Source organism: Mesocricetus auratus, unplaced genomic scaffold (assembly GCF_017639785.1).
Source record: "Mesocricetus auratus isolate SY011 unplaced genomic scaffold, BCM_Maur_2.0 Super-Scaffold_100009, whole genome shotgun sequence".
NCBI classification, from domain to species: Eukaryota; Metazoa; Chordata; class Mammalia; order Rodentia; family Cricetidae; genus Mesocricetus; species Mesocricetus auratus.
This window is the reverse complement of record NW_024429193.1, coordinates 51,465,044-51,609,222: the sequence shown is the minus strand read 5'-3', so window position 1 is coordinate 51,609,222 and position 144,179 is coordinate 51,465,044. Positions and strand designations below refer to the sequence as shown.

At 44.7% G+C, this 144,179-nt stretch overlaps 1 protein-coding gene and 1 long non-coding RNA gene across 4 annotated transcripts; one reads left to right on the top strand and one right to left on the bottom strand.

Moving 5' to 3' along the window:
- Positions 1 to 23,206: 23,206 nt before the first annotated feature.
- On the bottom strand, positions 23,207 to 70,804 carry Cttnbp2nl (CTTNBP2 N-terminal like). 3 transcript variants are annotated; one of them, XM_013118142.3, is made up of 6 exons: positions 70,720 to 70,804; positions 58,016 to 58,138; positions 51,562 to 51,669; positions 32,668 to 32,898; positions 29,032 to 29,139; positions 23,207 to 27,512 (listed from the first exon to the last, which is right to left on the bottom strand). In XM_013118142.3, the coding sequence occupies exons 3-6, from the start codon at positions 51,658 to 51,660 to the stop codon at positions 26,037 to 26,039; spliced, it is 1,914 nt and encodes a 637-aa protein (XP_012973596.1). In that variant the 5' UTR covers positions 51,661 to 51,669; positions 58,016 to 58,138; positions 70,720 to 70,804; the 3' UTR covers positions 23,207 to 26,036. The 3 variants fall into 3 exon arrangements, with proteins under 3 accessions (XP_012973596.1, XP_021086612.1, XP_021086610.1); XM_021230953.1 differs by lacking the exon at positions 70,720 to 70,804 and adding an exon at positions 69,903 to 70,016; XM_021230951.2 differs by lacking the exon at positions 70,720 to 70,804 and adding an exon at positions 67,762 to 67,899.
- LOC110342120 lies at positions 70,043 to 143,126 on the top strand. The gene is made up of 4 exons (XR_002384119.2): positions 70,043 to 70,164; positions 142,051 to 142,108; positions 142,777 to 142,857; positions 143,011 to 143,126. It is a non-coding gene; the product is annotated as an uncharacterized LOC110342120 (long non-coding RNA).
- Positions 143,127 to 144,179: the final 1,053 nt, after the last annotated feature.

Here is a 144,179-nt window from a genome sequence, read left to right as displayed (position 1 = left end):
AGGACATGGATGGTGTTTCAAAGAGACTAACCCAATCAGGCTTTGGGGGGCCACGAGAGGAAGCAAGGACACCCAATCCCGAATCAGTGGCTAAGCAGAGCAAACATGTCCCAGAAGACCAAGAAGGGGGGAAATTAAGGGAGAGGGGACAGCAGGAAAGGAGGACAAGGGAAATGGGACCTTGAGGGTAGGCTGTGTGGTCTGGAGTCCTTTATAGTACTTGAGCTGTAATGAGACTGGAGCCAGGCAGTGGGAGGGCTGAGGGTCACCCTGGGCAGGTGGCCCAGGTTCTGTGAGAGAACAGTGGTGTGCTGCTGGGATCCTGGGTGGTCACTGACCAGCCTCTCAGCAGAGGAACGTCCCCATTTTGCCTTCAACCTCTTTCCCAGTATTTCTGTGTCACATAAGCTACGTTCTGAGCTCTCTTTCCTGTTCTCTGCCTGTTCTGGGTCCCAGAGTGATCTGGATGTTAGATTTGCTCCCAGTGAGTCAAAATCTGAGAACTGCTGTCGCCCCCCTCACATTGCCATCCCCAGTTCTCACGCTGTCTTCCCGTCTATTCTGTGGGGTGTGGCTCTCTGGGGCTTGCGTTTCTTTGTCTAGGCCTATCTCCCTCTCTAGGGGTGTTTCCCTCTCTTCATTTGGCTATCTTTTCCTTCTTTCTCTTCTCTCCTTCTCTTCTTCCTTTTCCTTGATTTTTTTTGAGACAGGGTTTCTCTGTCAAGCAGCTCTGGCTGTCCTGGAACTTGCTTTGTAGACCAGGTTGACATTGAACTCACAGAGATTCTCCTGCCTCAGCCTCCCAAGGGCTGGGACTAAAGGCGTGTGCCACCATGCCTGGTGTGTCTGTCTTTCTCAGCCCTGTCACTTGGCTGTCTCTGGCTTCCCTCTCTGTCTGTCTGTCTGTCTGTCTGTCTGTCATCTCCACCTAACTCCAAGTACAGCTGTGGGCCTTACCCTTCTTTCTTTGTCCCCCTCTCTCCTCCGCATCTGTTTCTTCATGCCAGACAGTGGTGGCCCACACCTTTAATTCCAGCACTCGGACTTGGGAGACAGAGGAAGACAGACCTCTGTAAATTCAAGGCCAGCCTGGTCTACAGAGCTGGTTCCAGGACAGCTAGGGTTGTTACACAGAGAAATCTTGTCTCAAAAAACAAAAAAACAAACAACAACAACAAAAACAATCAACCAATCAAACAAAGAAACATAGCTCTGTGGCTTTCTTTTTTTTTATTTTTTTGGTTTTTATGAGACAGGGTTTCTCTGTATTGTTTTGGAGGCTGTTGGTCCAGCCCAGCCTCGAACTCACAGAGATCCGCCTGCCTCTGCCTCCTGAGTGCTGGGATTAAAGGCGTGCGCCGCCGCCACCACCACCTGTGGCTTTCTAAATCTCTCTGGGTACCTGTCTACCTGCCTCTGTACTTTCTCTGATATGTGACTGCTTCTCTTTCCTCTACCTGTTCCTCTTCAGCTCCTGCAATAAATGGGCCACAAAAGATCAAAAACCACTTTCTTCCTTCAACACAGTAGTTGTGTACCATTTACAAGTCTTCAAGTCACTGTCTCCACTGGTGGGAAAGTAGTGTGGATGGAGAGCTGGCTTCTTGTGTGCAGTTTCCTCTGTCTTCAGGTCTTCTTTCTTGTAGCATCCTGTTATGCTCCAAAGCCTCTTCGTCTCTGCTTCCTAAATTTGATCCCTGAGCCTGGACTCTAGTGTTTTAGGGATGCCAGTGGTGAGACATCTCCGCTATTGTCAGCAAGGCCCTCAAAGAAAGATTCCTCACTTCTCCACTCTCTTAAACACCCGTGTAGCCTACAGGGTCCCTTTCTGGGGCCATGTCTGGGATACAAACCAGATTAGGTCATCTTTTTAATCCTCTTTGTGCTGGGGCCTCTGCCAGGCAGGGACACCCACAGTGCAGTGTGTGTGTGTGTGTGTGTGTGTGTGTGTGTGTGTGTGTGTGTGTAAATTTCTGGAGAGGCAGGGCACACAAGGTTCTTTCTTCGGGTACCCTCTCTTGCCTGTAAAGTCAAAATCAGCCACCCCCCCCCCGTGTGAAAAACGTCTGAGACTGGAGTCAAGCTAGCCTTTCACCTCCATTCCAATCTCTTCTGCAGCTCTACAGGACTGAATTATGCATGTCAGCCTTGTCCCTGTTACCGAACAGCCCAGAATCCACCGCTCTTTAACGCATTATCCCACGGCCTGATTGTGTGCATTCTGCAGTCAGAAAGACTTGTCAATCCCTTCTTGAAAATCCCAGAATTTCCAGAAGGACGAAGAGAATGTGGGGGAGGGGCGGGGAAAAATCAGGCTGGCCTTCGGCTTTGCACTCCAAATTGGAAGACTCCAGCCAGTCCCTGAAGTTTCCTTGGAGAGATCTCTCTGGACTGATAAGATCAAAGCATTCCCTCTGCCAAATCATTACCTTATTTTCGAGGCAATTACAGAACTTATTGTATCAATTAGCCAGGTCTCCAGCTGCAGCTTTTTATCGCTGGCTTTTGGTGCGCTGGCAAAGGGTCTGCCCAGCCCAGAACGCCGGGACCGAGAGACAGAAGGGCGGGGTCTGGGCCGCGAGCATCCCGCTGCTGTCTGTCGGGAAGGGCGGCGGAGGGCAGGAGGGCTCAGAGAGGAGTGGAGCCCGCCGACCGCTCCCTGCCGGGCGCCACACAGCGCGGACGTGGCTCAGAGAGACGCTACAGACCCGGGGTGAGGCAGGCCGCCTGGGCCGGGGCTCGAAGGGGACAGTGTTGAGCGAGCACAGACGCCCAGCCCTCTGCTACTCGCGTGGCCGACTGGATTGCACCCTGTGGGCAGGGCGCCCCGCTGTGGTGTTTTCTGGAAGGACACAGCTAGGGGATCCCTGGGATTCAGATAGTGGTGGACATGGAGACGTGCTCTAGAGAATGTGAGTTTGGTGCTCAGGGATTCCGCCGACAAGACCACAACTCCAGATTGGGTGAGGGAATCTCTGAAGGTTCTCAGATGTTTTTTGGTCTTAGAAACACAAATATTACAAGGTTCTCCCAAAGAGCCTTTGTTTATGTGGGTCTTATTCACTCATGTTAATTAGCACGAACACAGGGACCAACTGATAAAGCTCCTTATGGATGAGGCTAGACCACGAGCAACAAATTAAAAACAGTTCTGAATAGTAAGTAACCCAAAGAATAAAACAAATATCCGTGGGTCTGAACTAATATAAACAACTGAGCGAATAAATAAATAAGCGGGGAAAGGACAGATCGCCCATGTAGAAAGACCTGCAAATAATTTATGTAGACACTGCACCCCAACGACAGGGACTATAATTCTAATCCTTAAATCTGGGCTGTGCCTTCTGAGATCTTTCCAAAGAACACAGCCCTGCTATGAAGTGTAGAGGGGAAAGGGGGTTTTACCACGAAGGAAACTTAATAAATACATCAGCGGGGGTATCAGGCTCACCGTTACTAGTGTGAGGGCGATAGTTTTTGCCCCTGTGACAAAAATAGCACTTGTCACTACAGAGCAACAGGACCACATTTGTTGCTGGAAAATGGTAAACAGACAGTGACGTGGGAAGGCAGTTAAGAAACGTCATAGTCAAACGTTATATAGTCCTGCCGTGCAATTAAGCCATTGCACTCATCGGATCGTCCGCACAAAAACCTGCACACAGATGTTGATAGCCGCTCTGTCCGTAACTGCCGAGATCCGGAAGCAACGATCCTCAGAGATGAATGGATAACATGAGCTGTGCATGCGGACAAAGGAATGTTTTTCAGTGATAAAAGAAAACCAGCTATGAACAGACACGGAGGAGCCTCTAATGTATATTACTAGCAAAAAGTAATGGGTCAGAAGGTCTGTGATTCCAATTGTGCATTTCTGGCAAAAGGTAAAACTATGGAACCAATAGCCTCAGGACTTCCTCCTCTGTGTCCTCGTCCATAATCCTAGTATCATGAGAAATCACGGGGAAAATATCAGACAAATTCCACTGGAGAACTTTTTTTTGTTTTGTTTTATTTGTTTGTTTGTTTGAGATGGGTTCTCGATGTGCGGTCTAGGCTGACCTTGAATTCTCAGCGCCTCTGCCTCAGTCCACCACGTGTGAGGGTCATTGATGTGCAACATTCCACCCCACTGAAAATACATTCTTCTTCGTTTCTTTTTGTAATATGCTGGGGATATTATTTCCAGAATGGAGCCTGGGAAAGAGGATATTGGGAGGAAATAAAGGAAATCAGTTTATGGAAACATTATTTTTGATTTATTTGAAATTAGCAAGTTGGTAAGACTGCTCAGCAGGTAAAAGTGTTTGCCACCAATCCATGTGGTAGAAGGAGAGAAGTGACTCTTAAAAGCTGTTCTTTGTTGGAGGCACACCATGACACAGGTGCAACATACACACATACACACACACACACACACACAGGATGGACAGAGAGATGATAGATAGATAGATAGATAGATAGATAGATAGATAGATAGATAGATAGATAGATAGATAGATAGAAAAACAAAAGGAGCAATAATAAACCTGGCTTGAAGCTGGGAGGGGGTGGCATGCTTTCAGTTCCAATACTCTGGAGGCAGAGAGAAGTGGAGCACCGAGAGTTCAAGGACAGTCTGGTCTCCATGTGAGTTCCAGGACAGCCAGAGCATTGCAGAGAGACCCTGTTTCAAAAGAACAAAAACAAAATAAAATAAATCTGGTTTGATACTATTTTCCTATAATCCCAGTACTTGAGAGGTAGATGTGGGAGGTGCTGTGTTCACCCTCAGCTACATAGTGGTTTTGAGTCCATCCTGAGTTACACGACACCTGTATCAAAAGACAAACAAAAAGCGGGCGGTGCTGGAACACGCCTGTAAGCCCAACACTCTGGAGGCGGAGACAGGCAGATCTCAGTGAGTTTGAGGTCAGCCTGATCTACAGAGTGAGTTCCAGGACTACCAGGATTGTTACACAAAGAAACCCTGTCTCAAAAATCAAAACACAAAACAAAATTTAACAACAATAAACTCATTAATAGTATTGTCCTGGACCAGGCGGTGGTGGCACATGCCTTTAATTCCAGCACTCGAGAGGCAGAGGCAGGAGGATCTTTGTGAGTTAGAGACAAGCCTGGTCTACAAGAGCTAGTACCAGGACAGTCTCCAAAGCCAACAGAGAAGCCCTGTCTCAAAAAAAAGTCATTGTCCTTTTGTTATGGAAAATAAATATAATTTCCAAAACAAGAAGAAGTTACTATTGGGCTGAGAGATGGCTCAGAGGTAAAAAGCACTGACTGCTTCTCCAAAGGTCCTGAGTTCAATCCCCAGCAACCACATGGTGGCTCACAACCATCTATAATGAGATCTGGTGCCCTCTTCTGGCGTGCAGGCAGACATGCAGTACAGAATACTGTATGCAGAATAAATAAATAAAAAAAAAGAATAAGTTACTATTATTCATTTTTGTAGTTGCCATAATTTCCCATAATTAACTAGTTTATTGACTGTCTAGGTTTATCATTGATATTGCATAATATGTCTTTGGGGGAAATAATTTAATAGATGTCTAGAAATGAATCTGCTAGGTCCAAGGGCATGCATATACTAAATTTTGGTACCTATTACAAAAATATTCTTTGAAATAATGGTACCACTTTGCACTTTTAATTAGCTTACATGTTCATCACTTGTTGAATGGATAATGAACATTACCCATTCAGCTGTAAAAAGTAATTTCAGGGTCACAGCAGAACTGAGCACATATATAAATATTAAAAGCTAGGATCAAAAAAAGAAGAAGAAAAGAAGGAGAAACAGCTAGAATCAACATAAGAGAGGACATGGGACACTTGTCTTCCTGAGCCCGAGGAGTCTCACTCAATGTGAGTCTCCTGTTCCACACATTTTCCTGAAGCATTCAGTTTTCTTTACTGCAGCTATTGATGGGCATGGCAAGGCAACCACAAACTTTAAAATGAAGACTTACTCTCAACGACTTCCCCACTCTAGGAAAGTCAAATTGAATCTTTACTTGCTTTTTCTGAGAGAGAGAGAGAGAGAGAGAGAGAGAGAGAGAGAGCGTTCATTTATTCATTTTGTTTCTAGAGAGCAAACTGAACATCAAGGACCCTTCTGTCCACACCGAGTTGTGTGTATTGGTTGGTGGTCCTGTCCACTGTGATCAGGCTCTACATCAGTTTTACAGTATAAATACTTGTACTGCCTTAATGATAAGGAGGCACTTAGTGGACTCCTTAACGTTCCATTTGCTAATGATTAATGCACTGTTTGGGCTGGCCAGTCTTCCATGCGTGTAGCTTGACAATTGAGCACAGTCAGGCATTTGTATTAAAATTTTAAAAATGGGGAAACAAAGTCAAAGACTATTCAGATGGGGTCAACTTGTTGGTATAAACTGACAATAGCTGCCTTCTTGAAAACAAACATGTTTAAAGTGTGTTTACCTCAGGGTGGCATGCAGAAAAAGGAGTGCAGGATAAACGAGTGTGTTGGCTTAGTGCTGCATGTATTGGACCACAGTGAAATGAACATCAAACTGTCACTAATCACACAAAGTTTTAACAAGAAATTTCCATCAAGGCAGCATCTTTGGACTTTGTTTTTAACACCTTTCTAACCATCGCTCCGGGTTGGCAGAATAGGCTGTGCCTGTGGACTTCAGCAGAGCCATCACCAATGCTTCTCAAGAAATCACATCCATTCCAAGTTGTAAATGCTAATCTTTCCCCCCAATAAAAAGACCATTAACTAAAAAAAACAAAAACAAAACATGTTAAACCATTGAGGGCTGCCACTGCAGAGCTTGGTCCGCCCACAGCCTCTGCCCAGCCAATGCTGAGCTGCAGGCACTTTTGAGTCTAATAAACCACAGGGGCCACTGGTCTGCAGAAGGGGAAGAAGGAAGACTCATGAGCCAAGAAGTCTCTACATCCACTGGAAGGCAGAACAGATAAATCTCTCTTCTTTTTCAAGACCCCATTTTATCTATTCCATCTTGGTGCTGGGATCAAACCTAGTGTCTTCAACATGTGAGACAAGTACCTGACCGTTGAGCTACACCTTCAACCTTATACTAGTAGTTTTTCATTTCTTTAAAATGTTTTTTGAGACAGGGTTTCTCTATGTAGCTCTGGCTGTTCTGGAACTCACTCTGTGTACCAGGCTGGCCTGGAACTCACATAGATCCTTGACCTCTGCCTCCCAAGTGCTGGGATTAAAGGTGTGTGCCACTGTGCTGGTTTTTAATTTTGAAAAAATTATTTTTGTCTCAATCTGTATGTATGTGGATTGTGTGCCCATGAAGACCCTGAGGGGACCTCAGATCCCTTAGAGCTGCAATTACAGGCAGCTCTGAGCTGATGATGGCCATGGGCGCTGGGAAATGGGAGAGCAGTATATGCTTTTAACCGATGGGCTCTCTTCTCTCCAGCCTCCAGTTTTTAATTTTTTGTTATTTGAAGTATATGAGTGTTATGCTTACAAGCATGTCTTGCCCCCCTGAATCTGGCTGCTGACTCCTAGTGTCGCCATTTAGCTTGTCCATTTAGCTTTTTATTAAAACAATCACAGTGCCATATCTTTATACAATGTAATCAAATATCTTGAAGCACTCAGAAAACAGAAGCAGGAGGATCTCTGTGAGTTCAAGGCCAGCCTGGCCTACAGGGAGAGTTCTAGAGATGTAGGGAGTCCTTCTGTAGGTAGCGAATATGTGTTACATTTATTGGTTGATGGTAAAGGTTTTTTGGTCAATGGCTTAGCAGAGTAAAGCCAGGTGAGAAATCAGAACAGAGATGAGAGAGAGAGAGAGAGAGTATGCACATGGGGGGGAAGAGATGCCATGCAGCCACCGGAGAGGCAAATACCAGGGCATCGCCAATAAGTCACAGCCACGTGGTGATACACAGAGTAGTAGAGACGGGTTAATGAGAGACAGAGAGAGAGAGAGAGAGAGAGAGAGAGAGAGAGAGAGAGAGAGAGAGAGAGAGAGAGAGAGAGAGAGAGAGAGTAATAAGCCACTGGCCAAACAATCATAAATATATATTAACTCTCTGGGTGTTATCTTATAAGTAGCTGTGGGGACCTGGTGGGCAGAGAGAAACTGGTCCAGGAGGACTGGGCAGAATACATAAAAGTGTCCAAATTACATTCCAGGACAGCCAAGTCTTCACAAAGAAACCCTGTCTGGGCTGGAGAGGTGGCTCAGGGGTTAAGAGCACTGGCTGCTCTTCCAGAGGTCCTGAGTTGAATTCCCAGAAGCTACACGGTGGCTCACAACCTTCTATAGTGAGATCTGGTGCCCTCTCCTGGCCTGCAGGCATAGATGCAGACAGAGCACCATACCTATGATTTTTACAGTTAAAAAGAAAATAAAGAAACCCTGTCTCAAAAAATAGCATGACAGAAAAAATGTGGTCAGGATGTACTGTATAAAAGAATAAATTAAAAAAAAGGCAAAACAGGAGAGAGCTATAGTAACAAAAACAGCATGCTACTGGCACAAAACCAGACACATAAACCATTGTAATGAAATAGTAGATCCAAACTAAGACCCGTCAAAATTCATGGCAAAGTTATTAAGGACAGTTGAAGAAGCCTCTTTAACAAAAGTGTTGCTAAAAAAAAAAGTGGATATCCACATATAGGAGTTGAAACTAGATTTCTGTTGCTCACACTGTAAAATAAACTAAAAGTTCATCAAAGACATTAAAATAAAACACAAGCTTTGAAACTAATACAGGAAAATGTGAGGAGGCACTTCCAGATCTAGGCCTTGACTTTGAATGCCACACCAATAGCTCAGGCAATTGGAGCAAAAGTTGACTCATAGAACTGCATCAGATGAAAAAGCCTCAGAAAGCACAGAAGAAAAAAAAAAAAAAAGAACAATCTCTAGAATGAAGAAAATGCCTACAGAATGGGAAAGAATCTGCTACATTTTTAGTCCACAGTGGATTAATAACTAGGATAGGGTTAGCGAGATGCTCAGTAGGTAAAAGTACTTGCTGAGCAAGGCCGATGACCTGAGTTTGACATCTTAAACAGTGGAAAAAAAAGAAAAATGTCCTTTGATCTCCGCTTGTGCACCATGACACATATACACCTGCTTTCAGGCATGCACACACACACACACACACACACACACACTAATAAATAAACACATAAAACAAGCTTTTTTTTTTTTGGTTTTTCGAGACAGGGTTTCTCTGTATTGTTTTGGAGGCTAAGCTTTTTTTTTTTTTTTTAAATCAAGCATATAGCCAGGTATTTGTGTTGCATGCCTTTAATTCCGGCACTTGGGAGGCAGAAACAGGAGGGTCCCTGAGTTTGGGGGCCAGCCTTGTCTAAAGAGTGAGTTCTAAGCCGGGCGGTGGTGGCGCACGCCTTTAATCCCAGCACTCGGGAGGCAGAGGCAGGCGGATCTCTGTGAGTTCGAGGCCAGGCTCGACCGACAGCCTCCAAAACAATACAGAGAAACCCTGTCTCGTAAAACCAAAAAAAAAAAAAAAAAAAAAAAAAAGAGTGAGTTCTAGGACAGCCAGGACCACACAGAGAAATCCTGTCTCAAAAAAACCAAAACAAAACAAAACAAAAAAACGAATGAATGACTGAACAAAGCATGTATAAAGAGCTCAGAAAAGTTAAACAACTAAAGAGCAAACCACACTGGCCCCTGGTGCCCTCCTCCTCTGTTCACCCATTGCTCCTTCTTTCCTCATTTCCCTATTCATACTCTGCCTGCCAGCCCCGCCAGCCCCACCTATCCTTGCTCCTGCCTTGATGCTATGGCCATTCAGCTCTTTATTAGAGCCACCGGGTGTTTTAGACAGGCACAGTAACACAGCTTCACAGAGTCAAAGAAAACACAGCATAAACAAAAGTCACACACCTTAAGACAGTACTCTCCCATACACCCCCATGCCGACTGCTATTGCGGCTGGACTGGTTTACATCTCGCCAGCAATGATGGGACTCCTCACCCCTCACACACACCTTGCATCCTTGCTGGCATTTGCTGTTTGTTTTCTTTTTCAAAAAATCTATTAGATTTATTTTATGGGAGTAGTGTTTTGACCACTTGTGTGCCTGTCTTTATGAGCATGTCTGTGGGACATTTCCTTAATTAATGATTGATGTGGGAGGGCCCAGCCCACTGTGACTAATGCCACTCCTGAAGATGGTCCTGAGTTGTCTAAAAAAACAAAATGAGGGCTGGAGAGATGGCTCAGTGGTTAAGAGCACTGACTGTTCTTCCAGAGGTCCTGAGTTCAATTCCCAGCAACCGCATGGTGGCTCACAACCACCTTGAATGAGATCTGGTGCACTCCGCTGGCATGCAGGCAGAAGACTGTATACACAATAAATAAATACAATATTAAAAAAAACAAACAAAACGAAACACCAAGATGAGCAAACTATGGAGAGCAAACCAGGATCCAACATTACTCTATGCTTTTTTTTTTTTTTTTGCCTCTGCTCCTGTTTGTTCCTGCCCCTGACTTCTCCCATTGATAGACTGTTACCTGGAAGTGTAAAACAACAACAACAAAAACAAAAGAAGAACAACAAAACCCACCCTTTTTCCTCTCCGTGTTGCATTTGGTCAGTGTTTAACCCAGCAATAGGAATGGGGGAGGGAGAAATATTGCATGTTTTTTCTCTCTCTCATGTGTGCATGTATGTATGGTGTGTGCTCCTATATGTGTTTGAGCATGCAGGGAGAGGACAGAGGCCCGTGTCCAGTGTCTTCCTCAATTTCTGTCTACCTTATTTTTGTTTTTAAACTTTTTATTTTATGTGTATTTTGCCTGCATGTGTATGTGTGCCTGGTACCTGTGAAGGTCAGAAGAAGGCATTGGATCCCCTGGAACTGGAGTTACCGTGGTTGGGAGACACCATGTGGATGTTGGGAACTGAACCTAGGTCCTCTGCTAGATCATCAAGTGCTCTTAACTGCTGAGCCATCTCTTCAGCTTTCATCACAGGTTTTGAGAAAGTCTGTGAGAGAACCTGGAACTCTATTCTAGTCAGCAAGAGGATTTACTGTGTTTGGAGAGACAGCTTAGAGGTTAGGAGTTCATACGCTCTCGTAAATGGTCTGAGTTCAGTTCCCAGCATGTGCGATGTCTGACTCACAACTACCTGTAACTCCTTGAGGACCCCAGGGGCATTTTACACACAGTCACATGCATGTAATTAAAACTAAAATCTTAAAATAAATAAACAGCAAATTTACTATGAGTGGATTTAGCTTCTGTCAAATGCTTTTTCTACACTTTTTTTAAAAGGTGGGGTTCTTAGTATGTTATCGAGTCTGGCATGGAACTCCTGGGCTCAAACATTCTTCCTGTTTCAGCTTCCCAAGTAGCTGAGACTGTAGGCATGCACCACTGCACTGAGCTTCTGTATCTACTGATTCAATCATGTTTTGCTTTCGTCTTGAGCCTGTTTATGTATGTGTGTGTGTGTTTTAAATTTATTTTATGTGCATCGGTGTGAAGGTGTCAGAACCCCTGGAACTAAAGTTACAGATGTTGTGAGCTGCCACGTAGGTGCTGGGAGTCGAACCTAGGTCCTCTGGAAGAGAAGCCAGTTCTTAACCATGGAGCCATCTCTCCAGCTTCCTAACCTTAGGTTTTTGTTTTGTTTTTTTTCAAGACAGGGTTTATCTGTGTAGCCCTGGCTGTCCTAGAACTAGCTCTGTAGACCAGGCTGGCCTTGAACTCACAGAGGTCCGCCTGCCTCTGCCTCCCGAGTGCTGGGATTAAAGATGTGTGCCACCACTGCCAGCCTTTGTTGTCACTTGTTGTCTTGTTGATAGTCATTCTGATTGGGGTGAAACAGAATTTCAAAGTAGTTTTAGTTGGCATTTCCTTGTTAACTAAGGATGCTGAACCACTTTTAAAACATTTATTGGTCATATATATATATATTATTTTTTGGAGAATTTGTTCTTCAATCAGGGATTGCAATCTTTAGGTTTTAATAAAGTATTTATTTGTATGTTTCTGTGTGAGTGTATGGACATGTGAGTATATTGTCACACACCTGTATGCATTCGGGAAGGCCTCCTCTGTCACTTTCTGCCTGCCTATTCCTTTGAGTCAGAGTCTCTCCCCGATCCTGGGGTTCATGTCTCAGGTAGGCTGGGAGCCACTAAGTCTTAGGAGTTCCCATCTCTGCCCCGTGAGCTAGTGTTACAGGCATTTGTGGGGGTGCCTGGCTTGTTATGTGGATATCATGATTGCAGAGCAAGGACTCTTAACTGTTGACTCATTTCCTAGCTTTTTCATTTTGTTTTGTTTTAGTTCAGTGTATGTTCTACGTATTAATCCTTTGACAGCTGTATAGTTGGCAAAGATTGTCTCCTATACTCTACCCTATGTCCATTAATCATTTCATATGGTCTTATTTGTTGACTGTTGGCCTTATTTCCAAAGTTACTGACTGGGTCCTATTCAGAGAGTTAGCACCTATGCCTATCTCTTTGAGTGTTTTTCCTACTTTGTCCTCAGTTTCTGAGTTTAGGTCTTATGCTTTGTTTTATTGGGCAAAGTGAAGATAGGGATCTAGTTTGATTCTTCTATGTAAAAATATCCGGTTTCCCTAGCACCTGTGTGTCTGTCAAAAACCAAGCAGCTGTAGCTTTGTGGGTGAATATCAGGGCTTCAGAGCTATGTGTGTTTTTGTGCCACTATGACGATATTTTTATTTGTTTGGTTTTGGGGTTTTCAAGACAAGGTTTCTCTATGTAGCCTCATCTGTTCTGGAACTCACTCTATAGACTCACTGGCTTCTAACTCATAGTGATCCACCTGCCTCTGCTTCCCAACTGCTGAGATTAAAGGCTTGTTGCCACCACTGCCCAGCACTTTTCTGCTATTTGAGAAAGGGTTTCACTGTGTAACCCTAGGTGGCCTGGAACTTGCTTTGTAAACCAGGTGTGGGCGATCATGCCTGTAGTCTAAGTAACTCCACATTTTATGTTTGCTTTACCCACCACCAGTATCTAAAAACCCCAAAGGATGTAAATTATCTATTCTTCCAAGTGTCTATGCCAGTGCCTGGCACCTAGTAGCAACTGTGGCATGGATATCTATACAGATGAATTTGTGTGTGTGTGTGTGTGTGTGTGTGTGTGTGTGTGTGTGTGTGTGTGTGTGTGTTCCTTCCAGAGTGCTGGCATTGGCTTGGCTCATGAAAGCTGGCATGGTGTCTCACGCTTGCAATCCCAGCTCTTGGGAGGTGAAACTAAGAGATTATTGCAAGTTTCAGGCCCACTTGGGTTACAGAGTGAGAGCCTGTTTCAGAAAATAAACAAAACAAACTAGGCGTGGTAGTACATTCCTGTAATCCCAGTTTGTAATCCCACCTTTGGAAGGCTGCTGCAGGAGGGCTGCTATGCGTTTGAGTCCAGCGTGGGCCGCAGAGTGAGAGCTAGTCCCCAAAGAAACCAATAAACCAGAGTTGGGGATTCAGTGGGAGAGCAGTGGTATCGGTTCAGCACCCAGCACAAGAAACTAAACAAAATAAGACAAAACCGTCACTTCATTAACGCAGCACTTTGGGACATCCTACTGTATGTGATTAAATAATGAATGCCTAGTCACCCTGACCCCTCTAACAGTAACTGAGCATCCATGGGGATGGTCACTATCCAACTAGCCACACCGCCCCCCCCCCAGATAAGGTTTCTTTGTGTAATAGCCTTGACTGTCCTGGAACTTGCTTTGTAGATCAGGCTGGCCTGGAACGCACAGACCTGCCTGCCTCTGCCTCCCAAGTGCTGAGACTAAAGGTGTGCACCACCACATCCACCTAGTTTTAATTCTTTGAAATTATTTATTATGCATAGTTTTTTTTTATCTGTGTACATGCTTGTACCCCAGGAGAAGGCATCAGACATCATTATGGATGGTTGTGAGCCACCATGTGGTTACTGGGAATTAAACTCAGGACCTCTGGAAAAGCATGCAGTGCTCTTAACCTCTGAGCCATCTCTCCAGCCCCTAGTTTTAATTCTTTAACGTGCTGCTTTGAAACACAAATCCAGCCAAGGCTACCAATGTAGGCAGGCTTGTAATCTGGTTACTTGGAAGGCTGAGGCAGGAGGATCACAAGAGAGTGTCTCAAGTTTAAAAGTATATAAATCAGCCTGGGATGTAGCTCACTGGTCCAGCGCTTTCACTTACTTAGTGAGTGTGAAGGTTTAATCCCCAGCGCTGTAAACACAAATGACAAGAATACAGCAATCCTGTGAGGTGGTTCTATCATTATCGCCCCCTTTATCTTATTATTGTCGTTGTTATCATCATCATCATAATCTTAGGAACTGTTACCTATGGGAGACTGGTCCCCAAAGAGGCTGTTGAGCACAGGCATAGATACTTAAGGGTACCACCCTGCCTCCGCGAAGCTTTGATGTACCTCTCCCTCCTGGCCATGGGGAGTGACACTCTGGTGCTCTGCCATACCTCGTCCCAGAGAGGTTGCCCGCGTCGAAAACACCAGGGGGCGCAAGCAACCCAGCTTTTGGGAGCAGGGTGAGGCTGCCAGCCCTGAGGAGCCCGCCTGGCATTTGCGCCCAGGAGTGGCGTCAGAACCAGCGTCTCCAATCCAGAGGAGCAAGCTTATCCTCCCCACCCTGCAACTCCGATTGACAAGGGCAGATAACCTACAGAGTAGCTGCTGTGTGTTAGGCAGAAAACTCCCACGGAGAAGAGTGCAAGCCACATCTACTCACACCACAATAAGCTAACCCAGGTTGTTACTTACCAGGGTTCCACAGAAAATGACAACGCTGTTGCTCTTAATGTCTCTTGTGGTTCAAAATCCTTTTGTACTCCCTTGCTGTATACAGTGTAGTCATCCATACCCCATCCATACAAACCAAGATCCCTCTCTCTTCTGTCTGTAAATTATTTGCCTTTTCTTAAATCTCTAAGCCAGTGGTTTTCACCCCTCTAATGCTGTGACCCTTTAATACAGTTCTTCATGTTGTGGTGACCCCAACCATAAAATTATTTCTGTTGCTATTTCATAACTGCAATTTTGCTACTGTTCTGAATCGCAATGTAAATACTTTTGGAGATAGAGGGTTTGCAAAGGGTGGAGACCCAGAGGTTGCGAACACCACTCTAAATCCTTTAATCCTGCATCTCCAGTCGGGATTTGCTGGTATGCTGGCATATGTTTGTGATCCTAAATTGAAGGTCAGCCTGGGCTACATAGACAACCCCACCCCCAACCCATCTGAGATATCTACTTGTCTTGCCCTGCATTACTCTGAGAAGCCACTCAACTCATCCCACCACTAAAGTGTAAATTGCAGCTCTTAACACTTAATAACCATATGCTGATTAAATGAGAGGCAGACATAAAATGGTGTGTGTGTGTGTGTGTGTGTGTGTGTTTCTAGATCCAGCTCAGGGCTACACAAGGGCCGGTAGCAACAAACACTGTGTTTCATCTGTATTTATTTACTTTAGACAGTATCTTGCTATGTAGCCCAGCCTGACCTTCAACTCAGGATTACACAGACTTATGCTAACATACCAACAAATCCTTATTGGATATGCAAATGAGGGTTCACTAAGGTATCATTTTGTTCTGTGTCCTGTAAGTGTACAGCTAACTGGGATTAAGGACTCCCAGAAAGCAAGAGTGAGGAATATGAATTCGTGTGGGTGCTGGGGGAATGTGAGGAGGCCAGGGGCAGGGAGCAGAGTTTTCCCATGGTGAGAATGAGGCCCACATAGAGAATGAGGGAGGGAGAAATGCCAAGACCTGAGTTATAGCAGAAGGAAGCTGAGCCCTGAATGGGAGCCTTGTGTGTGGCCCTGTGCTGCTGACTCACCAGGCCGAGAAAAGCGAAAACATGTTAGGGATGAAAAGGGGCCTGTGTGTGCCCTGCCACCACCTCCAAACCACCCCGCCATCCCAGAACTCTTTTGGTCAGGGGCTTCCTGAGGACAACATCTGCCCTGAGGTACAAATAGTCCTGGGAGGCTGTGATTGAAATGGGACTCAAATGGGAGGGGAGCACACACTAGTGATAAGAGATAGGGGACTTCAAGACCCGCAAGGCCGTCTCAGGGAGAGTGTCAGGTTTGAGTTCTGATGCACAAACGGGGCCAGGCATTTGGTGTCCCTTCCTCACAGGCAGGTGTGGCAAGTCAGAGACTGAGCAGGGAGGGGACAGACGCTTACAGTTTCTGTGGCTTCCTGGCTCTACCTGAGGAGCAAGCCTGCCTCGTATTTCCTGGGGTTGAGGGCAGACAGAGAGGCCCAGCCTGAGAGCAAGAGCCCAATCACGCTTTTCATTCCTACCCTGTGCTGGCTGTCAAACCTGTTCAGAGACATGAGGACAGGATTCCTGTGGCAATCGGGGTGGTAGGTAGGCAGCCTGAGGCCGAGGCAGCCCTGGTAAGCAAGATCAAAGCCAAGCACTGTGGAGAAGCAGGTGAGGGGAGAGAGGGAGGTCCTGAGGGAGTAGCTGGGGCCAGGCTGAGGACTGTTGGTCGGTTCCAGGTCAGCCCCAAACTGAGGCAGAAGTGTTGCGTGGGGGTGGAGATTACAGACTGTATGGGCTCTGCCACAGATGGGCAGTGTGAACTGGACTAGTCATGTGACCTCCCTAGGATGCATTCCCATTTTTCTTTCTTTCTTTTGCTTTTTCGAGGCAGGGTTTCTCTGTATTGCTTAGTGGCTGTCCTGGAACTTGCTTTGTAGACCAGGCTGGCCTCAAACTCACAAGAGATCTGCCTGCCGAATGCTGGGATTAAAGGCATGCACCACTAACGCCTGGCTTGCATTCTTATTTTTAATACAAGAGACGCACAGCAGAGATTACCTAAGTTTCTCCCATTTGATTCCATGGGAGTAGACAAATTGCCCTTGGCCTTTCTTATTAAAACCCAGTCTTGCTTTGTTTTTTTTTCCTGTGTCCTTTTCTCAGATGAAGAGTTTAAAGGAAAAATAACCAATAGACTTAGACTTCGGAATATGACCAACAGTCAGCTAATGTCCTAACTCCCACATACATTGCTGGTTTTGCTTGGTTTTGGTGCTGGGGATTGAATATCCCAGGGATTTAGTAAGTGTGTTCTGTCTTTGCGCTTCAGCCCTTTGACCTGTTTCAAAATGGTGGTGTGGCCAATGGAAGGAAGGTAGCCTTGGAAACCAAATGAATATGGGTTTGAGTCCCAGTTGTAGGGGGAAGGATGGAGCTCAGTAGTAGAACAACCACCTACCGTATGTTGCTCCCTCACACCACCCAAGCACAACACAACACGTACCAAGCAATGGTTAGTCTATTTCTCAACCAGAAGTAGTGCCATCCCTAGCCCCACCCCAAAGACCTTGACTTGCAGCTGTGACTTCCCATCTCAGCCTGGCTCTGCTGAAGGACCTTTGGGCAATTAATTTGTTTCTTAGTCACTATTATCTGTTAGGTAGGGTGATCACTTTCATTAGCTACATAGGTTAAAGGAAGCAACATATGTTGACTACTTGACAAACATTCTCAAAAATGAGGTTCCCTCTTTTACTGGGCTTCATCAGTACCAAAATGAAGATTGCGGGCTTGGCTAGATTGGTTGGTTGGAGGCTAATCACACCCAGGAAGCACAAAGGGAAGGGGGGCAGGATGGATAGAGGGAGAAACGGAGTAGCTGTGTGATGTACCAGAAAGGCTATAGCCAACCCTCATGTGCCGACAATTGCACTATTTATTGGCTTTTGAATGTGCACTATGGATAGAACCCAGCACCTCATAAATGCAAAGCAAAGCACTTTAACACTGAGCCATACCCCCAGTCCTCATGTGATTTTAAAACTAGGATGATTCTTCAGAGTTCTCCCTATCTGGGACAAGGAGACAAAATCGTAAATTTGAGGCAGCATGGTATGATCCCATCACTTGGGATGCTGAAGCAGGGAGACTGTTAGTTTGAGCATTTGAGTAGAGAGTATGCGTGCACATACAGTATGCATGTATATAGAGTGTACACACACACACACACTCTCTCTCTCTCTCTTTGAAATGACTTGAGCATAGGAAAAATGACTTTGGTCATTTTGTTTTGTTTTCCCTCCCTAGTAAATGCAGCTCCTATGAGGGGCAACAGCCAAGCCAATATTCCCTGTACCTAAGGAAGGAGCACCTAGGCAGGATCTCACCCATCGCATGGAGTTAGCAGAGCTCCAAGCCCAACCTGTCAGACTAAGTAGGAGGCTCCCTAAAGTAAGGCCTATCTTTAAAACAAGGGGCTACGAGATAGCTCAGCAGTTAAGATGCTTGCTGCTCCTTGCCTTTTGCACAATCCCTACAAGTCATACAACAGTGCCGTAGATTTGAGTCTCTTTATACCAACCCCAACCCTTGTAGAAATTACACACAGGTTCCCGCTGTTTTTCCTCTAGCAAGACTGGGCTGTCGGGGCCTTGTACCGCCATCTGTTCTCATCCTAGGGTCATGACAGGATGAAACATAAACACAGGGAGACAGGCAGAGCCCAGGTAACTGCTTTGGAGACAGGACACTTTACTGGTCTTCTAGTCGCCCCCCCCCCGCCCCCAATCTCTGAAGAACCGCAGAGCTTTTGCTATGAGGACTGCACTAGAGGAAAGTACTCCCACAATATTTTCAGTAACTATATGCCTTTTATCTTTTCGTTTTTAAAGGCAGATGATTGTCCTGCAGTCCAAACTGGCCTAGAACTCAAGATCCTCCTACAGTCAAGTAAATTTTTGTGTCTGTTTCAGCTAAATTGAGAGTACCCTAAGGGCGGGTAACAGGTTTAAACTTGAGTCTTTAATAGCTACCTTGGTTTCTGGCTCTCCTTGGATCCTTAAGAAACTTGTTGTTTGAGGGGAATTAATTAAGGTCTTTGTTTTGGTTCCCTTTATCTGGAAGTCTCCAGGCTCTGGCTGGGCCTGATAAGACACGAGAGTGGAGCCTAGCAGGGTTTTCTGACCTTGTTCATTCTGAGTCATCCGTTTAGAGACCGTCCTGACCGACTGAATCTGCAGGGAGGCACCTGGGAACATGTCCGTTTCTTTTGTGATGATGGTAATGTTAGGTTTTGCCGAGGCAGAATCTGCCATGTAGTCCACACAAACTTTGGATTTGTGGCAATCCTCTGGCCCCAGCTAGAATAACAGGCCACTACACTCTCATTTGGGAAACACAGGTACTTTAGGAGAAAAACATTTTGGCTTAGGTTCCTAAACCAGGTCCCATGATACCAGATTAGAAATCTAAACCACTCACATAGCAGCTCACCAACAGGTCAACCTTAGCTGATCCCCCAGAGAAGCCGAGAGCAGCTACAGCCGTAGTTTGTCTGAACCTACTGAAGCTTTAGGCAGATTTGATTCTGTTTTGCCTTAGTCCGAACTACTTCCTGATTCTTTCAGGTTGTAACGCCCACATCTTTGCTTGGTCCACTCCAACAACTTATTATACTTTATGCTTGATTCTACAAACACAAATAGGGCCAATGCAGATCTTAAAGTTGTAATTTTGACTTTGAAGTTTTGGGGGGCATGGCGCTGGGAATTGGATCTAAGAGCTCAGGCATGATCAGAATACTTCCTGCCACTGAGCTATATCCCCAGACATTTTTTAAAAAAGGTTTTTAGTTTATGTGCATTGGTATTTTGCCTGCATTTATGTCTGTTTGAGGGTGTTGGGTTCCCTGGAATTGAAGTTATTGACAGTTAGAAGCTGCCACGTGGGTCCTCTTAACTGCCAGTGCTCTTAACTGCTGAGCCATCTCTCTAGTCCCAGCCCCCCTCCCCGCCCCCTTAAAGACAGGGTCTCCTTGTATAGCTCTGGTTGACATGGAACTCACTATGTAGACCATCCCAGGCGTTTTGATTGATTTAAACCCAAACTCCTGGGATTGAGCAAGTGCTACAATAAGCAAGTTTACTGAACTGTTACAGATGCTGGCAGGAAAATAAAGAACCAGGCTAAGTTCCCACAGCCATCAACAGCAGTGCTCCAGAGCAATAGGAAAGTAGCCACCAGACTCGGGGCTTAGGGGATTTTTACACAATATTCTTTTCATTATTAGTTTTTGTGGGGGTAGAGAGGTTTCTTTTCATGTGTGTGTACGCACAAGTGTGTATGGGTGTCTCCAGAGGTCACTAGATCCCTAGGAACTGGACTTAGAGGAAGATCTGGACCTCTGTGGGAGCAGAAACACTCATAACCATTTCTTTTCCAGACAAGTTCTCAAAATGCCCACCTTAGCCTCAAACTTAAGGAGCTGAGGTGACCTGGGAGTCTGGATGCTTCTGCTTCCACTTCCCAAGTGCTGAGACTCTGCGTGTGTGCCACCAAGCACGGTTGACCTCTTTTATTGTTTCCATTTAACTGGCTGTTAAGAGGGTACAGATTTATGTGTAGCAGGAACACTTTGTAGGAAGGCGGTATATAGATGAAACTGTTGGCTCTGGATTGTACTTAATAGTTCCAAAAGTAGATCTATGTAGAACAGGGTGTTATCACCCTGGTGGTGAGCCATGAGACCTTAACACACCTTCATAGATACAAAAGTTTTGAGGTCAGCCTAGTCTACCCAGTGAACTCCAGGTCAGCTGAGTCTTCGTGGTGAGACCCCGTTTTCAGCCCAAAGAGGTTTTGTAAGATTCTTTTTATGTGTAGCAGGGTTTTCCCCGGCATGTAAGTGCACCATATGCATGCAGTGCCTGCACAGGCCAGAAGAGGGCACTGGATACAGGTTTGTTAGCCATACTGTTAACTGTGGTTGCTTGGAACTGAAGCTGAGTCCTCTGCAAGAGCACCAAGTGCTCTTAATCATGAGTCATTTCTCCAGGCACAAGCTCCTGGAGTTTTAGAGTAACCTCTTCCCTCCTCTCCTGCCCATCATCCTACTTGGTCATCACATTCAGCAAGTCTAAGTTTTTCACTAACAGCTTTGGAATCCTGTACGACAGACCTCTTGTCCACAGCCACCCGCTTAGCTCACTAGAGGTAATGGGGCTCACAGGAGGAACAGTAGAGCGGAATGCAGGTCAGCACTGTCATCGGGCTTGGTACCCAAACAGGCACTCCTCACTCTCAGCATCACTGATACTCTGGCAAGACTTTTAGAAGCTAAGATGTCTCTTTACACAATGAGCAAACTACGTTTCAAAAGAACAAGGGAGGAATATGAAGCATTACTTAACCAAAATGTGGTCTTCACACTACCCCAGCAGTCATTTTTAGCAGGCTTCCCAGGTTATACACAAGCATGGAAGGTCTAAGAAGCCCATCCCAGTCTGTTTCCTCCTTTTAGTAATGGTTTGTCCATTGATAGGTGAACAGATAAATGGAGACTCTCAAATTTTCTCAAGTAGCTTGAATATTAAAATTTAAAACAACTCCCATGGAACATTGTTCATTGCCTGTCTCTGATTCACTGTTTTGAAAATGTATCTCATCTCACCCAAAGCTGTGGATGGTACCCAGAGCCTAGCATGTGTTAGGCAAGCATGCTACCACAGACCCACCCCTAGATCCGGACCCCTATCTCTCTCTCTCTCTCTCTCTCTCTCTCTCTCTCTCTCTCTCTCTCTCTCTCTCTCTCTCTCTCTCTCTCTCTCACACACACACACACACACACAGACACACATGGCAGCAGTCATGGGAAACTGAATATAGCTAGTGTTTGTTGAATGGATCACTGATGAGCTTACTTAAGACATGTAAACATCTACACTGTTTAACATCTTTTGTACATCAAAGGATTCTCAAGTACTTTCGTCTGGCTACAACTTACAATTGCAAACATGGAGCAGCAGCAAAGGCATGGACTAGTAAACTTTAAGGGAAGCATTAGTCATTTGTGAAATGAGAGGGCAGGACAAGATCAGGCATTAAAGCTGGAACACGTGAGTCACTGGTGGTTTCTGGTCTGGTTCCAGTGAAACCATCAACCAAATTTTGCATATAGGCATATCCTATCTTTCTGGGAATACAACATACAGCTTTTCTAAGATTTTTCTAAAGGCTCAGAGCCCTAAAAAAGTTGAAAAGTTCTTAGTAGCTAACTGGTCTGGCAAGATATGTCCATGGGTACAATAATGGCAAAAATGCTATAGCAGTAACTATCGCTTTCTGATTGAATTGAGGCCTCACAGGAAGAAATGCATGCAAGAACCCATGGCTGGGGAGCTCGTAGGCCAAAGAGGTGAACTTACTATTGTTTTGCTAAGTGGATAGAGGAGCAACCTGCTCTCTAATCTTGTATCTTTATATACAGATTAGTGCAGCTCTCAGTTTTTATCAAGGGAGCTTCTTTGTGTAGGGCTCAGTGGTTATCAGTGCGGAGAATAAATCCAAGTGAGTGCTTATCCACAAATGGGTCGAGTGTATCACACTGTCTCCCAAGGCTCAGGGGACAGTACAGAAGAGGAGAAAAGATTCTAGGAGCCAGAGGAGAGGGAAGATGGGGACAACTGTCTTCCAGACATGGCACGCCCAATGCACTCATGAAGTTACGGTAGCCATGGCTGCCTGACAATCCACTATGGGCTCTCATGTTCCTAGCTGATTAGTGGAGGCTGATGGCTACTAGAGGGAGTGACAGTTTTTCTTAGAGGTGTGGCCTCTGGCAGGTAGACCATACTCTGGTGGATGGCCCTATACTCCTGCATATATGGATAGCATAAATTCAAACCTATAAAAAAATGGTAGGGGTGGGGCTGGGTGGATCTGGGAGTAGTTAAGGGAATGGCTGGGGGTAAAGATATCAAAATACATTATAGGTATGAGCTTCTCAATGATTAAAAATATTATATTAAAAAGTTATTGAAGACTAGATACCTGGGAAATTATTTCCCCCAGCAGTATGCTTCACAAGAGAACTAATGTCTAATTTTTTGAGTTCTTTTTTCTTTTGAGACAGGGTTTCTCCGTGTAACAGCTCTGGCTATCCTAGAACATACTTTGTAGACCAGGCTGGCTTTGAACTCAGAGATCCACCTGCCTCTGTGCTGGGGTTAAAGGTCTGTGCCACCACACCAGGCAATTTTTCATGAGTTCTAACCTGGATGCACCTACTGAATCCTTAGGTTTTCCAAAGACGCACAAGTGTTCCTTACAGCATCCATTCCCCTTCCTAATAAAACAGGCCCAGACTATACAACACTTTGTTTTGTAGACAACACTTTCTTCCCAGACAGTACGATTTAATTGGTTTTAATGTAGTAGTCTGATATAAAAATGAAGACTTCTGCATGGTACATTTGGCTTTACAAATGTTAATAACTAGTTAATTAATGCTTGTGTTACACCTTGCACATCATTAGAATCTGTTGACCAGTAACAGCTTTTCTGACATGGGTCAATACCCAAATTGTGAATCATAGAAGTTTTACTTTTAGCACACACTCACACATATATACACATACACACACATACAAAACCTACTGCAAACTTAAATACTAATCTATAACATCTAACTGAATTATTGGATCCATTTCAGGATTGTGCTTATTGTCTCAGAAGATAGGCAACTAGCAAAAATACACATTTCTTTTGCATATCCCCACCCCCATATTACACTGTAAAAGAAATATTGTTCAGTGCACCTCCTAAGAAATAAACTTCCTTATAGCATTTCTCTCTATATATATATCTATCTCCAAACAGAGGAAGAGTACAATGCAACTTTTAAGATTACCATTTAAAGCAAGAGAGGTAAGGGCGTTCTGGCATTGGAGTCTCTCCTGATTAGAAGGTTCAGCTTTTGACCATCACTGCTCTGTTTTGGCTCCGCAATAGGAATGCGTTCAATGCTGGATTGCTTTGGGGAGTTTCACATGCCTCCATCGTTTTGGTAGATACCCTAGGGCTTCAGCAGCATTTTCGCTTGCCACGCATTTACCTTAACCATTCAAAAGATAAGCTGTAGAGTCAACAGTGTACTCCACTGTTGAGTTGTCGTGCCGATTTTCATTGCCTGCTTCTTGCCCATTAACTCAATGGGTTAATAAAAATAGAATTAAAAATTATTAACAACTACATTTTTGGGAAGACTTTTTTTTTTGCAGCTCTATGTTTTTCAAGAAAACCAATGTCTAACTCCTTGTGCATTATCTAACCTGGACGGGTCCACTGAATCCTTTGGCTTTTGAAACACATGATCAAGTGTTTCTTATACCACCCATTCCCCTTTCCAGTAAAAGGTTACAGCAGGTCAGGGGCTTCTGGATTGATGCTGGTTTAGAGAATGTATATAAAGACACCAAGGCCGTCCTCTCTCCCACTCTGGATACAAAACTGTATAGCCAGTGTCCTGAGCTGGTCTGTCTAGAGTTCTGCTTGCCAAGAGGGAGACTGTTCTGCTCTGTGGACTTGGTCAGATGTAGTGGACACAGCAGAGAAGCCTGGAGGCTTCTGTATATACAAAGTCACACTGAAGGAAACAGCAGAAGTTCTAGGATGAAAGAGGTTGCAGCTTGGTAGCTGACAAGCTAAAGTCAGTCACAGTCATGTTTGTCTAATCAGCAGTGCTTAAAAACATTTCGAATCAGTTCCTGGCATTTAAAAAATGGAAATATTTTGAATGAGAACTTTCTTGTGGAAATTTGAATTCCACGAAAGTTTGGAGACTGGTAACCTTGGTCTGGAAATTTTGCATGCCAGCAGCTGGGGCTCAAAGGGGCTGTGACAGTGTCATTTTCTACATCTCCCTCTACTCCAAACCAGTGGACAGCACTTGAAGGAGTATGTGGTTTCATTCATTTGTATGACCAGATGAGGGCTAGTTAGTTTAGTTGTGCCTTTCTATGATCTAATGATTTGGGCTTCCTTTGGGACTGCCCCAAATGAAGGAATCCTTGTGAAATTGATTCCTCAGTTGACTGACTGGCTCCAAGCCATGTGTAGTTGCTTTGGTAGGTAATCTTAACGTGCGATTCTACTTGTCCTTTATGCTATACTGCAAACTCCAAAGATACAATCACACTAATATTTATGTGCTTAAGTGTGTGAGTGTTGAACATGTAAGGGGCATGTAACTATACAGATATATGTATACTTCCATTTGGGCAGAAGTTAATTTGGTTCCACAGTTACAAGTGCTGGCAGCATGGAGAATAAATGTTACAATTTGGTAAAACCTGTATAATTCTGACTTACAATATTACAAAGAGTGACTTTTAAGTTATTGCTTTTTGATTACAGAATAAAGAGCTCATTATGTCATTTCCTATTCAAGTAAAAGCAACCAGAATCAGAAGTTCCCAACAGTCGATGCTTGAAGGAGGTTTGGAATGGAGATGTGATTTCACTCTGTTCAAAAACTGATGCAGGAAACTGAGAATGACTTAATTTTTCAAAAGTACAAGAAAATCAGCACCCTAACTGCTTAGTGCTCAGGAGGGTTTCTCAAGGGCTTAATGAAGCGCAAGGCTCAGTCTGGCAGAGATCACGCCCCCTTAGAAGGATTTCCACTCCACTTATGCAAACCTTGGTTCGGAACACAAAGCTGGTATTGAACAGTTGGAGAGGATTAAAAGCAGTGTTGGCTTTCGACATTCAGATTCAGAGGATCTCATTTTCTGCAATAAATGCTCTGTCTTTTGGCTCTGCCGCAGAATCACATTCACATGGCAGTCTTATTTCAGGCACTTTTAAAGCATGTTCATCTGGGACAAAAATCTGCAAGAACCACTTCTGCATAATTTGAAATGAGTGCTGAGTAATTCTAGCTCCCAAATTGACAACAGATCACTGTCAATTAGCTTTCTCCATCACAACATGCTGGTGACTGCTGAGCTTGAGATGTCTATGGGGTCCCCTAGCTTAGTACAAAGAGGTGAGCCATAAAAACCCAAAGTACTCAGTTTCTACTAAAAAAAAAATACAAAAAGGAAATACACTGAATGTATTATACAGATGGCTGTAGCTACTATCAAAATAAATAATATGGTCTGACTCCAAGGTTTAACTCTGAGCTCTTGGATGACATTTGATGGAATGTCAAGTTTGGAGACTCATTCCTAGGGACTAGCTGCTGCTAGGCAAAAGTATCTCAACGTCCTTGCCGTTGGCCACCACAGCACTGGGAGAGCAGTTGCTGGCAAGGTCTTCTGTGCTGGTCAAGGACGATGCCTGGGAAGGAGTTTTGGTCACTGGAGTGGTAGCAGATTGGGACGGGGTGAGGCCAGGTTTTTTGGGTGGGATTGGTGGAGGGTTTCCTCTCTCAGCTCTGGGTATGGTTGGGGACTTGATTCCTGGAGATAGGGGGCTCAGAGGGCTGGACACTTTCCCTGGAGTAGGTGAATGGCTGGTGTCACCTCTTGGGTTGGCAGTGTTGGCCAGATTTCGGTAGTCTGTACCGAAGGGAGAGCTGTTGGGAGAGACAGGCTTGATTGGCCCTTGGTTAGTGAATCTGGAGAGCACCTGTGTGACCGTGTTTCGGGCCAGCTGCTTGGCAGCAGAGTTATCTAAAAGGGTAGGGGACAGGTCCCTGGACGGAGGGCTCTGGAGACCACTGGCTTGCTGGTCTTGATCTGCTTGGGACTGAAATTTGTGCCTAGCCGCGTGGAAGCGCTGGTTGATCCCTACTTGGTAGGAGGACTGGTAGCCGGGGCTGCTGACTGATGACCCCAAGAGACGCTTGGTTAAAACTGGCGAAGAGCAGGGAGATGACGTCAGAGAGGAGGAGGCAGTGCTGCTGGGAGACAGTGAGCTGCCACTGGAAGGGAGGTGACTTGGCATTGTGACTGCAGCCTCAGTTCCTACAGGACACCCACCATTCTCCACTGGTTTCTCCTGGGCCGATGCCACAGGCTTCTCTCGTGGAGGCCCTTGGTTTTCTGTGCTGCCTGAGGTCAACTCCCTGGTTGTTTGGATTTCTGGGTCACAGTGGCCATTGGCTTTTGCATATGAGTAAGCAGGAGTGGTGGGGCATGGGAGACCAGTGTCTGTCAGCTTGGCTGCGATGCCCCCGTGGCTTCTCTCCATTTGAACATTCTCTGTTTGGCAGAACACAGACACTAGCACAGGGGGCTCTGTGGCTGTGCCTTTGGACGTGGTCACTGGCTCTCTGCACTGCTCACTGGTGCCACTGTGGCGCTGGGCAGCCTCTAGGTCTCTCACAAACTTCTTCAAGTTTTCCATCTCCTCCTTCAGGGCTCTGGTCCGGTTCTCTTCTCGGTTCAGCTTGGCTCTCAGCTGTTCCCTCTCGATATCAAACTCAGACAACTGCTTCTCCACCTGAGCCTCCGTCTGCAGGCCTCGCTTCCTCTCAGCGGCCAACTCCTCCTCCAGCTTACTCGTGCGGCTCTTCTCCTTCTCCAGCTTCAGGCTCAGCTCTCCGGCCTTCTGGCCTTCCTCCGCTGCCTTGCTGGTGGCCTTCTTGCACTCGAGCACGAGCATGGACGAGAGCTGCTTGTGGCGGGAGCGCTCCTCTTCCAACTGACTAGACAGCTTCTTTTGTTCTTTTTCAAACTTTTTCACTTGGGACTTTTCAAATTCCAACTAGGAAAAAAAATGCCACCACACATCTTGATTAGAGTAGGAAAGCAAAAGGGTGCACTGAAAATTATGATCATGTGGGGTGCCCTCGCTAGCTGCTCTCTGGTGCACCCTATTAACAGGAACACCACGGTGCTCAATTTAATTAGTATTTTTGGAGTATGAAAACATCCCACACAGAACCCCCACATACTATGATGATTTAATCTTTTCTTGATGACTTACGAGGCATTTGAGTTCCTAACTGCCTCGGGGTGAACAGCAGGAATATGATGCATCATTGTGTTTTAGGTATGTGGAGTGAACATAGAATCAGCCAAAACAAATAACAGAACACTATGTAAGCTAGATCTGGGGATGGAAGCCGCTGAAAATCAAACTTTAAGTTCCTGAAATCATTTTCTCTGATCTTAAAAAAAAAAAAGAACAAAGTTAAGTAGCTGCACTTAAATCTTCCTTTAGTTGCTGTTTTCATTCGACAAGGTCTTTTTTTTTTTTTTTTTTTTTTTTTTTTCCCGAGACAGGGTTTCTCTGTAGCTTTGGAGGCTGTCCTGGAACTCACTTTGTAGACCAGGTTGGCCTCGAACTCACAGAGATCCGCCTGCCTCTGCCTCCCGAGTGCTGGGATTAAAGGCGTGCGCCACCAACGCCCGGCTCGACAAGGTCTTACTCTGAGACTTGCTTTGAACTTCAAATCCTCCTTCCAACTGCTAGGATTAGAGGCATGCACCACCAACCATCCTTGGGTCTACATGCATGTAGTTTGCCTTACTGTCTAACATTATCACACAGACTCTGAATGAGAGGAGACAGAGTGACTCGAACCCTTCTAGTCAGGGATTTCCAAAATGAGATACATTAATGGATGGGGAAATCAATTCAGCAAGTCATGATCATACTTAAAAAAAAACAGTGTGAGTTCAAAGATAGCCTGAATGACATAGTGAGCCCATGTCTAAAAGATTGACAACATCACTGTATAGGAACAAAGGGTTGTTACGTGTCCTGCAATCTTTGCTTTAGGCATGTTGGATTGTGACAGGCCACACTGCTACTGTAGATTGTGAAACAACAAAAAATCTTGAAAATCAGAGACCTCTAAAGTATGTGCTATAAATGACAGTTCCACTGAGAGATCTATGCTTCCTTTATCTTTAAAACTGTACGTACTTGTGGGTGCATGTTGGGAGCTAAGTGTATGTGAGTGCAGGTGTCACTGTAGACGGGAGGAGGCTTCAGATCCCCCAGAGCTGGAGTTACAGGGAGCAGTGAGCCATCCGATGTGGATGTGGGGAACTTGGGTCCTCTGCAAAAGCAGTGTGTGTTCTTAAGCACTAAGTCATCTCTCCAACCCCCAAGTAATCTATGTTTAAAAAAAGAAGACTTTTTGGAAATAGACATGATAAACATGGAACATTCTATCTTCTTTTTGAGGACTTACAATGTAACTTGGCAGACTGACAGTGAACCTAAGAAATGCCACTCTAGGCAAGTGCCATCATGATCTTTCTTCTTGAGTTACCTGCTGTGTCAGTCTCTCCCTCTCCTTCTCCAGCATGTAGGTGACATCATCTCCTTCAGCGGTGTCCTGCGCATGCCTCTGTCTTTCTTCTTCAAGGTCAAGGATCACCTGCAAAGGATTTTAAAACATTCACTTTCAAATACCACTCAACACTCGAGGGTTCCAGATTACATAAATAAATGAAATCCAGCCAGGGCCGTTAAGGAGCATGCTGTCTAGAAGGGTGAAAGACATGTAAGCTATGTGCTAGAAAACAAGATATTTGCTTTGCTGAAGTATGTGCAGAAGAATGCAAACAGAGACGAGAGCAACTAATTAGCTGTGGGGGTTGAGAAGGTTTGAGAACTAGCAGAAGTCTGGGGAATCATATGCAGTTTGGTATGACTAGGGATCTACTGTGTGTGTGTGTGTGTGTGTGACTATACAAGGCTGAGGTGTTCCTCTCAATACTATCGTTGAAATTAAACATCTCAAGTGGGTTGTCCTGTTCCTTACTTAACTAATAATACCTATTTTTGTATGCCCAGATAAAACAGGGAAGACTCCTACTTCATCTTATGCGCAGAAGGCTCAAATATTGGGATCCTAAGTGGTGATTTTCTTCACAAAACTCTTAATGATTTGGCATTTTATCCTGGTGCTCAAGGATCCAAACCAGTTTCAAGGAAAATACAAGCACAAGGGGACACTTCCCATGTAATTTTGCCCAAACCACACAATATCCTAGATGGGAATGTATTAGTCAGTAGCTTCTTCTTCAGAGGTGGCTCAGGCCAGACCTCCAGGACACAGCACTGTCAGCTACCTCAATGGCCATTTCTCACGGCTTCATCTCACAAAAGTTTTTAGGAATGGTCCAGCTGGTTGTGGCGCACACCTTTAATCCCAGCACTCGGGAGGCAGAGGCAGGAGGATCTCTGTGTATTTGAGACCAGCCTGGTCTACAAGAGCTAGATCCAGGACAGTCTCCAAAGCCACAGAGAAACCCTGTCTCCAAAAAAAAAAACAAAACAAAACAAAAAACAAAACAAAACAAAACAAAAACAAAAACAAAAAAAACCCAAAACAAATAAATAACAACAAAAACTATGAAAATGAAACACTTTAGCTTTGGGGCTTAAAAAAATCTAGTTTTTAAATTTAATAGAAGGGTTTTTGGTTAAACCTTTTTGGTAGCCATGTTTACCTATCCTCTCTTGAGAGCCCTTTAAAATTGCAGAAAGGAATGAAATAAATTACAAAGTCTCAGAGACGGGAGAGGCTTTAGCAGAGGAGAAAGGGGTTTTTGGAAGAGTTATTTATTTATTTATTTATTTATTTATTTATTTATTTATTTATGTGTGAGAATGTGTGTGTACCACATTGGTGTGGTTGCCCACGGAGGATCAGAGTCTATGGAGTTGCAGTTACGGGTGCTTGTGAGCTGTCTGATGTGGGTGTGTTAGGAACTGAACTTGGGCCGTTGGAAGAGCAACAGCATTCTTCACTGCTCAGCCGCTCTCCAGGCCCAGACAGGCAGTTTTAATAACATCCTGAAGTAGGAAAAGAGTCTGAGGAGAGGCAGTATTCAGTAAGGTGGAGGGAGCCTATTACCCTTAGGATCCCAAAGAGCTGGGACCTGGAAGTAGCAGGTGCTTGTGGGAGGCTGGTTCAGAGTGAATTTTCAGAAGATCAGATACTTTCAAGGAAGAGTATATCTGTAAACTCAGTGCTTGGGAGGTACAGTTGAAAGGTCATCTTCACTTACATAGTGAGTTCAAGCCTAACGGGAGCTCCAGGAATCCACAAAGATAAAGCTACCTTTGCATGGTAGGGGCTGGGCAAGGAGAAGATATGACTGAGGAACTCTCCTTTCATTACAAGCAGTGTGACCGCATCACCTGTTGTTCAGATCCTAATCTTTCCCAGAGGTGAAGGGTAGACACTGGGAATCTTCAGCAAATTCAGACTGGACTGTAAGCTTACTCTAATTATAGACCTCTAAGTACCAACTGATTTCTGACAAGTTTAGTGCCCTACTTCGGTAACAGACCCAAGAACAGACAGGTACTTTGTTGGGCATGGTGATACAACCCTTCAACCCTTCCCACATAGTAAAGGCCATCCTTGGTGATACAGTGGGAACTGAGGTCACTCTGGGCTACATGAGACCCTGTCTCAAGAAACTAGACAAACAAACAGGTAGATTACGGTTTCAAAAATGTAATGCTTCTTCCAGGACAGTCTCCAAAACAATACAGAGAAACCCTGTCTCGAAAAACAAAAACAAAACAAAACAAAACAAAAATAATGCTTCTTAACATTTTACACTTGAAACAGTCAGCATACCAAGGAATTTTCAATTGTTTTTTACTTTTTCTTCTCTCCAGTCACCCAAACCTGCAAACTACACTCACTATACCTTCCATGACATCTACGTCATTCAGCCCAGCTCAATTACTTCCTGTATGAAGAGGGAACAAGGCCTGCCCACCACTCAAGGATCTGGTGAAGATTTTCTTAGTTCATGTGAACAAATGTTCTAGATGCTACATTCTTGGTTAGACTCTTTGAGGTCTTAGGCAACTTTTGGAATTTGACTAAAAGAAGAAAAAAAATACACTTTCCACAAAAATGCATACACTTCTGACATTTTATGTATTTCAGAGGCCTTGTGGGACATCTGTGGCCTACCCATGACTAAGGACCCATCCTTTATACTCCATAAAGAGAAACAAAGGCTGACAGGCAAGGAGACCCAGCTTGGGGTCAATTCACCAGATGTGGCTTCAGCATAGAGCTCTTGCAGAGATATCTATGGAAACAAACCAATGTCTACTAAGTTTGCAGTTGCTGACCTCATTTTTTTTTTTGGTTAAAATGTCTCCTACAAAACACTCTTGATGCCTATCTTGTAGACCCAAATCTAAACTGGTAGTTTTTTTTTTTTAATGCAGATTCTTGTCATACACTGTCTGCAGGCCAAAACTGAGCAGTAAATGACAAGCTGAGAAACAAGTGTTCACACACGAGAATTCTAAAAGATGAAGAATGCAGGGAGCGCAGGCTTGCCCTTTTTACTTAGGAGCTATCAGACAGAACGAGAGAGCCTGCCCCCCCCCACTCCAATATAGGAAAAACTTAAAAGCAAGCTATCCTAGGAGCTGTCTATGGCTTCACAGCATGTAATGAAACACAAAACTAGAATGAATGGAAACAATCTCCACTTGCATGGTTACAATCAGGTAGATTTATACTCTTTCTTCCCTAAATACCTGTTAATCTCTTTTATTTATCACTTAAGTAAGCAAACAGAGAACGCTATGTTCAACTACAAGCTTGGCTAAGCACTCACTTGTTGCCAAAGTATGGAAGATTGAGATCTGGAAAAAGAAATGCACCAAGTGTTCTGGAGTGACATACCAAGAAGGAATGTCTCCTTCAGTAATGTCTGGCCTGATCCCTAAACTGAACCTGTGCAATAATCTGTACTGCCTTTGTGTTCTTCTGGCTCCTGTGTAACTGAAGGGCCTTTTGATACCAAGAGGTCCCCTGCCCCATCAGAGTCCCATGAACACTGGTGGCTGACAGGACGGCATGATTTACTGAGTCCTCTGAAGATTTCTGAAGCACGCCCCTGCCTATGGGCGAGCCTACCTTCCGGTGCCTGCTCTCGGCAGCCGCCAGCTGGGACAGCATTCGCTCCTGCATGCTCTTGCATTGCTTCATCACCACCTTGAGGATGGAGAGGGGGTTTGTGCACACTGGCTGCTTCTCACTATCATTTTTTTCCTTTAGTGTTTCAAAATCTCTCTGAAGAGCCATTAGAGGGTCACTGATGTTATATTTTCCATAGCGTTCTTCAATGAAAGTATCTCTGTGTTGGGCCTGAGAATAAGAAAAAACAAAAACAAAGAACACAACAAAACCATTAAAGCGAGGAATGTGCCACAACCAGTACTTACATATTAAATGTGGTAGCATTGGTGTAAATCTCACTACAAATCAGGTGACTCACAAAAAGCAGGCAACTTCAGAAGGTGGGACAGTGTGATAATGATTACAAGGAGCTGACTAGGAATTAGACATTATCCAAAGCAGATATGGCCTTATTTATCTATTTATTGGTTTGTTTGTTTGTTTGTTTGTTTTTCGAGACAGGGTTTCTCTGTGTCTTTGGAGGCTGTCCTGGTACTCACTCTGTAGACCAGGCTGGTCTCAAACTAACAGAGTTTCGCCTGCCTCTACTTTCCCAAATGCCGAGATATGGCCATATTAACTTGGACACTTTTACAGCCCTATAAAGTAGCACTAATCATCTCCATTTTGCAGATGAGAAAACCATTACTAAGAGGCTTGTTCCTCAGCTAGTCAACTGTCAGGACTGAGACTTAAAACTAGCCAGCCTGCCTCCCAAGTCCCTGTCGTGAAGCTTCGGGCTCACCGCCCCCGCAAATGTCTGTGTTACCTTCAGGGTTATCTCACTTTTCTTCTGTTAAAGTACTACATGCGGGTAAACAGAGTGGCATTAGCAGTTTCTACAGAGGCTGGGCATGGTGGCACACTTTTAACCCCAGCACTCAGGAGGCAAAGGCAGGTGGATCTCTGTGAGTTTGAGGTCAGCATGAGCAACATTTTGAGACCCTGTTTCAAAAACAACAAACAACAAAAGCAACAACAAGCAAACTATTAAGAAAACCGGGAGGCTGGGTGTGGTGCCACATCCCATAACCCCGACCTGAGGTTGAGATGGGGGAATCCTGAATTGGAGGTCAGTTTGGGCTACACAGTGAAATCCTGTCCAAAACAAACCAGCCACCCTGTCACACATGATTGGAGCAGTTTGATGATATTTACACAGTAGAAACAGAAATTTACTTACATTGAAAATATTCTTTCTTTTAAAACATCCCCATGTGTACTGGCATATGGAGGTCCTTAACTGGGGAGGAGGCTGGCTTGAATTCTGGCTGGATTTACAGGCATGAGCCATCACACAAGGCCTAAAACTTAAGTCCTCCCCACTTTCCTTCCATTTCTTTCTTCTTTCTCTTACCCTGAGGATTTAATCTAGTCTTCTACAGCTCCTGCCCTGGTCACACTTCTACAGTAACTATGACCGCATCATTAGTGTGGTAAGTGGATGACTACTGTCACCGATTGGTTCTGTACTACAAAAGAAATAGGATAAGCTGGAGCTTTAAAAAATTATTTTAATGGTCTTTTTTCAAATGCAATGGAAAAAGGGCTGGGAGAAGCTCCAGCATCTCCTCTGGCCGGGGAACAACTGGCGACCTGGACATCAGTTCTGCTGAGAAGCTGTCTGCCAGGTTTGGGTATATAGTTAACTAATCCTAAAAACATGACTTTAAAAACCCACACAGTGATTATCCTGTATAATTAATGAGCATCAGAGTCCCGAGTAATAGGAGCTTCTCTGAGGAGGCCTCAGCCTAAAAGCAGCTGTTAGGCTGTCTGCTTTCTCTCCGAGTCCTTAAGAGTAATTCCATAGTCACCTGCACAGTAATTACAATCCACACAGATGGCTTCACCTGGAAATGACAAGGCACTGTGGACGGACTTCTAAAAGGCTCTAGTCACACAGCAATTCTACCACAGGGCCAAACACAGAAAAGGTCAACCCGAAGGCTGTATTTATGATACCAAACACCCAGAAAATGGGCTACACACTTACTGTAAACAGTAAGAAGCAAAACCAAAGGCTAAAACTTAAATAATGAAAGTAGCTTTTTAGGGGGGTATGTCCTGGTATCTGTTGCTGCGTAACAAACACCCCCCCCCCAGTCAGCAGCATAGATAATACTCATTTTATCTCACATGGATCTGACGGTTAGGAATCTAGGGTGAGGGTTAGGTGACTGGTTGGGATCTTAAGAGGTTCCGATCACCTGAGGTCACGGCTTGAGTGCCAATTTCCCACGGTGTACAGCACGCAGGTAATCAACGCCTCAGGTGTGCAGCCCAACCTGAACATTCCAGATGGGACCACACAGGGTATGAGTATCAGCAGGCAGCACTCACTCCCCAGAGAGCTGTGACCCCCTCAAGCTGGCCACAGACAGGGGATGAGACATGCTGTCATTAATATTAAATACCAGAGTAAAGTTTGAAGACCCAAACTGCCAATGTTGATTTTTAATATTTCAGCTATTAAGAATACACAGAGGAAATGGGTATGATTTTGGGTTTGAACTTTGGAGAAATTCAATAATGAAGCTAAAATCAATCAATTTCCTTTTTCAGCATTTTTGCTTTGCTTTGAGTGACAATATAAACTTCAGGTGAACAGAGATTCCTACATTGTCAGAAAATACGTTGGCCTTTAATTTCAGAGAAAAGGAAAATAATTGGCTTGCTAGACAGACTGGACGATGGGTGTTATCAACAGACAGAACACACTAGCCATCTCTTACTCATTTATTTTCACTTCACAGGCTAGAGGAGACACATCACTACAGAAAGCTTAAAATAACATCACAGAACTGCCTTGGAGCCTGCCGTACTTAGTCTCCAAAGTCCCGGCTGTGTTATCTCCGACTTCAAAGAGAAAGTGCCAGGCACTCAGACTAAAGCTGGAGAACTGAGTTTCAAGCCAGCCCAAGCCACAAAGGAAGATTTTGTTTCAAGCACCCTCAGCCCCAAGAAAAATAGTTTCTTTTTCTACCTTCCTAGTACAATGTGTGCAACGGCACTGGAGCATGCATAGTCCAGTCTTGGGCAGGAAGTCAGTTCCTATATTCTTTGGACAAGAAGTGGTTCCAAATCTACAGGTAAAGAATTAGTCTGGGATAGCTCAATTGGCTGAGTGCTTGCCTAGCTGGCCTGAAGCTCTACGTTCCAATTCCAGCACAGCATGAAACCGTGTGGCGGTGCGTGCCTTCATTGCCAGTACCTAGCAAGTGAAGGTGGGGGGTCAGAAATTCAAGGTCATTTCCTGATAAATATCAATTTGGGGCCAGCCTGGGCTACCTGAGACCCTGCCTCAAAGCAAAACAAACTAACAACCTGGCAGGCAAGATGGCTTTGCTGGAAAAGGCACTTGTTGCCAAGTTTAGTGACCTCAATTTGATCCTAAGGACCCACATGGAAGGACAGCCATCTCCTGTAAGTCATCTTCTGGCCTCTGTAAGAGTGCTGTGGCAAGTGTCACCCCTCCCCATAAAAAGTGTATCAACTGCCTTTGAAGAAGGATGGACTTCAAACTTCCCCTCAAAGTAATCTTCAGGCACAGGTATTTATAAAAGCAATTATCTACATAAGAATAGACGGTGACTGATTATTGTTTGACTAAAGTGCTCTAAATCTATTCAGGACTGAGGGTGGATTTAATCTAAGTAGCTGTAAGTGCGGCTGCAAGGAGCAGTGTCAACACCCAAATTCCAAAGTCTGTGAAACGTTTTGATGAAACCAAAGGAAACATGGAGTATGTCTGTCCTTCCCTGCAGGAATGAGGCTGACATGAGTTATATGTACTTTCTGGCCTGGATCCATATGCTCACCTTTTTGAAGTGGGAAAGAAAATGTGTATGGGAATTCAACAGAAAAGAAAGGACGGAGGTAGGGCAAATGCTCTTGAACATTCGAGGTACATAAAAAAACCCCAAAACAAACAACAACAATAACAAAAACCCCACTTTACCTTTCTCAACAGTTTTATGTTCTCTAACTAAGCAAGTTAGAGATTTCTCATTTATTCCTGCTGTCATATGCCCAAAGCCTCTTCCCTGGCCACTACATCTCATTAGAATGGGGCGCATGCTGCTCATGGATCCCAGGATCTCTTAGGCTACAACTCCAGCTCTTTTTGCCGGGTGATTGATCACACATCCCTTAAAACACAACGAAATTCTATGGCTGCTTAATACCACACATTAAAAACACACTGGCCACAGACCCAAAGAGAAAATCCAAATGGCCAAGAAGCACTTGTTAGGGCTCAGTGCAGGACTACTTCCTGTGCAAGCATAAAGACCAGCCGGGAGTAACCCCTGGCGCTGGGCGTGCGATTGGGTGGAGACAGGGGTCTCTGAAGCTTGCTGACTGCCTGCAACTCTAGGTTCAGGGAGACATCCTGTCCTGTCCCGAGAAATACGGTAGAGCGTTCCAGGCAAGACACCTGGCTTACCCACTCCCTGGTTCCCACATGTGTGCAGACACCACACAAACATACACGTCCTGTTACCCACATCCCTGTTAAATCACAGAAGGTTCTTAATCTCAACACAATCATTTGTGCCCTTTCAGCCAGAGGTCTCCCTCCTCCCAGAACAACTCCTGTGGTCCTTTTGTCTGTTCCAGTTTCATCTAGACAGTTGCACACACTACATTCTTATTCTGTTCTCAATATAATGAGGGTCGCTCTCATCGGCGCATGTCAGTAACCTGTCCTTTCAGATCATGTGCTGAATGCTATGTGAATACACTGCATTTATTCTCTTGATTGACATTTGCTTCTACCAAGTTGGGTTCTTCTATGAATAAAGCTGCTATGGACAATCAAGAACTATTTGTAGATGAAGTGCTTTGTTTCTTTTGTAATTATAGCTAGCTACTTGTCTAAATCCATGACAATTTCCCAATCAGTTTCCAGAGTGAGTCCACCACATTATCACCCTCATCAGCACCAGGGAAGCATTCAGGTCTCACCCTTCCCAGCTTCTGCTATGGTCAGGCATGTTTCAACAGCAGCTACAGTAGGATCTCAGTGACCTGACTGGTATCTACTGAATTTAGCACCCTTGCGTTATATGTATGAGAGAGCATGTGTGCACACACATGTGTGAGTGCTCATTCATATGCCACACCACTCGCGTCGAGGTCAGAGGACAACCTGAAGTCAGTCGTTCTGTATTTCTACTATGTGGGTCCCAAGGATTGAACTGAGGTCATCAGGATTGATAACAAGCACTTATATTCACTGAGCCATTTTGCTGGGACCCTCAAAGCGATTTTAATAGCGGCAGCAGAAACAACAGGGGTGCCTACATCCAAATCTTATGACCTGAAAGCAGTGTGCTGAGTTTTCCTATCTCCAGCCTAACCCTAACAGCATTCCTCTTTTTTGTGTGCTTGAGCAGTCTAGCCACGTGGCTCAGGCTGGTCTAGAACATGAGATCCTCCTGAGTGCCGGACTACAGGCGTGCACCCATGTCCTGCGCAATATTCCTCTTCAATTAGACATCACTGTTGTCTCCATTTCTCTTAGGAGAAGTTAAATAGTAGCATACAACGTTCTCAAAGTTATAAAGCTAACTTGCAGTAAGAAGAGGAAGTGGTACTGACCAGGTCTGTTGGTAAGCTAATGTTCCATGTTCCCAGAACCTAGCAGGAATAGGTTTCAATTGATTAGGCCCTAACTGGTGAATTAAGGGGAGCTGGAAGTTTGCAGAGCACAGAGTAAACACTGGGTTCACTTCCACCCCTCCTCCCTCCCAAAAACCAGAAGAGAAACCACTGCAGAGCACTGAGGACAGTGAGGGTTATTTCAAGGACTTTCCTTCCATGTTAGACTAGAAGCCTGTGTCCCCTATGTCACAATGCAAAATCTACTTTATACTATGCCTCAATCCTAAATAACACTGGAACAGAATGAAAACTCTCAGAAGTCTGACTCCTGACTCTGCTTTTCAACAATTTAAAGTAAAACAAACATACAAATTCTAACACAAAGGTTATCCGCATTACTATTTTATTTTAAACTAACAAGTGTTACAAAAGTCTACAAACTAAAAGAGGTATGATTGTAGATCAAATATGTAATATACAAAAGAAAGAAAACAAAAACCAAATAACCAAAGTATTCTGGAGTCTGGGGACGGTTCCCAGGACACATGCATTCACTGAGTACTTCATTTTTGCGGGGCAGCGCATATGCTGTGATGTGGGCAGTGATAGACAAAGACAGACTTGACCACACGAGACACAGTTCTCAGTCTTCAAGGAGATGAGAATCTGCTAGATTTCAAAGACAGACTCAACATCAGCAGGGGACAGCAGCCTCCGCTTGTTTAATGTTTTCTAAACAGCACCACCCATGTTTAGAGGAACACCAACTACAGTTTATTTGATGAGAATTTTCTAAGACCCAGACTTTAAACTCATAAGGAGTAGGAAGGAAAAGGCCAACCCTGGAAGTGGGTGGGTTCTGGCAGATAAATGGGACAATCAGTGACTTAATGAATCACAGGAAATATGGTAAGGTGGTGGGGAGTTGGGGAGGTACATGACCCCAAACTCCCTCTGGAGTGCTGCACAGTGGGACTAGCCCACATTGTGAGACACCTTAGTTAATCCTACAAACCTGAAAACCTTTCTACTAGAAATGTACTAAAACTCCTTTACTCACTGTATACTGAAAAGCACAGGGCTCAGTGAGTATAGGTACTTACAGCCAAGACTAACACTGACAACCGAGTTTGATACTTGGGACCTACACAGTGGAAAAGAGCCAACTCCTAGAAGTTGTCCTCTCCTCTGACCTCATAGCTGTGCTGGCCAGGCTGCGTGGGTGCGTACTCATGAATGATTAGGAGTATTAGCTCATCTCTGACCACCTCACACTCATGCTGGCCAGGCTGGGTGAGTACACATATGGGATTAGGAGTATTAGTTCAGACGAATACATTAAAGCCAGGTGTGGTGGCACACACCTTTAATCCCTGTGAGTTCTAGGCTAGTCAATACTATATAGTGAGACCCTGCTTCAAATAAATAAAGTCACATCCCACTCAAGACCCATTTCACAGTTGCACAGCTTCAGTCCTCCCTTTGCGGTCACCCAGCTAGAAGAGGATCCCTCCTTGCTCACACAGCAAGCTCCTTCTTCAATGCTGGTGACCAAGCTTACGCCACCACTGATCTGCCACCACATGTGAGCTCCTTTTAAACACTTAACTCTGAGGCTAAGGTTTTTAAAGAGGATTTATTTTTATGTTTATGTGTCTTGATATGCACGCATGTCCCAGGAAGTATATGATCCTATGGAGCTGGAGTTAGAGGCAGTGGTGAACTGTCGCCTGCTGTGGGTGTTGGGAGCTGAACTTGAGTCCTCTGGAAGAGCAGTATGTGTGCCCTCTTAATCGCTGAGCTATCTCTCTAGTCTAAAGTTAGTTTGTACTAACTTTTTGTTTTAGATTTATGTGTGTGTTTGCATGTATAAATTAAAAATAAGTTTAGCAAAAAAATTAAAAGAGTGTTAATTTGGCAAACAGAGAAAAGGAAGATGATGACATTTTTCTAAACAAAAACAAAACAAAGTAAAGCAACAACAACAAAAAATTCAAACTCAAAAATCTTGAGAAACAGTTCACAGTTGGGCATGGTAGTGCATGGCTCTAATCCCAAGAGTGGGAAGGCAGACACAGGGAGATCTCTACAAACACAGGCTAGCCTGGTCCTCAAACTGATTCCAGGACAGCCAGAGCTACAAAGTGAGACCATGTCTCAAATCACCCCACCCCACCAAAAACAAAATAGAACAAATCCCCAATAAAAACAGAGCCCACAGGAGAAAAGCCCATAGGGTAACGAAATGCATTCTGAAAGACAGTATCTGTAATTCAGACAGATGCTCATAAAAGCCCTCACTGGGACAGTCTGGGAGATATACTTTCTATTTACCCTTGAGGGCAAGGGCCAGCAACACTGCATTGTTGCTGGGCGAGAGGGTGGAGGGGAAGGACCTGCAGGCCTTTGTTTTTCTTCTGATACAAAGCTCTCACTATTATCCAGCTGGGGAATACAGATGGTTACACCTCACACTGACTAGAAAGGATACCAAGACAAAATATTCATTGAAAATTAAAACAGGGTGGGGGCTGGAGACGAGGCTCAGCCATGAGGTCACTGGCTACTCTTCAGGAGTACCTGAGTTCTACTGCCAGCACCGGAATGGTAGTAATTTTTATTTTAAAAATTAAAATCAGAAAATGTGCTTTAGTATATGAATACAACCAGTGGAAGAGGTGCACAGCCTGCCCTCTGGTATCCGCACACAAATATGAGAACAAACACAAAGCATGGCTTCCTGTCTAAAGAACAAGCTGTTCTCAGAGATGTAAATAACGTGACTGGATGGGAACTGTAACAGTGAGAGTTATGAAACAAATATTAGAGTTAAGTCTCTCCTAAAAACACATTATCAAATGGCATCTATTCTTGAGAACTAACAATATTCAACTAAGACTTAACGGATCTGAAGTCATTCTTCATGTGACAAATACCTGTGAGTACTTTAGAGGTTATGGATACTGGGAAGAGATTAAAAGCCAGCTCTCCATGGAAATGACTCTTCATAGGGTGGGGGATGGGGTCACACACAAAACAGAAAGATCCATGTAATGCGAAGTGCTTATCAGAATTAACCAGTTTTCCCATTACCATAAAACTCAGGGAGGACAACCAGAAAAGAGAAATCACATTAAGTGATTTAAAAAAAAATCAGCTTTTTAAAAAATTAGCCAGGCATGGGTGGTGCACACGTTTAATCCCAGCACTCAGGCAGAGAGGCAGAGGCAGGCGGATCTCTGTGAGTTTGAGGCCAGCCTGGTCTACAGAACAAGTTCCAGGACAGTCTCCAAAGCAATACATAAAAGCCCTGTTTCAAAAAACCAAAACCAAAACCAAAAAACAAACAAACAAACAAAGTTCTGGCGCGTTCAGGGTTAAGAGTGTGTGCTGCCAGTTTCCAGCACACACACAAGGCAACTCACTTGCAATTCCAGTTCCAAGACAAGGATGGACACAGACACAATAAATAAATGTAATTTTATAAAATAAACAACCACTCCCCTCAGACACAACCAACCAACAGAACAAACCCAAATCACTACCACAAAGTCTAAGGGGCAAACACAATACTACTACAACACAGTCCTGGAATGCTCTAGAAAAGATTTGGAACATATAGCATGGGAATCACAGAAAATCTTATCTAAACAGCCATGGAGGGCATTTCATTTAAGAGGCATGTGGAGGAAAAAGAATGATGTGGGGTTGAGCAGGATTAAGACAAGAGTGTCGGGCTGGAGAGATGGCTCAGAGGTTAAGAGCACTGACTGTGCATCCAGAGGTCCTGAGTTCAATTCCCAGCAACCACATGGTGGCTCCCAGCCATCTGTCATGAGATCTGGTACCCTCTTCTGACCTTCGGGCATACATGCAGACAGAACACTGAATACATAATAAATAAATAAATAAAATCTTTAAAAAACAAGACAAGAAAGAGAAATTTAAAAACTGGAAGACGAGGCGCTGGAAAGATGGTTCAGTGGCTAAGAGTCCTGGCCGCTCTTCCAGAGGTCTCGCATGGCTCAAAACTGTCTGTAACTTCAGTTCCAGGGGAATCTAATGCTCTCTTCTGGCCTACACTGGCACCCGGAATGCACACATGAAATATGTGCAGGCAAAACATCCATACACATGAAACAAAATGGTCTAGTCTTAGGAATTGGGAAGCTCAAGTAGGTGGTCAGCTGTGTCTAATGACTGCCAGCTACACAGAGCAACACCCTATCTCAAGAAACTACTACCACTAGCTAGGTGGTGCTGGCAAACGCCCCAGCACTCAGGAGGCAGAGGCAGGCAGATCCCTGTAACATCAAGGCCAGCCTGGTCTACAAAGTGAGTTAGTTCTAGGATGGCCAGAGCTATTACACAGAGAAACGCTGTCTTGAACACCAGCCCCCACTAACCTCCATCACCACCCACTACTATCAAAAGTAAGGTACTTAGGTAATCTAATTAGAAGAAGTCATTAGGGGCTGGAGGCTCAGAGGTTAGAGAGTTTGCGTTATGTATTAGCTAGGTTCTGGGTCCAATCCCCAGCACAGAGAGAGGAAGGAATTAGAAGTTACGTGTCCTTTCAGTAGATGGAATTTAGTCGGGCGATAGAGGTAAAAAGTAAATGGGAGATGCTAGAAATGGGAGGCAGAATACAAATGGCACTGAAATGTCTGAGCGTACCAGAGGAGATGGAGGATGGCAAGTGGCTCAGAATGAAGACGGGTGCAAAGAGCCTTGTTTTGAAAAAGAACAGGATGCAGAAATTAGTTCAAATGGGCCTTGAGCCTGGGGCAAGAAGTAATGTAAGGGAAGAAATTGGAGCACCAAGAAAAAGGAGGAAGTAAACAAGGACGACGAGTAAGCCATGAAGAAAGGGAAGAGGAGGGCTGGCGAAGATGTCCAGTTGGTGGAGTGCGTGTCCAGTATGCACGCAGCCCTGAGCTCAAACCCCAGCACCATAAAGCTAACTGGCTATGGTAGTGTACCTACATATCCCAGGACTCATAAAATTGTAACTGTATAGATAAAGGGAAGTCCTTCTTGACTGCAACCCAATCTTCTGCTCTCTAAAGTCTGAGTTCTCCTCCTCGGCCATTCCATTTTCCTTTCCTCTCTGAAAGTCTTCCTGAATTCTCCTGGGTCACTTTGAAGCAATCATAACGTTTAGGTGTGTATGTTTAAAACCTAACGACACAGCCAATCTGCAAGGCCCTGCTGTGTCTTTCCAATCACTGTTGTAAGAGATCTAGTAGGTGCATAGCAGTTTTCCCCTTTTTAAAAATACTATGTGGTGGTGCACGCCTTTAATCCCAGCACTCAGGAAGCAGAGGCAGGTAGATCTCTGTGAGTTCAAGGCCAGCCTGGTCTACAAAGCTACACAGAGAAACCCTGTCTCAAAAAACCAAACCAAACCAAAACAGCAACAACAAAAGAAAAAACCCTGCAAATTAGGCATGTGGGCATAAGTCTAAAATACCATCACTGGAGAGGTTGAGGCAGAGAGACTGCTGTGAGCTGAAGCCAGACTGGGGTATGGGCTACACAGTGGATTCAAGGCCAGCTTGGCATGCACAGTGAAAACCCTTAACCCAGAAATAATCCATAGTGAGGTGCACCAGGCTATGTAGCTTTTACTTTAGTGGTTTATAGTGGTGTAATGAACATCCTTAGATGTGTATGGAAGAACAGTCCGTGTGTGTGTGTGTGTGTGTGTGTGTGTGTGTGTGTGTGTGTGTGTGTCCTGCCCCCCACCTCAGATACAATGTAGACCAGGATGTCCTGGAACTCAGAGAGATCTACCTGCCTCAACCTCCCACCACTCAATGAAAGAACAGTGCTGTTGAAGAGATTTCTTTAAAAAAATTTTTTTTCATGCTTCTATACATGTGTTCTTCTGCATGAGTATATGCCACTCCTGTATGGGTGCCTGGAGTGTCCAGAAGAAGGTGCTGGATCTCTAGAGCTGGAGTTACAAGGGGTTGTGAGCTGCCTAATATGGGTGCTGGGAACCTATCTCAGATCCACTGGAAGAGCTGCAGACTCTTGACAACTGAGCCATCTCTTTAGGCCCCTATGAAAAATGTTTCTAGCTTTCCCTTTTAAGAACATTTATCTATTGCTGTGTATGAGGGTAGAGGTCAGGACAACTTTGTGGAGATGGTTTATTCCTTCTACCTTTACACGGGTTCTGAGACTTACACTCAGGTCAGGAGATGGTATCATTGGGCATCAAGCACCTTTACCTGCTGAGAGTCATCTCTGGCCCTGGTTTTCTCCATTTAATAAACTTTCCAATGCATTCTGTAAGTATCTTCTTTCCACACAGACTGGCAGCAGGCAGATAAAATGGCTTCCTCCTGTTCTAATTATTCCTACAATACTATATGAGAAACTACAGTTTTTATTTTAAACTAAAACTTACTTCTCTCCACAGGAGCAGCTAGAAATAACCTCTGATTAAACCTGAATCACGAGGCCAACACATGCCAGGAGACACAATGACAGGAAGTCAAAATAACAGGAATAAGCCACTTCCTTTTTTATCTGTCCTACAGGCTGAGTGACTGCAATGTGCTCGTCCCCATCTGCCAGGAGAGGAGAACTGTTCTGGAAGGAAGTGACACTTGACAAGCAGAACTTCCCTTTCTCCAGGGCATAGCCTTGGCCTTCCCCATACACAGACCCCACAGTCCACAGGAAGATGTGAGCTGGATGAGGAAAGTCGCTGTTTCTCTGGCACCTGTAATTACTGCTCACACAATTCACAGCGCGAATGACAAGTACCAGAAAGCCGTCTAGCCAACAGCTGACACCATGTAATTACTCTTAAGAGCTAGCTGTTATAGATGAGGTCCAATGTTTTCATGAATAAAATTCAGATGTTTTATTACTCAAGAACAAAAGCTTCTTGTTACAAACACCCAGTTTATGAACAATCACCTGTACTAAAGGTCTTTCCCCTTCTTCTGGCTCTTTCTGCCAGGGTACCCCATTGGCACTTCCCTCTCACTGCCCTGGGTGGGTGGTGTAGGACTCCTACAACCTTCAGGGAAGCCAGCCAAGGGAGAATGGAGAGGCTTGGAGTTTCCACCAGTTACAACGTAGTATTGTTCTATGTTTTCACATACTGCACTGTGGACAGGGTTCCATATGACACACAAAGACCATTTTCCTTAGTAGTTTGGAGGTACTCCACTCTGATTACACCACTTTCTTGACCAGACCCCACTATGAGACGCTATGTGGTTTCTAGCACTTCCACTGCATTGAATTCTGCTCTACGAACAGCCTTACTTGCAACTTTACACAGGAGGTTGAGGTGGGAGGAGGGTAAACGTCAGACAAATCTGGGCTAATCAGTATCTCAAAAAACCAAGGAAGAAAATACTGATGGCACCTAAATACTCAAGGTCATTAGTCAGTGAGAAATGAAAATTAAAAGTGAAATGAGAGCATAGTGTGGGCATTGGAACTTGCAGCCGAGGTAGGACTTCACTGAGTTCCAAGCCAACCTGAATTACACTGTGTGCTCCAGGCCAGCCTGGGTTATAAGGTCTCATACAACAACAACAATGGAATTGAAGTGACTTATGACATACCTGTTAGAATAATAAATAAAAAAGGGGGCTGGACCAAACACAGTGAAGCTGGGGCATCACCAGAACTCTTAACACATGATAGGGAATAGAAAATGGTTTGCCACATCAGAAAACTACTTGGACAGTTTCTTAAAAATTAAACATGATACTTGGCATGGTGGCTAAAGAAATCCAAGCACTTACAATATGCATGCGTGCTCTCTCTAGTAAATATACACCTATTATCTAATACAGTCTTTCCATTCCTAGGTATTTAACCAAAAGAACAAATGGCATGTGTCAACACAAAGCCTTGCACAGGTAAATGTTCACAGTGGCTTTATTTATAATGACACAGAGCTAGAAATAATGCACATATTAAGATGAATAGATCCAATAAGCTATGATGTATATATACAGATAGTGGAACACCATTCAGTCATAAAAGAAATCAAGTATCAATACATACAACAGCATAGGTAATAAACAATCATATGCATAGTAACAGTCTGCACCTAACTTGTCTCTGTACCTATGGGTTAGGGCATCTCTCAACTGTCATCACAGAAGCTTCTTTTTGCGGTAGGTGGCAGTTAGTAAAGAGACCAAGACTGTGAAATGCTCAGCTCAATGGGACATCTGTAGCACACTCCCTTCCCTCAAGGCTCAGAGAGCATTGAAAAAGAGGGGCTGGAGCTAGGTGGTGGTGCACACGCCTTTAATCCCAGCACTCAGGAGGCAGACGCAGGAGGATCTCTGTGAGTTCGAGGCCAGCCTGGTCTACCAAGTGAGTTCCAGGACAGCCTCCAAATACAGAGAAACCCTGTCTCCAAAAAAACACAACAACAACAACAACAAAAGAGGGGCTGGAATGTCTGTGAGAGTCTGAAGTAGATGTGTGCACAGAGAAACAGTAGCTCCTGGACATGATAAAACGCCTGCTATGCGTAAGGACTCAGCCGCAGAGGCTGCATGCTTTTGACCCACACAAGATTAAGACAGCTAAAACCCAAGTGTGAATGGGTGACATGCTCTTCAAGTCCCACTTCGAGCTGAGAAACTACCGGCAACTGATGGCTGTTACGGGGTATGGGACAAGTCTTTTTTTCCAGGGATGTGGCCTGGGCTCCAGCATATGGGCCAGTGCCCATGCACATTCAGGCAGCACTGTTAGGACTCTGTGGATTTAAAAACAAAGCACAGGAAGCCGGGTGTTGGTGGCACACTCCTTTAATCCCAGCACTTGGGAGGCAGAGGCAGATGGATCTCTGTGAGTTCAAGCCCAGCCTGGTCTACAGAGTGAGTTCCAGGACAGGCTTTTCCAAAGCTACAGAGAAACCCTGTCTCAAAACAACAAAAACCAAAAGGACAAAGCAGATGGAGTTGAGAGGAAAAAGTGGGAGGGGGCAGATAAGGATGGAATTGGAGGGAAGAGAATCAGGTGGATTTGCATATATACAACTCTCATAATAAAAAATCATGCAGGTCGAATAAGTTCACTCTTCCACAACTAAGAGAATACCTTCTGTATGATTCCATAAAACCATAATGTACCTAATATCTGGGGACAGAAAGCAGACCAGGGATTCAGGAGTGGGGTGGGAAGGTTAGGCAGCTGGATTAAAAAGGGCACAAGGAAGATCTTGGGGGTGATGGACATGTCCTTGTGACTGTGGAAACGGTCCCCAGAGCACACTGGCAGAGATGGACGGATCGTAAACTCAAGGCCAGTTTGGGCGGAATGGCAAGGCTGTCTCAAAACACAAACACGTGGAGGGGTTTGGGTGGGGGAAGCTATAATGTACCATCTGTTCCAAGCCATAAAGTCAACCCTCACCTTGGTCAGCTGTTTCAAAAGATAGACATTTGGTTATCAGGGTGGGGATGAAGTAATTCCAAACAAGCACGACTGGTAACAACAGAAAATGCCACTGGAAAGTAAGCGCTCTTATCTTCCTTGCAGAGGACAGCACCCCGTCAACACTGTTTGCTTTATGAACACAGTTCTATCCTATGAACTTTGAAACTTAGATTATAACACAGTAACTACCGGTAAAGTAGTAGCACCCCGCTTCCTCCCCCACCCCGCCTCTGTGTGTCTCTGTCTCTCTGTGTCTCTGTCTCTGTCTCTCAGTGTGGCTCTGCATCCGAGGAAGACGTGTGTAGAACACACCCAGCACGGAAGAGTAAGAGCAAAGCATGGGCTCTAAGTCTGATTAGAGGTCAATGTGTTTCCGGGATTTTAAACGGCTACCGACTGCAGTTCCTAGTCCTCCACCTCTGCTGCAGCACTTTCTAAGTGCGTGGAATTACTGAACTGGGCTTTGCTGCTGAATTGTGTAGCTCCACCCCTGGCTTCTGACCAGTGTACTTTTCCTTTTACTACTGAGGGGATTCCTATAGTGTTCTCACTCAGGAAAATAAAAGTTTATGTGACTTTCATGAAGATTATTTTTTCCTGACACATGCTTCTCAACATTAAGTCATGTTTATATAAGGTTCAACTGGGACCAAATACAGTGTAAATGGTCTCTTTAACTGCTAAAGTTCACATACAGAAGACTAGTTATTACATCATTGAAACACTGCCTTTCACAGGCTTATGGTAGCAACAGAGAAGGGGAAGGAGGCTTTTCTATGGGTAGGAGAAGCATGCTACCTGGAGATAACAGGAGCTGCAGTGAGATTTAGCATGTGGCAACGATTCCAGAGAGCAAATAAAGCTTTTTACAATCCCAGCTCTATAGTGGGATTCGTTTTTTACAAACTACAGGACATTTATAATCTTTCCCTAAAGAAACAAAGCCTGCCAGTGTGACCTGATATTCACTAAGAAGCAACAGGTAGCCATATGGTTTTGTACAGAGAACAAAAACTTAAAGTAGAAAAGAGATTGTCCCTTTCCTTTGAAAGCAAACAGAAAAGACCACTCAAATTTGTTTAAGAAAGACCAAGCTGGACGTTTCTAGAGCACAACTTTATTCCCAGTACTCAAGAGGCAGAAAGATCTTTTTGAGGCCTGAGCCAGTCGACACAGTGAGATCCTGTGTCAAAAAGTTGGCCTGGAGAGATAAGAGATGGCTGCTCAGTGGTTAACTGGGCATACTGCTCTCGCAGAGGACCCGAGTTTGGTACCCAGAACCCACTTCAGACAGCTCACAACAACCTATTAATTCCAGCTGGAAGGGATCCAATGCCTCTGGTCTCCCAGAGAACCTCCACTTGTTTGTATGTACTTGTGTGTTCGTGCGTTCTCATGTGCGCACGTGCGCGCACACGCGCGTGAACACACACCACACACACACACACACACACACGCACACCACACACAAAACAAGTCCCCCCCAAAATATCAAAACACCAAACACAACTCCCCCCCCCCAAAAAAAACAGACCAAAGCCTTCAACTCAAGGAGCATGAATTAAGAGCTAATAAGAGAAAAATCATTGTTAGTCCAAAAATTCTACCAGGTACCTATTAAGCAAAAGAGCTGTAAGACAATAATGTCTGGTTTGTTACAGAATCCAAACAAACAAACAGAAACTACCCCACAAATTTAATGAGGTTTCACTTTAATTAAATATCTGGAAAGGTGGCTAGGTGGTTAAGAGGATGGTGGCTCACAACTGTCTGTAACTCCAGTTTTAGGGAACATGGTTTTCTCCTCTGGCTTCCCAGGCACCAGGCACACACACAGTGCACATATATACATGAAGGCAAAATACTCATGCACATTAATAAAAGTAAACTCAAAACAGCAACAACAGAGTCTTGGTGAGAACTGTGACTCTAACCCCAGTTGTGACTGACTCAGAAGATGTCTAAAGATGCTTGTCTTGTGGCGGAACTAAACTGGATGGAGGCTGAGCTCAGTTATATCTCCTACAGGCCACACGCAGATTCAGTCTAACACTTGGCCCAACTCTGAAAGCCACTATCAAAACAACTCTCTTAAAGAGCTCCTGCTCCTCTGGCTCCTTTTAACTTTTCACACTATTCTTACAATGAACAGAACTAGACACAAGTAGAAAAACCATTAAGAAACATGCACAACAAGCAGCCAAGGCAGAGAACAGTTTTTACTAGCTCCAAACACTTGTCTTGAAGTATTGTCACAGTCTTAAGGCAACCATCACAACGGCAGTCATTTTATTTGTTCAACAAATATTTGGTGCTAGGGATGTGGCTTAGTGACCAATCATGTCCCTGAGCTAATCTTCAACAACAAAAATTACTACAGCAAATATTTACCATGTATCTACATCAGGTTCTGCCAGGCTTACGGGAGATTGAATATTGAAGTGACACATGCATCAGGTGCCATTCTGTGCCCTCTCAGGCTGCAGAAACGGTCAGAGCAAAACTCAGAGCACGCTCTGATTCCTTCCATTACAGGTGTCCTCTCCCACCCCATCTAGTTCTGACGGGATGAAGGCAGATGATGCGGGGAGGAACACGGAGCATCACAGGTACTAGCACGGTGAAGAAGGCTCAAGCTTTCCTTAGTATTTTTTCTGTTCTCCCCACTAGCAGATAAGGACACAGAATGGGAAGGTGTCCAGAGGCCAAACGAAAGAAATGAAATAGCATCACTCTAAACAATTACAGAAGCCACAAGCTTAGATGTTTTACTTTGCTCTGTAGGGAGTCCTTAGTCTTCAGCAGGCTCACCTTTCACTTGCTTTGGTTATTGCCCTTTGGCTATGGGAGTATCATCTGCCTAGATTCAACAGATACTCCAAAAAGTCTCTTCTCCTCTCATCTAAATATGCTGAGACAGAAGGAAAAGCTCTCTGTGCACGTGAACTTGAAAGGAGGGGCATCTGCATCTGCTGGATATTTTTTAAGGCTCTGCAGTGTTTCCATAGATAACTGTCCTCACTAACACACCTCTCCCAACCTTTGCATTTTAATAGACAACAAATTAAGTAACAAAATAATTTTCTTTATTTTTGAGACAGGGTTTCTCTGTGTAGCCCCGGCTGTCCTAGAACTCACTCTGTAGACCAGGCTGGCCTCAAACTCAGATATCTGTCTGCCACTGCTTCCCCAGTGGAGGTATGTAGCACCACACCTCCACATCTGGCCAAACAAAAGAATTTTTAATTGTGTTCGTAGCACCTTGATTTACTGGACATTATACCCTAAGCTTTGGTATATGAGTGCACACGTGTGTGTGTGTGTGTGTGTGTGTGTGTGTGTGTGTATTTCTCACGAAGTATATTTCTGCAAGTTCTCAAAGGGGTGAGCACTTGAAAACAGCCAAAATATACTAAAAGCACAAGGTTCAAGGTTTAGAAACCTAGTAGAGACTAAGGGGGCAATTCTGAGGGCAGAAAAGCTTTATCATTCCCCCCCCCTCCATTTGTTTCTTCACACAGGGTCTACATAGCCTTGGTTGATCTGTACATTGCTAAGTAGAGTTTAAGTAGGCCTTAAACTCAGAGAGACATCCCCCATCTCTGCCTCCTAAGCACTGGAATCAAAGGTGTGCATCACCACCCTTGACTGAAAAATGTTGTCACATAGGTGGGTGCCTAAGCAACTTACTGTCAATATGTCCTCCTGCCACTTCAATAACTACACCAACATCCACTTTAATAAATACACTAGAGAATGGTTCACAACACATGGTAACCAGTCAATCTAAATCAATCTCTCTCCACATACCTTTAAAGCTTCTATAACAAGGTCCCTTGCTTCAAGTTCTCCTTCAAGAATACTGAACAGCGTCAGGAGTTCAGGCTTGCTGAGTTTTTCCAGATTCATCCTGAAAGTCTTAAACAAAGACAACAATCAGTCTCCAGGAGAGGAGGGAGCTTGACAGGAGGGAAGGGAAAGTGGAGACAGAACGTACAGTAGGTAACCTTAGGAGCTGCAACCCAAAACAAACTGAGCAGGAGAAAAAGAAAATCCACTGTAAATTATTGACTCCATCACCAAGATCAATTATTCATTACCTTTTCCAGGCTGGTTTGCAACCTGGGTCTCAGAATGGTTCAGGACTAATTTTGTCTGCTAAAAACTGAGGTAGAATTGGGTTCCACTGGGTACAATTTCACTAAAGAATTACTGGATCCCACAAAGATCCTTATTTTAGATAACCAAACTTGAAAACTGTACACAGATCATGCTGTCATCTCTCTTCATTTGAAGTCAAGTTTAAGCAAAGGTAATGCTTACCCATCCTTTAGAAAAGCAGATCTAAACATAAGCACATGCAAATAAACACCTGTCTGTCTTCACATTTTAAAAAGATTTTATTTTTCTTTTTAATTATGCTTCTGGGTGCAGGTTGTGCATGAGGACAGTGCCAATGGAGACATTGAATTCCTCTGGAGCTGGAGTCACAGGAGGTTGGGAACCATCTTATGTGGGTGCTGGGAACTGACCTTGGATCCACTGCAAGTGCTCTTAACCATGGGGCCATCTCTCAGCCTCTTAGTTTACTTTGTTTTTTGAGACAGTTTTCTATGTAGTTTAGGCTGGCCTTGAAGTATTAATCCTGCTAGCTCATCCTCCAGAGTGCCAGGATTAGAATCATGAGTTAGTTTAGACATCTTAATGAGCCAGACTACTACAAATTTAACTTTTTATGACCATTATTTTGTCTCCTTGAGATACAGTCTCAACATATTGTGCAGCTCAGCCTAACTACCTATGTAGATTAGGCTGGCCTTCAGTTTGTGTCAATCCTTGGCCTTTACTTCTCAAGTGCCAGGATTACTGACAGTATTCTTGTACACAGTGATAGCTTTCATAAAGACATTTTCCTTCAATTATATCACCTACTTTGGCAATATTCACCTCCTCAAACATTCTCCTTTCTCCTCAAACAAGTCCTCTTCTTCCCCCAATCCTGCTTCTACTTCTGTAGTGTGTGTGTGTGTGTGTGTGTGTGTGTGTGTGTGTGTGTGTGTGTGTGTGTGTATGTATGTGTGATCTTAGGGATCTATGGAAGAATCTACAAGTGAGGAAACATTTGCAATTTTGACTTATTTCACTTGATATGATGATCTCTAGTTGCATCCATTTTTCTGCAAATGGAGTGACTTTCATCGTTATGGCTAGATAAACGGACCCTGTACAGATACATGTTTTCTTTACCCCTCATCTGTTAGCAGAGACATTCAACTCATTCTTATTTGGCTGTTATGAACAGTACTACAATCAACCTTTGGGTGTTTACTTGGGTATATAGCAGGATCCCATGGTAGTTCTATTTTTAATTTTCTGAGGAACCACGATACTGACTTCCCTGGTGGCCGGATCACCTACAGAGGATAACTAAGTGCCCTGCCCCGCCTCACCAGCACTTGCTTCCTTCTCTTTTAGGCTATTTTCTTAGGTTTGTCTCCTCCCTGTCACCCTCTTCCTTCAGTGTTTCCACACACAGGCATGGCTGGCCCTGAATTTTTCAATCTTCCTGCTTCTGCTTCCCAAGTCCTGGAATTGCAGGAGTGGAACTGCATCCCACTTGGTCCTATCATCATCTTGGTAGCTGCAGATAGGTGAGATGGAATCTCAATGCATTTATCTGCTGGAGGAGAAAGTCAAATGTTTTAATTTTCATGGTTTTTGTTTGTTTCGGGCCGGGCGTTGGTGGCGCACGCCTTTAATCCCAGCACTCGGGAGGCAGAGGCAGGCAGATCTCTGTGAGTTCGAGGCCAGCCTGGTCTACAGAGCTAGTTCCAGGATAACCTCCAAAGATACACAGGGAAACCCTGTCTCGAAAAACCAAAAAAAAAAAAAAAAAAAGTGTTTGTTTCGTTAGTTCATTTATTGATGAGTTGTTTTACATTTATTTTACACATGTTTATTTGTGTGTGTGTGTGTGTGCACACGCGCGCACGTACCAAGGCATAGTATGGAGGTTAGAGAACAACCTTTGGGGGCTGGGTCTCACATCCCACCAGGTGGGTTCCAGTGATCCAGTTCCTGTTGACAGGCTTCCCCACCGAGCTATCTTGCCAGTCCAAGTTCTTGTATTTAATTAAATACTACTCTTCGGTCATGTGTAGCTGGTGACATTTTTCCTTCCACTCTGTAGCTATCTCTTTCTCCTGTTTCCTGTGCAGAAACTTTACTTCATACCATCCCATTTGTCAGCTCTTGGTTTTATTTCCTGAGTCAAGTGGAGTCTTTTTTCAGAAATGGCTGTATCTTGAAATGTTTCCCCTAATAGTTTCAGGTCTTACATTGAGAGGTTTTTGATCCATTGTGTTCAATTAATTGTTGTATAGGGATGTCGTTTACTTGGCACCATTTGTTGAGAGGGATGTCTGTTCCACAATGTATGTCTTTGGCATCACATGGCCATAACTGTGGGTTTATATCCAGGCCCTCTATTCTGTCCTACTGATCCACACAATTGTTTTTGAACTAGTAGCATGCTATTTTTGTTACCGTGGCTCAATAATCGATAGTATATATATAAATACAGTATAGTAACTTGAGGTATTCTGACATCACTCTTTTCATTCAGGATCGCTTTGGCCATTCCAGGCCTTTTGTGATTCCATATGTTTTAGGGTTGTTTTTCCTATTTATATAGTGAAGAATGTTGTTGGAATTTTGAAGGGGATTACAATGATTCTGTAGATTGTTTTTGCTAAGAGTCATTTTCATGATATCAACTCTACTGACCCATGAACATAGAAGATCTGTCCATCTTCCTGGGTCTTCTCCAATGTTCCAACATTTTCCCTGTGGAAATAGCTTACTTGGGGGCTGGAAAGATAGCTCAGTGGTTAAGAGCACTGACTGCCCTTCCAGAGGACTGGGTTCAATTCCCAGCACCCACATGGTGGCTCACAACTATCTGTGGCTCTAGTCCTAGAGAATCCAACACCCTCCTCTGTAGGCATTGCACATACATGGTGCACAGCCACACAGACAGGCAAAAACATCCATACCCATAAAAAAATAAACATTAAAAAAGGAATAGTTTATTTCCTGGTTAGGTTTATTCCTAGGCACTTAGTTTTTTTGTTTTTGTTTTTACAAGACAGGGTTTCTCTGTTTTGGAGGCTGTCGGTCCAGCCTAGCCTCGAACTCACAGAGATCCGCCTGCCTCTGCCTCCCGAGTGCTGGGATTAAAGGCGTGCGCCACCAACGCCCGGCCAGGCACTTAGTTTTTTACTTATTGTTTGAAGCTACTGTGAATAGGACTGCTTTCCAGAGTCCTTTCTTTTAGTGTTTGTCATTGGCATATGGGGAAGATGCTGATTTTTCTATTGATTTTGTATTGTACTACTTTGCTCCTAGTGTTTACCAGCACTAAGAGGTGTTTTTAGTCAATCTGTTTAACAAGTTCACGTTTCTACAAGGAAAGTTGGCACCAACTCAATCTACTGTCTCAGAACACATGTAGAGGAAGGCAGCTGGTTCCATCACCTATGAAGGGTCTCCACCAGTGAATACTGTACAAGATTTTGCAGTTTCCATGGGAGTACAAATAGTATTTTCCTTCCACCTTTTATTCCTAAACTGTAACTGTCAGTGTTTTTTCAAAGTGAAGGCAACGTGGTAAGTTCATTGACTCTCCAGCAATTCTTCATCCAATTTAGATCCCAGGGGCACTCCAGCCACCGACTCGTTCAGGGTGACTGCACTACAGTGAAAGAGAACATGCACAGATGTGTACTTCAATGTGTCATCAGAGCATGTTCTAGCATGTAATCTGAAAATCTTTTACCACATAGTAAAATGTCGTTAATGTAATCTCAGCTCTAAATGCTAACTTCTGGTCAGTGGATTCCTGCCAGTAGCATTAAAGAGCATATGCCATAAGTTATCGTGAGAACAAGAAACAAAGACAGCAATCCCAACTAGAAAACCCCCAACAAACTTAATAAAGCTGCCTGTCAGCCCTCCTGTAAGCTACATAGGGCACAGCGCAGGACACAAGCCTTAGTGGCTGATGCCAAGTCTGCATCTTCCTATTTGAATGACTGGGCGACTTCCTCTTACAGATGTACTCAGGAAGATGGGGCTCTAGGAAGCTTTACTTGAAGACATGCAGAGCTGTTTCAAGAACTGACTTCCTTCCTTGTTTTTTGTTTTTTTTCTGAGACAGGGTTACACTGAAGTCCAGACTAGATTAGCCTAGAACTCACAGCAATCTTCCTGCCTCAGCCTCTCTAGGGTTGAGAGTGCAAGCATAAACCACCGCACCTTGATCAATGACTTTAAATAAAACATTTAATTACTTATTGCTTATTTTGTGAGGGTGTGAGTGTGAGGAGGGCAATGTGTATCCATAGCAGCACGAGGAAGTTAGATGATGACTTTCAGGAGTCAGTTCTGTCCTTTAGCTTGGGTTCCAGGGATTGAACCCAGGTCATCAGGCTTGGGCAGTAAATGATTTTATCTAATGAACTATCTCACTGGTCCTGATTTCATAATTATTATTTTTTAACTTATTTTATTATTTATTTATGCGTATGTACACCTATGTGTATGTGCACCCGAGTATAGATGCCATTAAAGGTCAGAAGAGAGCATCAAACCCCCTGAAACTGGAGTTATGTGTAGTTATGAGCCACCCTACATGATGCTGGGAACTGAACTTAGGTTCCTTGAAAGAGCACCAAACACTTTTTCTTTTTTCTGACCCTGAATTCAGAGACAGGCCTGCCTCTGCCTCCTGAATGTCGGGATTAAAGACGTGCACCGTCACACCCAGTTATGCAACAAGCACTCTTAACCACTGCACCGTCTCCCAGCTCCCTGCCCTAGTAATTAATAACTACAATTCTTTTGTTTTCTAAAGTAACTCTAAGGAAGGCACTGGAAAAGCTGCCCCTCTGTAGTCATGACCATACCAGAGGCCACGGCATCAGGAGTGAAGCATTGTGAGGAATTAAACACTGGTTGAGTCGTGCGGGCTTCTTACCGCGGGTTCATGCTTTTACTTCCCTCACCAAGGCAAGATAGAAGGGATATCCTTTCATGTTCCCCTCTCTCTTCCCATGATGCAAAGCAGAGTAATAGGCACACGGGAAAGGCACACCACAAACACCAATGGGGCAGACTAAATCAAGCTCCAAGGCAAGATGGCAGAAAGAATGATGACATGACTGTTCTTATTACTCTTTTCTTCAATCTTTAGTCTTTAAACATTTTTGTTTAGAGGTCCAAAATGACGACAAAAAGCAGTGACATTCCAGTAAAACACAGACTGCAAAATGCCAGTCCTGGCTTGGACAGGAACAGCTAGTTGGCCCTGAGGAACACAGACTTAGTCAACCTTTGTTTCTTAACATGTAAAACAATACAAATTAGGCAGGGTGGCAGAGGTGCATGTCTTTAATCCCAGCACTCAGGAGGCAGAGGCAAGTGGATGTGAGTTCCAGGCCAGCCTGGTCTAGAGTGAGTCTAGGACTAAAGCCCAAACAAACAAAAACACCACCACCACCACACCAACACACATCAACACCCCCCCACACACACACACGGTAAATCAGATTATGTCCAAATCAGAGTCTCTGACCTGCTATGATAATATACATCTCCATGAAAGAATAAAATTGCTGCCCAGCAGTAGTGGCACAAACCTTTAATCCCAGCACTGGGGAGGCAGAGGCAGACAGATCTCAGTGAGTTCAAGGCCAGACTGGTCTACAAAGTGAGTTCCAGGACAGCCAGGACTGCTGTTACACAGAGAAACCCGTCTTGGAAAAAAAAAAATAAGGTGAAGACAATAGAGGAACACATTCCACATTGTCCTTTGGTCTCTACACAGGCATGCATAGGAGCATGTATTGTTACATACTTGCATACACAACACACACACTGTAGTCTTACCTGTGACTATAAATCACTTGTATACACAAATTTTAATTCTGGAACATTTTATTAATACATATCAACTCATTTGGCTTATTGTTTCTAATGCAAGATAGGGGAAAAGCCACAGGTGTGTAGCTCAAGACCAACATAGTCTAGTAACCTTTCTTCAGACAGTAAAACTTAGCAATTCTTTTCTATTCTGTACATTGGGATCTATTCTCAATACACATTGTAATACTTCTTACAATAAAATCTTGTCTGAATTACAGACATTCATTATGATTTAGTATGGCAGAGGTGTTTCTGTGGGTGTAGCGGAGGTGACACTGACCTGGTAACAGGCGGCTGCACTTTAGTCCTCTGGTACAAAGTCTTAGAAGTTTCCTTCAGTTACAATTTTAGAAAACTGACAGACATTTAAAATGTTGTCAGCATGGTGGAAGAGTGTCCAACACTGCAAAACAAGAAGAAATTCATTGTCCTTGTGATCATACTACGAACAATGTGGTGAGCCCATTATTGTCAACTAGGACCACAGCTGGTGAGAACTGACAGCAGTAGGTTGCTGATGACAAGAGATATGGCCGGTTCCTCAGGCTGAAGCTGAATAACATCTGAAACACTAGGGCTCCGACTTCCCTCTTGCAAGGGTTCTCAGGGAGGGTGGGAGGAGCTTGCTACAGAGCCTAGGGTGGCCTCAAACTCAATTGGTGATGCTCCTGCTTCAGCCTCCGACATCCTAAAATTTCTTTTCATGTCCAATACCATTTCAAGGACTAACTTCCAAGGGCGTTGGGGCACTCACGGTCCCCGAACTGACAAGTCATCAGCATCAGACAACTCATGCACAATGCCACAATGCACTCCAAACATAGTCACAACCAAAATGTTCCACCTGCCAGATATATAAGGAAATGTCTCATCTCAATTCCCGATAACCACAAACAAGTCAATCTGTGAATCTGTGACCATTTCCACTGTTCATAAGGATAACCAAATACCTCCAACTTGTATTTTCCCATCATGTCTACATGCTAAATGCTGACTTACTGACTTACAAATGTTTTTGCTTATATTTCCCCAATAGTATTAAGCTATAGTTTCTCCCTCTCTCTCTCTCTCTCACTCTCTCTCTCTCTCTCTCTCTCTCCCTCCCTCCCTCCCTCCCTCCCTCCCTCCGTGAAAGTGACAAGGGAAAAAGGGGGCATTGGGAAGGAGTGGAGCAAGGAAAGGGAGGGCAGGAGGGCTGGGGGTGGAGATGAGGGAGTCAGGTTCAACATATAATATATACATGTATGAAAACTTGAAAAAACTGAAATAAAAAAGGAAAGGGGCCCTTTATCTTTATTCAATTTGTTCCCAAGTCAACGGTTAAACTCCAAACCTCCCAATTTAGGAGAGGAAGTGTGGGCTCATCCCATAGTCAAGAGTAGAGGACCAACAGCATGTAGGCAAACCACCAAATAAGCTACTCTAGCAATTTCTGCCAACATACGAGCAGAATTCTACTGCCCGAGGTTTTCAGAAGGCTGTTCATAACCCACACTCGCTACCAGAACCACCACTGCCAGGTTTTGGGTATGTATGCCACGCTATGGACTCCTTGTTTTCTAAGTGGGCTGTTACTTGTCACTGACACCATCCGTTGAATGACTTTGAAACACAGGATCATTCCAACCATATGCCCAGCTTACTCTTTCCAGTAGACCCCTCCAAGACCCAGTCTGCCCCAGAGTTTACACCCAGACACTCTGTCTAAGGAATGCTACAGTCTATAAATCTGAAAGGAAAACCACTTGTGGACAACTTGCCTGGATATATTCCAGTGCTAGCTGACAGTGTATTAAACTTCAGAGTTTTCTTAATAAAACACATATAAATACATTCAATAAAAATGTTACAAGTATTTCAATGCCCTGGAAAAATAAGGCCACTTAGAGACTAAGCACGAGACAGTTTTACATTACGGTACGTGATTTCAAACAAGCTTGCTCAGCAAGGGTTCTGTTACAGGCCCCTTCCCACTTCTCCAGAGCTAACAGCAAGAGATTGCGAATCTTCACTAAACAAATTTTTCCTTTTTGTCTGTTTTTTGAGGCAGTCTTACTATGTAGCCTTGACTGGCCTGGAACCCCCTATGTAGAGCAGGCTGGTCTTGAACTAGACAAATACACCTGCCTTTGCCTCCTGAGTACATACAACCCTCTTTTTTTCTTCTTGAGAAAGGGTCTTGTTATGTAGCCCAGGCCAGTTTTGAATTTACCCCTTTGCCTCAGTCCTTCTAGAATGAGATTAAAGGTGTGTCCTACCATGCCTGGCCTAAATGTGACAACAATCAGAGGAGTCACTGGTGCCAGGGAGGAGGGAGCGCATATGCACACAAGGTCTACACTCCCGTCCACCAAACAGCACCTCCTTAACTGCCGTGCTGGCTGTGCCTGGGGAATGTGTTGCTGTGATCTGTTCTCTTTGTTCCCAACCTCAGAGAGAGTAACACCCAAACTCCATTCATTCTGGTTCTCACTGTGCTTCCTGCTTCTCGATGAAGCCTGCGTCCTGGAACTGAACTAATTCTGTTGGACAACAGGCACAGCTGCCCTTTCACCAGAGAGATGAGGTAGCAGAAAAAGAAACACGCCAAACAGCTTCTACAGCCATGTAAGTAATAGGGCGGGGCGGGGCGGGGCAGAGCGGAGCACAGGTAAAATGTCTGTGTCTAGTATCTGGGTGGACATGCAAGGCAAGGTCTACTTTCCAAGCAGTTAGTAATGAGGAACATGGTTAAACAAAAATCAACATTTTAGATGAGTCTTAGTTCTTAACAGGGTAACCTCAAAAACAAAAGAATAAAAAATCAACTCAAATTTTTAAAAATTCAGTTATTTTACTAGATCATTTTGTTATACATTCAGATATCCAATTTAAATAACTCACACTTGGGCTAAATCTGGCTCATAAGCATTCAGTGTGATTTTAGAATCAGTAATTAGATATGGCCAGAAATATAAATTGAGTTTGTTTCAATCATGTAGCCTCAAATAAATATATTTGTAAAACTAAAATATGGGTCAGTTACTTTTCTTTTTTTTGGTTTTTTGAGACAGGGTTTCTCTGTGTAACAGCTCTGGCTGTCCTGGAACTTACTCTGTAGAGCAGGGTGGTCTCAAACTCACAGAGATCCACCTATCTCTGCCTCCCCAGTGCTGGGATTAAAGGCGAGTGAGTGCCACCACCAACCGGCGGTCAGTCACTTCTTAAAACAAAAGAGATAACAGGGATCTTGACATCTAGCCACTAAATAGTGCATTATCTTAAAAACCTAGTATATACCTGGGCATGCTTGTGCATACCTATTATCCCAGCACTTAGGAGGTGGGAGTCAGCAAGATAAAAAGTTCAAGACCAGCCTGGACATAAATACCTAGTAGATTCAGGGCCTGCCTGTGTTATGAGGCCTTTTCTAAAAACAAAAGCAAACCAGACCAAACCAAATGGAAGAAAATCAGTATACATATTACAAAAATGAACAGGAAACACTGTTTAAGGTGATTAAACCTAAACAAGGACACAGATGCACTGTTACAAAATGAGTTCAGAGGCCCCTTTCTACAGGTGGAAAGTACCGACATACTAGACTATCTCAAAAGACTAAAAACTCTCCAAGTCCTCGTATATCTGGGTTTAGAGGGGCTAGCTGTCCATGTGCACAGAGACAGTGACAATGCTTTCTTTATTTTTTATTTTTTGGATCTAGCCAGGGAAGAAGACCGTGTCAACATGCTTTAACAAAATGATTTTCTGATTTGTCTTAAAATGTGGTTTTAGCCAAGTGTGCAGGTACAGACCTGTGACCCCAGCACTTGGGAGACTAAGGCAGAGAAAGCTCAGGAAAAGCTGACTGCACTACACAGCAATATTTGGGAGGAGTCTCTTTTTGCTACTACTACCTCTTAAAAGAAAATCCTAAAGTCAAGGTACAAAATACAATTTCATTTTATAATATTAAGTAATATAAACTTAATTAGCCATATTTTCAATCAAGCTTTTCTCAGCTGAAGATGCTATGACTATTTCATTCCTATACAATATATGCTGATGAGCTGAGCCCTTACCCCAAATTCATGTTGAATCTTAACTCCTAGCATTTCAGAATGTGATTGCACAGGAGTGCCCCCTCCCTTGCCTTCCTTTTTGGCAGTACTGGTGACTGAACCCAGGACCTTGAACTTGTTAGGCAAGTGCTCTACCACTGAGTAACACCCAGAGAGTTTAAAGGGGCAATTAACTTAAAATGAGGTCAACACGACGTGCACAGAGAGAGACTTTAGAGTACTCCGTCCTAAATGAGATGTCTATCAAAGCTCTTCCCGCAAGGCTCAGGGCTCTACGGGAAAGAGGAGGCAGAATGACCGTAAGAGTCAGAGGTGGTGAATGACTCCAAAGAAGCAGTCATCCAGATCCAGCAGGACTGATAAACACAAGAAGTCACAAAGACTATGAGAGCATCCCCTAGTCCCTTGCAGCTTCAAACAGGACAACGTTTCAGCATGGAGAAAGTGGACACAGGGTCCCATCCCTAACCTTTCTGGCTATTTGCAATTGATACTTAACGGGGAAAATACAATAATTTTCTCTAATGAAGTGTCACTAGCTCTGATAGTCATACTCCAGGGCAGGTCCAAGAGTAGTTGGCCAATACAAAATGAACTCCATGCTTTTTTGTATGTTTTATTTTTATGTTTGTTTGTTTGTTTAGAAAGGAGAATGAACATGAAATTACATGATAGGGAGGTGGGAAGGATCTGGGAGTTGGGGGAGGGAAAAACTATATGATCAAAATATATTGCATGAAAAAAACTTAATTAAAAAAAGGCCAATATAATCCTTAATCCAATAAGGCTGGTATCCTTATAAGAGGAAATTAGAGAAACAGACCAGTCAGGGAAAAAGCCAGAATGCATTCTAATCAGAATAGTGGTCTAGGGCTGGAGAGATGGCTCAGAGGTTAAGAGCACTGTCTGCTCTTCCAGAGGTCGTGAGTTCAATTCCCAGCAACCACATGGTGGCTCACAACCATCCATAATGAGATCTGGTGCCCTCTTCTGGCATGCAGACATACATGGAAGCAAGATGTTGTATTCATAATAAATAAATACTTAAAAAAATGGTGGTCTAAACTTTTAGCCAAAATGTGAGTAAACACATTTAAAAAAAAAACCTTAAATCAATCAGTCTGCAGTGACACAAGACACAATACAACAATTTACTAACCACTTTTTGTTTGTTTCCTATGTCCTGGTTGGCCTGGAACTTGCTAAGTGCCACTAGGCTGGCTTACTTTCTACTCTAAAAGTGCACAGGAACAACTGGATCCCAGGCTTCCCCTACCATGTGAGCAGACACCATAGCACACCCTTTCTCAGACAGTTTTACCATTCTTTCCTGGCCATGCAATAAATAGCATTACAATAAAAAGAATGATTCTGGAAAATGTTTTAGAGACTACATTTCAGGACCCTCTGAATTACCCCGAAAGCCACCTGAATAACACACTTAGGGAGATGTTATGGTGCTGGGGGATGAAGACATTTATTTATCTAACACCAATGACGTCTCCAGGGACGAGCTCTACAGTCATGCTAAAACTCCTCAAGGTCAGCATTAAGACACTGGCTTACTCCGGTTAAGGCAGATTCAAGGACACCAGACTTTCAAGGCTTATGCTTACTATAAAAATGCTCACTATGAACAATGAAAACATTAGTCACCACCACCACCTCAGCGCTCTACAGCATAACTTTCAAAGAATTCAAATGAGAAATAATGAAAAAAGATGAGCATTTGGAGCTACACATGGATGTGTGCCAGGCATTTCTAAGTACTTGACACATAGCATCTTGGGTGACAAATGTCACCCCCTCAGCAACACACCACTGCGATCCCAGTTAAAAACAGCCAAGCTGAGGCACCTTGGCTGGAGAACTTGCTCTGAGTCTTGTTGCTAGTATGTGGAAGAAACAGGAATTGAACTCAGTAAATTTGACTCGAAAGGTGTTCTTGAAAACCACTGTTCATGGCTAATTGTACTTACCAGTCTTAGGTGATGGGACCTCAGAAATAATCCCATTCAGCCCCCCATTTTACAAATGAGGACTGGGCATATGACACAGTTAAAAGAGATCCAGGTCTAGTGCTGAGCACTTAAAATCTGTATTACACCGGTCTGTCTGTCTATCTATCATCTACCTATCTGTGTGTATACCATGGCATCTGTGTGAAGTTCAGAAGACAACCTGCCAGAGTGGGTCCCAGGACTGAACTCAGGTCACCAGGCCTCACAGCAAATGTCCTTACCCACTGAGACCCTACTTACTCATTTCTAAAATCTGGTCTAATTTGCTGTTCCAGACACCACAATGAAACTTTGTTTGTTTGATTTGGTCCTTGGGGTCTTCCGTGTGTGTGTGTGTGTGTGTGTGTGTGTGTGTGTGTGTGTGTGTGTGTGTGTGCATCTGTCTCATTGTTTGTCTTACATGTTGTCAGCAAGATTCACATGTGTGCTGAAGAACAGCTGCCCCTAAACAAGCATCTCTCTCTATGAGGACACCAAGACAAAGTTATTAAAAACAGGTCCGCTAACCAGGCAAGGTGGTGCATGCCTATAATCCCAGCACTCCGGAAGCTGAGGCAAGAGGGTTTCTACAAGTTCAAGGCAGGCCAGGACTACTCAGTAAGACCTAGTTTCAAAAACAAAATAAGACAAACAAAAACACAGGTCTGTCTACCTGGATATCAGTTTACACCCTTTCACTATTCTCACCAACATAAAACCACACCTGAAGAATGGTGTGGATAAAAATTAGTAATAGTTTTCACCGAAATTTTAAGAAACATGTATCTTTAAACATCAGATTATAAGAAGTTTGATTTTCGTACTTGCTAGTTAGTTTAAATGAAATTATAACAAGATTTCTACCTAACACAGTTATTTTAACTATCAGAGTTCCCCAAAACTCTGCTCTTTTGGCAAAACCAGAACAAGTGAACACTGGTTGTGTAGGCTGATTAAATTTTCAGTAAATATTTCATGGGTCACACTTGAGGCCGCCTGGATGGAAAACCCTTCAGTTGCTGCAGTAGAAGAAGTCACTGACTCCACAGGGATTACAAAGAAACACCACCAGCCTGGAGGACTAACCAACTCAGTCAAGGTGTTTGTGTCTTAACTATGCTCACTACCTCTTTCCCGGAACAGAAGTATAGTTTTAGCAATTTGTTGCCATCTGAATATTATCAGCAAACAGCAATGTCTTCCTGCTCTAGGTCCTTCAGGGGAAATAAATTATTCTCGTGGGAGACAGTGTGTTGTATTGGAAAGTGCATGGACTTTGGAGCCTAATAAATGGGTTTTCAAGCTGCCTCCATTGTAGATCTTCATACAGAAAATAGGATGACATACATTCCAGCAGGAGCTGTGTGGACTCAATGAGCTAGTGCCTGTGACTGGTCAGTTCTCACCCTGCTTCACTGAAGAGCATCCACTCTAGTCTACCTACAAGCTGCTTCACTGAAGAGCATCCATTCTAGTCTACCTACAAGGACGGGACATTATCCCCTCCCCCGCAACAGTGCATCACCGTCTATCATTCACATGACTAATTTACAAATAAAAACAAATGTATTTCTTCTTTAATCCAACTTAGAAGGTTGACATGATCCAAGGAGGAGACCAGTTCCCAAAAAATGTCAGTTTAGGGCTATGTTCTGCACATGTCCAAGCCAGTGATGATGGCTGCAAGCTACTTGGGAACAGAGAAGAACACTCTTCTGCCTCCTCAGTCCTTTGTGACTTTGGCAATGTAAATGACAGCAAGTGTGTCTCTGCTTCTACTGAAATTTTACATCTTTTGATCAAGTTACAACTTTTAACTTGTGATGACTGAGAAATGGGGTTGCTAAAAATAGCACAGCTAATTTTGACATTAGACGTGTAACAGAAATGAACCAGCTCTGAACTCAGGATCGGTTACCCCATTCTAGTTTATTAATTCATCCACTTACATATCTGCTTAGTGTTTCAGAAGATTCTGAACTCTGTGGACAGCTGTTCTGTCTGGTAGAAAATGGAGGAGGAAGTGGGAGAGATTTACTCACAGTAACTTAGAGACTGATTCCATTTAGGGAGGTTCATGGGGAAATAATCCAAAGCCAGGAGAGGTTTAGACTTGGTGACGAATGGCAATGCGGTCAACAGAAACAGGGATGTTAGAATGGGAACTGGTTTTAGTGGGGAAATGATGACTGTGATATGAGACATGCTGAGTAAGAACCAAGCAGCCCCCCAAGAGGAACCTGTGGGAGTCAGCTAGTGTACCGAGGGGCAAAGGCTTAAAGAAATCTATTTTGGTGTCTTTAATCTAAAGACAAGGGGTAAAGCGGTCATACAGGACCTGATTTGTACCCTCACATACTAACCCAGTTAAAAACAGACTACAGCCTGGCCTGGTGGCACAGACCACGATTCCAGCTACCCGGGAGTCTGAGACAGCAGGATCTCAATGTCAAGGACTGTCTGGACTACAAAATGAGTTCAAGCTTGAGCAATTATTTAGTGAGATCCAGTCTCAATTAAAAAAAAAAAAGAAGAAGAAAGGAAGAAAACAGAGGGGTGGGGACATAATTCAGGAGCAGAGTGTTTGCCTAGCATGTACAAGGTCCTTTTCCTGGGCTGGGGTAAAGAACTAAACTGGGTCTGCTTACACTCCCACCCCGGGGCACCTGCAAACAAAGGACGAGCTTGGAGAATCTAACAGTCTAACAGCAGCACAGCGTCACACAACCCTCGCCAACACTCTTTCCTACACCTTTCTCTGTATTCTTTCCTTTGTATCTGTAATCATCCCTCCACCGTGTGTGTGTGTGTGTGCACGAGAGAGAGAGAGAGAGAGAGAGAGAGAGAGAGAGAGAGAGAGAGAGAGAGAGAGAGAGAGAGAGAGAGAGAGAGAGACACACGTTTGGATGTGTGCAGACGGGCATGTATGTGGAAGCAAGGTCAGCAACAGGTGTCTCCTAAATTGCTCTCCAGCTTATTTTTTCAGACTTTCTGTCCCTGGACCTGCAACTTCCTGACTGGCTGGTCACAAGCCCCAGGGATCCTGTGGTCTCTGGTTCCCAGTGTTGAGATCACAGGCTTGCAGCTACACCGTCTGTTTGTGAGGGTGCTGCAGATCAGAACATTGGTCTTCAATCAAGCACCTTACAATGTGTGAGCCTCCTAAGGAGCCTCATATAGGAAACAGTCATTGAGAGGGCTTTGAACTAAAAGTTGGAACTTGATTTTCAGTTATCAAACTGAAAACATTCAGGAATTAAAAATAGCCTTTAAAAGCAGGTTGGCAAGAAACTCCTAGGAACCAACCCCACAGACCACTATCACAAAAAAACTTCCTATACAGAAATAATCTTTCTCCCCTCATAACACTCAACATCAGTTCAATAGCAGCCTCTAAGACACACCACAGAAAGCCAAGAATTCAAGTTCTGGTTAGCAAACTAACTGGCAGTACCGTAAATGTGACTCTGACTTGGCATATATCCATAACAGACTAGGGATACGGTGCTCACCGTGAGCATTTTGGATTATCGTCAGAAACCCATGATGGAGCCAGGCATTGGTGGCGCATGCCTTTAGTCCCAGCACTTGGGAGGCAGAGGCAGGCCAATTTCTCTGAGTTCGAGACCAGCCTGGTGTGTTTCCAGGGCAAGCACCAAAGCTACACAGAGAAACCCTGTGTAGAAAAACAAAAAACAAAACAAAACAAAGAAACCCACGATGGACTGTGCCCTGCTAATACATTTACTGGTAGGTTGAAGCACAAAAACTAAGGTTGGAGGTATAGCTCAGGTGGAAGGTTTGAGGTTCAAGTCCCGGCACAGGGTTAAGAGAAAAAAACCCACAAACCAACAAAACAAAACAAAATAAAAATTAAAGGAGAGAAGTTATCTTAGTTTGAGTTTCTATTGACACAGTAAAATGATACAAACAAAACAACTTGGGGAGGAAAGGTTTTCTGTCACCTTATAATTCTGAGATCACACTCCATCGCTGAGGAAAAGTCAGGGCAGGAACTCAAGGAAGGAACCTGGACGGAGGTACTGAAGCAGAGCCACAGAGGAAGGCTGCTTCCTGGCTCGCTCAGTCTGCTTTCTTCTATCACTCAGGCTCCCAGCCCAGGGCTGGCACCACCCAGTGAGCTGGGCCCTCTTACTTCCATCATCATCAATCAAGGAAATGCCCCACAGGTGCCCCACAAGCCAATCTCATGAGAGCATTTCCTCAACTGAGGTGCCTTCTTCCCAGATTACTCTAGTTTTGTGAAGGTGACATAAAACTAGCCAGCATGAATACCAGAAACTAAAATAAAAAACAACCAGTAGTTCCTAGTGTGTTCTCCAGAGCTCACTTCATTCCCACTAGGTCAGATTCTTATACATATGTAACTTTAAAATGACTATGACTGATCATGTTCATAAGTATGGCTCAAATTTCATGACAGAAAACAAACAAACAAACAAACAAACAAACAAACAAAAAAACCTAACCAGAGATATTTTCTCACAGGAAAGTCAGTATTTTATTTACTTCAGATATTGCAATTTCCTATCATGTCATATAAGGAAAAATCAAATTATATGAAGACAGAAGGCGATGGTTTTAAACTAACAAGATATGTCATATTTTATCAGTTTGCTATCTGTCTGATTTGATCCTTGGGTAAGAGCTTTAACTGAGTTCCTATTAGGCATAATGGAAGCTACAAAAAAAAAGCAGACTTTATGCCATCAAAGAATATTTGAATGAAACCCACTAAACATACACTCACAAACTGTACACAACACTTTTCTCCATCTAACATGACCAAAGACGGTGCAAAGACTAGAGGAAAGAGTTCCACCAGAGTTGAACATAGTAGTACATGCTATAATTTCAACACACAGGAGATGGAAGCCACTTTCCAGAAACATGGTGAGCCCCAGTGCCCCACACTCAATTTAAAACAACAAAAACCAAAACCAAAACACCCTCAAGCCCCAAAGTATATTACACAGGTCTTTTTTTTTTTTTTTTACTGTGCCAAAATATCAACGAACATTATTTTCTTTCCCTCTCTGTTTATCAAGACCCTGGCAATCGCTGTTCTTTTGGTTTCCTGAAGTCTACCTTAGTTTATTTTCTGTTCTCTACTCATGTAATGAGATATATCTTTTGGGGATTTCCTGTTCTGCCTCAAGATTTTTTCTTGCTATTGCTGGGATAATGTATCTTTTCCCCCTACAGCAATAAACTCTGTTTGCTGGAGAGACTGTGAATACAGTTTCTTCTTTGTGCTTTCTTTTACTAGATATCTGGAAACAATCATGGAGCAGATCTGTAAGCCCCCAGAGTGCTCAGAAACCTTGGGACCTAACTATTCAAAAGTAATTACCTTCAGGAAGCCTATCGGGAGGGTTAGAGACAAAAGCCACTCCATCACTCTCTGGGACTGCAGCTCTGCATCTCCCAGTTACCAGCTATAAATAGCCAGTAGTCAAGAGAACTTGAGAGTAAAATTTTGAAATGCTAAAAATATGGGAAAAATTAAAGGTGATACTGCTAGTTAGATGATTATCGGAGATTCGATGACATGCACATGGGGCCAAAGGCATTTGTACTTTACAATTGATGATTCGAGCAAATCTTCACAGGTAGTTTCACATGACAACAGAATTTACCAGGCCTTTATTTACCCAAACTACCTTTTATTTTAATGCTCTAGATTTTGGTTGACGATGCTGGCACGGTAGAAACAATAGAAACAATCACATCACAGGTACACCCATTTCCTTTGGGGGTAAAACACCACTATAAAAGAAGGGCTAGAGAACACAAAGACCACAGGACCAGATTAATCATAAACCTAGTCAACTGAACCTGAATTCTGTTCAAATACTTCCTGTCTTTTGTTTCAACCTGCTATACACCTTCAAGGTTACTGCAGTCTCCCTGAGCAACGGACCAGCCCACTCCAAACTGAGAGATGGGGATCCTTAGTGCAAAACCATTTATTGACTCCTTGACACCGTTTCATTTGACAATATATTATTCACTGACTGTCAAACAGTACACACAGTATTCCTACCCACACAAGGCCAACTCTGCTGATAGCTAACACACCCACCTTGCTATGAACTATGCAGATGCTTTCCTGTCAGGTTCTCAGGGAAGAAACCTGGTGGAATGGAAAGCAAAACCGAAAGGCAACTCAAACCTAAAAAGCTGGCTTCTCCCACAAGAACTAGGAGGGTGAAGACCATACAAAGGGCGACGTGAAGGAGGCGATGTATGATTTCTCCTGCCACATTCTAAAAATGTCCCCAAAGCGGGGCAGCTCTCAACACTCGGCTAGAGAACACAGGATCCGAGGGGCTGCAGGAGCAATGGTGAGCATCAGAGGCTGGGGGATGGGAAGGACTAAGGAGGGGGGAAGGCCGCTTTGGTTGTTGTAAATGTGTGTCTGGGTCCAGTCTTCTTCTTCTTCTTCGCCCATCCCTCATAGGGAAAACGCTGTTTTTATCTTATGTAGAACACTGGTTCTGGCCCCACCCTTGCGAGGTAGGGCAGGTGTGAGAAGGGATGCCTGGATTGGTGGGGGTCCAACATAGGGCTGGGGGCTGCAACCTCGAAGACTGCATCCACCAATCCCTCTCCGAGGCTGGAACTGGGCGCGAGGCACCGTGACAAGAACCGGGTCAGGAGGGGATCCCTGCTGAGGGGCGGATGCTAGCGAGAGACAATGAACAGCAGCAAAGACCCCCGAGGATGCCGCGACGCCTCCTCGGGGAATCCCGGGAGCTGGAGGCGGCAGCCCCGCCCCCTAAGGACCAGCCCTACCGCGGCAGAGATGGCGGCTGGAACCCACTCACGCTCCAGGCCTGGAGGCTTTCTCGGGGACCCAGCCCCCCAGCACCGCCGAGCCCAGAGCCCGCGCTCCGTACCTGGTCTCTGCGCTCCGGGATCCTTCTCCGCCGCCGCCTCCGCCGCCCGCTCCCCATCCCCAGCCTCCCAGGACCCGCCCCCTCATCCGCGGCAGCGACTGGCAGATGCTTCCGCCAATCGAAGCTTCGCCTTCGCAGTCCTGCCGCCAATTCTCGCCGATCGGAGGCGGGGCTTCTCCAAAGTCATCCCATCTCCTCCCGGGGCACCAAGATCCCTTTTGTTTGGGAGAGCCAGGCTGGGATTGAGCTCGCGTCACTTCCGGGAGGAAGTACACTTCTCAGACCGGTTGGAGTGTGGGCTCGCTCCCTTCCCTGCCAAGGTTCAGCAACTGGGATCCTGAGGAACAGTGCCCGGGGAACACCTTGTGGTGTCCTAATTGGGATTTTATCCACAATGTGAATAAATCATGTGAGTTTTAGCGTCTGCTTTAGAATTAATTATTGAAAACCTGGTAATGTGGCTTCTTTGCTCTTTTTTTTTCCTCCCGCACCGGCCATTGGGTGTGGTGTTGGAAGCAAGGGCGCAAAGATAAAGGGGAAGCGCCCGGAGACCACCTTCTTCACCACATCACCAAAGAGTTGTAGCTGTGGAGCCTCTAGGGTGGAACAAACCAGACAGTACCCGGTAGACGATGGCATGAGCCCTGCCGACCTCTTTCAGGCCGAAGTCAAATAGCAAACTTCTGGGTTGTTTTCCCACGCTATGCTTGCCGTTGGGTATATGGGACACTCTTTTGTACGTTTGGGCTCCGTCATACCGTGGGCAGTGGCGTTTGTAACGAAGCTGAAATAAAGAACAGTTGGATGAGAGGGAATGGCTTTCCTTGTGAACACACGAACGCAGATCTTAGTGAGGGCAAACCCTAGAAACAGGATCAGATAACCTGCAGGGAAGACAATGCGCTCCACCTGAGATCAGAGTTTTTAGCTTCCTTTTCCATAGGCTGCACTTCAGCTGACAAGTGATTGAGCTGGATTAATAATCACTTTGTTTTAAAGGACTGTAACAAGCACATACAAGAAGCCGACTATTAGCCGGGCATTGGTGGCGCACGCCTTTAATCCCAGCACTCGGGAGGCAGAGGCAGGCCGATCTCTGTGAGTTCGAGGCCAGCCTGGTCTACAGAGCGAGTTCCAGGACAGCCTCCAAAGCCACGGAGAAACCCTGTCTCGAAAAAAAAAAAAAAAAAAAAAAAAAAGAAGCCGACTATTTGCCGACGGTGCTGGCACACGCCCAGCACTCTGGAGGCAGAGGCAGGCGACTCGAGTTTGAGGCCGATCTGGTCTACAAAGCAAGTTCCAGGACGGCTTCAAAGCCACACAGAGAAACCCAGTCTTGAAAAACCAAACCAAACCAAACAAACAAAAAGAGAAGCCGAGCATTTAAATGCACAAGTAATGTATTACTGTGAATACATTATTCCTAATCTTCATAATGACTAGCAAGAGGAATGAATATTAGAGACTTAGTACACCCTAGCTAGCCAATGGTTCTCAATATGCGGGACGCAACTCCTTGGGAAAGCCTCTATCTTCAAAAATATTCAAATTATGATTCCTAGCAGTCGCAAATTCCATTTATGAAGTAACAAGGAAAATAATTTGATGGTTTGGGGTCACCACAGCATGAGGAACTGTATTCAAGGTTGCATTAGGAGGGTTGAGAATCACTGCCTTAGGCCAACACAGTCCTCGAGACAGGTGCAGTTTACAGTCTGGTGGAGAGATGCCAGCCTGTGTAATCATGGTTTAGAGGAAATAAGGTAGTTCTCATCATCACAGCTATGCTCCTCCATATAATATTTGTGTCAGTGCTGTGTGACAAGTCTGTCTTAACCCTGTGAGGTGGATATCTGTGACTGCTTTATGATGAGAAGATAGCAAAAAAAAAAAAAAGAAAAAAGAAAAAACAGAAAAAAACAGAGAAAGGTTATAGAGTTAGTAAATGGTAAAGAAAAATTACAAGAATAAGTAACTCCAAACCTGTACTGTATTCTGCTAACCACTTTTCACCAGGTGGACCCGTCCTGGGGACATGGACAGTGATTAAGACAGCGTCAGAGCAAAGGCAGCAACTCCATACTTCCCTTAGCCATTACAGGCAGGAAGGTCAGGGAGACAACACGTGGAGACATGCCAGTACAGCCCAGGTGCTTTTGGAGCCGTGATATAGGGCATGGAGAACTTCACAAAGACCTCATGCTCTGTGCTCAGAAAGAGAATCCAGCGGGCTAGGTGGTGCACACCTGTAATCCCATCACCCGGGAGGTGGAGGCACACCTGTAATCCCATCACCTGGGAGGTGAGGCAGAGGAGTCAGGAATTCAGGATCCTTCTTGGCTCCACAGTGAGTTGTAGCCCACTCTTGGCTATAGGAGACCTCTCGACAGAACACAGTGTTGGAGATGGTTTAAAGACAGTATTAGGTACAGGAATAGTACCATAAGCTTCAAAAGAATTCATTTCCTCCTCCTTCCTTTTGCTTTGCCTGTGGGTATGCATGGAGGAAGTGTCTCATTGTCAGACAATGAGGCAGATGTGGGACACAGGCTGTTTTTCTGCTCGATTCTGACTCACTCTAAGATTTGCTTCAATGAATCAGCTCTTCCAGCCTCCCTCTCCCTCCCTTTGTAGCTATTAATCCACCGCCACCCATTCTACTCCAAAGCTGACCTAATGGAAACTACCATGTGACCCACATCCTTTACAGCAATAAGCAGCTCCTCTGGCTCCACGGGCTGCTTTAAGCCCATTCCTGAGCAAGTGCAGAAAGGGTCAGCAAAGATGAGATCACCCCTGCCTTGTAAGATTCAGAGTCCTGAGAGTGTTAAGATGGCTTTCAATTTGTCACCCCTGAGGTAGGGAACAGGTGGGCTTTTGAGCCTCGGATAACCTTCAGCCGAAGGCTTCAATGGTGGCAGTTCTGCTGGAATCTTGTGATTCCATACATATAACTTGTAAATAAATTTAGGGTCTTGGTATGCAGAGGGAGAAAGTAGGCTCATGATATCTTGAATAGGCATAACCCAATATATCATGTTTTGGTCCAATGTTTTATCAACTTGTCGGTAAATATTTATTAAATGGATCCTGCGTGTCTGGCAACAACTTTATGCTGTTTACTTGCTAAAAGATTGCAGTGTGCAGCCGGGCAGTGGTGTTCCACGCCTTTAATCCCAACACCCGGGAAGCAGAAGCAGGCTGAGTTCAAGGTCAGAGCTACACGGAGAAACCCTGTCTTGTAAAAACAAAAGCAAAAATAATTGAAGTCTGGGTCAAGTTTTTTGTACAATGGCAAGCTTTGTAGGTAGATGTTCTAAGTGTTTGTTGCTGGCTTGGGAGGCAATGATAGAGTAGAAGAGGTTAGACTGGAAATGAAAACAACAAACCCGGGTCTGTAGCTGCTCTGCCACAAGCTGTTGAAACAAATCACCAGGGAGTGGGTGGCTTAGGACAACAGCCTGCGTCCTCTCCCTGTCTGGAGGCTAGCGGTCTGCAGTCAAGCTGTTGACAGGTTGTGTTCTTCTGGGGGCTGTGAAGTGAAGACAATCCATCCCGTGACTCTCTGTCTGTGGCTCCAGGCAGGCCTTGGCACTCCTTAGCTACAGTTGCATCACCCCAGTCTCTGCTTCCATTATCACCTGGTCCCTTTGTCTCGTGTTTCTGTGTGCCCTCCTCTTTCATAAAGACACTAGACGTGGGATTTAGAGTCTGCTCGACTGTGACTTCTTTTTCCTGTGGTCTCCCTATATAGACCACACTGGCTTAGAAATCATGACTAGGTGGATTTATAACCATGTATTACTATGCTTTGCTGGTCTTCATCTTAATTTATGACATTTGCAAAGACCCTGTCTCCATACTAGTCCACATTCTGAGACTCTGGGTAGACAGTAATTTTTAGAAGACAAACTCAGTACAAATCTAGTTGACAAAGTAATCTCCCCCACTTAATTCTAACTTCACTTTGGTAAATAGCACGAAAGAAATAGATGAATCATTAAATATCATTACGGGCTGTGATGGTAAAACCATTATATACATCCTGCATTGGTTAACTATTAAACTGTGTGCCAGGCACTGTGGAGTTACTTCCCATAAAGCATCTGTGTCAGTACCCTTGGAAGAATGTTAATATTCCCATTTTGCAGATTGGAAATTGAGCACAAGTAAGTCTGCAATTGAGGAATCTTGTGATAAATACAGAAGTGACCCTCTCCACCATCCTCAGTGGGTTAGGAAAATAGAGAGTACAATAATGTCCTTTTGATTTATGGGGCCAGTCAGATAGTTGAGGGCAAAGGCACCTGCTTCCAAACCTGGTGATGAACCCACAGGGTGGAAGGAAAGAATGAATGTCCTCATATTGTCTCTTAACTTCTACACCCAAATCTTGGTAATGCGCGCGCGCACACACACACACAAATAAACGAATGAATGCAATATCATTTTTTGATTTATGGGACCTGGGGAGATGGCTTAGCAGTTAAGAACACTAACTACTTTTCCAGAGGACCAGGAGTCCATTTCCAGCACACACATGGTAGCTTACAACTCCAGTTCCAGAGAAACTGATTCCTTCTGGCCGCCCCGGGGCACCAGGCATACACATGGTATACTGATGTTCATGTGGGTAAAACATCCAGACACATGAAAAGTAAAATAAAATAAAAAATTTTAAGTGATTTATGGAATACTTGGGGCTAAGTTGTTTTCCTGCAGTTATGTGTGTAGTTTGAACTAATTTTAAAACAAGGGGAGGGAGGTTGCCGTATAGCTCAGTAATAGAACACTTGCCTAGCACAGACAAGGGTCTGGGTTAGATTCCCAGACCGCATAAAAACAAAAACGAGGGCCACAAATAGTGAGGGATGATGAAATATAGTAGCCAAAGTGTGGGCGGTTACCCGAACCCCAGTTTCCTTAAAATGAGGTACGCCTCTGCCCCAAACACCAGCCTGTGAATATCCAGTAAGATACATGAAAGTAGCCCACCATTTCCACGTGGAATTTTGTAAACCACCTGGAGCCTTTTCTGAAGCTCCTTCTCCTTGTGGGTCTCAGCTCTCCAATTAAACACCCGCGACTCTGTAATATTCTGTAGTAGTCTTTTATCTATGACCCAGAGCATGTGGTGGCGATGCCGGGTGAGCCGGATCAAGAAGCTGGAGTGACTACCCACTCTCAAAGACCAGACATGCCGGGACGAACCCGAAGGGATGATGTTTTATCCCTGCTCTCGCATTCCCCTCGCTTCTTTTGTCCTCAGGAAGGTTTTTCTGGGCAACTGTTAATCCTCTTCTTTTCTTGGACGTGAGCCTCAGGGAATCAGGAGAGTGCTGAGATTTTTTGGGTGTGGCCCTCACCGCTTTCCCGAGCTTATTGCTCCCCCTAGTGTTGATCGCTGAATATTACAACTGTCTGCTTCTTTCCGGACGGTCTCCATGGTGCGCTGACAGCTTTTCCTTTTATGGGTGTAGGCAGAAAGCCCATCAGGTAGGGGATTCTAAAGACCTGCAGGCAGTTAAGAAAGCCAACTCCAGGAACAGATCATTTGGTTTTTAGCTGAACGTTGGGTCAGTGTGGTTATGACAGAAGTGCCAAACTCTTAACCTGGATTGCTGGGGAGGTAGGGTCTCAGAGGAGGAAGGAAAAACAAAAACCCAAACCCAAACCCAAAACAAAACTCACCCAAAGATCAAGTGCCCACTGTCTATCAGATATTGGGCCAGGCATCTGCATATACATCTTGTAATCGTCACAAATATAATCCTTATAGCCACCCTGAGAGGTAATTATTACTATTTCCACCCTTTCGAGAGAAGCAGCAAGTTCAGAGAGGCTGCTTGGAACAAGGTCACATGGTAACAATACAACGCCATATGCCAGGTACTGTGTCTACTTCACACCAGGTACATTGTGCTGGTTATCGTCACAGCAAAGCTTTAGAGTCCATTTGGCTGACAAGATAACAGATTTCAACACTTTAAAAAGCTGAACAGCTTGCCTGGACTCACAGGCTCTCACAGTGCAGTTGGTGACGGAAGTGCGTCCCTAGGCTGGGTCAGTGTGACTTGGAGGATTTTTCCATTACCGATTAAGATCCTTTCTGAGGACCAGACAGCAGGGCCATGTGTTTGCTCAGGTCTCCAGACCTGAAGAAGGATGGCAATGACAAAGTTAAGGCAGAGGTCCCTGGGACCCATCAGGAAGAGCACCTGGAGGACTCTGATGCAACCCACAACTTCCCCTGAGGTTGCTGTGCCAGGGGCAGAATTCACAGCTCACTGGGCCTGAGAGAAATGTTAGACGGGAAAATTCCTGGAAATAGAGAAATTACGGGGTTCTCAAACCATCCAGAGAGGTTCCCAAGACTCTGGATTATTTTTAGCTCCTCCTCTCACCCTCCAAACACTCATTAGTCATAGATCTCCTGAACAATGCTTCCTGTCTCCGAGTCACACGTTTCCCTTTTCACTGTCATTTTAGAAATTGTTAAGCAACCACTGTCATCACACGTTCTGAGCAACGAACTGGTAAACTGTGATTTTTTTTGTCTCATTTCTTTTCACAGGGTCTCGCTGCAGTCTTAGCTGACCTAAAACTTGCTGTGTAGACCAGGCTGGTTTCAGATTCACAGAGATCAGCCTGCTTCTATCTCCTAAGTGAAGGAACACACAATCCTCATTTATTATCTCTAAATGTAAATTTTGCACAGTCTGATAGGTGGGAGGTGTTAGTTGACTATAATTTTTTTGAGAGTCTCCCTACATAGTCCTGGCACTTACTATGTAGACCAGATGGGCTTCAAACTCAACAGACATCCACCTGTGTCTGCCTCCTGACGATAGGGATTAAAGGCATGTATTACTACACCTGGCTGACTATACTTCTTTTTCTATTAACTGCACCTTTGTTATTGTTGTTGTTGGTTGTTGGTGGTGGTGTGTGTGTGTGTGTGTGTGTGTGTGTGTGTGTGTGTGTGTAGGACAAAGGATAACCTCAGGTGTTGTCCTCTGGTACATTGTCTGCCTCCTTTGAGACTGGGTTTCTTGCTGACATGGAACTTATCAGTTAGTTTAGCCTGGCTGGCTGGGGGTTCCAGGGAGCCTTTGGCTTCTCTCTCTCCTCAGCAGAGCAATTAATTACAAACCACCCCACTTGAACTCAGGTCCTCATGCTTGCAAGGCAGGCACTTCACCAACGAAGCTGTCTTCCCAGCCCATTCTTGCCTTTCTGCCTTTGCTTGTCTTCTTCCCAAGCCTAGGCCAAATCCCTTTCTGTCCCAACTGGGTTATGGCCTCACAAAGAAGTTAAAGATGGTCTAAAGGCTGATCTTCCTTTTCTTTTCTCTTTATTCCCCTCTTCTCCACACATGGCCTGACATTAAGCAGAAAGTCATTTCCACACTAGAGCCAGAGCCAGAGCTGCCCCACAGTTTTGATTTGTTGGAAGCCAATTGGGCATTTCCCCCAGTTGTTATTTCAGCTGAAGTACACAGTTGGCTGAAGGGTTCCTTGTTACTCACAAAAGGGAGACATACTTGTAGGGAAAGTAATGGGCTGGTTACGACTGTTGGCTCTACCGTCATTTCTAGGCAATTTCCTGGTAAGTGCCCTTTGGAGGCAGCACATACCGGAAACATCTATGCCCGCAGTTCTTGCTCCACTGCCCCCGTCAGGCACTACAGGGGCCCCATCTGCCCTGAACGAAGTGATCGGGATCTCTGTTTCTTTGGAAAGAGTTTGTATATTGCGTGTCCCCTTTTCTTCTGGCCACTGTGCCTCCTTGTCCTCCTGTCAGTCTTAAGTGATTATTTAATGCCCATTCCCATTACAGCAATAACCACCCCTTCTCACGTTGGGACCTGGAACACCCAGGACCCTGAGTTAGGCTTGTGTAACTCGCTGACCCTGAGAAGTCCTGCTTTCTTGCAGTCGCACGTTCCAAATAAAATAACTCAAACCTCTATCTTACACCATAATCGGGACTCGAGCTTCCCAAAGAAAATAACCGAAATCATTATCTTACATCATGATCAGACCTCCTCCAGATGGAAGGGACAGAAAGCTCCGGTCAAACTGGCCAAAAGGAAAAAGGGTTTTTATTGGCTCATGTGATGGAAAAGTCTGTGAAATCTGACTTCAGATGTGGCTTGATCTAGCTTCTCAAAAATTTACCAAGGTCGAGTCTCTCTTTGTGTAGTTTGCAACTCCGTCTCCTGTGTGTTGGTTCTGTTCTTAGGCATACTTTCTTCCTCCACAGGCGCCAGGCACCTTGGATCCCATTTCATGACCTGCCACATTTAGCGGGAAGGGTCACCCACTTCTTCCCAGGGGACTGAGAAAAATCTCACTGTGTCTTTGGCAGAGCTTAGTTAGTCCCTGTTTCATTCTTTTTGTTTGTTTGTTCCAGACAGAGTTTTACTATGTAACCCAGGCTGGCCCAGAACTTGTATGTAGCCCAGGCTTATCTTTAACTCACAATTCTCCTGCTTCCATTTCCTAAGTGCTGGGATTACAAGCATGTCTTGTACCCAACATCTACATATTGTACTGGTGATTGTGGCCAGGGGTGGGCAGCTTTCATGGTGTTGTATTTGTCACGGCCTCCACCGGGAGATGAGGATCAAGAGTAATGAAAAGCTACAACCTCAAAAGAAAATAAAGATGACCATCTACAATCATAGTTGTCTATCGTCTGTGTCTCTACATACCTACTTATTGCCTGCCTATCTATCGTCTCTGTCTGTCTGTCACTAGAAAAAGTGACACTGGATGTTTGAAAAGCAAATTATAAGTGTCTTCCATCCATCTAAGGGTTTGTTTTGCATCTGTTCTTGTGTCATTTTAGGTACCCAGGAGTTACCCAACTCCTCACTTTATCTTGACTTGGCCTTGGCTGGGATTTTCCTTGTTGCAGATCACATTTAGACTCCCTGTCCTTGTTCTTTGTTGTCCAGAAACCCATTAACAAGAGACTTGTGTATAACTGACTTTTATGGAGGATTTGGGGGCCCAAAATGGAACAGGAATGGGAGACACTGCGTTGTTGGATCTCCGATCCTCTGTCAATGACTGTCATTATTAAAGGACCTGATTACCTAAAAGAAGTTTTAAGGACTAGAGGTTCTTCCCACTGAGGGTGTATACTAGTTCCTTTCCTCCTACCCGGCAAAGCAACTAGGGGAGGAAGGTTTGGTTTTGGCTCACCGTTGGAGGGTGCGGTGCATCACGGTGGGTAAAGCATGTGGGCTGGATCATCGCAGGGTGGTTACACACAGTTAGGAAAGGAGAATGCTGGTGGTCTTTCTCCTGTCCCCCTTTTATTCAGTCCAGACCCCAGCCTATGGGGCGTTGCCACCTACATTCAGGATGAGTCTTCCCTCCTCACCTTAACACCTCTGGAAAGCACTTTAAAAATCACACACCTAGAGCTGTGTCTCCTAGGTAATTCCAAATCCAGTCAAGTTGACAATGAAGGTCAGTCACCACAATTCTACCCCTTGTCAGCTTTGCACCCAAACACATAACTTTTACCAGTGTCATTCCAACCTAAACCTCATACTGTCATCAATGCAAGTGGATTTAGTACGTTTATAAGGGTCTTCCAAAATCTTAATAGTTCTAACATTGTTCAAGAAGCCTCCAACTCTGCCTCTTCCAGGACTAAAGGCAATCTCACTACTGTTAGCTCCCATTAAGTAAAATAAAAAAACAATACAAAGCATATACTTCTAATATTCCATAGCACAGAAATAAATATTCCCACCCCAAAAGGAAAGGCCAAAGAAAGACCAAAGCCAAGCACGGCAAACACCAAATCATACAGCTCCATATTTGGCATCTGGGTCTCATGATGGAATCATTTGACCCTCAATGGCCTTGGTTATCCTATTTCCCAGCTCTGCCACCTATAGTACTCACAGGCCTGTTCTACTGCATGTCTGAAGCTTTCCTTGTCAGTCATCTCATTGTTCTGGCATCTCCAATAGTCCGGGGTCTCCATTGCAACTTGGGCTTCACTTTCATGGCCTCATGCAATGGCTTGTCAGGGTATCCTTGCAGAGAATCCAATCTGCCACACATTGCCTGGCCTCACCGGCTTTTTTAGACCTTGCTTTGGTTTAAGCTTGCCTACAAAACCACATGGACGATGCTGCTAACTTCTGCTGCCAGATTCTGATGAAGTCTGGCCCCCTTCCGGAGTGCCTTACATGAGCCTCAATACCTAACCCTGAGAAAACACTCCCCTCTTCATCGGCATTCTCAGCCCGGCTCTCTCCTTTGGGATGAATTTGTATTCCACACAAGGGTGGGGGCTTCCCTTTCTCATTACTCTGATGAGGAGCTGGGGGAGGGGTGTGTGTGTTCCTCTTAACTTTCCCCACTTGAGCTATCTGCAGCTTTACACTTGCCCATGTTTTCCCTCACCAAACTGCCCACCACCTTTCTTTCTTTTTTAAGTTTTCTTATTTATTTTTATGTGTATAGGTGTTTACATGTATGTCTGTGCACTACATGTGTGTCTGGTGCCATTGGAGGCCGGGAAAAGGCACCAGATCCCCAAGACTAGAGTTACTGATAGTTAAGAACTGCCACATGGGTGCTGAGAACGGAGCCTGGGTTCTTTAGAAGAGCCACCAATTCTCTTAGCTGCTGTGAGTCTCTCTAGCCTACAAACTATACACTTTAAAAAATATGTTTTTGACCAGGCGTTGGTGGCGCACGCCTTTAATCCCAGCACTCGGGAGGCAGAGGCAGGCGGATCTCTGTGAGTTCAAGGCCAGCCTGGACTACAAAGAGAGTTCCAGGACAGCCTCCAAAACAATACAGAGAAACCCTGTCTCAAAAGCAAAGTAAAACAAAAAAATTTATTTTTGTTCTCTTATTGTAAACCTCGCTAAGAGTTGTAAGCAATAACCATGTCCCTGCCCTGTCCATGTCAGGCCGTCTTGATGTTTCCTCCATCAAGACAACTTAGTTCATTAGTTCATTAACTTTCAGTTGAGACTTGTACAAATTTTCAGCACATGGGCTGAAGGCAGCCAGACTCTGCCCAGCTCCCAGTAGTCTTTATTCCCCTCTGGAACCCTGCGGGTACAGTCTTTGCTCTGTGCTTCCTGTGTGCATTCTGTTCTCCCAAATCCCTGCCAGCACAGCCCATTAAGCCATGCTTACAGCATCCTAGGACTTCTCTAGACCACAGCTCCAAACTTTCCCACATTCCTTTCACAAACCATTTCTAAAGGCCTATGAACCACATGGTCAGATTTATCACAGTGACAACCCCATTCCATGACACTACTTTTCTGTGTTAGTTATTTTTCTCGCTGATGGGACAAAATATCTAATAAAAACAGCATAAAGAAGGAAGGGCATTTAAGAAATGTTTTGATTTTGTGTGTCTGTTTTGCCTGTATGTATGTATCCATGTATGTATGTATGTATGTATGTATGTATGTATGTATGTATGTATACCACATCAGTGCTTGCTGTCCATGGAGGTCAGAAGAGGGCATCAGATTCCCTGGAATTGTAGTTATCAGCAGTTGTGAGCCACCATGTGGCTGCTGGGAATCGAAGCCAGGTCCCCTGGAAGAGCAGCCAATGCTCTTAACCCCTGAGCCAGCTCCCTCTCTCCTTCTCTCTCTCTCTCTCTCTCTCTCTCTCTCTCTCTCTCTCTCTCTCTCTCTCTCTCTCTCTCTCTCTCTCTCTCTCTCTCTCTCTCTCGGTTTTTACGAGACAGGGTTTCTCTGTATTGTTTTCGAGGCTGTCGGTCCAGCCCAGCCTCGAACTCACAGAGATCTGCCTGCCTCTGCCTCCCGAGTGCTGGGATTAAAGGCGTGCGCCACCACCGCTTGGCTTCCTTTTCTCTTTTTTATTCAGCATGGGCCCCTAGGCCACAGTGTGGCACTGCTCGTATTGTATTTAGGGTATGTATTCCCTTCTCAGCTAAGCTTTCTGGGAAACGTCCTCCCAGACACATCCAGAAGTGATTCTAAATCCAGACAAGTTGACAGTGAAGGTTAACCATCACACCTTCAGAAGTTCAGGAACACTGAAGCCTGGCTGCCTCAGCTCAAACCCTGGCTCAGACACTTACTGGGCATCTGGGAGGCCTGAGCAATTTATACTAAAAACATTTCCAGCCCTTGGCTTCATTATTTTAAAAATATTTCCTACCTCATGGGATTGCTTTGGGAATTAAGTAGGTTTGTGCTTTCAATCTTGGAACAAAGTAAGTGCTATATGAATAAAATAACTTGCTCTACTTTATGACTATAATGAATACTTCTGAGAGTGAAGAGATGCTATTAACAATATGTCAGGAGAACAGGTGTAAGTCAGGGCTGCTCTTGGAAAAGAGGGACATTTGGTCACACACATATAAAGAATCATTAGGTAAATAAGTGTCTTCATCTTTGTTGGTCATATTCCCTATTTTACTTGTGTGATTAGCAGTAAACTCTGCCAACCGTAAAAGCCTATGTATTTATGTTAGGGGTAATGGAGGAAGACAGGAAGAACTGGGCAGGGAAGTCCAATGGAATAGAGTAGTAGGGCATCCAAACAAAACTGAGATGAAGATGCAGGCTTAGGCACTGGGTAGAGGGAAAGTGGGAAGCCTTCCCACATGCCACAGAAGCAGAGCAGCCTGTGTGTTTGACAATGGAAGGCACATGGCATGCTGTTGGGTTTCTGGAGTTTCAGGCCTCATCTGGAGAGAACTCCCGAGGGATTCCGTGCTGATCCTGTTTGACATGCATTTGCTGTCTGCTCCCCGGACTCGCTGCTTTCTCTAAACTGTTCTGAACCATGTGGTTCCACTTGCTTCCCCAACAGGGAGTGGTTTTTCATTACCTTCAGATAGTTGTTTTTATGAACTGGGATAAACACCTGGTGGGCAGAAGTTTTATCACATGGTCATTCCAATTCGAATTCCATTATTTCTCTTGCTTACCTGGAGAGGGAGGAAATATACCTTCTAAACACAGTTTTCCTTTTTCTGGTTTCCCAGAGAGATGCACCACCAGGTAACAGCATCTTTGCAGCTGGACACATCTGCCTGCAACACCAATTGCCAGCAGACATGGTGGTAGCCACGCTGCCAGAGGGGACAGGGAGCGAGAAAGCTGCTTATGTCCATTCAGCAGTGACCAGCTCCATTCTCATTCCTTCTCCTGGAAAGGGCTTGAGGTGGCAGTGGGGAGGAGCAGGGAGCAAGAGAACAAGATGAAATTCATTTTTTTCAGTGTGAGGATTGAACTCAGAGCCTGGAGTGTGCTAAGCAAGTGCTCTAGCATGGAGCCATAGCGCGGCTTAACACCATGTGCCATGAAATAATTTGCCTCCATTGCACTTTAAAAAATGTATTATTGAACTGGAGAGATGGCTCGGTAGTTAAGAGCAGTAACTGCTCTTCCAGAGGACCTGGGTTCAATTCCCAGCACCCACATGGCAGCTCACCACTGTCTGTAACTCCAGCTCCAGGGGACCTGATGCACAGACATATATCAAGACACATACACACCTTCCATGTTTGAAGTTAATGTGTTTGTTTCTGTTATTTTTTGAATATATGGAATGCAGTTTTAGTATCTATTTTAATATCTATGTCTACTAATTCTATCCCTTATATCCACTTTAGACCAGTTTTCTGTTTTGTTTTTTTGAGACAGGGTTTCTCTGTAGCTTTGGAGGCTGTCCTGGAACTCTCTCAGTAGACCAGGCTGGCCTCGAACTCACAGAGATCTGCTTGTCTCTGCCTCCTGAGTGCTGGGATTAAGGGTGTGTGCCACAACTGCCTGGCTAGACCAGGCAGTTTTCATTGCTCTGTATCTGTATTATATTTTCCTGTTTGTTTGTGTGTACTATAATTCCTGTGTCTTAGTTACTGTTCTACTGCTATGGAGAGACACCATAACCAAGGCAGCTTACAGAAGCCAGGATTTGACTGGACTTGCTTATAGTTTCAGAGGTGAGTCCATGATCACTATGGCAGGGAGTGTGGTGGCACACAGGCAGATATGACTTTAGAGAAGTCGCTGAGGCTTACACCTTGATCTGTAGGTAGTGTGCAGAGAGGAGGGGGGGAAGAGGGAGGGAGGGAGGGAGACTGGGCCTGGTATGGGCTTTTGAAACCTTAAAACCCACCGGCAGTAACACACCTCCTCTAACAACTCTGTGGCTCCCAGTCCTTCCTAAAGAGTCTACCAGCTGGGAAACACATTCAAATATACGAGTGATGAGGGCTCTCTTGTTAAAACCACGTCTTGGTTGAATTCCAAATACTGTGCATTTTGACTTGTTGTGTTGCATATTTTGTATTTCTACGAATGCTCTTGGGCCTGGATCTGTGATATAATTGGGCTTCTGGAAATGACTTGATCTTTTGAATTTGCTTTGTTTAGGTATAACCAGAGCAGTAATTTTTGATCTCTACTTCGTATTGCTCCACCACTAAGGTAATAACTAGCTAAAAAAAGTGATGACTTGTGAATTTTGAGGTTTTCCATGAAGGTTAGCAGGCCAGCAGGCGAACCCTGAGGATTTCCTCCTCTACTTTTTCAAGCATAAATTTATTCTAACCTTGAGTGCTTTTGAGACAAACCAAGAGACTCTCCCTTAGGTATTTGGCTAGGAGTTATAAATACTGTTAGAAGGTTAATGTCATGCTAGATCTTTATTGCAAACACTTTAATTTTGTTTTAAAATATTATTATAACACTTTTATTATTATTAAAATATTGTTATATTACTTCTCCCTTCCCTTTCCTCCCTCCCACCACTCCCATGTCTCCTGCCCACTCCTCCCTATCCTCCTCAAATTTATGATTTCTTTAATTGTTATTGTTATACCCACACACACAACATGCTGCATCCATTTATTACTGCTCACATGTATACAATTTTAGGGTTGGCCACTTGGTATTGGGTAGCTAATTAAGGAGCTCATATCTGGGGAAGCTCATCTCCTGCTTGTGGCATTCCTTAGTTTCCAGTGGCTTTTCCTCTAAGTATAGGACTTTCTGAGACTCTCCCTTCCGTGTCTAATTGGTATTGCCCTTGTTTAGGTAGCCATATTACTGAGGCTTCCCTGACATTTCCAGGAGACACAATCTCACCACAGATTTTCTGATCCTCTGGCTCTTACAATCTTTCCACTCCCTCCTCTTGCTTAACATTCCTTGAGCTGTTGGTGTAGAGGTTGTATTGTAGATGTAGCTTTTGGAGGTCAAGGCACTCCATGATCAGTTGTTCTCTGTTTTGGCCAATTGTGTTTTTCAGTAACAGTTTCCATCTGCTGCAAAGAAAAGCTTCTTTAGTGGGGATGGGAGCTACTTTTACTGGGCAAAGCTGGTTTATGAGTAGAAGGTCTGGAGGTAGGCTTGTGAACATACAGATGGAGGCAGGAGAATTAGCACTTACATGTTTGTTTTGTTTGTGAAACAGGGTTTCTCTTTGTAACCCAGAGGTCCTGGAACTCCCTCTGTAGACCAGGTTGGTCTTGAACTCACAGAGCTCCACCTGCCTCTGGCTCCCAAGTGCTGGGATTAAAGGTGTGTGCCATCACTGCTACCAGGCTTAAAATTTTTATTTTTAATATTATATCTATGTTTTTTATGTGTGAGTGTTGTTCCTACATTTATGTATGTGCCAGGTATGTGCTTGGTGTTCACAGAAATCATCTGATCCCCTGGAAATGGAGTTAGGGGATGATTGTGAATCACCACATTGGTGTTAGGAATCGAACCTCGGTCTTTTGCAAGAGCTCATAACCTCTCTTTAAATGTTTTGTTTTGTTTTTTGTTTTTCATACGAGAAACTCTGTTTGAGGGCAGTTGTTTTGATGCTGTGCTTGGCAGCTGGCAGATCCTTGTCTTATGCCTGACTGCCATGAGTGAGGAGGAGCAACCAGATGGCTAATTCGCACACGGTCACTCTAACTGCAAAGGATCACTGTGGCGGTGACTCCAGCTTCGGGAACCGTACTCCAGTCTGGACCATCCCAGGCAGTTTGCACCAACTTCAGTAGACTTCATTCCAAACAAGACAGTCCTGGATGGACACTAGGTGACCTGTTCCAACCGTCAGCTCTTCAACTCAGGACAGAAGGGGGCACTTCCCCAGTGCCTCGGCAAAAGCCCTTGATTGGTGCAGTGTAAGGCTTCTGACTGGCTCACAAGCAAGGTTTATGTCTAGTCCATGTTTAAGGTTTGTGATTGGTGGAGTTAGAAACTGCACCTGGTGGGGCTGCGAAGGATGGAATGAGAGTCTGTGCACAAGCATGCCATGCTCTTTTCCATGCAGTTTCCTTGTGTTCTAGCTTTGTCTGGGAGGTTTCTCTCCTGGGCACCAACACTCACCCTCCCCCAAGTGGCACTCCCTGTCCCTGTGCTGCAATGTTAGGTCTCAGAAAAGGCTTCTTCTGAATTGTCTTTTTGCCAATTCTTTTGGGTAAATCAGCATAAGCATGAAGAGTAGACAAAAGTCTGGATTTTCTTAGCAGCAGCAGCAGAGGCCCCTAAAGAATTCCAGAGTCACCATGGGCTAAAGTGCTTGATAACAAAAGTTCAAAGACATATCCCAGAGAGGAAGCTAAGAGTCCCGGAGAGCTAGAAGCCCTGTGCTGCAGCAAGAGGAAGTTGCTTTGAAGGACTTTGGAAGTACCGAGAAGCACAGAGATGATGGAGACGCCTTGATTGCGGAAGATGAGGGGCTGAGAAGGCTGAAGGAAGGCTATGAGGGCTGCAGGCTCCAGGTGCCAGAAGAGTTTGAGAGAGTCTCCGAGAGCTGAGGAGCTGGAGTTCCCTATACCTAAAGCTCAGGACTCTACCAATTGCTGTCAAGTGCTAGCTCTCTAAGCGGTAAGCCTGTGCCTTGAGCACCTGGAGCAATAAGCCTCCGGCTTAGAAAGCGTGCAGCGGTAAACCTCTCATCTTTGAGGCTTGGCACTTTAAGTCCCTGGATTTGGAAGCTTAGATGAGAGACTCTGGAACTCAGGCCCTTCAATATCTGGGGAGTTGCTGCTCCTTGGCTGTCTTTGATACCTATCTGGATTGGGCAGAAGAATGGCCAGCCAGTCACATACGGATGTGGGTCAGCATTGATGGAGACCTTCCCCAGATTCCTGGCTATCTCTTTATTCCCATCTTTGAATCCTGACCTGGCCTGCATGATATCTTGAGTGGAGGGAGCGTTGGTGATCCCCCTTCTTAGATTAACACCTGGGAACTTGTTCCTGTCACAGCCTGAAGAAGCTGCAGTGCTCGCCCGCTGCCTGTCTCTTAGGATTCACACCCAAGTTGCTTTACTGCTAAAGTATGAAATTTTCTTCAAGCGTTTTGTCTGGAGTTTTATCTATTTCAGGTTGGAGTGGGCATCTAGTCCCTGTTACTCCATCTTGGTCAGGATTAGCAGTTCTGGTGCTGTTTTAAATGGTATTAAAGTTTAAAAATTATTTTTATGGTAAAAATAATTAACTAAAATTATTCATTTATGGTAAAAACAAGTGTTAGCATATTCACATGTTCTGCTTCCTCCCCAGGCAGAACTTCATGGCACGGGGTGACTAATCTGATAGAGAACTCAAGAACCCCTGCCTTCCATATCTGTGTAGCCTTTTTTAGGGGCCCTGGAAAATGGTTCAATTTAATACCCCCTAAAATTAAAAACCCAAAGAGCGTTATTATACTCCAGAAAAAAAGGAGTGATATTGGAGATCGAGAGATGGCTCAGAGGTTAAGAGCTGGCTCTTCTTCCAGAGGTCCTGAGTTCAATTCCCAGCAACCACATGATGGCTCACAGCCATCTATCTGTACTGAGTGAGACCTAATGCCCTCTTCTGACTAGCAGGCATATATGCAGGCAGAACACTGTATACATAATAAATAAATCTTTTTAAAAAAAGAGTGGTGCTGACATTTGATTTGTATTGTGCAATCTCAGAGCTAGATGACTTAGAAATTCCTACAAGTACAATCATGCTGTGAGTGCAGAAAGTTCCAGTTCTTGTAGTCTCTTTGGGTCTCTGCCACTCTCTCTGTCTCTTTGGCTCTACTGTCTTAGGAACTCTACACAGCGATAAACAGAGGTGTAAATGGGGTAAAGAAAGGGCTTTCTTGTCTTGGTCTTGCTGCTAGCATGGAGAATATTCAGGGCCCAACCAGCATGTGTGATATGACCACTAGGCTTTCTGCAGGTGCTTTACTAGGTCAAGAAATTATTTTCTATCCTGTTTGTTGAGAGATATAATCATGAATGGTTGCCAAGTTTTTTACCAAACACATTTTCTGCATAGGTGGAGATAATCATATGATTTGTCTCCTTTATTCTCTTGATGTAGCAAGCCATGGTGATTATTTGACTAAATATTGTGCTCTTGAGAAACTCTATTTAATCATAACAGATTCTTTCAAAAATAATTTTTACTTATTGCTTCTTCTAGTTATTAATGTTTTGTTAGGGAGAGTGTATCCATATTCCTGAGAGGTACTGATGCAGTTTTACTTTCTTGTTATGTGTTTGTTAGGTTCTAATATCAGTGTAAGACTATTAGCAAATTAAATTGCCTCTTCCTCTGATGTGAGAGGTAGAATTCATCAATGAAGCTGTTTGGCTCAGGGATTTCTTGTGGAAATTTTTGTTTTGAGGGGCCATGGATTGAGCCAAGGGCTTTGTATCTTAAGTATGTGCTTACCCCAGCCACATACAAAAATTTTTTAAATAAAAAATTTAATATATTTGGTGGATAAAGGGCTCCTTATATTTTCTGTTTCTCCTGCATCAGCCTTGATAATTTGTCTTTCAAGGAATCTGTGTACTAAGCATCATTTTAAGATCTACTGGTTCTTCCCTTCATATTTATATCCCTCTCCATTAAAAAATAATTTATCCCATGGCTCTACCTCAGTCAGGGTCTGTGGCTTCTGCTACCACCAAGACCATGCAGATGCCCAGGAAATGGGCTGCCACCTGAGACCATGTTGGTGACCGATGGCCATGCTGCTGCTGGGACCAAACTGATCTGAGTGGCTTAGGTTGCTGCCCAGGACCATAGTGACATTCAGGTTGAGCTGCTGCTGAGTACCATGTCTGGGTCTTACAGTCTTTTTTTTTGGTTTTATATCCTTCAAAAGAATCAAATGAAAAAGGATAAAGATAGAAATTACTGGGGCTGGGGAGATGGCTCAGAGGTTAAGAATTTTGGTTCCTCTTCCAGAGGACCCAGCATTGATTCCTAGAACCACATGGTGGCTCACAACTGTCTGTAACTCCAGTTCCAGGGAATCTGATGCCCTCTTCTGGCCTCTGTGGGTAACAGGCACATGGTGGCACATAGATATGGATACAGGTAAAACACCCATATACATGAAGTAAAAAATAAAAATAAGGTATTCAAAATTAAAAAAAAATATGCTCTGAATTTCATTAGAAAGCTTGCCCGTGGAAATTTCCTTGGATAGTGGTGGTTAGAGCTGTGCTAGAGCATTAAAAGGGATGACAGCATAGTAACACTTTGAACAGGCTAAGCAAGCATTCTATCACTCAGTTAGAATGGCACAGGAGAGGAGGATTTAGGCCTGGGATGAATGGCTGGCTCTGAACAGAAAGAGGGTCATATTCAGACTGTAGAGACCGAGGGAGGGACAAGAATGAAAGAGAAACTATGTTGAGGGAGCTCTTGGCTTTATCGGCATCACCATCATCCACGCCATCACTGCTATTATCATTACTTTACCTGTACTAGTGTTTGCTTGCATGTATGTCTGTGTATCATGGGCATACTGGAACTGGAGTTACGGATGGTTGTGAACTGCCGTGAGGGTGTTGGGAACTGAATGTGGGTCTTCTGCAAGAACAAGTGCTCTTAACTACTGAGCCACCATTGACTTTAATTCTACCTAGCAAGGAAAAGGCCAGGCAGCCTGGTGAGAGACAGGAGAACCAGGTAGATTTGTAATGGCCTTTGTATAAGAGTATAGGTTCTTTCTATCAGGATTCCAAAGTCCAGGGCAAACAGCGGTAGAATTGCCTAGGGGTCAGAGTTTTCTAGGCTTGTGAGTGGAAGCAAAAGGAAGCAAGAGAACTGGGGAAGAAAACAAGAATCATTCAAGACACTGCTAAGAGACTTAGATTGTTTGGTTTGAGAGTGGGTCTCACTATGTAGACCAGGGCTGGCCTTGAACTCACAGAAATCTGCCTGACTTCTCCTCCTGAGAACTGGGGTTAAAGGCATGCACCACCATGCCTGGCTTTAGATTGAGTTTCGAAAGACCGACCTGGGGGTGGGGGTGGGAAGAGAGGGAGATTAAGTTGGAGACAGGGAGAGGACGGAAGTGCTAGGGCTCAGGGAGGTCAGGAATGGGAAAGCAGGAGGAAGAGGGGCGTGGGTAGCGCTGTCGAAGTTGAGATGTTTATGGTGAATATTTGAGAGTCTCAGGCTGTTGATGACCTTCAGAGGAGGGGCCAGGAGGAAAGCGGAGGGTTACTGGAGGAGAGGAGGGTATGAGGGAAGACTAGGTGTCAGGCTTTTGCGGTTTGTCTCTGGATGATGGTGACATTTAACACCAGTGATCAGTGGGAAAGTTGTCGGCTGATGTGGGCCGGAGTCAGTAGCAATGGCCAGAAGAGACTGAGGCGAATCAATGCACCATTCAGCACACAGAGTGCTTTTGGTGAGATATTAAGAGACAGGTAGAGGAGGGAGGCTGCTGACCCCAGGCACTCCCTTTCTGGCAGGGAAACAGAACTCATGCTGGAGAAAGAACAGTTACCTTAAGAGGGCTTGGAGGACACCAGTGTCCTTGGATGAGGAGATCAGGACTCAACCATGGGAAAGAGAGGAGGGAGGGAAAGTTCTTGGAGGGTACTGTTCTCTTTTCTATTACAATGAGGTTGTCAAGGCCACAGAAGAGCAGATTCAAAAGCCAAATGGGTAAGAAGATGGACAGTGAGTGACTATGCAAAGGTCTGAAAGTACAGAGGGCGAGCTTTTCTGTGGTTGTCTGTGTGAGTCCACAGTGGGAGCTGTGTCAACAGAACTGGGAAAAGAATAGAAGAAACCGAGTTCCTTCCCCACGGGCTTGCATTGATTTTCTGGGTCTTCCCTTCTCCATCTGTTTACTGGGGATGGATCTGCTTTTATCCCCCTAGATTTGAAGCTTACAGCACTTCCCTGTCCAGCATCTCAATTTTTTCCATCTGGCCTAGAGGACAGTTTGTCATTCTATCCATTTCACCCAGGCAGGCCAGGGCAGGGCAAACCAGGGTTGTGTCCCCCTGGTTACAAGTTGGGAGAATCTAAAGTTCCAAGTGTGCAGCGTTCACAAAACAGCACAGATTGAGTCTCGAGTAAGATTAAGAAAGTAATTCTAGCCTGTGTGCTGTGGCTCTCAAAGCGGCCCCTTCATGCTGGATGACTTTTGGGGAGCTGCAGTCAGAGCTGGCTGTGGATGGCCCAGCTGTGCAAGGCAGCTTCCAGCAGGTGGGGGTGTGGAGTTGTGGAAGGCTGGCAATCGTGAACATCGCTGGGACAATGTAAAGTTTAGACCAATTCCAACCACCCACATGCTTCAACTGTTACTTCCGAGCCCTACTGGCTCACAGCAGGAGAGGAGGCAACAGGGTGGTGTGGCCTCTGCCTCTCTCTCCTCTGTCCTCAAGCTTGGAGTCCTAAGGTCCTGATGCTAGAGACTGCTTCCTAATGCACTGTGCACACTGTGGTCTCTGAGTCCAGGTGCTGTAATGGTCTCACAGACAGACCACTCACTGTGAGAGATTAGGGGCTCTGTTCTGACACCTCCTTAAGCGTCAGTCCTGAAACAACATATTCAAAAACTCTGGTGGAGTGAGGACTCCAAAATATGTATTTATTATCAATGATCAATAGTAGTTAAGAGCAAAATGTGTCACCTGGTGTGCTTTAGAGGCCAAAGAGGAGCTCTAGGGAAGGCATTAGAGAGTGCTTTCTAGTGCAGAATAGGTTTTTTGGATTATGTCACTGTGTGTGTGTGAGAGAGAGAGAGAGAGAAAGAGAGAGACAGAGAGAGAGAGACATACAAAGCAGCATTATACACACAGATAATTTTATAGAGATTTTTAAGCACTCAGAACACAGAATCTATTAAAAACTAGCAAGACGGCTCAGCAGGTAAAGGCGTTTGCTGCACAAATAGCATGAGTTTGATCCCCAGAACCCACATAAAGTTGGAAGGAGAGAAATGACTCCACACACAGACTAATAATAAATACTATACACAGTAATAGTAAATCGCCATTATTAAGTACTTATGTGTTCCAGGAACTATTTATACTTATTTAATCATCTCAGCATCCTAATAAGATATGCATAGCTTTCTACTTTAACTAGTAATGGACACCCAAGATCTCAGGAATAAGTAATAGCAGGATTTTATATATATAATAAGTAATGACAACAGGATTCAAAACCAGGCCTGTTTGGCTGTAATAACTCATGTCTTTCCCATTTTAATGTGTAGCCTCACACTTCACTATAACACTAAGATCCTTTCCAAGACTTTTCATAAGCTGGCAGTAAAAACTGCCTGGCTGGGAGGTGGTAGCACACACCTTTAATCCCAGCATTCAGGATGCAAAGGCAGACTGATCTCTGTGAGTTCAAGGTCAGCCTGGTCTACAAAATGAGTTCCAGAACAGCCAGGGCTGTTTCACAGAGAAATTCTGTCTTGAAAAACCACACACACACACACACACACACACACACACACACCCTGCCTGAAGTTGGGTGTGGAGGTGCATACCTGTAAACCGAGTCCCTAGAAGGCAGAGACAGGAGAACTGGGAGTTCAAGGACAGCCTGGGCTGCATAGTAACCCAGAGGTGAGTCTGGACTCCACAGTGAAATCCTACTTTAAAACAAAACGAAAAGAACAATAATTGCCTGAGGAATTTGTTTAAAATGCATATTCCAAAGAGAGTCTCGTCAATGATCCAGGCATGTCCAACTTTCAGTCCTTGGGCCACACGTGAGTCCCAAGAACATGGTCAGGTGTGATGGCACACATTTTAGTCCTAGCATATGGAAGACAGAGGCAGGTGGATCTCTGTGGGCTCAAGGCAATCCTGGTCTATGAAGTAAGTTTCAGGCCAGCCAGTGAGACACTGTTTGAAAAAAAAATTGTTAAACAGCAAAAGTGTACTGAATTAAAACTGATGCTGGAGAGATAGATCAGTGGTTAGGAGCACTGATTGCTCTTGCAGAGGTCCTGAATTTGATTCCCAGCATCCCATGGTGACTCACAGGTGTCTGTAAGTCCAGTCTCAGGGATCTCATGCTCTTTTCTGAACCCTGAGGTACACCAGGCATGGACTCAGCAAAATACTCATAAGCATAAAATAACAAAATAAATACACTTAAAAAGAAAATGTGGCACAACGCATTTGTTGGTAACAATGCCATATTTCAATGTCAAAATGTTAGACACCCCTCTGCAACAGGTTTTTCCTTCCTTCTCCCTCCCTTCATTTCTTCCTTCCTCTCTCTCTTTTTTCTGCGTCCCCTTTGGTTACACTCATTGTTTAATAATGTCATGTAATGGGCACTTAGTCTTCCTGGATATTGACACATCATACCTTGTCTTGAAAACACTAACAAACACAACATCATGCTAAGCCAGGGACCCTCAGTTTTTCCAGCAGAGAATTCTAGGCAGCTTCTCCTCTTCCCTCCAGTGATTTTCTTTTATGTTCCTTGCTTCATTGGGGACCAGGAGCCATCTTTGGGCACAGTTCACTCCTGGAGAAGTCTCTCCTTGGGGAGTACTTAGTCCTGGAAGGGAAACAAGCAGAAACCAAGTGAACCTTGGGGTTTAATTTACTCAATCAGTTGATAAGTGCTCATCGGTCTGCTGTGTCACTCGCTGGGCTAGCTGTTGGGATGGAGCAGTGCACTGAATAAAACCCTCACTGTCATGGAGCTTTAGATAAGTGGGCAGAAAAGGGCTTTAGATGAGATGGTCTTTGAACAGAGCACTGATGAATTTCTGGGGAAAGCATAGCAGGCAGAGGACAGGTAAGTGCAAAGAGTCCAAGCAAGAGCCTTTTGGGAATGTCCGAACTGAAGCAAGGCCAGTTCAGACAAAAAGGCTGGGGTAGTGTGTGCAAGAAGACACACAGTAAGAGAATTGGGGGAGGGTGGACATGGCCCATGGGGCTACTGTGAGAATTTTAGGGTTTGCTCCAAGCAAGAGGAGAAGCCAGCAGATGAGGGATTTGTGCAGAGAAGTGGACATGACCCAACTGAGATTTTAGCAGGGTCATTCTGAGCACTGGGTTGAGGATAGACTCCAGGTGGCAAGGGTGCTACCTGAATCCTTTTTAGTTTTTGCTTTTTGGGACAGGGTTTCTTTGTGTCGCCTTGGTTGTCCTGGGACTCACTCTGTAGACCAGGCTGGTTTCAAACTCGCAGAGATCTGCCTGCCTCCGACTCCCATGTGCTGGGAGGCTTAAAAGTTTAAATTTAATTAATTATGTATGGCTTGTCTGCATATATATCTGCACAAGTGTGCCTGGTGCCCACAGAGACAGAAGAGAGCATCTGATCCCCTGGGACTGGAGTTACAGACAGTTGTGAGTCACCACAAGGGTGCTGGGAATTGAGCCTGAGTCCTCTGGAAGAGCAGCCAGTGCTCATATATTTATTTAAATTAGAAACAATCTTATTTTACTTATCAATCCCAGTTGCCTCTCCCTCCCACCCTTCCATGCTTCTCACTCTCACTGACCCCCCCAACCCATCCCCCATTCACTCCAGGGAGGATGAGGCCTTCCATGAGGGATCATTAGAATCTTTCAAGTATTTTGGGGCAGGGCCTAGGCCCTCCCCTGTGTATCTAGACTAAGAGAGTATTCCCCCATGGGAAATGGGCTCCCAAAGTTCATTCATGCACTAGGGACACATCGTAGTTGTACTGCCAGAGGCCCCATAGACTTCCCAGTGCTCCTAACTGACACTCATGTTCAGGGGGTCTGGTTTGGTTCTATGTTGGTTCCCCAGCTGTCACACTGGGGTTCATGAGTTCCCACTTGCTTAGATCAGCTGTTTCTGCGGGTTTTCCCAGTGTGGTCTTGACCCCTTTGTTTGTCACTTCTCCCTCTTTGAAACTGGATTTCAGGAGTTTGACTCAGTGCTTGGCTGTGGATCTCTGCTTCTGCTTCCATCAGTTACTGGATGAAGGTTCCAGGATGGCATTTAAGGTAGTCATCATTCTCATTATAGGGGACAGACATTTAAAGGAACCTCTTCACTATTGCTTAAGATCCTAGTTGGGTCATCCTTGTGGATCTTTGTATAATTCCCTAGTGCCAGATTTCTCTTTAAACTTATAGTGGCTCCCTCTATTTATGTGTCTCTTTTCTTGTTCCCCTCTATTTCTCTCCCCACTCAATCTTCCTGATCCCTCATATTCTCCTCCCTTTCCTCTTCTCCCCTCCTCTTTCTCCTCCCTCCCTCCCTCTCCCCCACACTCTCCATTTGTTCAGGGGCTCTTGTCTCTCTCTGCTTCACTGGGGGACTGTGTATGTCTCTCTTATGTCCTCCTTGTTTCCTAGCTTCTCTGGAGGCGTAGATTGTAGGCTGGTAATCTTTTTCACTATGTCTAAAATCCATATATGAGTGAGTACATACCATGTTTGTCTTTCTGTGGCTGAGTTACTGCATTTAGGATTAGGATGGTTTCTTCTAGTTCCATTCATTTGCCTGCAAATTTCAAGGTTCCATTGTTTTTTTCTAAGTAGTACTCCATTGTGTAAATGTACCACATTTTCTGTATTCATTCTTTGGTTGAAGGGCATCTAGGTTGCTTCCAGGTTCTGGCTACTACAAATGATGCTGCTATGAACATAGTTGAACAGATGTCCTTGTTGTATGAATGTGCATCCTTTGAGTATATACCTAAGAGTGGAGTTGCTGTATCTTGAGGTAGACTGGTTCCCATTTTCTGGAGAGATGGCCATACTGATTTCCAAAGTGGCTGTACAAGTTCGCACTCCCACCAGCAGTGGAGGAGTGTTCCCCTTTCTCCACATCCTCTCCAGCATAAACTGTCATTGGTGTTTTTGATTTTAGCCATTCTGATAGGTGTAGGATGATATCTCAGAGTTGTTTTGATTTGCATTTCCTTGATGGCTAAGGAATTTGAACACTTTCTTAGGTGTCTTTCAGCCATTTTAGATTCCTCTATTGAGAATTCTCTATTTAGTTCTGTACACCACTTTTTAGCTGAATTATTTGGTGTTTTGGTGACCAGCTTCTTGAGTTCTTTGTTTATTTTGCAGCGTTGTTCTTAACCATTGAGCCATCTCTCCAGCCCCACCATCTTAATCTTGAGGCAGCTGTCTGTATGCCTTGTCAGATTCTAGCCCTTGTCTCAGTATCATGGTGGCAAGATGCAGTACAGAGGTAGAGGCTTGGCTCCATAAAGCCTCTCTTTCTCTCTGCTTGTAATCATTTCACCATGATCTTCAATACCTGCAAACTGACGGTAGTGGTAGATGTGGTCATGGTGGGAAGGAGGGCCATGTTAGTGGTGTCAAGATACCAAGCATGCTGAGGTGAAATGCCCCACCACGATAACAATCAAGTAATCCTGATGTTAGGAACACAATGGCAGAGCTTTAAGTCATTTCCTGACTCATTCGTCCACCCAGCTCTGCTTGAGGCTGTACCAAGCACCAAACACTTCATGTATCACTGGAGAACTGAAAACCTTAAACACTACCTCTAGGACTTAGACTCTGCCCCAGAGGGAACTCTCGAGCTAATTACTGGAATTTATCAATCAATTTTGATGGGTCAGACATTGGTTGAAGTACTTTTTATGTATTGCCATATTTAATTCTTAAAATTAACTCCATCAATCAGGTGTTATTTTACTTTAAAGTAGAGGAAATTGTGGTTTATAGAGGTAAAAATAACAGGTTCAAGTTCACCTTACTTTTAAGCAACCTGAGACCTGGCCCCATATAATCTAGGTAGGTCTGGGGTCAGAATGACTCTACTTCTGAGACTGGAGACAAGACAGCTAAACACAAGATATAATGCAACCTGAACAGTATTCACCAGAGCTATCGGGCACTTTTGCCATTATCAAGGGCCAAGGCCCAAAGCCTTTTTAAATTTTCCACTCCTATTAATGCTGCTGTACTGTAAGGCTTCTCCTCATTAAACACTATAAAGCACAGCATCTTAAGTGATGCTTCCAGAGTCTTAGTAAGAGATTAATGTGATTCCTAAAGCTGTTTTCTGGCTGAGGACCATCCCTGCCTTGTACTGTCACAAGCTCATCTTCCCATCACCAGCTCGTAGCTCTTTTGTGGGTGGTTCATTCTCCCTAAAGGGAAACAAGAAAATGTCTTTATATCAAGTAGAGTCCAACCAAGCTCCTCTCCATGGCTTCTTCACACCTTCAAAAGGAGCACCACCTTGGAAAGTCAGTGATCTTTCTGCTCAGTCTTTCAAGTGCTGAGGTTACAAGCTTTTGTTATGTTATGAGTGTTCATGCATGGATTTGTGTGCATGCTGGTGTGTGTGCAGGTGCACAAGTGTGTAAAACAAGTGTGAAGATTAAAGATCAATCTTGAGTGCCGTTCCTCTGGACCTGTTACCTTTTTTTTTTTTTTTTTTGAGGAGACCTGAAGCTGGCTAAATAGGCTAGGCTGGGTTGCCAGTGAGCTCTTGGGACCTTCCTGTCTTTCTTCCTTCCCAGTGCTGGGGTTTCAGGCATGGGCCACCATGGCTTATTTTCTGCATGGGTCCTGGGAATTGAACTCAGATTCCATGTTTGCTCTACAAGAGCTTTGCCGACTGAGTCATTTCCCCAGCTCCCTGTATATAAGTCTTGAAGAATCTGCCAAACTACTTTCAGACTGTTTATACCATGAAAGTTTCAGTTGCTCTAACATCTATCAACACATGCATGGCCTTTGAAAACTCTAAGCATTCTGATGGTACATGGTAGTGGTGCATGCCTTTATGCCAGAAGAGGGCATCAGATCTCACTATAGATGGTTGTGAGCCACCATGTGGTTGCTGGGAATAGAACTCATGATCTCTGGAAGAGGTCTCTCCAGACCCCTTTTATATATTTGTAGGTTTTTTTGTTTGCTTGCTTGGTTTTAGTTTTAGATTTTACATTCAGATCTGTGATCTTATTTTAATTTTTATCATTCATATAATATATATGGTATGGAGGGCCAGGATTAAAATTCACTTTAGTTTTTGTATGTGAACATCCAATTATTTGAGCTTCTTTATAAAAAAATTCTATCTTTTATTCTTTGTCAAAATTCAGTTATATATATATTTATACAGTACACACATATGCATATTCATATACATATATATGATTAGTATACATGGGTCATTAATTTTTTTACTTTTTAAAAACAGGAAACTCATGGCCATCTTATAAACCCAATGAACCATATCAACTACTCATTGTGAAGACTTAATCTTAACTTTATAGCTTCAGACCTTTCTTGGGGTTTGTGGTTAAGTCCACTCATAGCATGTGCTGGGCATAAACTTAGGATCAGGGTGGAATTTTCCCGGTGGGACAGGGCCCTTTGTCTCATGGGTTGACTATTAGTGAGCTGCCTTCTTATGACTTGAAGGACATGCACTGGAATTTCTGTTTCTGGTTGAATGATCTGTTCTAATTGTCGCACCTGGCTTTTCGCTGAGTCTCATTAGTTTCCTTCTTTGATCTCCTAAACTAAAAAGCCTTAATGACTTTAGTCGTTCTAGTCCTTGTCCTGATGTAATAATCTGCCTGACAAATGACCCTTTTAGACCAAGGATATGTCTTTTGTCAAAGACCATCAACCTAGTGGGAGGAAGTCAGTCAAAGGTCATGTCTTGAGACACCAAATTTGAAGTGGTTTGGTCTCCTCAGAGAAATATAAAATATTTAACTTATTGACTTAAAATTTTCTATTACGATATAATTCACATACCATAAAATTTACCCTTTAAAAGTGCACATTTCAGTAATTTTTAGTATATTCAGAAAGCTGTGAACCCATCACCGATATGTCATTTCAGAACATTTTCATCACCCCAGAAAGAAACCCCATACCCACTAAGTAGTCACTTTCCATTTCTCCCTCCCCTAGTCCCTGACAACCACATGAATCCACTGTCTGTGTCTAAGGATTGGCCATTCTGGACAATTAATGTAGGTAGAATCATGCATTGTGTGGCCTTTTGTATCTGACTTCTTTGCTTCTGAGGTTCACTGTGTTGTATAACGCATAAGAACTCCATTTCTGTCTATGGCTGAATAATCCTTGATTGGCATCCACATGCTGTGTTTGGTTTCTTAATTGCTGGACATTTTTTTCTATTTTTTTAATGGTTTGTCTTTGGAAATTTGTGTACAAGGTTTCTTTTTTTACATATGTTTTCTGTTCTCTTGGATACACACCTGGGAGTAGAGTTGATGGGTCATATGGTAATTGTTATGGTCTGAATCTGAAGTGTTTTCCACAGACTTAAGTTTGGATACCCATTCCCTAGCTGGTGATAGTTGTGGTTTTGAAAGGCTACGGAAATATGGCAGGCAGACCTTCCTGGTTACAGATCACCAGCGGCAGGTCTTTGAGGTTACATCTGATTCCTGGTTCCTGTGTTGTCTGTTTCCTGGGCGACCATGATATGAACAGCCCCCATGTCCACTGCACCTGCCAGGTTCAGTGATTTGAAACTGCTCTGCCATGTGTTCCATGTCATAATAGACAGAGTCCTCTGAAACCACGAGCTTAAGTAAACCTTCTGTCAGTTGCTTTTGAACACAGATACACAAAAGTTACCATGATAAAAATTCTATTAGCAGTCTAATCAATTGCCTGAATGGTTTGCCAAAGTGGTTACCCTGCTTTATAATTGGCTCCAATTTCCTCCCATGCTCTCTGATACCTTAATACCTGTTATTATATTTATTTATTTATTGTTTTTTGAAACAGGGTTGCACTGTGTAGCCTTGGCTGTCCTGGAACTCGCTCTGTAGACCAGACTGACCTCAAACTCAAAGAGATCTGCCCGCCTCTGCCTCCTGAGTGCTGGGATTAAAGGTGTGTACCATCACCATTTGGCTAGTATTATTTTTAATTTAACATAATTTCTTTACTGAATCTTTGGGAATTTCACACCATGTACCCTATTTCTGTTCACCTCCCAGCCCCTCCATATCCCCCCTCACCTCTGCAGTGCCCCCCAAAAGAAAAATCAAACCATCTAAGACAAAATAAGCAAACAAAAAGATTAACAAACAAAAACCCCTCTCTGCTCCTCCATCTTTCCCTTCTCTCCAACACCTCTTCACTCATCTTGGTGGCATCAGAAGCTGCAGTATGTCACACAATGTATCCTTTTGTCAAATCAGCTTTACTTGTAAATGTTTATAGCAATGAGTCATTGGTCTAGTTCAAGGCCTTTGGTTTCTAGTACACCATTGTTACTGGATCCTCACCAAAATTCCTCTCAGATATACTGTGGCCATCCAGAGTCATGGAGCTCCAGCAGGTTCTAGATGGGGTAGATGTTAGGGTGGTCCAACTCCAGGCCCCCTGTTGGCCTGGGTGGTAGTTGAGTTGGTGAGTCCAGGCCACTGGGGCTACCGCTCAAGTGAGGGGTGGAGTCAGTTCCCCTACAGGCCTATCCCTCACCCACAGAGAGGAATGGGACCATCTCTCCTGAGTATGACTGAAAAGGGGCTTGGGGGTGTCTGATGGTGGGGTGCTGGTGGAGTGGGGAGTGGTGGGGAGTGGGAGTGGGAAGGCTCTTGCATGAGGGTTGGGTCCAGCTCTCTTGCTCTAGCATCGAGCAAGGGGCTGGTCCAGTTATTCCAGGACCAGTAAAGAGTGAGGCCGGCTTAGCATGGCCCTCTTATTTCATCATGCATGGTTCCTGTGGCCCCCTGAGGTAACAAGGGCCATAGACATCAACACAGACCCCAGATGCAACAGGACCGTGGACTCAGACATGGCCCTCAGCAGTAGCTTGGGTCTGGTTGGACAACATCCTGGCCCCAGTGGAAGCACAGCCACTCAGATCAGAGTGACTCTGGTGGTCTCCAAACACCAACGAGGCCACAGGCTGCACACCATCCCAGGTTTCCATGTAATCTCTGGTGACAGCATGGACCTCACACTTCAACACAGACCCCAGCTGTGGTAGGACCATGGACCGTGACACAGTCCTCCACAGCAGCGGGGTCTGGATGTCACCATTGTCCCAGATGACTGTGCAGGCCACCCAGACCTGCATGACCTTGGCAGCAGTAAGGACCTCAAACACCAACACAGGCCCAGGGGGTGGCCCAGACCCCAATGAATTCCCATGGCCTTTGTGGCAACAGGAGCCAAGGACATCAGCACAGACCCTGGTTACTATAGGGGTATGAACTCAGACATGGTTCTCGGCAGCAATCCGGGCCTGAGGACACCATGGCTCTATGTGGTAACACAGGCCACTTAGATCTGCATGGCCCCCAAACTCCAACAAGGTCACAGGTTGTGGCCCAGACCCCAGGCCTCCACATATTACTATGATTTTTAAGACAGAGTTTCATTATATAGCCCTGGCTGACCTGGAGCTTGCTATGCAGACCAGGCTTGCCTCAAACTCAGATTTCTGCCTACCTCTGCCTCCCAAGTGCTGAGATTGGAGGAATAAGCCACTATGCCTGGTCTTTAAAAACACTCTAGCCACACTAATGGACATGCTATCGTGATTCCTTCTGTTTTTTATTCATTCATTTTTTCCCTGAGTGTATGTGTGTTGAGGTCAGAGACAACCTTCGGGGGTTGGCTCTCTCTTTCATCAAACACGTGTTTTACCACTAAGCTGAATGCTCTGTCACTCACTGCGGTGTTGATTTGCCGCATGGTGAACATGGCTAAACATCTTTTCATTTTCATATTGGCCATTTGTATATTTTCTTCAGAAAAATGTTTTTTTGCTCATTTTTTAATCGAGTTTCTTATCCTTTTATTGTTGAACTGTGGGAGCTAATTATATATTGCAGATATTAATTTCTTATCAAATACACAGTATGGAAACCCAGCTCCCATTCTTAGGGCTGTCTTTTCATTCCCCTGATGGGACCTTTTAAGCACAAAAGGCTTTTCTTTTGATGAAGCGCCGTTATGTGGATTCTCTTTTGTGGCTCCTGACCAGCTGCTTTCTACGACCAAATCCAGGTATCGAAAAGCTTCCCTACTAAGCACAACATATAATGAAACTACACAGCTCAATTTTATGTTGTTGCAGTTTACAGAATGGAACTGATAAGAGAAAAATGAAGAGAGTTGGGGACATTTTACGTGGAACTTAGATTTCTAAGTATGGTGGCAAGTTAGTCACTTGTTCAGTTAAAATTTCAAAGAGGTATTGTATGTATATGAGTGTTTTCCCTGCATGTCTATACAACACTTATGTGCCTGGTCCCTGGAGGGGTTAGAAGATGGACTTGGATCCCTGGAATTAGAGTTACAGATGTTTGAGAATTGAACTGGGGTCCTCTGGAAGAGCAACCAGTGCTCTTAACTACTGAGCCATCTCTCCAGCCCCATTGTTCAATCTTTAAAATGTTTAACGAAGTAAGCATTTGTAGTTTGAGAGGGCAGAGCTCACCATGGATAGGAAGGAATGGCTGTAGGTGGCTCCAGTGGGGGCAAGTAGCTGGGACTTGGCCTTCTCATACTTTAGTGAAACTGAAAACAGGGATCCAACAGGAAGTTAGGGTGTGATGTGAAACTTCAGTGTCAGCTCTTAGTCACTCACTTCCTCCGGGAAGCCTTTGCCTCAGAAAATTCCCACAGACTTCCAAAATAGTGCCACTGGCTGGGAACTAAGTCTTCAAACACATGGACACATAGGTGACATTTCACTTTCAACCCATTCCATTCTACCCTTGGCACGCACAGGCTCATTAGCCACTGTCTTTGAGCGTTAGCATCTAATCACAAGATTAAGTCACTCTTTGGGAACTGTCGTAATTCTTTCTGGTTTAGAAGCTATGGAAGGACAGAAGGAAAGTGAGGCAGCATGTTTGGCTCTCAGTGGGTGACTCAGACCCCTGGAGGTCCCTGCCAGTCAGGTGGCACATGTCAGGCAAAAATCGCTTGACAGGAATTCTTGGTTGGTAGGAAAGGCCAACTATCTTATATTACTACCTTGCTCAACCACTGTCAGGGGATACCCCTAAGAGAAGTCTGATTGTATCTCAAAAGCTGAGGTGGCCTCTTAAGAAACTAAAGCTCTAGGAGTAGACCAGTCAGTGCTTAGATCCCATATGGTCATGCAATCACCATGTCTGCCTTACAGACAGACCCAGGGTTCAAATTCCAGCAACATGCGACTTTGCCTGATCTCTGTGCTTCATTTTCCCTATCTGTAAGATGGAGAGAATATTTCTCTACAGGGTTGTGGGGAGGCTAAGACAAGGGTGATGCTGAGTGTGGTGGCTCACGCCTGTATGAAGCAGAAGGATCAGGAGTGTGAGCTCAGGCTGGGCTACAGAGTGAGATCCTATCTCAATATCACATAAACTGAAGGACAGGCAAGGCTGAGTACACGCTCTGCTACAGCGCAGACGTGAGCCAGTGCTGGGGAGAAATAAAGAAAGCAGACACCGCGTCCTCTCAGTCAGCTCCCACTCTACTCTTTTAAAGCTTCATTCCCGCCCCAGCACCAGTGGCAGTTTCCCCATCTTCTGGATGTGTGCCCCGGGACCTGTGATGTTCCCTGACTTGTTCCTCTCCAGATCTCAGCTTGGAGTCTCAGGGCATCCTTGGCTTTGACCCTCTCAGATGGGTTCATCAGCTTCTGCTCCCATGAAGTGAGGTTAATGTTTCCTAGAATATATCAAAGAGAGGATAACCAAATTGCATCCCTTACAGCACATCTCACCAAGTATCCTCATAAGGAGAAACCATTATGTTCCTTTTGTAAGTGCCTCCCTTAAAGAAAGCCTGGGACAGAGTCTCGGGCCTCACAATGCCTGACTGGCTTAGGACAGGGATGTGCTCTGTGTGAGTCATTACTCTTGGCCAGGGTGCTGACCGTGGTGGGGCAGGGTCTCCAAGGTCCTGTGACTCCTCACATGAACGTAATTGGGTTTGATTTACTGTATGGTCTCAACTCATTGGTGCGTGAACATGAAGCAGTTTTGTGGCGCTAGGCCGCTTTCCTGCTGAGGAGAAGCGCTCTTCACTATCTGTCTGTTTCCATAACTTCCCAGCCACTTTCACCTACTACGCGGGTCTTATTATGCTAATTAAGACACAGTCTTTTACATTACAAAACTGCATTGTAACTTTGATTGAAGCCTGTCTCCTTCCCTTTCAACACATGCTGGGGTTGGTCCGCAGATGTTGGAGCAGAGTGGAACCTGTCTCCTTCCCTTTCAACACGTGCTGGGGTTGGTCCACAGATGTTGGAGCGGAGTGGAACCTGTCTCCTTCCCTTTCAACATGTGCTGGGGTTGGTCCACAGATGTTGGAGCAGAGTGGAACCTGTCTCCTTCCCTTTCAACATGTGCTGGGGTTGGTCCGCAGATGTTGGAGCAGAGTGGAACCTGTCTCCTTCCCTTTCAACATGTGCTGGGGTTGGTCCACAGATGTTGGAGCAGAGTGGAGCCTGTCTCCTTCTCTTTCAACACTGCTGGAGTTGGTCCACAGATGTTGGAGCGGAGTGGAACCTGTCTCCTTCCCTTTCAACACTGCTGGAGTTGGTCCGCAGATGTTGGAGCAGAGTGGAGCCTGTCTCCTTCTCTTTCAACACTGCTGGAGTTGGTCCGCAGATGTTGGAGCAGAGTGGTTGAGAAATGGTGCTTGTGTGTTAGCCACCCCATCACTCTCCTTTGAGAGGGTCCTGGGCAGAGGGGCAGGATGGGGAATGATAGGCCTCCTCGAATGACTTACAGTGAGAGGCAATTGTCGCTTACCCCTTCCTGGTCCAGCATGGCTCTGTTGGAGATTTCTCTGAGCTCTCTTCCTGAACCAGCCCTTCCTTTCCTCATCCATTAGCCGCATCTTGTCTTTGGTCTCACCAGTAGTACAGGCCTCCAATGACTCCATCTCTGCCATGTGTGTCCAACTGTCAGTTTAGAAGCTGCCAGGCAAATCTGGGCCCCCGCCATTCTGCTGACTTCTGTATATCACCACATGGAGCCACAGGGTCTGCTGGATGCTCTCCAGCACCTCTCCGAGATTGGATGGAAAGGGCACGCTGTCTCCTGCTCAGGCATATTGCAGCAGCCTTGTCTGCTGCTTCTAGGTGGAAGTCAGTGGTCTTCCTGCTCTCAGAACCTCCAGGCCTCAGATGAGTACCAGTTTCTACTCGAGAGTATTTGCTTAGGGGCTGGGAAGATGGCTCAGTGGGTAAAAGCACTTACTATGCAAGTGTGAGGAGCCAGGTTTGAATCCCCTGAACCCTCCAGAGTCTATGTAAAGAGGGGCACAGTAGTGTGTATCTGCAGTACAGTATTCCTTTGTTCAGATGGGTGGTGGAGATAGGAGAATGCTTGGACGCTTGTGTGCCAGCTAGTTTGGCTTTCACAGTAGCAAAAGAGAGATTCTGTCTCAGACAAGGTAGAAGGCAACAGCTGATCCCAGTTTGTCCTCCAACCTCCACAAGTGTACTGTGGCATGGGTGTACCTGCACTTACACATAAATATGCGCGGACCTGTACACACACACACACACACACACACACACACACACACACACACGCACGCACGCACGCACGCACGCACGCACATTTGTTTTAAATGTTCTTGCTCAGTATGTGCAAGGTCCTTGGTTCAGTCTCTAGCACTGTAAAATAAAAAAGGTTATTCAATCATTGTCTGTACTCAATGTGGCTCCAGACTCTGGACCAGGAGGAGCATCACGTATTCTGCTCTCTCTCCCCACAGTGGGGAAGTGGAGCAGAAAGCACATTGGGCTGCACAGCAGACTTCCAGGATTCCAGTTTATGGAATACTCAATAATATAAGCTGTTTTCTTTAATATGTATATTAAAGGCCTCTGAGGATGCTCTGGGCCTCTGTTACCATCACTAGTCTGGATTCTCTCTTCTTTCACTTAGGGTAGAAAGCACAGCCCTCCCCCCCCCCGCCGCCCCGCACCTGTCAGCTTTTCCACACGGGAGAGAGGTCATCACATCTCTGCACTTCCACCGTCAAGTCACCTGTTCTGAGCTGGACTGGATGCTGGTACATTTTGGGGTGTGATGTACAGTTGTACTCTCAGCCCTTTGTGGTGGTGACTGGTTCCATCTGCTGGTGATTCTTGGTAACTCTGGTGTTGGCTGGCTCTTGGCTTTAATTCCTGCACAATGGGGAGACTTGGGAGGCAAATCAAGCAGTATGCAGGGATATCCTGTTCCTTCTGCCCATCATCATGGTCGTGGCACTTGTCATCATCATCATTGTCATCATTTTGAGACAGGGTTTTACTCTCTAACTGAGGTTGGTCTGGAACTCATTATGCAGCCCAATTTGAACTCATGAAAATCCTCCTGTCTCAGTGCTGGAAGCACAGGTGCAAAAATGCACAGCTTTGAATCTTCTTTTTAGGACTGTGTTTAGTGTGCTCTTCCTTCTGCAAGCATTCCACCCCTCTGGAATTTTCCTTACTGTGTGCCTCAGGTTCTCTTTTGGCAGTGAGTTTATATCCGTTTAGTGTCTTTGTGTGCATCTTAGAGAGTTTCTATGCATTATGAGGATAACTAGTGTTTACCGAGCTCTCACTACAAGCTATCACATGCCTGGAGCACATCCTACATTCCATTTCACCTCGTGAGTTAGGAACCATCATCGTCCCCTTTACAGGTGGAAAAACTAAACTAAGACAGAAACACTGTGCCTAAACTTTATAGTTAGAAAGTGGCACAAAGAGATGATCAGACTCCTGGGCTCATTCTACCATGGCTAGGACTGCATGCTGGGATTTTTTTTTTGTTCACTTGATATAAGCTATTGTCATCCGGGAAGACAGAACTTCAACTGAAAAAAAATTGCCTCCATCAGATTGGCCTATAGGCAAGCCTATGTGGCATTTTCTTGATTAATGATTTATGTGGGAAGGCCCAGACCACCGTGGGTGGTACTACCCCTGTGAGCAACCCTGGATTGTATAAGAAAGCAGGCTGAGAAAATGGAGAGCAAGCCAGTAAGCAGTGCTCCTCCATGGTCTCTGCATCAGTTCCTGCCTTGAGTTCCTGCCCTGACTTCCCTCAGTGTTGTACTCTGACCTGGACCGTAAGATGAAACAATCCTTTTTCTTCCCAAGTTGATTTCAGTCAGTGTTTTATCACAGGGACAGAAGTGTGATAAACTAGAACAGACCGCCTGTTTGGCTTTATGCTACACCCTTCTGCCCCCTGCCTCTCCCATGTTTCACTGACGGCCCTGTTGGTTCAGAGTGAGGTACACACCACAGTATTCTTTTGTTTGGAATAACAAAATCTTCCTAGCTAGAGCTTATGCAAGAGTCCTGGGAGGACTACACAGACTCTGCCATTAGGTTGATCTTCAGCACCAGACAGAAGGCTCTCTCACCAATCTCCCTTTTAAGGCGTTAGATTGGCTTTTTCCAGGGAGACTCAGACTCTGACTATATATTCTGGGCGAGTCCACCTGAACATCTCTCGTCTGAAAGAGAGTCTATTGTTTGCACAGTGCTGTCGTTCCCATCATCTCCTTTATGTATTTGCAAGCAGCCTGGGCGGAATGGTGTGATTATCATTCTCATTTTTGTGTGAAGGCGCCCGAGGGGGCAGAGGTGAGCAGCAGAGGTTGCACAGCTTGCCCGTGGTAGAACAGGGGCTGGAGATGCGTCTGTCTTAGCTATCATGTTGCAGGTGCGTCCCTCTGTCCTTTACCGAGACCTCCAGGTGCCCACTCCCTCGTTTATGGTTGTTTCCCCAGTGGGCATCTAGTTACAAGTCCACTGTCTAGGTCTTGTCACGTCCTGCAGCCTCCTTCTTCAGCCCTGGCCTGTGCACTTCTCAAGGGCTGGAGACAGCCTTCGGGACAGAGAGACCAGGAAACCTGGTAAATGTGTCTTCTCCAAGCCCTTGGGAAGAGTTGCTCACTGTCTTTATCAGCTCTAGTCAGGGTGGATGTTACTTATTGTCAGATAAATGTATTTTCAAATAAAACAGAAAACAAACAAATAAATGCAGTGACAGAGCTGTTAAAAAAAAATCCTGCTGGCTCACTCACTCGAAGAAAAGCCTGTGCAACTAATTAACCCGGGCAGGCCTCCGTGGTGTTTGGAAACAAGCTTGGAATTAATATTGCCCTTCTCGGCTGCTGGAGCCAGCCTCTAAATCTTTATTGGGAAGTAGGAAGAGCAAGACAGGGCGAGTCATCCAGACAGCAAAAGGCCAAGAGGAAGAAGATAGAAAGACGGGGGAAGATAAATACAGTTCTCCATCTGTCTCCATTTCCATACATACCAGCTTAGCTAGAGTCTGGAGTCAGACAGACAGACAGGCAGGCAGGCAGGCAGGCAGACAGACAGACAGCCAGACAAAGTTTCTTTGTATGAGCCAGAGCTTTTTTGTCTAGCTCAGAGAATGCTTTGATCCCTGCACTACTGAAGTCAGGGCATCAGAGCCTCCAGGACAGAAAGGGCCATGGAAGGGGTCATCTAATTCAATGGCTTCTAAATTATTTTTAGCAGTAAAGCTCTTTCTTGAAATGAAATTTCACACAGAAGTGTCATGTCTAAAGCAGATAAAAACTGGGCTGTGGCGGTTGGAACTTACTATTCTTTGGGGCCCCTCTGTCTCCTTCCACAGGGCTGTCAGGCCAGGAAGGGCACAGCTGGGAAACTAATGCTGCCTAGTGCCCATGCCTCTGCATTGTCCCTGGATTCAGGGTTAGCCTAGAGTCACCTAGAGGGGGCTCGGGGCACAGAATATGCCACCTGGTCCTAGAGGTGGGTTTCCGGAGAAAACATGTACTCACTTGCTTATGAACCTCTTGGATTCTTGAACTCTGACAATCTTTCCCCCACGGACCTTTGCTGACAGAGCTTTGGAGCTGGTTCACTGGCTTCCCGGTAAAGCTTTCTCCAGGAGGCCTGCGGGAGTGAGAGGGTGAGTGGGTGGGGGGATGTGGGGCACACGTTTATCAGTGGACCACCTGATCCAGACTTTGCATCAAGAGTGTTTTTGGAAGTTCAGGAGAGGAGACCCAGATATGGGAAGGACCTCCCTTCTCTCTGCCTGGGGGGTGGGGTCCCTAGATATATCCGGTAAGGACAACTAGAGGATGGTAATGCTGAATCGCATACATTAGAGTTTTCTTTTTTTTTTTAAGATTTATTTATTACATACACACCAGATTGAATTGTAGCTGGTTGTCAGCCACCATGTGGTTCCTGGGAATTGAACTCAAGACCTTTGGAAGAGCAGTCAGTGCTCTTAACCTCTGAGCCATCTCTCCAGCCCCCTACATTAGATTTTTCATGTGCAGGAAGGAAAGGCAGTGGCCAGGTCTGAAAACTGTCCACTGAGTGGCGCTGTGGAGAGCCTATGATCTTCTCTGGGGGTGGACCCTTGTTTCTGGAGTTCCTGACCTTGGTACCAGGAGCAGTCGACTGTGGCTGGTGGAAGGACGTTTTGTGGAGTCAGCATGGAGACGGCGAGTGAAAAGAGCAATCCCAGGTCCTGGGTGGAGTCAGTATGGATAGGGAGGGCAGGAGTGATCCCAGACCCTGGCTTTGGAGTCTTCTTGTTTCTCATTAACCCTGAGTGTCCTTGACTTAGGTCTAGACAACAAGGGGGCACAGAAAGGAGGAGAAAACACAAATCATGAAGTAACACTTTTTTTGAAGGAGAAATTATAAATTGCAATTTAATCACATAATCACTTTGACACTCTCAAGCAAGCTAATTTCTTCCCTTGCCTCATTTCATCCACTCGGTGAGATGAATCTTAATGAATAATGTCCTATGAATATTTAATTTTTGATCAATTTGAATTTTCTCTGGCATACCTGCTGGAGATATAAATCAGTTCCTCTTCTACTCAGCAGAGAGTATTTGGACAGCAGCCTGGGTGGATGTCTGCCCAGGGCCATAGAAGTGACCGGTGGTGGCTTGGAGGTTCTGATGAGCTGCCATCTCACACTATGATCTGGACCTGTCTAGATGTGGTCTGTAGGCTGCATTTTCTAATATTACTCTGCTAGCAGATGCCCGAAGCCAGTGGCTGTCAAGGCAGATGAGCTGCTTCTGCAATGCCTTGCCACGGTGCCCCTCTGGCGCCACCCTTTTCCACTGAAGACTTAAGAAGATACCTTCTGACCCTGAGGTTCTCCTTGCTGGCCTCTGGGACATATGTTATCACAAAGGCAAGTATATAGAGGGGGCAATAGAAAGACAAGTGCCACAGGAAGCTTCTTTCATGAGACAATACCTGATAGCCACGTAGTGAATGACAATTTGCAAAGTGACTTTGCATATACAATTTCTTAACATGACACAGACTGTGCCATCATTTGACTTCTCTTTCCTTAGAAAACTATGCTGGAAAGAATCCTTTGTTTGTTTTTCGAGACAGGATTTCTCTGTGTGTAGCTCTGGCTGTCCTCGAACACAGAGATCCACCTGCCTCTGCCTCTTGAGTGCTGGGATTAAAGGCGTGTGCCACCACCACCTGGCTAAGAATCTTTTTTTTTTTTATTCTGCATTTAAAGGGTAAGTAGTGGAGCTCACAGTCTGGGAGAAATGCTAAGTTCAAAACCAGGAAAACAGGCTCAAACTGAGCAGTCAAAAAGAGGGCAAATTGAGCAGTTGGGATTGAGTTCTGAAAGAAGAGAGGGAGGCGAGCTTAATCGGCAAGATGCTGGTGGTCTCCATAAAGGATTGATGGCGACGAGGTTGCTTCTGAGGGGACAGACTGAGTGTACTTCAGATGAATATCTATATTGTGTATATTTTGCTTTCCTCCCATGAGAGCAAACAGGTTTCTAGTGCCTCAGAAGGGTCAGGAAGCACTTCAAAAAAGGGAACCATTGTTCATTTTTAAATCTCTAAGCCAGCTCTTTGTTTTGGGGTTCACTTGGTCAAAAGTCTTGAAAGTAAGATTTTATATATAGAGAAAAATTTAAATTCATGAATATCCTTATAGTGGGAGAAGACAGCTTCTATAAAGAACAGAAGAGAGGTTCTGGAGATGTCACTCAGTTGGTAGAGCCCCTGCCTGGCATGCAAAATGCTTCAGATTGGATCCCCGGTACCACATAAACTGGAGGGAGGCAGAAGGACAAAAGAGTCAAAGTCTCCTCCTCTTTTCCACTCCTTATCAAGTGTCAAATGTCTAAATGACAGGACTTTGCAGAATCATCCAGGTAGCTCTGAAGGAAATCAAGAACATGGGATTAATGTCGGCAGACCTTATTCTCCCTAACTTGGCACAAGAGCTAAAGAAAGGGAGGTGGGAAGTTAGATGGGACTCAGGCAGTTCTTGTTCAGGAAGGTTGTGCAGTTGGACTCAGAAATCTTTCGTGCCATGGCTGAGGTCCTGGTAATTCCTGAAGGGCTGGGGGTTGAGTTCATAGATCAGGAGACTTTGCATCTGGAACAAAAGGACCAGAATTGCAGTCTTTAGTTGTGGATGTTGGATGTGTGTCATTCTGAGAGGTGAGTATCACTTGTGGAAAAGTCTAGAAATCAGACTAGATGAATAACCTAGACAGAGGTCAGCACTTCATTCTTGCTAGAAATCACGCTCAAGGAAGCTCCCCTATACCCCATTAGGGAAGAGCCAGAGTGGTGGTGCAGTGTCCAGGAAGGGAATTTGGAAATCTAAATAGTTTTCGCAGTTAGACAGAACTATCAAAAAGTCGTGCATACTCATATTAATAACGTCAAGGTTTTAAGTTCATGTCTAAGCCAGGTTTGGTAACTCCTATCTGTAATTTCAGCACTCTTGAGTCTCAGACTGGAGGAATGCTTCATGTTTGAGACTAGCATAGGCTATGTGCTGAGTTGTGGGCTAGCCTGGGCTATAAAGTGAGTTGTGAGCTAGCCTAGTTGTGGGCATGCATGAGACTTTCTCTCAAAAATAACATATAATTTTTCTTTTAAGTCAAGTTTCTTGAGATGAAGATGCAATATGAGGGTACCAAGAATAAAGTAGAAAAGAAAAGTGAGGCAGGTAAGGCAAGGGGGGAGCCACAGCCTCGAGAGAATACCCACTGAGCTAGCCACATGGTACTTTTTCCAGATGGCCCTGAGAAATCATCACACTTGAGTCTCTCCCTCTAGTTGTCTTTTTTATTGACTTTGAATGACCAATATCTAATAAGGGTGTGTTAACTTGACTGAACGGTGTACTGATGGGGTTCCTTTAGGAAGATTAAAGATGATGGGGACCTCAGGCCTCTGTCAAAAGTGCTTTCATATGCCCTTTTCCAAGAAGTGGAGCCCAATCCACCTACATCTGAGAAGAATGGCTTTAATGACTTCCAATGGTGATAGAGATCACGTCCAACTGATAGTGATTCTGTGTGATTTCAGAGATTAAACTATGAAAGACATTGTGTTCATCCTCTTTTCTACTCGTATGTTGATTGCTCTGGGGGAAGCCATCTCCTACATTGTGAGGACACAGAAACAGCCAATGGACAAGTCTACATGCTAAGATCGAAGATCCTGCGAACTGCCCTGTGCCAACCATCTTGGAGGGGGTTGTCTGGCCCACCAGATCTCAGGGGACCATAATTCCAGTTAATATCTGAACAACCATCTCCAGAGAGATCCCTGGGCTACAGAACCCAGCTATGTTGCTCCCAGATTCTTGACTTTTATGTTGTGTAGAAAACTGGAAACACTGAAGACAAAGGAAGGGTTGTGAAAGTAACTAGAGAGAAAAGATTGCCCAAACAGAAATGAGAATTATAACAACACCTTGTTTTTCAACAGAAACAGTGGAAGCCAAGAAGACTGTGGGATGGCGGCTTTGTACCATGATGTGAAAATGACTGTCATACTAAACTCTAAGCCAGTGGTTTTCAACCTTCCTGATGCTGCAGCCCTTTAATACAGTTCCTCATGCTGTGGTGACCCTCACCATGAAATTATTTTTGCTGCTACTTCATAATTGTAATTTTTCTTCTGCTATGAATCTAAATATAAATATCTGATATGCAGGATATCTGATATATGACCCCAAATGGGGTCATGACCCACAAGTTGAGAAACACTGCCCTAATCCCTCAAAAGTATATGCCAAATGTGATAGCAAATTAAAGACAATGAAAATGTTTTAAAGTTAAACAACTGGCTACCAGGAGCACTTACTAAATGAACCGTTTAAAATGCATACCAGGAAGAAGAAAAATATTCCCATAAGATTTAAAGCACAAGAATAAACAATGAAGAGAGAAAACAGCAGCTGTTTAAATACTGGTTGTCCAAAGTGCTAGTAAATGAATTTGTTGTTAAATTAAAAATCATTAATTTAAAATGCTTTCATGTAATTTTTGTGAGATGTAAAACACAATCATTTTTTTCAATTGACTTCCCTCATTCTGAATGACTCTAACTTGTGTCAAGTTGACATGAAACTAGCCAGCACACTTGAGATTGAACCTTTGGCTTTTTACAAGCTAAGCAAGCATCCTATCACTGAGATATAACTATTTTGAGACAGGATCTCACTAACTTTTCCCAGGTTGACCTTGAACTTGCAATCTTCCTGCTTTCTGAGTAGCTGGGATGACAGGCATGCAGCAGTAGGTCTGACCTATAAGGTGAGGTTGGGTACTTGGCAGATTTTTTTTTTATTATGGCCATTCTTCAAAGTATAGGTATCCAGCATATATATGTTTTATGTATCTGATATTATAAACAATGGAAAATTATATGATTTATGATGACTCTTGTGGTAGTGTGTATCTTTTTATATACAAGGTAAATTCCTGGAAAGACTTTGGAAGGAAGTATGAGTATAAGCTTGTTTACACTCCCAAAAGGGCACACCAACCTACAACTCTCCAAATAGTACAGAAAAGGGCCCACTCCTCACACTGCTCCATGGGAATTTTAGAAAATGTGTTTTTGTTGAATATAGCACATGGTGAAGAGATTGGAATGGAATGACAATTCATAAGGTACAAAGTATAATAAATCCTACTTTACAAGGAAACTGGGACTCACTGAGTTTGAGTGACTCCCCAGGCTCATATTAAGACCCAATTCAGAGTTGGGAAGATGTTTCAGTTGGTAAAGTGTTTGCTAGGTCATGAGCCTGGATCCTTCACCTTCTTTTCCCAAAGACCCAATCCAGTGCCACAAGTGGTAACACACATGTGTAACCCTAGCACTTGTGAGGTGGAAACAAGAGGCTTGTGAATTCCAGGTCATCCTGAGCTCCATAGAGACCCTATATCAATAACAAAACAACCATAACCGACTCACCAAATGTAGTTTAAAAATTCTTGTTGTTGTTGTTGTTGTTGTGTGTGTGTGTGTGTGCACGTGTGTGTACGTGTTGTGTGTGTGTGTACACCATGGCACATTTGGGGAGTCCAGAGGATGGAGTTGGTGGAGTTGTTTCTCTCCTACTGTCATTCAGTTCTGGAGACTGAACTTGGTTGCTAGGCGTGTGTGGTAATCGCCTTTACCTGCTGAGCTATGTTGTTGACCCTAAAGTCAATGCGGGTTTTCTTGAAAAACAACCAAACAACCCTTTCAGAACTCTATGGTTATTTTACTGTGCTCACTGCTGGCTAAACTCCACAGAATCTTCATTGGAAGGCACAGATGAAAATCATTCCTAGATCAGCAAAGCCAGGAGAGAAGGCAGAGTGGGGTGAGGTGCTGCAGGGGGAGCGAGAGAGGGTCAGCATTTACATCCTCAGCTCTGAGGAGCATGCCTTATTTGGTCCTTACTGCTGGAGCTTCTGATTTAAACTGCAGTGACAAAATGAAGGCCTATCTAATCAGTCTGGCACGTGGAGAGTACGCACTGAATATCTGCTGGCTTTTGAATAAACTCTGTTTGGTATTTTTGCCACCAAATATGGGGAGAGAAGCATCTCTTTGGCCACGTCAGGCCTCTTTTTCTGTGTGAAGTGTGTTGGAGCCAGGGCAGGAGAAGGGACACATTGACCTTCCAAGGTCCCTTCCTGCTGGAGAGACAAGGATTTCTCAGCAGGCAGTGCTGTTGAGGGCAGGCCCTGCTCAGGCTCCCTCTGAGGTACATTGGCTTTCTCTTCTCCAAGTGATTAGCACAGAGATTGGCAGGCAGCAGTGGCAATGGAAGTTTAATGTTCTGGAAACCCACAGTCTCTTTTCTTCTTTTCCAAGGTTTTCCCTGGTGAGCCAGGAAAAGGTCTTGCAGCTTAACAGGCAGTCAGGGATGGGGCCTGGGAGGGTTGCCTTCAGAGACAGGAATTTATCACTGTGACACCAAGCCCAGGCAGGGCTGCATTTGTAAGGGAGAAGTGGCAGGTTAGGGGAGGGTACTGAGACTCTGCCATGACCCCGAGATTTGATCTGCTCCATAGCCTCCAGGTTTAATGAATGAGTTCAGCTGGTCCTGTAACCCTAAGCTGGTGCCTAGTACCTGCACGGGGCCGGTGTCCTTGTGCTGGGGAGAGCTGACTGCTGTGTTAGTGCCCTAACTCAGTTCTCCAATGGCTGAATGATGTGTGGGAGCATCTTATTCCTGTGCCTCAGCCTTCTTTCCCTGGGTAGGAGGCCTTAATAACTACCCTCTCTGCAGAGCTGAGTTACATAGTGTACGTGTACAACTGGCTGCCACCAGTCAGGTGGAAGGTAAAATGCTACAGGTGGTGTATCTAGAGCTAGGTTTCTTGGGTCAAGCCTGTTTTTGACAAGTTAAAAATATTTATTTTTATTTATGAGTGTCCTAATTAAAAAAAAAAGCAGCACATGAGAGAAAACCTAAAGGGGAGGGGGGAGACCTGCCTTTGGGGACAGGAGCAGCAGGAGAGAGGAAAGGAAGGGAAGGAGGGAGAGACAGAGAAAGAGGGAGAGAGAGAGAGAGAGAGAGAGAGAGAGAGAGAGAGAGAGAGAGAGAGAGAGAGAGAGAGAGAGAGAGAGGAGGTGGACATTGCCCTCTTAAAAGGTAACATAGTGAAATAGTGAATAGGTACAGGAGGTGCTCTTAGTGGCAGCAGCTGAGGGTGTATCCTGTCAGAACCCCCAACGCAGCCCAGTACAAATGCCTAAATACTAACAATGAGCATGGGTGTGTCTGTGTGAATGCATGCCCCATTTGTGCAGGTACCCAAAGAGGTCCTGTGGAGTTTGTGTTATAGGCCTCTAGGTAAAGGCCTGTAATGTTCGTGCAGAGATCTAAACTTGGGTCTTTTGGAAGAGAGGCAAGTGCTCTTAACTGCTGAGTTACCGCCAGCCTCCCCCTCCCCCTGTCCCCTTTTGGAGACAGGGTCTCATGTAATTCAGGCTGACCTCAAACTTTCTTTGTAACCAAGGATGGCCTTGGACTTCAGGTCCTTCTGAATCCAACTCCCAAGTGCTGGGATATAGGTGTGAGCCTGCATTTAGTTATGTGCCTCTGGGAATCAATCTAGGACTTCCTGCATGTTAGGTAAGCACTCAGTCAACTGAGCAGCTGCATCTCCAGCCTCCAAGACTTCATAGCTTTGTAACTGTGGGTATGTGGGAAAGTTCATCAGTCTTTCTGCATGGGTTTCTGTACACTTAACGGGCACATGCATGCCTCTGTGTATGTGTGGGTGTGTGTGTATGCGTGTGCACGTGCTCAATATTCTATAGAAGCATCATGATGCTTAAACTAGTGAACATTCATAAAATACTTAAAATCACCCTGGGCATGGTATGTGCTACACAGACCATTCAAATAAACGGGGAGTCAAGTTACCCTGCTTCCCAGTTTCTTCCCCCCTTTCTTCTTGCTGCTGTTTTTTTTCTGATTTGAGACTTAGCTTCTTGATTTGTAATCAGTTTTCTCTCTCTCTCTCCCCCTCCCTCTCTGATCCTTCTTTATGGGAATCCCAATTCCTACTATGTCCTTGTCTTAGGCATTGGAGCCTGCTTGCAGAAGCTATGCCTAGGTTAATCTGCTCTAGGTAGATGTTTCTAGAACTGATCTGACATATTTCTGACTCTAATCACTTCTTGTGACCCTGGCTGCCCCAGCCATGCTCCTTGAGGGTTCAGTGCTGACCCTGCAGCAGCTCCAGGCTTCCTGGTCTCCTGCTGTTGTTCCCTAGCCAGTTTTACCAAGGTCCCAGGGACGCCTTAGGTTGAAGCCCATCAGAACACAATGATCAGTCCTGAAAGCTGGGCCTTCAGACTTCATCTTGGGTGGGCCAAAGACTGTTTAGTCCAACATTCTTTCCATCCAGAGACTTCTATTATTAGGTATATTTTTTTCTCTCCTGAATAAGAATCCATTTTGGAAACTCTTACACTTTGTTTTTGGAAAAGAATATTGTGTGTGTGTGTGTGTGTGTGTGTGTGTGTGTGTGTGTGTGTGTGATGTGATATGAATGAAGGTAGGGATGCAAATGCTGTAACATTTCTATAGTAGTCAGGGGACAACTTAGAGGAGTTGATTCTCTCCTTCCACCTTTATTGAACTTAAGTCGGGTTTAGGTAGCAAGCACTTTACCCATTGAAGCCATTTTGTCAATATTTGGTGTGTTTGCTTTTGCAAGCAGATCATCTTATTAATAAATACCTCCAGTGAGCAGAAGGCTGTACATGCAACTCTACACATTTCTTCCAACGTTTAAATTTTGATGAAATTCACACCATGTAAAATATATCATCCTCCTGGCTGGTGGTGGCACAGGCCTTTAATCCCAGCACTTGGGAGGCAGAGGCAGGCGGATCTCTGTGAGTTTGAGGCCGGGCTGGACCGACAGCCTCTAAAACAATATAGAGAAACCCTGTCTCGTAAAACCAAAAAAAAAATACCATCCTAACCATTTTCTTTGGGCACTGGCTATTGAATCCATATGCTCCATATGTCCCTAGTTACATTGTAATCATTTTCTGTGTGCAATTCAGTGATAGTGAGTACAGTTATACTGTTGGGAACCATTTGCTAAACTTTAGAACCCTTTTCACATTACAAAGCACTAACTTGGTTTATCTCAGTTTACACACCATCTTAAAGGTTTATCCTTGGGTGCACACATCAGCCTTCCCTTTTTTTTTAAGGCTGAATCCTACTCCATTACAGAATTACTACACATATTTACCACATGGTGCTTGTGCAATTGCCCACTGGTAGACACCTGAATTACATCTACAGTTAGATTATTGTAAACAGCACTGCTATGAATATGGACATACAAATCACTGAGACCTTGCTTTCAATGGTAGGGTAAACTTTATAAACGTTTGGCAGATGCGGAGCATGAGGCCCAGAGAAGATAGGTGATTTGTTGAAGGCTGCAGTTAGTAAGTGAGCCAGGCTTGCCTGAATTCAAAGTCAGTGTCAGGTCACCTGCACCAAACCTCATCAAGACTAGGGCCTGCCTCCCTTCTTTGTGTCTTTTTCTGTTAGTCTCCAAGACTTGTCTTTCTCAGCTATGTTTGCCCTTAACACACTTGAAGAAAGACATCATGCCACTTTTAAGTTGTTTTCTTTAGGCTAAATAGTCTCAACTGTTTGTTAAATTGTATGGTGCTGTTCTGTTCCCAGGCATCTCAATACCCCAGCCTCCCTTTCCAGGGTACACTTACTGTTTAATGTCTCTCTGATGCGCTGTGTTCTCGATCACAGACTAGTGCTTGGGATGTTATGGATCTGACTTGGCAGTATACGCTCATGATTTAAGAGCATACGCTTTCTGATATGGAAGTGGAGGCCTGTAAACCCAGCACCCAGGAGGCTGAGTCACTGTGAGAATTGGAGGCCAGCCTGAGCTTCACGGTGAGATGTTGTTTCTAATAAACCACAAAACCAAACTGAAATAACCCACCCACCCAACTAAGTACACAATGAAAAACCCTGGCAAACGAAGGACAGGCCTGTAAGTTAGGACAAACCAGGTTCAAATGCTGATTCTGACCATGCTTTTAGCCATGTGATTGTAGCAGATTGCATATTCTAAAGATGGCCACCACAATATGTCCCGTTCAGTATGTTCTTCCTGCAGTGCGACAATGTTTCTTTTACCATTTGGTGGAGTCTATATTCTTTCCCCTGAAACCTGGGCAGACCTTTGAGAAGTGCTGTGTGACTTCTGAGGATGTCACAAAAATGCCTGAACTTCATCGTGTTTCCCTCAGATGCTGACTTGGTTCACTGTTGCTGCAATAACACAATACCTGTTATATATAAAGAGACTTCTTTGACTTATGATTTTGGTGTGGCTGGAAAGTCTGAGACCATGGTGCTGCCATCTGACTGTGTCACATGGTGGAGAAGTAGGAAGGGAGCCAGCCATTATAGGGAGGAAATGGCTAAATGGAGTGGTCTTCCTTTACAACTCACTTTCACAAGAACTTACTTGGTCCTTTGAGAACCACATTTATCCCTTCTGAAGATGATGACCTCACGGCCTAATCATTTTCCAGTAGGCCCTACCTTTTATAAAGAGCAAAATACCATTACACTGGGGGATTAAAGCTCAACATAGGTTGACAAAGACTTCATGTAAACCATAGTTCTTGTATACTGTAGAACTCAGTCATCATGTTATGAGGAAGCCCCAAATGATTGAAGTGGGAAGATGGCACAGTGAAGCTATGTATGGGTGCTTAGTTGGATAGCTCATCTGAAGTCCTAGTTCATATCCAGTGTCAACCTTTTGACATGTAAGAAAAACTGAAAAGAGGGTGCAGTGGCATCATGATTATAATTCCAGCCTGGAGGACTAGAAGGAAGAGGATTGGAGGCTCAGGGGCAGTCTGGGCTACATAGTGAGTTCTAGGCTAGCCCAGGCAACACAATAAGATCCTGCCTAATAGAAAATAAAAAGACAGTCATCAAGGTAATTGTATGTTGTTAGGAAACCCTTGAGATGCTTGATTCAGCCCTTAACTGCAAAACTGTTTAATTGCAAAAGCCTCAACAATCTCAGGTAAGAATCATTCAACTGAGCCTGGGCAACCTCTCAATGAAATAGTTGTCTTCAGTTGCTAAGTTTAGGAGTGATTCTACATGCATCAGAAGGTAATCGGATCATTATTTTAGGCTTTATTAGAGCTCTTCGAGTTTTAGTTTCCTTATCTGTGAAATAAGGCCAGCGAAATCTACCTCACAGGGTTACTATGGACATTAAAAGAAAATGCACAGGGCTGGAGGTGTGGCCCAGCTGCTAGAGTGCTTGCCCAGCATGGACAAAGTCCTGGGTTCTGTCTACAGCACCACATAAATCAAGCCTGGGGCACACACCTGTAATCCCAGCATTCAGGAGGTGGAGGCAGGCTGATTAGAAATTCAAGATCATCCTCTGCTACATAGTGAGTATGTGACCAGCCTGGATCACATGAGACTCCAGTTGAAAAAAAAGATAATATGCATAAGGCAACCAACCTGTGCATGTCACAGCATAATTCTGCAATAAATAAGTGCGATTAATGAAGTCATAAGTGGGACAGTAACGGGATCTGGGTTGAGACCTTAGAAGGAGGTAAAGACAGAAGACTAGGAGGCCGAGCTTGCAGTAGGAGCATCTCTGGGAATAAGAAGAGGGCCAGCCCAGTCCACAAGTTCCAAATGTCTAGTGGGTTATGACAGCTTCAGCCAGCATGCAGCTTGAGGAGATCGAGTCCAGTGTGGGGAACCCTTGTCTTCTCAGCTTGCAGTGGTGTGTATGAATCACTTGTGTCAAGACTGTCATTGGGAAGACAAAGCCTTGCATAGACAGGATACAGAAACCTCGGGCTGTAAAATTCTACAGTGTTGGGAACAGGCAGCTGGGCTAATTCACAGACAACACTGAAGGGGAGAGGAGTTTGTATAAGCACCTCAGCAATTTCAGGCCACGGCTGGAAGTGACGAAGTGGGGAGCTAGGGAGAGTGCACACTGTTATGCACTGTGGTTTTCCATGGTTTGATGTCCCTGCATCAGGGGAAGTGGTTTCTGGCTTTTAAAGGACAAGCCTGCTGAAGAAGTGCTTAAATAATTCAGGAAGTTGTTAACTCTTGAAACTTAAAAAACAAAACTAACAGCCCGTCAAAGCGACTCATCCTTGTAATCCCAGCACTGAGGCAGGAAGGGTGTTCAAGTTAGAGGCTAGCTTGGGCTACATGGTGAGTTCTAGGCCAGTCTAGGATATAATGTGAAATTGTGTCTCAAAAAAGCTGCAGCAGGGATAGAGAGATGGCTCAGCAGTTGGGAGCACTTGCTGCTTTTCTGGAGGACTGAGGACTCATTTCACAGTACCCAAGTCAGCTCCCTCACAACTACCTGTACCTCCAGCTCCATGGATACCTACACACATATGGCACACACGCACGCACACACATACACACTCACACACAAAGAAATCTTTAAAAAGCTGAATCTCCAAACAACAAAATCGCAAGCAAAACTAACTACCTTTCTCAAAGAAACTTACTACAAATTGTGTAATCTCTTCATATGCTCATAATGAAAAAAATGGCATAATTTGAAAAAAGAGCAATATAAAACCTTCCACATTTTGTAAGCTATATGTGTAATCTTTGTGAACTTTTTATATATACATAGACAATACAGCCTTTCAGGCATGTGAAAGACATGGCAATGCAGGGTATCCCCTTTTTAGATACGTCATGGACATCTCTCTGTGTTATGAAATACAAATCTGTCGTTCCGAGCTTTTCAGACTGGGGATATTTAGCAGTGTGCTGGAGTCATACGTAACAGAAGGGATGGTTCATCACACTTGGAGCATCACTTTTACTCAGTGCTAAATTGCTTAAAATACTATTGCTATGTTAAAACAAAACTAGATATATTATGGAGGAGAGTACAAAATAATCATGGATTTTTCAGGAGATTTGAGACACCAAAGACATCAAGTTTGCCTCTTCTTTCGGTACCATTATTTAAAAGATGTTTATTAGAATGTATTGTGCATAGCAACAGTCTTCATTGTGACATTTTCATACACGAACTCAGTATATTTATATCATACTCACTCCATCTTCTTCTCCTGCTCTCCCTTCAGTCCTGTTAATCCCCTTTCTGTTCTTAACTAGCCCCTTTCACCCTTTCATGTCTTTATTTTCCCCTCTGTGACCTAATGCGTTTTATCAGGGTTTGATTACAGGATCATGAGCCTCTTATCAGTGGCTACACCACCGAAGAAAATGTCTCTTCTTTTTCATTGACCATTAACTGCATAAAAATTTTGGGGGCTTGTGAGCCCTCCCTTCAGTAACATTTTAAATGGCAGGAAGCTATTAGCTTCTGGGGTACAGTTGAGTAGGCTGATGGGAGCTGATGGGGACAGAAGTGACAGTTTAGGAGTGATACAGTATTCACAGATGTTCAGTGAGGCTCAGAGTCTCTTGCCCAACAGATAGTGAAATGGGCATCTTGAAGTCAAGGCTTGGTCTTTGAATCTAGTGTTGGGGAAGGAGCTTAGCCTTAAGCTGGGCCATCTCTGGATTCCTCCTCAGCCTACTGTCATGAAACAGCAGAGGGTTGAGGTGGAAGGGCAGGGAACTGTGGCTTTGCCTTGACAGCATGCACAGCACTTACCCAGTAAATCTAGAAGAACAGTGCAAAGAGGGAAATTAGTCCATCCCAGCCCTGCTATTAGCAAACTCTATGACCACAGGCAGTTTACTTCATGTACTCTGCCCAGTGTTGTCATCTATAAACTGGCGATAAAAGTAGCCTCTTATTGGTTGCTGAGGGCACTGAATAAGTAAAGCACAGTACTTAAAGTAGCACTTGGGACACGGTAAGTGCTCACTATATGTGAATTATCATTACACAATCTACCATTGCACAAGCTTCTCGTTCCACTTTCATTTCAAACTGAGCTTGTGGCTAATTGAAACTCCTGAGTCTTTTTCATTGAAATTGTTATCAAGCTCATATTCAGTCTTCGTGCTGTTATTGGTTTTTAATTGCATGGCTTATTAATATCCATTGTCTTAATTCTGATCTATTAGTTGAGAGCGTGGTAGTTATCCAGTAATTAAGTCCTCTCTTCTGGAGTCAGTTGGGTTTCAGGTTCTAATGTCAAGTATAATTTTGCTGTCTCCATTATACAGATGACAATGTTCTTTGTGCCAGATATTGGGCCAAGTGTTTTGCATGGTTCATCTCAATGAATCCTTAGAACGATCCAAAGTAGCAGGGCTGAATTTACATGTATATGGGTGGGAACAGCATTTTAGAGTGGTTCAACAAATTACCCAGGCATCTGCTTCCCTTCCAGCCCCCTGCCTTGGGTCTTTACATTTTCTGTTTCTCCTCTTATGGTTGCTGGGCTTAGACAATGAAAATACAGGACATCCAGTTTAAATAGAATTTCAGGTAAACAACAAACAAAAGCTTAGCCAGGTACTGAGGTGGCTCAGCATCTCTCTTATATCACACTGCACTGAGATGCTATGGTTTTGTTCAGGCAGCTGAAAGCAGTGCTGGATAGGACAAAACCAAGGACAGAGACGGGAGAACCTCTAGTGGAAGGTCTATGTCCCTCACACCAACCCTGGAATCAATACCCTGGGTGCAAGCTCAGTCAGCTGTTGACATTAGAATCAGATACTGCTATGGGAAACTGCAGCCTACAGCTTCTTAAGCCACAAAATAAACCTCCTTTTTTCACATGTTTGCAACAAGGCCCCTTCCTGTCTCCTTGACTGCAGTCTGGATGCTTGTGGGGGTCACATATCCTAAATCAATTCCAGAAAACACTCCTTTTCAAGCAGAGTGCGAGAAGCTTTCGGAAGCATCTTGGGAGTCATCAGCATCTGCCCGCATTTACTCTTGTTGTTGATTGAAGGAGACAGCTGCAGCACCAGGAGCCCAGACTGTAGGCTCTGAACTGCCAACAGTCTGACTGGGGGAAAAGAATCGATAGCATCGCTGAGCCAAGAGAAACCTAGGCCTTTCTTCCCCACCTCACAGGCCCTCGACTTAGCGGAGGAGCGCCAGGTCAAAGGAAGTAGGGGGAGAGGTTGTGTTTTCTTCCACTCCCAGTTGACACCCTTCTGCTCTTGCTCACGCCCTCTTGTTTGCCCTTTCCCAGACTCTTGCCCTCTCCCTTCCCCCTTTCCCCTTCTGCCCTATTTAGGAAGAACAGAAGCAACTGAATGCATAATGACACGGAGATAGCTGCCTGTGGGCCCAGCCCGAGGTCTGTGGATAGCAGTGGTGTTAACCAGGTTTTCCCCATACAGAATGAGAAAGTGGTGGATACCCTGGTTAACCCTTGATTTTTCCCTGAATGAGAAGGGAGGAAGTTGGGAAGGGTACTCACGATCCCTGTCCATGTTAGGATGTCCCCATTTGTGTTGGTGCCCACAAAACTCCCTGATTCTCATTTCTGTGCTACACAGTGGCTTTACCGGCTTCTTCCAGATGACTCTTCAGGAGCAGACGCCATTAGAGGGTGACCGTGTGATCCACTGCTCTCTGTGCACTGTTCCATTCCACATGGGCTCATGTGCTCAGGCACCTGTTTCCCTTCCAGCCTCCTCTCCCACCTCATACCCCACCGCACCCTCCATACTGTCTTTAGAATATGTCACACATGCTCTCACCTTTGGGTCTTCGCATTTCCAGTTCCTTCTCTCTTATGTTTGCTGAGTCTAGCAGATGGAAATACAGTTAAAATAGAATTTCAGATAAACAATGATTCTTAGGTTAGACATGCCTCATGCAACTCTCATTTACCTGAATTTCAGATTTAACGGGGCGCTCCCAGTTGCCCATCAACTATGAGCTCTTGGGAAGCTGCGTCTCACTCCCATGTGCATCCCTCCTCTTCCCCAGGCCCCTGGTTACCTCACTACAACATTTGCTGCTCTTTCCCACTTGCAGCAGCTGCTCCATCAACCAACCACCTGATAGTGCCACTTCCTATGGGACAAGCATTCAAACACATGAGTCTATGGGGACCAGACCTATTCAAAACACCATATTCCACTCCCTGGTGCCCATAGGCTTGTAGCTATAACACAATGCAAAATGCATTTATCTCGACTTCAAAAGTCCTTATAGTCTATCACATAGTCTCAACAGTATTTACACGTTAAAAGTTCAAATTCTCTTCTGAGATTCATGCAATTTTGTAACTATAATCCCCTATAAAATAAAAATAAAAAAACAGATCACATGCTTCCAACATGTAATGGCGCAGGACATACGTTACCATTTTAAGATGGAGTAAAGGGAATACTGGACCAAAGCAAGACTGAAAACCAGCAGGGGAAACTCCAAACTTTGCATCTCTATGTCTGATGTCGAACACTCTTCAGATCTCCAACTACTTTCATCTTTGTTGACTGCAACACATTTCTTTCTCTTGGGCTGATTCCAATCCCCGTTAGCAGCTCTCCTTGGCAGTTATTTCACAACTATGCCATCTCCAACATCTTGAGGTCTCCAAGGCAATCCAGGCCTCCTCTTCACAGCTTCACACAATAGCCTCTTTGGGCCTCCATGCAGGGACACTCCTGCCACACACCTGGCCTCAGGAGCTTTTCTCAGTCACAGAGGGAGATTCCATTTCCCCTTTCTTTTATCCTTGACTCTAAAGCCAGAACCATGTGACCGAAGCTGCCAAGTTCTGTTGCTTCCTGGGGTTGGAACATAGCCCCCTCTTTCAATTACATCTTCACCATCTTTGTGTTTTTGATGGTTTCCTTCACTGCCTCAGCTTGACTGTCCTGGAACTTGCTCTGTAGACCAGGCTGGCTTCAAACTCAAAGAACCGAAAGCCTCTGCCTTCTGAGTACTGGGATTAAAGTCATGCACCACCAGGCCTGGACCCAAACCGTTCTTTAATCCCTTTTCACAAATTGGAAGCTTAGCTGGGTGGGGTTTTTCCTTTAAGCTACCACTTCCTGTATTCCATTTAACTTCTAGCTCTTCTTTAATCTGTTTATCTCCTTGAACACAGGATTTAGCTGCATTCCAATTCCTGGTGCTCCTTTTCTCCTCAATCTGTACATTTTGCATTTTTGCTTACTCAGCTTGCTACTTTTCATTATAGATTTTCATAAGAGCGAACGCTAATAACCATATGACAGGGTCAATACTAGGTTTCTTTGAGATTTCCTCTGCCAATGGAATTAATCCAAAACTCTCCACTTTAGCCTCAGGCTTACTCTTAGGCAAGGGTAAAAAGTAGTCACATAATTCACCAAAATATCACAAAACTGATCTCTCGGCTACATATTAATACTCTTGTCCTCTGAAGCCTCTTGAACCAGGCCTCCACAGTTCAAATCACCCTGAGCACCACTGTCTTCCATGCTCCTACTAGTATGGCTTGTTAAGCAGCACTTAAAGCATTCAACTGCTTTTCTAATCCAAACTCTCAAATTCCACATTCCTCCAAACAAAAGCATGGTCAGAACTATCACAGCAAAACTCTAGTCCCTGGTATGAACTTCTATCCTAGGGTTTCTATTGCTGTGAAGAGAGACCATGACCATGGCAACTCTTATAAGGAAAACATTCAATTGGAGCTGGCTTACAGTTCAGAGGTTTAGTCTATTATTGTCAACGTGGGAAGCATAGTGGCATGCAGGTAGACATGGTGCTAGGAAGGTAACTGAGAGTTGTACATCTGGCTCTCCAGGGAACAAGAAGAGACAGTGAGCCAACCACTATCCTGGGCTTGAGCTTCTTAGACCTCAAAGCCTACCCCCTAGTAATACATCTTCTCCAACAAAACCACACCTCCTAATAGTGTCATTCCCTATGTACCTGTGGGGGCCAGTTTTATTCAAACCATATACTTTGAATATATTAAAGATTGGGAGATAGGGGCCAATCTGATCTATAGGGATTCTGGATATATGCAAATAAGGCAAACTGTGACTTTTTAATGAACTAGGAAGAATATTCTGCTTTCCATTTAATGCTTATTAATTGGATGTACATATGATTAGAATCAGATGCACCATGGGGAAAGATATACTTAACAAATAAAAGTTCACATAACACAAGTCTGCCACTCAAAACAGAGAATCACCCAAGCTATCTCTGTAGCGGTCAGCTTCTCCTTCTCTAGGACCACATAAAAAGAAACCTGAAACAGTGTAAGTTACTAAAGTTTGGCTTATACTAATTACTATCTGGCTGTATCTACTCAGTGTAATATACAGAGTCCTTGGTAAATGTTTTGTTGAGTTCCCTGGTGAGGAAGAACCTTTCCCCCTTACAAACAGAGCAGAATTGTGTTAAGTGACTGAGGAGAACCCACTGCTCTCCCTATTTGCCTAGCTGATGTGAGTGCCTTTCCTAACTCTTAAGGCCATCAAACTTACCATGCATGGAGTTCCTCTCTCTCTCTCTCTCTCTCTCTCTCTCTCTCTCTCTCTCTCTCTCTCTCTCTCTCTCTCTCTCTCTCTCTCTCTCTCTCTCTCTCTGTGTGTGTGTGTGTGTGTGTGTGTGTGTGTGTGTGTGTGTGTGTGAGAGAGAGAGAGAGAGATCAAACTTGTAAAGCGGTATCCTTCAAGCTGCAAGCAAAAAGTTAGTTGGAGACCCCTGCAGTCATCTTCAATACCAATTAATTATATCACTCTCAAGAAACTCTGGGGTGGATGCCACAGCATGATGGGAAACACCTGTAATCATCCTTGTGCTGAGTTTCTAGGGTCTCTTCTCAGGAAGTTTTTCTTAGCAGGTGGGAAACAGATCTTCCTGGCTCAACTGTTTTCATTATCTGGTTAATTAGTTAATTAATTAACAATTAATTATTATTATTTTTGACATATATTCTCAGACCAAAACAGTTTTCCATCTCCTTGGTGTTGAATGACCTTTGTAAACTTGAGGTTTAGTTGCACATTCTTAATTCAGTTCTAGTTAAGAGCATTTAGGAAGCCAACCAATTTCTTCCATGCATAGTACTCATCTACCCCCTGAGCTTAATTTTATTGCTACCACTATGTTTTGACATAGACAAAATTTTTTTCTTTGGATTGCAACCAACAGAGTGTATTGTTTTTGGAAGAATTTTTACTCTAAAGTTAAGAAAACAAACTTAAGAGCAGAGTTCTAAGTAAGTCTTTAAGACATTGATTTCCTGATGGGCACAGCTTGCAGTCTCCCAATTCACAGATGGGTCAGTTTATAAGTTTTTAATGGGTCGCAGTGAGGCTCTTCATCAGTTAGATAAAAACAGTAATGACTGCTGCAAAAATGTGTTACTGGTCATGGAGACTCTAGTAGAGGCACATAGGCTACTGCCATTGCTCTTGGTTGCTCATCATCACAAGATGGTAAGACCCTGTTGCTGAAGACCTAGCACACTTTGACTGCAGGGCATAGAGAAATTAAACTGGAACTGACCTGAAGACTACCCATAATGGCTGCCTCTATTATGGTATCTCTTTTCTTGCTCTCCTCTATTCTTCTCCTTACTTGATTTTCCTGCTCCCTCATGTCCTCCTCTCCCCTCCTCTTCCCCCTTCTCTTTCTCCTAACTCCCTCTCTCCTTCCCCATGCTCCCAACTAACTCAGGAGATCTTGTCCCTTTCCCCTTCTCTGGGGACCATGTATGTCTCTCTTAGGGTCCTCCTTGCTTCCTAGCCTCTTTTTGCCCATCATTTTTCATGTCTGCATCTGGGAAAATGCTCCTTTCTGGCTTGCCATGCCTCCTTTACCTCCCATGCCCAGCTATTTCTGACTTGCAGTCCAGGGGTAGCATGACCTGCTCTTTGTAACTTTCTCTGACTCTGAGAAAATCAGTTTTCTGCTCACGTGTGTTCTCACAGCACTTTTCAGAGACCTGCTGATGTCTAATCAAGCCAAGTTATAGAAGTTTATGTTTCTGTCTTTAGACTGTGCACTCTTAGAAATAGAGGACCATGTTTTCTCCCCAGGGCCAGAAATGCAATAGCCTATGAGCACCACTGTTTCCACAGTTGAACCCCAAGGGGTGGGGCCCACTTCCACCTCTGTGGTAAAGAAGTCAGATTCTGGGAGGTAATGGGGGGCAGTGTACAGTAATGGTTCTCTCCTGCTTTCCAATACTTGGTTGCAGGGAATAAAAGAGATGGCAGGGACAGGGTCAGGACATGCTTAAGACTCCATAAATTGCCCAGCAGCTTGTATCCATGGGAGGAAAAAGTTCTTCATGAGCTAAGGGATAGAAGGAGTTACATGTGCAAGTCCATTTACTGACTGGTATATGGGGCACATCATCTCTTCTCAGTTTTAGATTCCTGTTCTGGGGGAAATTACTTGTCTCATGGTGTTATAGCAAAGATAGTACAGAGTTACTCATATCCTGGCTCCTTCCCTTCTGGGCACCAGCCTCCCTTGGAGTTGGATGGGCCTGTGACTAAGTTCTGTCAACAAACGTGGGTAGAACCGATTTTCTGAATTCCATAGAAACCTCTCCTGTGGCCCCCCCAGATTATCTCATTCCCTACCTGAGCACTGGAAGATAAGGACTTGAGTTCTAGGTGCTGACAGTGACATGTGAAAGGAGCCTTGCTCCCCTGTCTCTGTTTCAGATTTTCCTTTCCACCAGGTTCATCTCTGTCTGCACTGACTTGTGATGAGAACAAGAAATACTTTCATTCTGTCAAACTGCTGAAATTTTGGGGTCACTCTTTGTAGCATTTAGCCTACTTTTGACAGACTTTAAACAGGTAAAAATCCTTCAGAAACTTCAAAGAGTCACACTAGTGTTACTGGCTATTATTATGGCTTTTATTCTAGAAAATCCATGATCACAGCTGGGGACTTTTTTTTCAGGCTTTATATAGTCCTCAAATCTTTTCTAGGATGGAAAGGACCAAGGGAGACCCTTGGGCCATATGCAGTGGTCTGACTAATCATGCCTCTGTGTAAGTGAAAGGGTCTAAGAGTTAAGACAGACTCCCCCACTTCCAGGAAGAAGTGTTTTGATTGGCTGATTCTTCATACACAGAAAAGCAGGCCTATCTCAGAACAGACACTGGGTGGCAGTATGTAATGCAGGGTTTGGGGTGTGGGGACATCTGATGGCCTGTGGCTATCTGTCTGAATACTCTCTACTCATGGGCTGAGCATTCTAGAGCTAAAAAAGAGGGATGAAATTGAACTAATTGTCAACCGGCCCTGGAAAACCTGGCTGGTTATGTGAACCATTCAGAACTCTGTTCCCTGCATACCTGATTGCTTTCAGTGCTAGATCCCAGTTGATGTGTGTGTGTGTGTGTGTGTGTGTGTGTGTGTGTGTTTGTATACACACATATGTCTATAAGATAGAGGTCAATTGTAGGGTACATGAGCCAGTCAAAGATCCTGCTGAGGGGAAGTCAGATGGACAAGTCCTGAGTTGTTTGTAAAAACGATGATTGGTTTCCTAGATCGAACCAGATGAGGTCACTTTATGAACAGCTCTTGTTCACTAGGTAAAACATAGGGCACCTTGGCACGTGAAAAACTGACCTTTAAAACCATTGGCTGACTGTTTCCCCACCCTGCAGGTTTTTTTTGCTTTAAAAGATGCTTTCTGTGTGACAATAAATGAGTTCCTGCTTGACTAGACTCCCTGCTGCATCCGATTGTCTCTGGGATTCTGGGAGGCTGTGGAATGGGTGAGCAGCATACTTACCCTTCTTTGGACTCAGCTTATCCATCCATGGTTGGGCTAAGACCCTGCATCTGGCACCCAACAAGGGGCACAAAGGACCTAAATCTTGACTGAGGCCAAGCAGTTTCTCAGGGTAAGTGAGACCCTTAGTGTGGGTAAGTGTATTTTCAGTAAGAAGGGAGGAGAGGGACTAAAGAGCTCCACCAAAGATGAGGCAGAGGAGGAATGGGCCAAACCATCTGCCCCAGATAACTTCAAACCCCTACCTTATGCTCCCAGGAGCGAGGAGGTTGGGTCCCCCTATACCGCCCTCAGGGAAAATCTGCAGGACCTGGACCCTATGATCAACCAGACAATGGCTGGTCGAGACCTAGGGTACCGGTTTATTCAGAGGCCTACCCAATCAAGGAGGCACAGGAGGATGCAACTAGGGCTCCCAAGCCTAACTGGTAAACTTGGACCCCGGGCCAGGCAGACCTCTAGACTGGTATCCTTGGGAGGCCAAGGATCTTAAAGAGCTCTGCAAGGCTGTGGTGGAAGATGGCCCTAATTCCCCTTGGGCACAGACCCTGTAGCAGGACATTGCCTACCATCTGTGCGTCCTTAAGGACTGGCTGGATGTGGCTAAGGCCATCCTCCCCAGATCTCAGTTTATCGAATGGTGAGCCTTTTATAAGGAGGAATGTAGGCAAATAGGGGAGCTAACCCCGCCATCCCTATTACCTATGCTGTGCTGTTGGGAACAGGAGATGGGGTTCTGGAACAGGAAGGGGACTTGCTTTCTTTTGGGGTTCTGGTCAGGTCTCACAGAGTAGCAGAGAGCTGACTTGGGTCCTCGGCTTCTCATGTAAGTGATTTCTCCCTAATAAAATATCATATGACATCCCTATCCTGTGTAGGTTAATCTTCCTCAACAGTACTGTCTGTCCCTGTGAAACTTCTTACCACCTATAAAAACCGTCATTTTTGGATGAAGTCCTTCAATCAAGGGGACAGTCCAGTAGGTTTGTGTTGTCAGGGTATGAGACCTTCCAATCCTACCTTTAGAGAGGCTTCCTCCCTTTGGGGTTGGAGGCTGCCCCTCCTCTAGTTTAAAGGCTTCCCCTCCAGGTCAAATTTTGATCTACAGCCCTTCTTCCAACAGTATCCCAGCTCTTTATCACCGCATCTTCTACGTACCTGTGGCCATGCCCAAATGGGCATGATCAGCACTACAGGTACTTAAGATCTCTCCCAGGACAGTGCTCTGGGAGGAGGAAGTGCCTTCCACCTGGAAGCTTGTACCTGGGCCCTCAGTTTTGGGGGTGGGAGGTGACTCCCAATCAAGAGAAACAGTGGCCTTAATGCACTGGACCAGCCTAGATGGGGACTAAGGGAAGATATGCCCCTTAGTGATCAAAGAAAGGCCTTACTGCCAATTTACTGGAACAGGACATTCTAGGACAAATGGATACTGTTGTGACCACAGATCATCAAACTTTTAAAGAGGATATCCTGGAAGAGAAAGAGGTGGGAAAGGACTTAAGGGGGGTGTCAGAGTGTCTTTGTCAATATGGCACAAGTGATGGTCAAGCCCACCGGAACTTGGAATGAGGGGACAGGAGACAAGAGAAATGGACAGCAAGACAACGTAGCTGATCAAGCTGTATTTATTGAAGATTTGGTACAAGCTTATATGGGGAAATGAGGTAGGGGGATGGGGCAGAGGAATGTAGGACAATGAGGGAGGGGTCGTTGCCTAGTAACCAGGCCACCGAATGTCCTTAGTCAGGGTCACTTGAGGGCAGGATAGCAGGTGAAGATAAACAGGGTCACAGAGGGAGGGTTTGTTTGTGAAATATTTCCTTTTTTGCCATCGGCTATTCCTATGAGCCCAAGTTCTGTTCATTAGGAAGCTGGGGAGGGGGAAGAGGGTTGAATGGGACTGAAGGTAGCTATTCTTTTAACACGATGGGCTATTTTTTTTTTTAAAAGGATAGCAATACTTACAAGAGGTTCTAAATAACAATGATCGCTCTCTACATCAGAGAAGGATTTTTTAACCTCCACAACTACAGAGGGGACCCTGAAAGGTCTATCCAGGCATACCCCCAATCATAAGGGACACAGATGTCCTAGGGTGTGGGCAGACTGGAATATAATAGGGATGGATCAGTCTCCTGGGCTGTTTCTCCAAGGATGCCTGTCCAACAGGATGCCATTATCGACTCCAGAAAAAAGAAGGAAGAAAACGGGCCTGGCTTACCTTATTGGTTACCAGTTCTGGTCCAGTTATTTTATCTGTAAGAATTCTTTTAATCTTCATAACTTCAAGATAGGTATGATTCCTGTTCTTACAGGAATAAAGAAGCCAAGACCCAGGGAGCTAGAGGAATTCGCCAAGCTCCCATAGCTCATGAGTCGTAGAGCTCATAGCTCAAACCCAGTCTCTCTGACTTAGAAGCTGTACCTTGCAGCCTTGCTATCAGATCCAACGTATACTCACTTCACCAGAGCTGAGAAAACGAACCCTCTAAAGGAAAGGGAAATCATAAGGGGAGAGGAAGAAAAGAAGGAGGAAGAAGTAACAGCGGAGACGTTAAAGCCTAGGAAAAAGGAAACGGGGAGGAGGGAGTCACCACTTCCTGGAAGCGTTCAGCTGCATGCTGACGGTGGGAGGGAGGGAAGGCTACCTCTGGGTATCCAGGTGCCCTCCAGCACCTGGGAAACTGGGGGTAGGGGATAATGGCTTTTTGGGATAGATCTGATTCCCGGTGTAGCCGGCAAACTGACAGCAGGTTCAGTTGTTGGCTGTTGAGCTGCAGGATGGGGATGTAGTTCAGTTGATCGAGAACTGACCTAGTAAGCGGGAAGTCTTGAGTTCAACCCCCATCACCCCATAAAACTGAGCACAGTAGCACATGCCTGCAACCTCAGAGCATTTGAGGGGGAAGTAGAGACAGAGGACCAGAAATTCAAGATCATCTCTGTTGAGGGCAGTTAAGGCAACAACAAAACCAAAACTATTGAGTAACAGGTCATTCAAAGACTGTCCCACTCTTCCTGGGGTCATATGGGTCACATATCTCATCAGGTACTTGCTTTGGGACATGTGAGAGAAGTCATCCCCTGGCTCCGACATGCCTAGCATGGAAAGCTATAGTGAATACCACCACATGGGGTTCTGGCAGCCCTTCTGGGGCCATCCAGCCAACTCCCCCAAGAGTCACCTGGCATGACAAGGCTGTTTGCCTTTTACCAGCTGTCATTCCATTAGTGTTTGTGTCTAACCCAAAAGCCTTCAGCAGCAGCAGCTAGTACCACTTCTCTGCCCCTGATTGGGAGGGGAAAATGCACCGAAAAGCAAATTGCTTTTCCAGTCACAGGTCTTTGGCTCAGGGAGGCTCCAGGCTGGGTAAGAGAACAGCTGGAGTCCTCCAGGGAACTTCCCCACACTGAGCCCCAGCTAGCTTTCCCAGAGCCTTTCTGCGGGCCAACTGCAGGGAAGCAATGAGGATTCAGGCCGCTGGCTTGTGCAGGGGATGCACTTTGCATATTTTTTTTTCTGGGACCTGGAGTGAGTAGGAATGAGTAACAGTAGGCTGGTGACCTGAAGATGTGCCCACACCAGGCATTAAAGAGGGAGAGATCTTCAGGCGGTCTGTCTCATCAAACCTCCTGACACAACAACTGTGCTGTCGTGGAAAATCAACATTCTGCATGGTGTTTTGAAGCTAATCTGTCAGGACCACTTGTTTATTTGACTTTCCAAATAAATTTTCTTTTAGCAGAAGGAAAGCCTTTAGTCACGCTCCTAATTTTAAGAGGCTCGGTTGAGTCTTTTTTCACTGGCTAAATTATAACAAGACCAGTGAGGTCATAGGCAGTGGATTAATTATAACGAGGAGGGTGAGACAAATTCAGCCTCCTTTGATAGACACAGCTTAGCTACTCTAAGTGAACAATTTGCCACTGCAAACGCTTTCACACACGCTGTCTCTGGCAGCAAACTTCAATGGCCTCTTGGTTAGAAGCAGGCAGTTCTTAGAACTCTTAAACGACCAAATAAGATAGAGAAATTCTTTGAATTTTTTCATAAACAGACTTAGATGGACACTCAACTGTATGATGACAAGATTTGAGAGAAGTATGGATCTGACCAAATTTTTGTTTCTGATATGTAAATATTCTCTAGCCCTTTTCATCTGTCAATCCAAATCCCAAGCTAACCTAAGGTTTCACATCTTCAAAGTGCTTATGTCAATATCTTCTTCACTTGATGCTTTTTTCATTAGATATCATTTAATAAAGGCTGAACAAAAGAATCTTGGGTATACATATACAAACAGTGTATATGGACTACACATGTGGAGAACCAGTGAACGCAACAACGTTTGGCATTTTGAGGAGGAGGAGGAGAGAGTAGCTGCAGTGGGACAGCTAGTTGGAAGAAGTGTGTCACTCACTGGGAGGGCATCTTCCCCGGCCACTTCCTACATGCCACTTTCCCCTGCTGCCTGGATGCCAGGAAGTAAAGTTCCTGCTGTCATGATGTTCTGCCCATGTGACCATGGCCCAAGTCCTCTGAAACCATGAGCTGAAATCCATCTTTCCCCCCTGATTTCTGCTAGGTATTTGGTCACAGGAATGAATGTCTAACACACAGAAGGACCATATAGTAATGCTTTAAGATTTGTGGCCCATAAAACAAAATACTATTGTCCTGCTAAAGGAACATTACAATAAAATGACTCCTAAGGACATTCTGCTATACCCATAGATCAGTGTCTGATTCAGTCATCATCAGAGAAGCCTTTTCCTGCAGTAGATGGGAACTCATGCAGAGAACCACAGTTGAACAATGTTCAGAGACGGAGAGACCTTGGAATACCTAACTGGGATGTCTTTATCAATCCTCCCTCTCAGGACTCAAGGAACTTCATGGACTAGGGGGAAGAAAGATTTAGAGCCAGTGGGGATGGAGGATACCAAGAAAACAGTGCCTTTCAAACCCAGCAGGACTGACTCACAAATGAACCCAGAGACTATGCAGCCCACACGGGGCCTGCACACAAACCACACTCAAGGGAGGACCCATACCCAGCAGTAGATGGCCAACATGAACGCGGTACTTTTGGAGATGTTTTGTCTCATAATGGTTATTTTTGGTTTTGAGGCATTTTTTGCATTGTCTTCTGTTTTATTTGTTAATTTTCTATGGGGGGTATCTGGGAGAGATCTGAGATGAACAAGAGGAAATCATAACCAGAATATACTGTATGGAGAAAATTATTTTCAATAAAAAAAGATTTGTGGCCCATGTCATTTCTGTTACCCTCATTAAATTCTGCTATCATAGTGTAAGCACAGACATAGATAATGGAGATATAAATGAGTGTGGCTGCAATAAAGCCTTATTTTATTTTATTATTTTGTGTGATGCATTTATGTGTGTGTGTATGCATGTGTGTGTGTGTACGTATATTTGTGTTTTTGTGGAAATTAGAGGTCAGGTATGTTCCTCTATCATCTTCCATCTTACTGTTTGAGACAAGGTCTTTCATTGAGTCTGGAACTCTGTTAACTCAAAATCAGCAAGACCAGCCAGTGAGTGAGTCCCAGTGATCTTCCTGTTGTTGCTTCCCCCAGCACAGCTGTGTACTTCTGTGTCTGTTTTTTTAAAAACATAATTCTTTATTGATTCTTTGTGAATTTCACATCATGCACCTTAATCCCGCTCACCCCCAGTCCCTCTATATCTCCCCCTTACCCCTGCAGCATGCCTCCCCAAATTGATTAAAAATAAAACAAACAAAATGAAAACCACTTCAATTCTCCCTCTTTCCAACACTCTTCATCCTGGTGGCTTTGGGAACTGCAGTGTGACATGCAGTATACCCCTTTTTTTTCCAATCAGTCACCCCCAAAATGTTCATTGCAATGAGTCATTAGTCTGGTTCAAGGCCTCTGGCACACCATCATCACTGGACCTTCACAGGAACTCCTCTTGGGATATCCTGTTGTTGCCCCGAGTCATGGAGATCCTGCGGTTATGGTTCTATAGGACCAGTCCTTTCACACACTCCAGCAGGTCATAGATGTTAGCGTGGGCCAACCCAAGGCCCAGGATGTGGGTGGATATTGACAGGCATCGTTCTTATTACTCCCTGTGGAAACACTGGCTGCAGACATCACCACAGACCCCAGCTACAGCAGGAACATGGACCCAGACATGCCCTCAGCTGCATCTCAATCCTAGATATCACCATGGCCCCAGTGGCAGCACAGGTCACCCAGATCAGTATGGCCACAGCAGCAGCAAGGTCCTTGGACACCAACAGAGTCTCAGGTGGCTATTTAGACCTCAGACATCTGCTCAACCTCCAGTGACAACAAGAGCCATGGGCATCAACCTAGACCCTAGCTGTTTCTGGGCCAGGGACCCAGACATGACCCATGGCAGTGGATGGTACCATGGCCCCTTGTGGCAGTGCAAGCCATCCAGATCATCATGGCCCTGGTAGTGGCACAGCCCTTGGACACCAACATGGCCACAGGTTGTGGCCTAGACCCCCGAGCAGAGCATCTGTGTGGCCTTTGGTGGCACCACAGGCCACAGATATCACAGACCCTGATTGTGGTAGAACCTCAGTCCCACCCATGGTCTCCTGCAGCAGCCTGGGCTCAGATGTCACCTTGGCCCCAGGCATCAGTGCAGGCCACTCAGATTTGCAGAGCTCCCACAATAGAGTGGCCCTTGGACACCAACATGACCCCAGGTGGCAGCCCAGGCCCCTGGCATCAGTGTGGTCTTTGATGGTAACAGGAGCCTCGAACATAAACACAGGCTACAGTAGTGCCATGGACCCAGACATGACCTTCAACAGCAGCCCTGACCTGAATGGCACCATTGCTGGCCCTATGTGTCAGGCTTTTTATGCAGCTGCCGGGTTCTACATATAGACCCCTATTCTTGTGAGGCAAAAACTTACGGTCTATGCCCATTGTCTCAGCCCTCAATAAAGCTTTACTTACAAAAACAGGTGTTGGGTCAAATTTGGAATGTGAGGGCCATTAGAGAGAGATTTCTCTCTGTCTCTCTCCTCTCTCTTCCTCACTCCCTCTCTTCCTCCCTTCTTTCCTTCTTTCTTCCTTTCTGTCTTGAGAAGCAGTATATAGTAGTAGTTTAGGGAAAAATTTAAACTTAAAGACTGTGTGTGTCTGCTCGCATGCGTGTGCAGTGTGCGACGGGCATGTGGAGGCAAGGGCTTGGTGGCTTCTGTCACTCATCACCTTATTTTGATTTTGAGATAGCTTCTCACTGAATCTAGAGCTTGCTGTTTGAGCTAGACCGATGAGCCAGAGAGCCTTCAGGAACCTCCTAGCTCTGCCACCTCCCCCAGGGCTGGGGTTACAGATGTGCACCTCAGGACCCCGCATTTTTATGAGTGTGGGGGCTCTGAACTCAGGTCCTCATGCTTGCACGGTAAGGACTTTACCCACTGAGCCATCTCCCTAGTCTGGTGTAGGAAAATGTTAAGATTATTCCTTGCCTTTGAGAATTTAATCATTTTTGTCTATAAATAAATGGACAGTTGACATATTAATGGGAAAACATGACAAGTTTGTTAACATGTAAAAAATACAAGAGCCATATACAAAGCACAAGACTCAAATGAAGGCCAGACAGCTGAAGTTTATATAGTGGCAGACAAAGAAAGGGGTAGGGCATGAGCTTTATTTAGGGGAGGAATGAGACACAAAAGGTCAAGTTGAGGAACACTGCGAGCACTACGTGCCGTCCTGTCCCCGCTGCTCATGACCATCCTCACTTGTGAAGATGCCTCACTCTGTTGTTTTCTTCCTGGGGAAAGCTCCTTTCCACGAGGGAAGGAAGATGCCTGCTAGAACAGCCTGGCTACATTCCCTGGCTGCTTCCTTCACAAATGTCCTTCATAGATGGCATGTTCTTTCACAGAGGCAGACTTTCATGGCCACTCCTGTGGCCTGCCATTTCTCTGAGCAACCAAATCAAAATATGCCAAAGAAATACATTTGAAGAGGGCCGTGATTCACCCTTCTGCATGGTTAAGAATGTGGACTTGACCTGTAGGTCTAAATTCTGCCCCACTGCTTTTCAGAGGTAGACTATGAAGCTCTTGCTTAATTAACATGATACTGACAGCATCTACCTGATGGATCGACTGTAAGAGTTCAGTGTGATAAAGTTCTTAGGATGCCTTGGCCATGCCCGGTTATACATAAGAAACATAGTTAATGTGGCAATTATTAATTTGATCTCCAATACTTAGCCCAGTGGTCTAGTGAAGAGGTTTAGTGAATCTGCCATGTACCTGAGGTCCAAAAAGGCAAAACATTTTTTGTGATGCCTACTGAGTGCGGAAGTTGCATTGTGTCATGAAGTTACATGGCTGACTCCTACATCTCCAGCCTTTTCCTAAGGTCTTCAAAAGTCTTTTTCTTGAGGACTTTACATTATATACAGGCTCTCCATTCTCTGTAGGGCATTTTATTTTTATAGTAAGTTTACTAGATCTGAAAACTACCTTCCTTAAGAGAAATAGGTAGGAAAAATTTTCTTCAATTTCTAGTCCTCCCCCATCCCTGGTCCCCTACCTATTTCCATGGCCTCAGCATCAGTCTTTCCCAAGGCCTAACAGAGCAGTTGTGACAGGTAAGTTTGGAAAAAGGCAGAGAAGAGGAGATCAGAGAGGAGTATGGCCCACAGATGGAGATAGTACATCCTAAAGTGAATATGCAGACCCCATCTCTTCTGGCTCCTGATTGCCTAGACTGGCAGTGTGTAAAGACTTCCACATCGGAAAAGACATTAAGGAGGCATTTCACACCCTATTTAGCTTCCTGGGCTCACCAGCTTCACACCTGAGTAACTGTGGATGTGCCTCTCCCTGCCGTTATCAGTTACTGGCTGCTCCATCACACTCCCCTCCCAGCTTCCCTGCCATCATAGCCAGAGGGTGGGCCAGCAGGCAGGGAGGGTGATCTCTACCCCTCCTCTACTGAACTGGCATTTCCTACTCCTGGAAATACTAGGGAAGCCTTAGACAGCTGACAGACAACGGGAACGGCAGAAGGAAGCCAAGAGCTGCGGCTTGCTGGGCAGTAGAATCTACTCTAATGGGAAGGGGGTGGTAAGAATGCAGAGCTGTAGGAAGGGCTCTGGAGAGTTCAGGACAGAAACTGCTCAGAATACTCTGTATGAGGATCAGGCCTGACTGCCAATTGGCTCTTAAGGAGCAGCTCCCTCCATTTCAACTTAACGAATGAGCTGGCTCAGCAGACATGATGGCACATCCACCCAGAGTGTCATGGGAAAAGACCCTTAACTTTACACGCAGCCCCAGGCCAGCTTCTCCGGGGCTCTGTCCGTGTGAGGGACTGCAATGGTCTGTGACCTCTTTCATGTATGAGAGAAGATCTATTCTCCCTATCCTCTCAGGAACACCAGACATGAGGCTGGGATTTGTGAAACGCCAGAGAGTTTGGTCTGAAGTAGTTGTCATTTCTACAAACCATCTTGTTTTGGTTGGGTTACAGTCTTTCCACTCTCCTGACAGTCGGTTCCATAAATTGGTAAGGCCGCTAGCCAGACAACTCCTGGGTGGATTTCTGTTGTGACCCACTGTTTTGAGCTCACTGCTCAAAAACCAATAATCATGAGCTGAGGGTTGGTGGGACAGAAATCCTATTTATTTAAGGGCCAGTACTCTGAGAAGATGAAGGGAGTATTGCCACCATTCTGCAAAGTCCATCTGAGGAAACCAGGCATAAGCCTTCTGCAGATCAGGAAAGGAGGCCTAGGTGGCAGTGTGTGGGATGATTTGCTCTAGGTGGGTCTTCAGCATCCAAGGCCTGTATTGTCTTTTTAAGTTTACCTCTGGACAGAGCATTGCAGCTAGCCTTGACTTCTGGTTCTGGTTCCAATAGTTCTTTCATAATATTGTTTCTTTGCAGCCCTGGGAACTGAACCCAGGGCCTTGTAAATACTAGGCAAGGGCTGCCTGCTTGAGCTATGTCTCCAGCACTAGTTACTACAATCTTTATTTAAAAACCCATGTTTTTTTTTATGCCTGTATCCATGTGCACAAATGTTGTGAGGTAAGTCCACCAGAGACTTCCACGTGGACACTCTTTTTTTTTTTGAGACAGTTTCTCTATGTAACAATCCTGGAAGTCCTAGAACTCACCCTGTAGACTAGGCTGGCCTCAGACTCACTGAGATCCACCTGCCTCTGCCTCCTGAGTGCGGGGATTTAAAGGCATGCGCCACCACTGTCCAGCTACATGGGCACTCTCCCCCCCTCCCAGACAGGGTTTCTCTGTGGCTTTGGAGGCTCTCCTGGAACTTGCTCTTGTAGACCAGGCTGGTCTCAAACTCACAGAAATCTGCCTGCCTCTGCCTCCCGAGTTCTGGGATTAAAGGTGTGTGCCACAAACGCCCAGCTTACATGGGCACTCTTAAAGCCAAAAAGAAAGTCTTTCTTGCCAGCCAGCGACTGCACAGGAACTTGCCCACATCATGCAGCCCTGAACCTTATTGCCCTCTGTCTTTTGTGCAGAAAGCCCACTCCCTGGATGTGGTTAGCAAGAAGTAGAACGCAGGAACCAGAAAGCAAGGTTAGTACATTTAGGGATTTTCCTGGGGCTGTGGACCAGGATGGGTTACATCTTTGCTCCTGTTTGGTAGGTGTTGGGACCTACATGCTAGGGTTTAAGGTTAGAATGGTGGCTCTAACATGGTGTCAGTTGTGCTAAAATCTAGGGGCCTGTTACACTACATGCATGCCTGGTGCCTGTGGATGGCAGAAGAGCATGTGATGTCCCCTAGAACTAGAGTTGCAGATGGTTGTGAGCCACCGTATAGGGCCTGGGACTCAAACAAGATCCTCTGTAAGAGCAACAAGTGTCATTCACTGGGGGGGGGCACCTCTCCAGCCCCATTACTGTAATTCTTTAGACAAGCATACTACTTTTCTGTAAGTTCAACCTGACATCAATTTATGTACTTTGTGTTGGCTGATGCATAGACTTAGACCTGGGTATGGGTGGATTGCCACATATGCTGATACTTTCTGAAGGCACCAGGTTTTGCTTTGTTTTTCCAACTAAAGAAAGATTATTTAGCAATGTCTTAATCATTTCATTGTGATTTTTTTCTTAAGAATTTAGAATGCTAGGCAAAGGGAAGGAAGGTCAGAGGTTATCTGGAGAAGGGGTCTCTACTGTTACACTTCTTGGTAGTCCCTTAAAGTTTGCAATGTTGGTTCCTCATTTGATTTACCCAGATTCCAATTGCCTTTGTGGACCAGCAAAACCTAATGCAGCATGCCCACCAGATGGAACCTTTGGAGCAGAGGAGAGCTGTGGTAAGACCCTGGAGGGCGGGGTAGGAGGAGTGGATGTCACATGATGCGGTGCTGGTAGACTGTGCATTCTGTTTGGTTTGGGGTTATATGAGGTAGTACCATCAGGGCTGGATGACCTTTCAAAGCTTTTTCTTTTTCTTTTTTCTCTTACAGATTTCAAAAGAGCAAGAGACTGGCCAGGAAATGGCCTTGGGGGCTTTGAGGATATGGACCATGAATTTAGGGCAATTTGGGACATTTTCATTAAAGGAGAATGGCTTACACTTTAATCTTTGGTACTCTGCCAGGCTGTCTTTTAGCAGCTCAACTGTTGGTTTGTTTTTTTTTTTCCTTCCTCTAGTAAGACCTTTTAATATGGTCACTAAATGTTGAATGGACCTCAGGGAGTCTGAAAGTACCCTAAGATAGTATGTAAAAGCATGTATTATGTATGTATGTGAATTTTATGCTCTGATCAGATTTTCAGAGAGACCGTTGGTCCCAAAGTGTGTCCATTTGCCAGTTGGAGCAGGAGCTTGCTCTGGGACGTTTGGCTGCCGATGGTGGTGGTGGGATTCCTATCTGAAGGTAGAACCTTGTCTCTGGGGATGGGTGGGTCTGAGGACAGGAGCCTGGAGACTTTCAGAACAGAGCATTTTAGAGCTTCTCCCTATACATTCTTTCTCCCCCCCACTTTGTATCTTTGCTGTTGGGGCTCAGAGAACACTGCCCAGAAAATATGGCATTTCTTGCAATGCTGAGCAATCTGATAAAAAGAAAATTAAACGACCTTTAAAACATTCTTATTCCTCTGACCTCAAGATAGGGAGAGACTTAGGAATTTCCTATCTGGATTCAGAGTAGACACCGTCCACCCATTTCAGGTCTTTCTTTGTAAAGGAGGCCAGGTAACTTACCCACTCTAGGATAGACTTCCCTCCAAGATAATGTTTGTTGCTTGGGCTCATTCAAACTCCAGAGACCACCTCAGAGTCCATTCACTTCCCCTAACCACCATTTTCAAGCTCTTAAAATTGTTTACACTATTTCCTGCTTCCCTTATAGAAAAAGGATATTTAAGTTTTTAAATAAAGAGAAGAGGTAATCTTATTTCTGTGATCCCCCTGCTGTGTTTTCCCCCTTTTGTATATTATTAACCTTGAATCATTTTTCTTCTTTTTAATCTTTGTCAGTTTATTTCAGTGGAGAGACACCATGACCACAGAAACTCTTATAAAGGAAAACATTTAGTTGGGGCTGGCTTGCGATTTCAAAGGTTTAGTCCACAATCATTATGGCAGGAAGCATGGTGGTGTGCAGGCAGACATGGTGCTGGAGAAGGA

What these genes read in the sequence shown, in the direction of transcription:
- Cttnbp2nl (XM_013118142.3), bottom strand. Translation starts at nt 51,660, where the DNA reads ATGAATCTGGAAAAACTCAGCAAGCCTGAACTCCTGACGCTGTTCAGT. An exon ending in TTGTTATAGAAGCTTTAAAG is followed by an intron (nt 32,899 to 51,561) that starts GTATGTGGAGAG and finishes TCTTATTCTCAG; the next exon opens with GCCCAACACAGAGATACTTT. An exon ending in CCGAGAGCAGGCACCGGAAG is followed by an intron (nt 29,140 to 32,667) that starts GTAGGCTCGCCC and finishes AATCCTTTGCAG; the next exon opens with GTGATCCTTGACCTTGAAGA.